Source organism: Dipteris shenzhenensis, chromosome 16 (genome assembly GCF_047967505.1).
Source record: "Dipteris shenzhenensis isolate YYH24624 ecotype China chromosome 16, Dip_SZ_1.0, whole genome shotgun sequence".
Lineage (NCBI taxonomy): Eukaryota > Viridiplantae > Streptophyta > Polypodiopsida > Gleicheniales > Dipteridaceae > Dipteris > Dipteris shenzhenensis.
In genome coordinates, this window is record NC_141611.1 from 22,883,266 (window position 1) to 23,010,716 (window position 127,451).

General features: G+C 41.7%; 4 protein-coding genes across 5 annotated transcripts; 1 reads left to right on the plus strand and 3 right to left on the minus strand.

Moving 5' to 3' along the window:
• The first annotated feature begins 5,187 nt into the window (after positions 1 to 5,187).
• LOC147892702 (uncharacterized) lies at positions 5,188 to 27,846 on the plus strand. 2 transcript variants are annotated; one of them, XM_087387709.1, is made up of 3 exons: positions 5,188 to 5,311; positions 5,478 to 5,591; positions 27,481 to 27,846. In XM_087387709.1, the coding sequence occupies exons 1-3, from the start codon at positions 5,249 to 5,251 to the stop codon at positions 27,565 to 27,567; spliced, it is 264 nt and encodes an 87-aa protein (XP_087243835.1). In that variant the 5' UTR covers positions 5,188 to 5,248; the 3' UTR covers positions 27,568 to 27,846. The 2 variants fall into 2 exon arrangements, with proteins under 2 accessions (XP_087243835.1, XP_087243837.1); XM_087387711.1 differs by lacking the exon at positions 5,188 to 5,311 and having other exon boundaries at positions 5,377 to 5,591.
• A 32,334-nt stretch (positions 27,847 to 60,180) lies between these two features.
• On the minus strand, positions 60,181 to 61,240 carry LOC147892703 (cypmaclein-like). The gene is made up of 4 exons (XM_087387453.1): positions 60,979 to 61,240; positions 60,838 to 60,879; positions 60,700 to 60,733; positions 60,181 to 60,599 (listed from the first exon to the last, which is right to left on the minus strand). Exons 1-4 carry the CDS (start codon positions 61,048 to 61,050, stop codon positions 60,418 to 60,420), a joined length of 330 nt encoding a protein of 109 aa, XP_087243579.1. The 5' UTR covers positions 61,051 to 61,240; the 3' UTR covers positions 60,181 to 60,417.
• Positions 61,241 to 63,913: 2,673 nt separating this feature from the next.
• Positions 63,914 to 71,641, minus strand: LOC147892704 (uncharacterized). The gene is made up of 4 exons (XM_087386769.1): positions 71,513 to 71,641; positions 71,304 to 71,435; positions 71,007 to 71,230; positions 63,914 to 63,917 (listed from the first exon to the last, which is right to left on the minus strand). Exons 1-4 carry the CDS (start codon positions 71,639 to 71,641, stop codon positions 63,914 to 63,916), a joined length of 489 nt encoding a protein of 162 aa, XP_087242895.1.
• A 25,182-nt stretch (positions 71,642 to 96,823) lies between these two features.
• On the minus strand, positions 96,824 to 116,223 carry LOC147892705 (ras-related protein RIC1). Its single transcript, XM_087387484.1, has 8 exons — positions 116,028 to 116,223; positions 115,785 to 115,857; positions 115,656 to 115,703; positions 115,500 to 115,547; positions 115,211 to 115,282; positions 104,156 to 104,311; positions 97,261 to 97,364; positions 96,824 to 97,174 (listed from the first exon to the last, which is right to left on the minus strand). Exons 1-8 carry the CDS (start codon positions 116,039 to 116,041, stop codon positions 97,081 to 97,083), a joined length of 609 nt encoding a protein of 202 aa, XP_087243610.1. The 5' UTR covers positions 116,042 to 116,223; the 3' UTR covers positions 96,824 to 97,080.
• Positions 116,224 to 127,451: the final 11,228 nt, after the last annotated feature.

A 127,451-nucleotide genomic window follows, 5' to 3' on the forward strand; every position in this document is an offset into this window, starting at 1 on the left:
TTGTGATACAACTTTGTGTAACAACTTTGTGATACGACTTTGTGTTACATGCAGGGAGAGAAGCTCTCCAACTTGTATAAATACCCCATAATGGAATGAAGCCCACACTCTTTGGGGCATTGTGTTGAGTCTACTTTGGTATTCCAAGCATTTGTCTCAAGTGTCCATGCTTCCTTGCACTGCATGTCCAAAAGCATGTCCTAACCTTGCAACCCTTCTCCCCTCTCCTCCAACCCTGCAACCCACCCTCTCCCTCTCCTCCTCCCTCCTCCTCCTCCTCCTCCCTCCTCCTCCTCCTCCTCCTCCTCCTCCCTCCTCCTCCTCCTCCTCCTCCTCCTCCTCCTCCTCCTCCTCCTCCCTCCTCCTCCCTCTCCCTCCTCCTATTCCCTCCTCCTTCCTCCTCTCTCTCCTTTCACCCATGCTCTTACACCTTCTTCCTCTCCCACTCCTATGCTTTCCTAAACCCTTAAACTCCATGATCTACGAGGGAGACGAGTTCTCCACCATGTACCCTACTCTGAACCTTGGATCCTCCTTCTAACCCTGGACCCCTTCTAAACCTTGGAACCTCTTTCTGAACCCTGGAACTCTTTCTGAACCCTGGAACTCCTCCTAAACCCTGGAACTCCCTTCTGAACCCTGGAACTCCTCCTAAACCCTGGAACTCTTTCTAAACCCTGGAACCTCCTTCTGAACCCTTAAACTCTTCCTAAACCCTACAACCCCCAATGAAGGCGAAAGCCTTCATTACCTCAACAAAGATGGTTTACGTACCTTTTACACATGCTTGCACTTTGTTTGCTTACCACACTTAAGCCTACGTCTCTCACCGGAACACGACTTGAGGTCCTAAGCTACACATATACTACAACCGACAATCCCAATATATCTGTAGGTGACAAAAAGCCTCGGAACCTTGCAACATAGAATACCCAGCTCTTCCTACGAAAGCAGTAGGAAAGAGCCAACAATTGTCTAGATTGGGGACATTATAGTACACAATGTGATAAGCCCTCCAGAGTTGGCAGTGATGTGTACCCACTTCCTTCAAATTTAAATGATAGGTCAGCTGATCATGGAGTGGAGATAAAAGAGCCTGGACCTTCAAGTAGTAACGGAGTAAAGAAGGTTTCTTTTGAAGATAGGGGGAAACGTAAGTTTGTCAACGTGCTTGGATTGGAAGAGAGTAATTTGGATGTTTTGCCTCTTGGGAAGAGAAACAGGGATGAAGAAGGAGAGCCAAGTGTTAAAAAGAGTAAGCAGGTTGAAGATGTTGTTACTTACCAGAGGAAAAAGGTAAGGAAGCCCCGACAGAAGTACAGAACAGCAGATTATCCCTTGGGAAAGGAGCAGGCAAAATATGATTTGATTGTTGATTTGTCTAACAGAAAGGTGGATATTACTTTTGCACAGATGGTTGGGCTCTGTCCAAGGCTGAAGAGAGAATGGAGGAAAGCTGTAAATCCAAGTAAGAAGAGAGTTGTGCATAAAGTAGCAAAAAAAATTATGTCTATTTCGGAGCTTCCTGATATTTGTCCTTCGGTGGAGGCATGGCATAAAGGATATGAGCTTGGAGAGGCATACATTGATGGAGGTGCCTAGATATGTGTGATGACTCAATCTTGTGTTGAGAGGTTGGGTTTGGACGTTACTGATCCTTCTCACTTCCGAATAAGAATGGCCAACCACGCCAGAGTGAAGAGTTTGGGGGTAGTGAAGGATTTGGATGTGGAAGTCTTCAATGTGCATTGCAGAATAGATTGTCATGTTATGCCGGCAGGTATGGGTGCTTACCCTCTCATTATAGGTAGACCTTGGTTGAGAAAAGTGGGAGCTATTCAAAATTGGGGGAAGGGAATAATCTCAATATATACATCTAATGGTAAAAAGTTCAGTTTTGATATGGTAAGTCATGCTGAGATATCAAGCCCAATCGAAGAAGAAGAAAAACAGAGTGAGACCACGAGTGAAGAAGAAAGTAGTATTACTTCTGACAGTGATGAAGCTCAGGTTGCTTTCATTGAGGGAGTGAATTTTTTGGGTACAAAGGAGCAGGCTGAAATTGTACATCAGTTAGAAGAGGATAGATTTGAAGCAATGGAGGAGTTTATGCAATCTAAAGAGGCACCTGTCTCAACACAGGAATTAGTACAGCAAATGATTAATCCAGATCTTACTCTGAAAGAAAAGGAAGAGTATTCAGCCATGTTGCGCAGGTATCCCTATTTATTTATCACATCATATAAAGAGATTAGAGGGTTTAAAGGGAAGCCTTTGAAGATTGAATTAAAAGAAGATGCAAGGCCGGTATTTTAGAAAATGAAAAGATTGAGTCCTGAGCAAGTGAGGGTACTTCGAGAGGAGGTGTTCAAGTTGCTTAAGGCTGATATAATTTTTCCCATTGTTCACTCTGACTGGGCCAGCCCTGTGGTTATCATACCAAAGAAAGATGGACGATGGAGAGTATGTGTTATATCCTACTTCCTCTAAACTCGGAGCCCTTCCTCTATTACTCCAGGAAAACCCACGCAACCCTTTCTCATCTAGCTCTATAGCATCCACTAGCCCTTTGTCAAGACACAACTCCTCCTAGGCTTCGACTTCAGACATCTATTACACTAGGAAGACCCACACAACCCTTCCTCATCTAGCTCTATAGCATCCACTAGCACCTTGTCAAGACACAACTCCTCCCAAGCTTCAGCTTCATCCCAAGACAGACATCTAACAGAGTGCGAGCGATCAGTGTGGACTCAATCATGTATCAGTCCCCCCCTAGGATCCATCTACTGGCCGAAATGTTCTATTTAAGTTCTCTCCAACAATCCCCCAAATCTGCGCTTCATTAGGAGCATAAACACACACCACATTGAACTGAAAGTCGGAGATCCAAACAGACACTGCTAGAAAGCAACCTGGGCTATCATGGAAAAGTTCCTTTCCACCCAAACGTGGTTTGGATAGAATCATGACTCCACCTTCCCTCTCATCAAAGAATTCACAAAAAGCTTCATACCCCAAGTGAGCAAAGGCTAGCCAGAACCCACCTCCTAGACCACATTTGATTTCTTGAAGCAAAACAAGATATGGGTTCCAACATCTTATTACTGCTAAACAATCTTTTTGTTTTACCTTATCACAGCATCCGAGAACATTCCATGACACCAAAAGGGTGACGGTGTGGACACCGGTTGATGTACTCCTATTGCACCAAAGCTTTGTAGGCATCATGTAGGAAGTCGAATCGATTTTCCTTATCGCCTCCCATGTTTATGAGCCTCTTAGAGACCTCCTTTGTATGCTTTTTTGGGGGCCTCTTCCAACGGGAGATGGGTTGCAACTTTTTCTTCAGAGAGCCCGTTTTTGTGGTTAGCCTCTGGGAGGTCTTCTTGACTAGAGCCTTAGAACCAACATGCTTAACCTCTCCCTTTTTACTTCTGGGCTCCTTCTCCAGCGGCTCTACGTGAGAAGCTTGATGCATGTGGACCTGCAAACGACGCTTCTCTGCACATCGCCTTCTAAGCACCATCATCTATCTCATCTCTCGATTTCCCCCTTCTAGAGAAAATCATTGCATGTGGTAATGTTTTTCCTCCAAATTGTCCACATCATGTGCCGCCAGACGAGCAAGCACGTCACTATTTCGAGAGGGAGGTGCCTTTTGGATTGCGATCTATCCATCAAATGACACCAGTTCATTATGCAGATTATCCTTTCGTTCCTCATCAAACCGTGGCTAACTAGAAGTGAGCTGAGATCCGGCCCTTGGGAGCTAGTCTCCCGTCGAACGAGTTTATCCCCACAGAATGATCACTAGAAGGCCGATTCTCATTAGCATGTTCGTCAACTTCTTCGTCCATCTTGTCACCTTGTGCCAAGCATGTACTCTCCTCCCCGGTAAGGCAACATTTGGCAAAGTAACATGTCTGCTGCTAATACAGGTAACAAGCATGCGAGAATGGACCATTTTGGAATCTTCTGGTAACAATCACGTACTCTGCCAACTGAACCTCCATAAAGTCTGGTACCTCCTGGCTTTTCTCCCAAGCCTTTTTGGGGCCAAATACCTTTCTGGCCAAGGGAGGAATAAAAGAATTCGTCCAAGTGAAAACATCCAAACACAGACCCATCCAAACTGGCCAGATTCGACTCTCTGTAGACAAACAAGGTTCCGAGCTCCCTCATCAAACAGCTTCGAGAATCCACTCTTGAGTTTTCTTGTAAGTTTCCTTGCATACGCGATTTGGGGGTCCTAGGGTGTGCCCCTCCCTCACCAACCTTGTTTGTATATGCATGGACCAACCCGGCACGTTCAAGACCAAAGGTAGCCGAAAGCTTCTCACAAATGAGCTCACATACCTCAACAAGCGCACCATACATTGAAACTTTCTTGAGGATCTCGCTACAGGACACTTCGTACTTCCTCCTCTTTACTCTACAATAGGGAGCTGACCTTGATGAGCCCAGCAAAGACGGACTAGGGCACTCACACCGAAGCTAGCCTCCAAATATCTCCAAAATTCTTTTCAAAGACTTTTAATAACAAGAGGTAGAGGGTGTCGGGTGCACAACCCTCACATCTATAGAAAGAGGGAGACGGGGCGAGAAGGGAGAGGGAGACGAGAGGCGAGAAGGGAGAGGAGAGGGAGACAAGGGGCGAGCCAGGAGTGGAGAGAGGGCTGAAAAGAATTAAGGAGGGATCCAACGAAGAAGAAGATTATCCATGCAGAAATTACAACTTTCTTTTATGAAACTAGGAAAGGACATGGTTCTTTTACGAAACTAGGAAAGGACATGGTTATCCGCGCTTTAGACGGGAATTTTTCTCGATGCTATAGGCTGCCCCTTCCGAGGCAGTGCTAATAAACTTTCTTTCTTCTTTCTTTCTCCCTTCGCATGCTGCATGCCATGACAAATAAGAGCCTAGAGGTGAGCACATGTCCTAAGAAAAATATTTGACTCTTGATCTGTTCAAATGCATTCCATAGTGTTTTCCAAAGATGACTTCCCTTAGTCATACATGGCTCAGGTTACAGATAGTAGATAGAAGAAGGAAATTCTTCCACTTAGGAGCCTTGTAAGGTCTAACAAATTTGAAGTTTTTGAGTAGTAAATTAGCCCAATCCGTGTCACGAGAGGTGATGGCTTTTATAATCAAGCTTGTGCCACCCCTATGTTCGGCTTACTGACTTTTAATGCTGGTGCTCGCCCCCACGTGCTTGACACATCGTGCCACGCCACGGCCGGCATGCTATGCCATCTCACCTATCCACACCAATCGTGCCCTTCCTGTAATGCCACATCACCGCCGGTTGCGCTATGCCACATCAGCGCCGGCGCGCAAACGGTGACGCCAGCTCGGCATTATCCGGGGACTTTTGTTGGGGACCTTCCTTCCCGGAAAGGTCTCCCGGCGTATTCCCCAATGTGGATATTTGATGTAGTGCTATATTGCTTACCCTAGTGTGGATCTGCAGATCGCAGTGATGGTGCGCGTATATACTTTCGCTGCCATGGTCGGAGTTGCGTACTTGGCAGTCTCCTCTTTGGACGATGTTTTTGACTGGATGGCTGAACGCAAAGAAGTGAAGGTACCTTCTCTTTATGTTGCTGAAACCGCACCCTATGTGTTAGAGAAGCTCATTATCTTTGCATATTGTACCATCTCACCCAGTATTGTTTCCGTTCAGAACATTATGCTGGCAGGATTTGACACGCTAAACTTATCTGGCTACGTTATGATCCACGACATTCACCCACATGTTACAGTTGATGGTGTCGATATTGTGTGCTTTTTGCTAGATGGTAACAAGAAACGATGTAACGTTGGCCAACATTTATAAATAAAAATATGCACTTACATGTGTAGCTACGCTGACACCTGCATGCAAGTGTGCGAGAGAGAGAGAGAAGCGTACACATTCATCTAATATAGAACTAGCAAAAGGCGCATGGAGAAGACATCTCATAGACCGGTAACTGCTCGGCAGATCCACAGACCACGTCGGTCTGTGGCAGTTTGGTTGGCTGAAGGAGCAATTCGGCCTCTAGAGGGTTTCTTACTCTTTAAAAAGCCCCAATATGGGGGCAGTCGTAGAGTTCAGTCTCTGGCCATTGCACCCTACTCCAGTGTGCAAGTCAACAATCTATTTGGACAACAGAGGAGTATATGAGTGCAGCAGCAGGCGTTCTCACACACAGTTCAGATTGGAAGCAGCCCTTACATCTTAGAGCAGATCTTTGTACATGCCTACAGCCAGTAGGAGAGCACACATGTCTGCAGGAGGGCACTGTCCAAGGAACTCGCACTCTGAAAGGTGATTGAAGCTTGCTGAGGAGCACAACCAAAAGAGTGCAAGGACAGTAGGAGCAGAGTTTTTGCTCATCATAGAGCATGCAGGGCAGTGGATGCTGCATGTTTTGGGATCTTTGGTGAAGCTTTTTGTAAAACAGTTTGGCTCAGATTTGTGCAATACATTTGGAGGCTTTTTGGAACTGGTGGTCTATGTCTTGAGTTTGGTGCTTGTGAGTTCTATCTGGTGGACACAAAGTTAAAGTTTTGAATTGGAGCTTTTCCTTCTCCTCTCTAAGATTCTTCGGACTTCTGTTGCACACACCTCATCTATTTACTATTCCCGCTGTGTGGAGAAACTAACCAAGGGTCTAGGTCTTTCTTAACAGGGCATCCCATTGCTTATGACTCATGAGAGCAGAAAGCTTCAAGGGGCCCAGTTGAAGTGTATAACATATGAGAAGGAGTTATTGGCAGTTGTACATGCTTTGAAATTATGGAAGCATTATTTATATGATTGTGCTTTCAAGATTAAGATAGGACATCAAAGTATCAAGCATTTGTACTCCCAATCCATTGTCTCTTCAAGATAGATCAAATGGGCTGAATATACTTCAATCATTTGATCAACCGAATATTGAATATCAGCGGGAGAATTTAGTAGCCGATGCTTTGAGTAGAAGATCCCAAGATAATCACATTTTTGTGATTAAGGAGAAGGTACTAGGAGCAGTGGTCGAAGCTTATCCTTCTGATGAGGATTCGCTGACATTTACGGAAGGACTTAAGAGGTATACTTCATCGTGGATGGATACCTACTATTCGGGGGTACAATATGTGTACCCAAAACATCTAGTCATGAGTAAGTTATATGCGAGTCCATATTTTAGACATAGAGCATTGGTGGGACCATCAGTAATATTCAGAGGTGCTTCACTTTTGCAGCCTCAAGCATCAAGAGGAACCCAAACTTGAAGATGGGATTGTCAAGAACAGATTGTATATCATCACGGCAAGAGTACTTGTGGGAAAAAGAGATATATGTATTTGATAAAGTTTAAAAACAAGCCAGCCAGTGATGCACAATGGATGGAAGAAGAGTTCTTGATAGATTTTCCATCTTTACTGACAGATTATAAAGAGGCGAGCATGTAAAGGTAAAAAGAGAAAGCATACACAAGGGAAAGAGGCAAACAGATATTTCAAGGAGGATTGTTGCTCATCCTGATAGGAAGGCACACAATCAGAGGTGAGTACGAGATTTGTTGATAGTGATTGATGCAAGTACAAGTCTCTTTTTGTAGGCACTGACTACCTCACATAGGAATCTAATCTAATCTAAGGCTTGTTCAGCTTGGACAAGTGTCCCACTTGCAACAAGTGGGAGAAGGACTCTTCACACCCACAAGACTCTAGTGAGGGACACACACACACACTAGGACTCACACATAGGCTTTGATATCCAACACATCCCTTCGAAACTTCACACAGTGGTGTTAGATGAGTGGAATCCAAAACTTATTTCTTTTGTGTGTACTTAATGTAGATGAGTGCAGCAAATAAGTGAGTAATGCACAGGAGAGACGTAGAACTAACAAAACTTATATTTCCATCCACAACAGACACAATACAAAGTAATGCCCATCGTGTCACCGTCTAGTAGCAGAGTGCTATGTAGATGTGTGCACCCCTGTACATAAACAAACAGCTGTCTTCCTACCTCAGTGGCACTCCCAAAACACTCGGCCTGTGTGCTCCCTCTGAGCTTAGGTGAGCCTCGTTGTTGTGCCCCACAACATGGCTTCAAGCTGACCTCACGGACAGCCACTAAATAAGGCAGGTGCTTGACCTCCTTGCTGCTCTGGAATGCAGCCAATGATGAGTCCCAAGCTCCCCCTTGATCCGTCCTGCTTGCTGATGTGGTGTACAGCCTAGGATGAAGGCACCCTCCAAGCTATGTGTGCAGCAATCAGCCTCTTCTGGTCTTCCTGGATAATGGCCCTGACTTGCTGATCTGCTGCTCCAATCTGCTGCTGAAGTGCCCTTAAAATGGATGTGTTATGAGCCCCCAATGGGCTCCTTTTATAGGGGCTGGTAGCCCCTCAAACCAACTGGCCAAACAGGCCGTCCCAGGGGTCTGTGGGGCTGACCTGGTTGGCTCCAGCCGACCCAAGGTTGGCTGGCTTTGAGCAGCCCAATCGGGGCCTGCCTGGCCATGTGGCATTTAGCCACTGGTCCAGGCCTTTGTATGCCCCTGTCGCAGTCTTTTCCTGGCTCTTTCCAGCCCTGACCTGCTGACCTGCAGTCGCCCCTCTACCTCTGATAATCAGCCCTCTTTCTGGTTCTGTTCCAGACTTGTGCAGCCTTCCATACTGCTCTAGCCAGAGGTGCCTGCATACTGGCCCCGAGATCCTCCACCATAGCTCCATACAGCTCAGTGTGGCCACCCGTACAGGCCGGTACTGTTGGGCCAGCCTTCGGTACACACCCTGCACCCTGCAGGCACCTGGGATGCTGACGATACCTTCCAACCCTCACGTCTGCCACCAGCTGTGCTGTACTGCTGCCGCTGCTCTTGCCAGCTATGCCTCTTGATGTGCTGCCCACATGGCAATCTATGTGCTGTCCACTCTGCCTTTTGTCTGAGATTATGCTGCCCACATGACAGCCACTATGCTCTCCATGTGGCATCTGTAATTTTCTCTAGTCCACCTTCCCTGCACTCTCCTCATTCGGGGGCTTACAAAAGTGGAATTGACCAGTCATATTCTGACACCTCCTTTCACCAACCCATTTTGGGCCAATCCCAACCCGTTGATGAAGAAAGTCCATGATGGAGCCCTATGGAACACCTCGGAGTCGTCCTCTTCTTTCGATTTTTCTACCGTTGGCTTCTGCTCCTCCAGGTCCAGCTCTCCGCAATAGAATCACCCTAGTACACAGGTCCACTCGAAATGGAATTTCAGAATACCTGGACCATGAGCTCCCAATGAGCCCTCAAACAAGTATCTTCCTGGCATCAGCACACTCTGACCTCCTGTAAGTGTCCTTGTCTGCACAGCAAAGGCTTCAGCAAGTCCACCCTCTTCACCTTCTGGTATCCGGCTTTCAAGTCTTACAAAAGCACCAAGCCTCCATTCTCTGGCTTCCAGGAAGGCATACACCCTCCAATCTCTCAACACTTGAGAAATGCAAAGCATAGAATCTGCCCATAGTAGGTTATAAACGTTCAAACCAGATGATCCACTTGCTTGCTTGTTTGCTTTGAACGCAAATCATGCACCTCATTGACTCACACCCAACCACACTGTGTAACTGTGTAATGTCCCCTCCAATCTTATTGCTCCCATCTGACTCCATGTCCAAAGGTCCTCCTGAAGAATCCTCCCTCATGTTAGTGCTACCAGCCAAGCACCTGCAGGCATCCAAGCACTTAGTGCTTTCCTTCACCTTCACAAAGGCGGCAGACTCTTTTTCTAACCACATCTCAATGTCAGATATCCTGACTGTTAATCCGGGGTCTGCAAACTGTCCCTCAATAGCACATGGAGATGTCACCAAGAAAAGAAGCTCTCTTGTTGCATGTGCTTTTCTCTCCTCTCAATCATGATCGGAGTCTTTCTTCTTCTTCTAATCCGACTTCTTCTTTCTGCAGTCCTTTGCAAAATGCCCTGGCATGTCACAGTAGAAGCACTTCCTCTTATTTTCATCATCAAAAGCACCCCGTCATTCTCAGATTTATGATCCTTCTTGGACCTTCTTGGGCTTGTCGTTGCTTGGGTTGCCCTTGCCCTTGCCTTTGTCATTGTCCTTGGCATAAAAGGCTTTATCCTCTCCATATCCTTGACACTTTATTTCCCGAGCTTCCTCCTGTGGAACCAATGGAACCATCCCTCAAATGTCACTGGTGCTGCCCTCTGCCTTGCTATCATCGTTGTGGCGAAGGGCTTGTAGCTCTTGGGAAGTAGGCCAAGCAAAAGCCTAGCCATACGCGCTAAATCAGTAACTTGACCAATTGTTGAGAGTTTGTCCCTGACCTCCTTTATCTTCGTGATGTAGTCTTGTATCGTGTGCCCTTCATCCATGCTCATGCTATAGAGGTCCGTCTCGAGGTCAAGAATCCTCGCATCGTTACTCACCTCATACATCCCCTTCAATATGGTCCAGGCGACAAAGGAATTGTCCGCCAACTGGATATGAGTTAGCACCGAATCTGCAATGGTGCCAATGATTATGGCCAGGGCTCCACATCTCGTGCACCCAGTCCTTCTCTACTACTGGGTCTGCCGGTACTATAACTGCCGCTGTTGTTGCAGTGGCTTGAGTCACGGTGGGCTGAGGCTTTAACTCCACTCCCGTTGCAATCTCACATGTCGATCTCACCATATGATGGCTCCGGACCTTCATATTCCATAGGGGGTAATTGGTCCTGCCTGGTTTGCCCGTTTCCCAAAGGTTTGGCATTCGACCATGACAATGAACTATAGATGGATGCTCAAGTATGTGTGGGTGTGTGGATTTGTATGTGTGAGAGCATACTTTTAACTATGGTCTACACCCACTGTTGGGTGCTGATGACGTCAATGGGGATGTCATAGTAGCTTGTCCCTGCTATGTGTGATGGAGTTTATGGTTTTCAATCTTATGAGTGACTCTCGTGAGAATGAAACTGCACTATGTTGTGTTTTTAGAGGATGAGTTTGGGAATGTTCCTGGATTCATCTAGGTATGACAATGAACTATAGAGATAGGTAGAAATTCGTACACCCATCGGAACCTGAGTCTTCCTCCTTCTCGCAAGGGCATTGTTCTTCAAACATAGAAGATGATTTCCTAGAGCTTTGAATCAAGGTCGTCCTTCAGCAAGGTCCTTGCCTTCAGGCTTCACGACTTTTGAACTTCTGTTAGAACTCTGATTCCACGTTAGAAAATAGAGGGTATGCACAACGGAAGACCAAGAGCCAAGGAACTCACACAGTCATGTCAGATATGTGGAATCCAAAGCTTCTTTCTTTATATGCATGTAGTGTAGATGAGTGATGCAAGTAAATGAGCAATGCACAGGAGAGATGTAGAACCAACAAAACCTATATTTCTGTCTAAAATAAACACAATACAAAAGTAATCCCAGTGTGTCAGTAAAGTGCTGTCTCAATGTGCACACATAATTAAACAATTGTTCTCCTACCTCAGTTCTCCCAAAGCACTCGTCCTGCGTGCTCCCTTTGAGCTTAGGGGCGCCTCGTTGTTGTGCCCCACAAACACACCGTCAAGCTCGCCTCCCGGACAACCACTTAATAAGGCAGTGCTCGACCTGTACGCTTGACCTCCTTGCTGCTCTGGAACGCAGCCAATGATGAGGCCCAAGCTCCCTCTTTGATCCGTCCTCCTTGCTGACTTGGTGTACAGCCTAGGATGAAGTCACCCTCTGAGTTATGTCTGCAGCAATCAGCCTCTTCTGGTCCTCTTGGATGATGGCCCCTAACTTGCTGATCTGCTGCTCCAATGTGCTGCTGAAGTGCCCTTCAAATGGATTCGTTATGAGCCCCCAATGGGCTACTTTTATAGGGGCTGGTAGCCAACCGGCCAAACAGACCGACCCAGGGGTCTGTGGGGCCGACCTCGTTGGCTCCAGCTGACCCAAGGCTGGCTGGCTTTGAGCAGCCCAACCTGGGCCTGCCTGGCCACGTGGCATCTAGCCACTGGCCCAGGCCTTTGTATGCCCCTGTCACAGTCTTTTCCAGGCTCTTTCCAGGCCTTACCTGCCGACCTGCAGTTGTCCCTCTACCTCTGATAATCAGCCCTCTTTCTGGCTCTGTTCCAGACTTGTCCAGCCTTCCATACTGCTCCAGCCAGAGGGCCCTGCAAGCTGGCCCTGTGCCCCTAGATGTTCCACCATAGCTCTGTGCAGCTCCGTGTGGCCGCCCGTACAGGCCCGCACTGTTTCGCCAGCCTTCGGTACACACCCTGTAGGCACCCGGGATGCTGATGCCACCTTCCAGCCCTTCAGGTCTGTGCTGTACTGCTGCCGTGGCTGTTTCGTACCTTTCCAGACTTCCAGGGAAGCTTTCCGTTGCCAGGTATGCCTCTAGATGTGCTGCCCACATGGCAGCCTATGTGCTGTCCATGTGGCAGCCCCATCCTCTTTCTTTTGTCTGTGATTACACTGCCCACATGATAGCCAGTCCATGTAGCAGCTGTAATTCTCTCTGGCCCACCTGTCCCACGCTCTCCTCATTTGGGGGCTTACGAATGGGGAAGTGACCAGTCATGTTCCAACATAGGGAAGTTGGAGTGTCGATAATCTCAGGAGACACGGCGTAGGAGAAAGAGAATGTCAAGGTCTGAAGTGGAACAAGCAGATGCTTGTACAGCACCAGCAGTTTCTCATGGCCTGCTCACAGGTCCTCTCCTCTTCCGCAGTGCCCACAGACCGCGCATCAAGAGGAAGTCCTTTATCTGCACTGGAGTCTTCCATCTCCGAGCACAGTTCAGTGGACGAGCAGCTTAGACTGTGGTTTCCCTTGGGTCTACCAATCCAGGGGATCATTCAGGCTCCACGGTCGCTACATGTAGTGCCTCAGGGTTTTCCACCCATGGGGGTAGTGCAGCCATTTCCATTGCATGCTCTCAGGGGTCTTCCATCCCTGGGGCGAGCTTAGCTCTGTCCACACACCCAGATGATGAGACTCTTGGGTCTACCACCCACAGGGATCATCCAGCTTCAACAGCCTCTTCACTTGGAGTTTCCACCCGAGAGGATCAGTTAGTTCATGCAGTTACGTCGGATGGGTCTTTTTCTCCTCCGGCAGCTTTATCATGTCCAGTTAGCTCTTTGGGTCTTCCACTTCAGGAACTCAATCAGCTGGATCAGCTTTAGCAGGGGAATAAATGGTTTTCACAGCTATGAGGGATGGATCTTCCACCCTTGGAGGAATCTTAGACTGAGCCTTTTGGGTCCATCGCCCGAAGTTATCGTCTATCCCCACAGTTAGCTCTCTTGGGGATTCCACCCAAGGGGATACCCGAGATGCAGTAGATAGGTGTTATGGGTCTTCCACCCATCAAAATTACTCAAAATATGGGCACTAGGAATCCTAAACTTCTGTTTCTTGGAAAGGTTTTTGAAGCAAGTTGCTTGGGAAAACAAGAAAGAGAAAACTTTGGGAGAAGCACCTCTTGAGCAAGAGGTATTCTTGATTTGATTTATATGGATGTATGGGGTTATGCATCAGATCCACATCATTAATGATTCATTGTACTACTTGACTTTCATCGACTACTACAACATATATTATGGGGGTCTATTTTCTAAAGGAGTTTTCTAGATTTCAAGAATTCAAAGCCATGGTAGAGAAATATAAAAAGAAGCATGGCTATGATGTTTAAAAATGTATCACAATCCTTGATCCTATAGGGCCTTGTACATATTAAACATCATTTGGCTAGGCTTGACCCATTAGGTGAAAATGCAATATCATGATTTGACCACTCAAAGAGATTCAGAAGCATAGGATAATATATTGTATGCCTTGTTCTCAAAAAATGGTGTATCTTTACACCACCTTAAAATATATTATTCAATCAAATGGTGTATCTATACACCACTTACATATTGAATTCAACAAACTCTTTGTTTTGAATTGGTCACCTCCACTCAATATCACTTCGTAGACTTATAAATCGGGTATTTTGGAACACTAGATGTCTAAGTTCCAAACTTAAATGGCATCATAGCACTCAAAATTTCCCAAAGTTATAAGTTGTAGCCTTTACTCGATACATCATGGGTAATTTTGAAACAAAATGGATCACACCCATACATATAAGGCTAATAAAGCTAAAAATGTTGTGGACCTCCACTCAATATGCAATATATCAAAAGTCACTTCCTATGGGACTTGCACCCTTGCAGCTCAGTTGGCCACATCAGTTTTAGTCGGCTTGACTCACATTTCACCTTCTCATAAGGAGTGTTCAGTACTAGGGGGCTCAGTCTTGGCCGCAGGAGAGGGCATCTCAAGAGTTTGCTAGACGAGTGTCAGGCTTTGCAAGAGGGAGTACCCTCATAGTTGGAGTCACAGGTTAGCTATCACCAGTACGGAGGTTGATGATTCGTCGGCAGTTCAAGAGGATAGTCATGCAGTTCCCTCCGCAGCTCCCCTTCCTCGGCACTTTAGGGAAACAGTAGTTGTAGTACCGGTCAGCTAAGAAGTTGACGATGCCTTCCCATTATTGTGCCCTGCACTCCAGGAGGTTAGTCATATAGAGTCCTCTCCATCAGATCACGAACCACCAGCAGTACCAGTGACCAGGGTCTACACCTGCAGTTCCCTTGGTGATGACAGCAGTTTGGTGGATTCATTGGAGGTGTGTTCAGCAGCCTCAGTACTTCCTCAGTACCTCAGGGGGACATGCTTAGTCCCAGTATCCCATTAGGAAGAAGCTATGCCAGTCATTTATGGTCGATGAGGTGTTCTCAGCAGTTCTGGACATCTCACAGTTCTTTCCGGTAGCATCCCATTCAGTTGAGTCATTAGAGGGTTGCCTAGCAGCTCCTCCGTTCCTTCGGAGAGCATCCAGTACAGTCTCCTCCTTGGAGGGGTGCTTTGCAGTGCCAGTTGCTGCTCAGCTCCTTGGAGAGACAGCCACAGTTCCATCTCTCTCGGAGTTTCTCAGAGAAACAGCTACAGTTTCCACAGCTCCCGACATCACGCAAGTTCTTTGGGAGACATTTCTATCCACAGTTCCATATTCCAGGAGGGTGGCAGAGTTTTTACCCTCAGCAGTTATCACGCCAGCAGAGGAGGCAGGTTCATTCCAGCTTTCCCTCACTGCAGTCATGCAAACAGCAGTTCCACACTTTCCAGGAGTGCATGTGCGTAGTTCCCAGCCATTGCATATTTTCGATGTCAAACCATTGCATATTTTCGATGTCCAATAGCTTGTTGGGCTTTGACATATTGAATGTCATTGTGGGGAATTCAATGGGATATGGCACCTAGAGTTATAAAGCCACTTTCTACCTATTTGTAGGCCTTTCTCCTCTCCTAAAAGCTGAATAATCCATAAATTCAGTTGATATTGGAAGGATGAATAACACAGAGTTTCCAAATCCACCAAGTTTGGTCAATGCATCACGCTTTTCCATTCCAACGGCGACAACCTCGTGTTCTGTGTTGGTAGCCAAAATCTCATGCTGTCCATGGGAATCACCTACATTCTCGTATGACATACCACTATTGAATTTCCCAAATGGTCTCTTGGACCCTTAAGACAGTGCAACGGATGCGCTCAAGGGATAGGCTGTCTCTATCATCGGCATAGGAAAATGGAGTTGGCCTTGTGTAGGAATTACCAACATGGGGAGGATCTGGTGGCTAGTCAACATAGGAGCATCATCCTTGCTAATAGGAGGTGGCTTTGAAGCTTCATTCTAGAGAGAGGCATAGCGGGGCTGGGATGCATCATAAGCATTGGCATAAATGCATTCTCCTCAGTTGTTAAGTGCTATTTTCACAGTTATGCTTAGCCTTTGTCATAACCCCTCTAGGCATCACAGCTTCAACAACAGCTGTCTGCTCTACAGCATTTCTATCTCCCCTTTCAGCATAGAATGACATCTCATTTGCTTGCATCAAGAGGCTCTCACTGTATGCAGTACCGATTGGTGAGGAACCTTGGGGGATTTTCAAGCCACTCCTTTTCTACGATACAATTAATAGAGGGCTGGTGGGGGTGGTGCATCCTGCAATGGGTGGTGAAGAACAATTGAAGGGGGAAGGGGTGGGGGGGCGGGGGGTAGGAAGCCCTTTTATCTGTCACGGCCCATCCGCATAGCCTAGTAGTCTCTTTCGTATGATCGATGTATTGACAACATTATCCAAAGTCCAACCAGGCCTTTGATGTCTTGTGGATGCATTTTTGGAGTGATAACAGATCATTGGGATTGTTGAATCAGGGGCATTCGTCCACAATCAAGCGTGCTTGCAGTTGTTCATCCTTTAATCATAAAAGTGGATGGAGAGACTACAAAGGAACTGTATCTATGTAAGCTAAATCAGATTTTTGATGGCGACTTAAATGCCTTGGGACCAAGGGTTTGCCATTGATTTTGCTGCATCTTCAAACCTCTCTCTTTTCTAACCACCTTGCTCTGTACTTGGCACCCAGAAGAAAACAGGACTACTCCCATGAGGCCAACTGTAGTCTAGTTGGTAGACGCGTCCACAAACTTTTCAAAGGCTTCGGCAAATTTGCGGGAATTGTGACTGCATATAATCCTTCTCGTTGTTTCCACAAGGTTGTTTACGATGATGGAGGCTCACAAAAATACTAGTTGATTTTGTGGAAGGTGTCATGTTGCTTAGTAAGAGACCGCGAGATGCGAATACCTGAAAACCGTCTCTCGTTGGGAAGGTTCAAGGAGGACACTACCAAATGCGAATGGCGGGAATCTTGAGGCTTGCAATACAGCGTCTAACTTGGAATTGTCTGAAGAATTGGATTGTAGAAAACCAGATGACAGTCTGTTCAAAGTGCTAAGTATGATGGCGGAAGAAGAATCTAAGCAGAGGAGGAATAAGATGTCCAAAACATAGTCACAAGAAACTTTTCATTTGCTTCGTCATTTTGTCGTGTCAACTCATCTTTTCTGACACATCCTGAGCACTCCTGAAACCTCTAATCTGCAAGCAAACACAAGAACACACCAACGTGAGGAAATTGAGCAGGCTGCTCACCACCCAACCATGACATCTACAGGATGTGATCCGGAATCAGGAGATGTCTCCTCGAGCCACGAGCTAAGCTACTGGTACGAACTCCCAACCAGATCCTAACCAGCCTCTGGTGTCCCATACCACCAGGTGGTGCTGTGAAGCCTAGGATCTGCTGTTGGGCCTTGGGCTATGCTATGATGCAAGCTCGCGTGCGCGACTCAATCCAGGATTAGACCTAGCACTTGGGAACGAAACTTGCTCCCATCGGCCCTCTTGAGAACTGAACCTCTGGGCCCCTTATGGAGACTCGGGCCTCAAGCGCCAAAAATAGCGAAGACCTCTAACTGGTTCGTACCCTTGCCACTCAACCCGAGAATCAAGCCTGCTTAGCTCTAAGCCTCGCCAGGCTACTTGAGCTAGTCTTGTGTACCCAGTACACGTTGGATACCAATCCATGCACATGACATACTTCCCCTCCTCTAAGAACTCACTCCTGAGTTCCCTAAAAAACCCGGGAATGTCCTCTTGAGGTTCTGTAATGTCTCCCATGTCGCATCCTCCTCAACACGATCCTTCCACTTGATCTTGTATTCCGTGATAGTTCTATTACGAATCTGTCTTTCACGAAATTCAAGAATATACTTAGGTTCGTGTGGAATAAAAGTCAAATCTGTATTTTCTATTATTTCTTGAGGAGAAACAAGTTGATCATCCACACCCAATACTTCTTTCAGTCTACTGACATGAAATACTGGATGTACTTTAACATCAGGAGGCAATTCTAGTCGATATGCAATTGGTCCAATTCTTTTAATAACCTTGAATGGACCACAGTATCTGGGGGATAACTTCGGAACCAAACCAGTACTTAGGCTCTTGGATTCCTTGGGAATTCGCAAATATACCATCGTTCCTTCAGAGAACTCTCTAGGTGAACGATGTCTATTAGCATAAAATCTGTCGATCTTGGGCACTTCTAATAGACTCCTTGGCAAACTGCAACATTTCTAGCATGTCTAGCAAGAAGGTCTTTGCAGCATCATTTTGGATTCCTTTTAACCCAACCATAACTGGTGACTTAGGTTGAAACCCGTACATAAGCATAAAAGGACTGTAACCAGTACTCAAATGCTTTGCACTGTTATAAGCAAATTCTATCATAGGTAGATAATCTTCCCATGAAAACTGTCTCTTAGAAACATATGCCCGAAGCATATCTTCAACCAGTTGGTTGACCTTCGCTGTACTGCCATCGGATTGTGCATGATCTGAGGAACTCATACTTAGAGTAGTTTCTAACTTCTCAAAAACAAGTGTCCAAAAGTTACTCGTAAACTTTGAGTCCCTGTCACTAACTATGTCAGAGGGCAAACCATACAGCTTAAACAAGTGGTACACAAACTCATGAGTCAGTTGAACAGCTGAAATAGTTGTTCTAGTAGGTAAGAATCGAGCCATTTTTGTCAGATGGTCGACTATGACCCAAATGGAGTTATGACCCTTGCGCATTCGAGGCAAACCAGTAATAAAATCCATGGAAATACTTTCCCATTTATTATCTGGAATTTGCAATGGCTGTAATAAACCCACGCTTCTAAGGCGTTCTGCCTTAGTAACCTGACAAACCTAGCAACCTACCACATAGTTTTCAATAAATGCACACATTTTAGGCCAATAAAAGGTATGCTTCACAAGAGACAAAGTCCAATGTATACCCAGATGTCTTGCACTAGGAGCATCATGACACTTGTAGAATCCCGTAGGATAGAATAGATGCATCTTGCAAGAGGTGTGAGAGCACAATGAAAGAGAGATGATAGTTCTCTATTATGATTGTGAGAGAGAGGACTCTCTCTTATAAAAAGGGGGAGAAGGTAATACCTTCCCTACATAGTGGCAATCAGCCCCTACATCAATGGGAATCAATCCCTACATCAGTGGGATTGCCTTTGTCTTACATCATCACTTAGGTCACACACACTACATGCACCATAGAGCAAGCCCTTCATCATACTTACCCCAACAAAACCCCCCTCAAAGGGTTGCCTCTTGCAGTGTCAAGGATACATCTAGTCTCATAGTTTCTCAAGCCATCTCATGGTGGTCAAGGATTAATCTATGGCTAGGATCTCATGCTAGCAAGGGTTCCCAAGGGTGTGAGGTTCACAGAAATGGGATAGTTAAAACACATATCACATGGCCTACATCATATGGTGACCAGAGGTGATTTACATAACATCTTCTTTTTGGAGTACTACTTCAGGCAGAGAACCTCAAAATTTGACCAAGTGATGCCTAAAAGGCATAGTCTTCATTTTCTTCATTTGCTGATGGAGTTCTTCCTTCAGGCATAATTGCTTTGTTGTTGAAGTAGTCCTTGTTGTCTTTAGCTTTTTCTTTTGTAGACTTCTTTCCATTCACAACATTCCATATCTTCTTTTTCATAAGCATAAACTTGGCTTTTGTTTGCCAAGTATGGAAGCTAGTTCCATCCAACTTCTCAAAAAAGGTCTTAGCTTCCATGGCAAGGTCTTACCCGAGGACAGTGTCTAGTGCCTTACAAGTGAAAATATGAGCAATAAAAAAATAATCCTTCAAAGTACAAGCATTTAGTGTAGCAAAGACTTGTAACCGAATTCCATACTGCAAATCAATGATGCTTTCACTTGCATGCTTCATAGAGGTGGCTAAATGAAAGTATTCCAAGCAAATCCAGGTGTAGCAACTTAAAGCAAAGCTGTAGCCATAGTGTACTGAAGCTATTCAACACTTTAAAACATCAGAAATGCTAAAGTAGCATCTAATGTAGCATCAAACTCACAACATTGTCAAAATTGTCCAAAACAGAGACCAGAACTTGGAGGGTGCAATTCTCACAGCTCATAGCTCTATTCAAGGGGATTTTTATGCAAGAAGAAGGGCCTCATACCAGAGAAGGGCTACCAGCAAGGAGGGGCGAAATGTTGCGACAGGTCGCCCTGTAGATACTTGAGAAAACCGACTGGTTTTTCGGCGTTTTCTCCTCCATCTCTTGTCCAAACGAGCTCAGATTTCAACAGCAGCTTGCCCTTAGTGTCATCCAGCACGGGCTCAGAGGAATTTGCAGATAGGTAAGTACAGAGGCGGCCTTGCACGAAAGTTCGTCAAGGAGTGTGAGTGTTGGCGTTGCGCGTACAGTCGAAATTTCTTTGAATGCTTGCAGCTGGAAGTTCGCCCATACGTGAGGAGTTTGCAGCTCAAAGGGTTTGGGCAATGGTCGCTTGAATGCAGAGAACAGAGCTCTCAAAGATTTGGGGAAGGAGGAGGAAAATGGAGAAGATGAAGAAGTTTTGAGAAACTAGTAGTTTTATGCTAGAGATAGCATCTAATGCTAGACTAGGCTAGATCTAGAACCTAAAGCTCTGATACCATTTGTAGAATCCCGTAGGATAGAATAGATGCATCTTGCAAGAGGTGTGAGAGCACAATGAAAGAAAGATGATAGTTCTCTATTATGATTGTGAGAGAGAGGACTCTCTCTTATAGAAAGGGGGAGAAGGTAATACCTTCCCTACATAGTGGCAATCAGCCCCTACATCAGTGGGAATCAATCCCCACATCAGTGGGATTGCCTTTGTCTTACATCATCACTTGGGTCACACACTAGACACATCATAGTACTTGATGTGCCTTTACAACACACACAAACACACATGTGACTCCCCTAGATGCACACATGCACCATAGAGCAAGCCCTTGATCATACTTACCCCAACAACACTCCCAGAGAATCTTGGATCGAAGTTCTAAAACATCTGGCACACAAATCTTTCCATTCCGGAATAGCAAGCCGTTCCTAATCATCCACTGACCTCCCGCCGCCTGTACTGTAGGTGGCACAATCCCTGAGTCTTGGTCAACCATGGAGCTCCCATCCTGGACTCTCTGCCAATAAGAACTGAAATGACTATCAGTTGCGCAGAGCCCTCTCAAGGATTGAAATAGGTTTGAGGATATTTCCGTAAATGACATAGCATTTACAAACTTGACTCGACTTAAGGCATCCGCCACACTATTCAACGAACCCTTGAGATAACGTATTTCAAAATCAAAATCTTGTATTAATTTTGCCCATCTAGCTTTCCGTCCCCTCAATTCAAACCCATCACACACATACTTGATTGACTGATGATCGACCAGTCAATACAAGAAACTTCGAACCATACAAGTAGTGTCTCCAAACCTTCAGTGCATACACGACTGCATAGAGTTCTTTTTCTAGTATGGGCCAGCGATATTGGGTGTCGTCTAGCTTCTTACTCTCAAAAGCTACAGGTCTGCCCTCTTGGAATAAAGCTGCCCCAATCGCAAAATCACTCGCATCGGCCTCGAGAACATAAGGTCGGGTAGGATCGGGCAATGCAAGAATGGGTGCTTCCTTGATAGTTAACTTCAAGGTTTCAAAAGCCTTGTTCAATGCGTCATTCCAAGAGATCGGTTGGGTAGACCTGCGTCCACGACCTTTCAATATGTTTTTTAGGGGTGCCGTGATGTGTGAATAATCACGCACAGACTTCTGTAGAAATACCGTAAATCCTAGGAAAGAACGAAGTTGTTTCACAGTCTGAGGGATAGGCCATTCTAAAACCTCCTGGATACGATCCAGATCAATGCTAATACCTTCAGAAGAAATCTTGTGTCCTAAGTAAATGATCTCCTTCATAAAGAAGTCACATTTACTCATCTTGGCATAGAGCTTATGCTGTCTTAGAATAACTAAAACAATCTGGAGGTGTTCTATGTGATCCTCTAGCGTTCGGCTATATACCAAGATGTCATCTAAGAACACTACAACAAATTTGCCCAGAAAATCTCGGAACAAATCGTTCATCATTTGCTGGAAGGTGATAGGAGCATTGGTCGGACCGAAAGGTAATACAAGAAACTTGTAGTGGCCATACCTAGTTCGGAATGCGGTTCTATCTATGTGTTTAGCATAGATACGGATTTGGTGATAACCTGTATGTAAATCAATCTTAGTGAAATACTTTGCTCCGGCCAAACGGTCTATTAGATCATCGGAACGAGGTAGAAGGTATCGATTCTTAATTGTCACTTTATTCAATCATTTATAATCTATACACATTCTCCATGTAGAATCTTTGTTCTTTCTTAAGAGGACAGGTGCTCCCCAAGGTGATTTGCTCGGGCGAATATAGCCCATATTCAAATAATCCTGTAGCTGTAAAGCTAACTCATCCTCCTTAAGCTGGCTCATCCTATAAGGTGGAACACTAATAGGTTGAGCCCCAGGTACTAAGTCTATGCGATGATCTACTGCTCGTTCTGGAGGTAAACCTTTTGGCAGTTGAGCAGAGAATACACCCATGAAATCATCTAACAACGTTCTCAATTCACGGTGTTCAAACACACTTAAATCATTCTTGTTATTAACAGAGATAACAAATGAAGAAAGCGGAATCAAAACACACTGATAGACACCATAATGAGAAGTGTTTAATATATTCCGAAGCTGCATCGCAGATACAATAGGTCCCTGAGAAGAGGGAATATTATCACATTGAATACAAAATTGGGTGTCCTTATCAAAAAAAGAAAGAGTATGTTCCTTCCATCCAATCCGAATATCATGGGTTTTAAACCACTCTATTCCGATTAACAAGTCCACATGCTCCAAGTGCATGACATAGCACGTAAGAGCCGCTGTGTATTCTTGAATCTGGATAGTAAGGACTTTAATCTTGCGATCCCAAAATTGCTTCTCAATTGGAAGCTGCACCTCAAAGTTGTGAGAGCTGCTCGGGTCAAAGAGAATGTGAAATCTTTGGTCCCTAACTTCTCTTTAAACTCGGAAAAGATCATGGGAACCAAATAACGAAGTATTAAAAGTGCAATTACAAGAAAGTGGGCAGGTAATGACATTTACAGAAATACCTGTGATCGAAGCTTGATTAGCTCCCTTAGCTTTGGTACCCAAACCCGCCTGGAGCTTCGATCCCGACGCTTGCTTGTGGTTCTTGCGCTTAGGACAATCATTCTTAGTGTGGTCCCGCTCCTCGCAGATGAAGCAACGTTTCTCTTTCTTTAGCTTCAAGGTATGAAGGAAACGAGCACGACCATTCTTCGCCTAAGTCAAATGTTTCTTGGAGGCATTGTCTATAGAATTCGTCTCCCTGGTACAAGTGGTAGACTGGAAGAACTTCCTCTTGTTCTTTCCACCCGTGTCGACAACTGTGGTTCCCTTTGCACTGGCCATGGTATCATCATAAATACGTACGTAATTCATGGCCTCTTGCAACGTGGTACATTTGTTGTTCTTGATCTGTAACTTGTATGAGTCAGGCAAACCATATACAAAGAAACCTAACAAGGTCACTGGATCCATCTTTGTAGCTCTTCTTTGCAAATCCCGAAACCTCTGAAGATAAACTTCAAAAGTCAAATTCAGCTTGGACATATCGAGGGCTTTGAGCTTGCCTACGATATCGTAATCTTCCTCCTCCTTCAGAAACTCTTTCCTGAAGACCCCTTCGAATTCAATCCATGTTGCAGGCTTGGGTTGGAGTTATTTCCACCACAATAAAGCCTTTCCTGACATAAACTCGGCTGCAAGCTGTATTTTCTTGTCATTTGGATAAGGGTGAAACTAGAAGTATACTTGCCACTTGTGCAACCAAGTGTCAACAACCTCCTTGGTACGAGACTTCTGGTCTCCAGAAAAAGGATCTGGAGTGATGTTCGGACCTAACACTGGAGCCATTGCATCCACATGCATGAGCGGCTGAATAGTGCTATTCAAAAGTGTGAGTGTAGTCTGAATCCCTTGGAGTTGCTGTGTCAACCCCGTTTGATTCGTGTTAACTTGCTCAAACTTTCCATCAAGAGCAGTGGTGAATTCACTGAAGGCTTTTTTCGTAATCAGATCATCGTAGAGACCCTGGTCATCCTCGGCATGGTAGTTCAGATCCTGGTCTCCCATCGCAAGCTCAGGGTCTATAGAATCAGCCACGACTGAAATCTGATTTGAAAAGAAGATAGGCTAGAGAAGAGAAACAAGCAGGTGGCCTCGGAGCTAGGAGGTAGAAACGAAGTGAAAGCTGGCCAAGAAGGAGGCGATGGAAGAAGGGAAAGCTGGTCGATGAAGAAGGTAAGCTGGCTGAGCTGAGCTGACGATTCAGCTCAGATTCTTGAACTAGGGACTCCGCTCTTGGCTGTCCGTACGAAGTGTTGTAGCAGGCCGTACAAGTGTTCTGGCTCCCGGGCGTGAAGGTGTAGAGGGGTTGGAATTCTATGCAATCTACAGGTTGTGGGAGAAGGCAATTTGGCCGAACTAAAAGCAAGAGAGCAGGCTTTTAGTAAAGCCCTGCTCTTCCAAAAGCTCACCCTCCAAAAACGGAGGGGTAGCGCTTTTTCAAGTCTCCAGGCCCCCCCCCCAAAAAGCAATTGGCCTAGATTGCGATCTAGCCCTATCCTGTTGCGCACCTTCTTGCGCTCCCCTTCTACTTGCCATCACGACCCCTGAGCAGCTAGCCGACATGCAGGATCCCCTGTGGTTAGCCCCAACTCTACACTCTCTCTTGAATCCCTTCTGATGCCTCTACCCGGACCTCCCTCCTAACTACACCTCTCTCCCTCTCTCTCAACCTGTCACTTCTTGCAACGAAATCACCCTGCACTCTCTCTCTCTCTCCTTCCTTCTATCCCAATCTAATACCACTTCCCTTAAGCGATGAACCAGCAGACACTTGCAGGGTTTGAGCACGAATTTCGAAATTAGGGCATACTTGGAGAAAAAATCGTCCAAAATTCTCGCAACAGAAGTTCCTACCTCAAGAGTTGGCTCTGATACCAACTGACACATCCCCAGCACTCCTGAAACCTCTGATCTGCAAGCAAACACAAGAACACACGAACGTGAGGGAAATTGAGCAGGCTGCTCACCACCCAACCATGACATCTACGGGATGTGATCCCGAATCAGGAGATGTCCCCTCCGAGCCATGAGCTGAGCTACTGGTACGAACTCCCAACCAGATCCTAACCAGCCTGGTGTCCCATACCACTAGGTGGCGCTGTGAAGCCTGGGATCTGTTGCTGGGCCTTGGGCTACGCTATGATGCAAGCGTGCATCCGCGACTCAAGGATCAGACCTAGCACTTGGGAATGAAACTTGCTCCCATCGGCCCTCTTGAGAACTGAACCTCTGGGCCCCTTATATAGACTTGGGTCCCAAGCGCAAAAAATAGCAAAGACCTCTAACTGGTTCGTACCCTTGCCACTCAACCCGAGAATCAAGCCTGCCTAGCTCTAAGCCTCCCCAGGCTACCTGAGCTAGTCTTGTGTACCCAGTACACGTCGGATACCAATCCGGGCACATGACATTTTCAAACGAAACGAATTGGTTTCAAATTGATACTTAATGTATACAAGGATAGGGGCAAATAAGAAACCAAATTGATACTTAATGTATACAAGGATAGGGGCAAATAAGCTATGTTATATTCAAGTTTAGAGTGACAAAGAGAAATGCAAGTCAAGACACTTATAAAAAAATTCAAAACACAAACAAATTCTTCAAATTTATTTAAATTCAAGCTTTCAATCTCCTTTCCCAAGTTCGGATAGGTTTTGAAGTGATACTGAATATATACAAGGATAGGGGCAAATAAGGTATGTTAAATTCAAGTTTAGAGTGAGCAAAGAGAAATACAAGTCAAGACACCTAAAAAGGAAATTCAAAACACAAACACATTCTTGAAATTTATTTAAATTCAAATTTTCATTCTCCTTTCCCAAGTTCGGATAGGTTTTGAAATGATACTGAATATATACAAGGAAGGGGCAAATAAAGTATGTTATATTCAAGTTTAGAATGAGCAAAGAAGAAATATAGAATGAGCAAAGAAGAAATACAAGTCAAGACACCTAAAAAGGAAATTCAAAACACACACATTCTTCAAAATTTATTTAAATTCAGGCTTTCATTCTCCTTTCTAAAGTTTCAACTTTAGACCCTTTGATATTTAAGGAGTCAAAACTTGGAAGCATATGCTGTAGAAAAGACGGGGCAAAAATGTGTATTTTGATTTGGGTGAAACAGAGGTTTTGTTGAGAGGGTTTCGTCCTATTTCAGTACGTTTGATTTATTTCATCGTTTCGAGGTTTCGACATGACGAAACGGGTTTTCGTGTGACTGGTTCAGAAGGAGAGGAGGAATAAGAAGTCAAGCGGATGGATGTGCAGGAATCTACAAAGCGTAACAGTAAATGAAAAAGGCGCGATGAAACCCAAGATGTGGAGGAATCTTGTCCTCCGATGAAATCCCAATGTTCGAATGGTCATAGCTTCCATCGTAATAGGGTCAGAAGGTTCAGCGAAGCTCTGATGATGACATTACGATGACGAATCTTGAGGTTGAAATCTCCAACAATGGGTTGCTATCTTTGGACTCTTGCTTAGACCATACTCAACCTATGTGCACACAAGCAACTCTGGAATCACATATAAATCTGGGGATGTAGACAGCCAAGTAGACAGCCAAAACAATATATGTTCACTCTAATGTCGGGGACTAATATGGTGATGTCTTCCTGGCACATGGCCTTTGGAAGGTTCTTAGTTGCCACAGACGCTCTCAAGCACTGGATGCTTGAGAAAAGCCGTCAAGAGGTGCTTTTGTAGCAGAGGGAAGGTTGCCATATCCCGCCATTAGTCTGCCATAATGGTGACAGATCTAATCTGGGCAACCCCACCTCTGACTTTAACCGAGCAGGTCTGGCCCCTGGCTGACCTGTTTCTGGCAGACCTGGCATACTATAAAGGCCCCTTTACGTAGCCATGTGCTGGGCTTCCTTGCCAGCCCAATTTGCCTTGCCTTAGTCTGATGGACAGTCTCATACGTGACAGTGTACTGCTTTGCCCTGTATGTGCTTCCCACGCAGTAGTCCGCTCAGCCCGAACTCCTGTCTCCATGGCAACTGCTACTTTTTGCCCATTTGGCGGTCCACTCTTCCACATACCTGATGTAGGGTCACCCCCACATGTCCTTACTAGGGCGAGGGGTGGGGGGGGGCTCAAAGGCAGGGACCCATATATCCCAACGATTTTGACTGCCTAGGGCTGGTATGGGCTGCATTGGGCAGCTCGGCCTTATAGCTGGGGCCAGATCTAGGCTCACTTTTGGCCTGGATCCTGAGGTGAGGTCTGCCAGCGTCTTGTCAGCCATTTGGAGCTGGTCACTTTGTGTCTTATTTGAGCTTATAGGAAGCTCTTATATTGGATATGCACCTCTTAGGTCTCACAATGTTCTTAATTTGAGCAGTAAGTAGTTTCCAGCAGATGAAGGTATGCTTTATGCTGTAGCATCGTCTTGTAACATTGTTGCTGATGAGTGTTTACTGATGGATGAAACGTTTTTCCAAATTATGCTTTTCTCCTGTACAATTGAAACAAGTATTTTTATTGCAGACAAAATGGTTGGAGCAGGAGAAAGCGGCAGCAAAGTTGAGAAAAGAGCTTTTAGCGGACCTTCAAAACAAAGAGACAGTTACATAAAATGGCACAGTACAGGTTTCTTATTGCTTAGACCATAGCCCTATTGTGTTGTTTTCAGTAATACACAATATTCTTGAAGACCAGGGCATTTCACGTGGATATTTTGTGTGGTGTGGGACTACTTTAATATTCTGAACCAGCGAACATTGGCTGTTACCAAGATTTGTTCTGATTTTTGTGCATGTGGACGAAGTGATGTCATTTTCAATGAACTCTCAGTAAGGTTTTGCTCCATGAAATCAGCATTCCTTCTTCAATACTGGAAGGTTATAAGTTGCAGTAAGGTGCGTTAAGTAAATCATTTAAGGGCATATCCTGTGTTGTTGTTCTGACATTTTGTGTTGGTAACCAATCTAGCCCAGGTTATTGAGAAATTGATAACAACATACTTATTTTGATACTGCATACAGTAAGGCATTTGTGCTGGACCCCTAGTTCCTCAATCAATTCTGCCGTTTGCCATCGTTTTTTGGGGTGTGTGGGAAGTGTGTGTATGTTTGTTTGTTTGTTTTTTTTCGGGGGAGGGGTTGTCATTATATGCACTTTCTTGTGATCTTCATCTTCTTCCTAGATCCATCAGGATCAACCGGGGGTTGTAATGCCTTTTTCAAGCCCATCTTTATAACTTAGTTTGTGTAAGGAAGTAACTGACAAGGGGGTACACCCATGGGGGAGCTATTGTGCCTCAATCCCTATTTTTCTTTTATAACATCTTTTGGATGGATCTGTTTTTTTGTTAAGATTTTGAAACCTTAGACCCCAAGCCTAGCATTCACATCATACCAATGGTTGTGCTTGTAACAAATCAGCACACTATTTTTTTTTAATTGTCGATTTGAACCTCTTGTTTTGAATATGAAAGAATGCTTTAATGCGGCAAACTCTTTGTTCTGCTCATGGATTTGGAAAGATATATCCTCATTGTCTGTTTCTTATCCATCTTTGAAACATTCGAGTAGTGGTTCTCTTGTTGTGGGAACCTAATGCAGCAGAAGGATCCCTGAAAGTCTCTCCAATAATTTGCTCAAATAATGTACACATAAACTCAAGTAATGCACACCTAGTGCAGCAGAAGGATCCTTCAAATTCTCTCCAATAATCTGCTCAGTAATGGACACATAAACTCAAGATTGGGCCCACAGTAAATTGAAATTAAACAGCAGACAATGAGGGCATTGCGTTCACTGTATTTGAAATGTGGCAAAAGAGGCTACAACCAGAGGCAGACTGAACTGAGATCTAACTCTGCTATAGGGCTGCTCCTCACTCTTCCTGCATGGCCTGATACAAATCCTTAAGTGGGATGAAATGAGAAGCGGTAAGGACTTACTTTTATAGGGCTACCAGGCCAGTCAAAACTAACCAAAGCAGGCTGCCAAAGTGGCAGCATAGGCCTGGGTTTTGCAGCGAATATTGTGCATCTTCTCCCTCTTTCTGCCCATGCATGGGACAATGACATTTGACAAACCCCTGCCCCCCCCTCCCTCTCTCCCCATTTGAACGACTCATTGGGGCCGATGCCCATTCAGTAAATGTAGATGCTCCATCTGCTCTCTAAGCCTTCACTAATAGTCATCATGAAACATTTAATTGCAACGATTACAAATGTTTAGAAATGTTTCAAGGAAACCATAAAACGTTTCCTAATGAAACGTTTTTTTGGATAATTTAGACAGATTTTATATGAAACGTTTGAAATTTATGTAAGGCAAACTTTTTACATACATATTATACACACATTTGAATATTACTTATTCTTTACATACATATTATGTATGAAACATCTGATATATATATTTGAAATATTTATTTATTGTATATATACATTAGGCAAAAAATTTCCCTTTGAAATGACTGAGTTTCAAACATTTCATTGAAATGTTTCAAGGCTGAATCGCTTCCATGTTTCAAGTCCCTTGAAATGTATTTTTCTGTGATTGTTCATCAAATGTTTGTTGATGTTGAGCAACACTCGTCTAAAATCAGCTCTGGATGAACCTTGATATGGTTCATTCAAGCATGGAACACTAGTTCTTTGTGGTCACTGTGCAACTGTGGTTTATTTCAAATGAACTCTTTTTTCCTATGCTTCAAAATATACTTGAGCCAGAGGGACTCGTATGATGCTAGGCAACTGCTTTTGTACGTTGCATTTGTGGAGGAAAGAGTGCCCAGTGGTTGTTTCTGATTAAGCCATGAAACGACTTCTAATGCCAACATAAAGCAACATTTGGAAGTATCATCATGTGTCCTAATCTCTTTCCTAGCCCGAAACACAAAACCCACCAAGTTCAATCCCAATGTGGTAAGTGATTCCATGAGTTGTGAGTAGCTTTAAGAAAATTGAATACTATAAAATATGCTTCCAAGTGATTCTCCCTTGGCTTTGAAGAGAATTGACAAAGCACCCCCATTGCAAATGCAATCTTTTGTGAAATATTTTTCAACCGATTGATTTTTGATACATGAGTGCATTAACCAATTGAGACTTAACTTGGCCTTGACCTCCTTGTGTCCTTGGAGTCCCTCATTTGGGAAATGAAGATACTTTCTTGCTTTTGCCATAGTTTTATTTCAATAAAATAAGGAATTTGTCCTAAGCATGTTTTCATAAACTATGAAGCTTGACATCCCAAATCTTCTTTTTTATGGCATTTGTTGTGATTAAATCTTGGACATATGATTTTAACATACCAAACATCTCCGGGAAAGGAGATGTGATCTAATGGACTATGAGATTATTAAATTTGTAGTCGTCGATCCTTTGGTACCATGCTCTTGGGGCTTGTTTTAGCCCATATCATGCCTTGTGCAGCTTGTAAACGTTGTTCCTTGGACTAGGAAACTAAAACTTGTAGTTGCTCCATGTAGACCTTCGCTTGTAGGTCTTCCTTTAGGAATATTGATTAACACTCATTTGAAAGATGGGCCACTTGTGACGAGTAGCCAATGGTATCACCATGTGGATGTTGCCATCCTAACTATGGGAGCAAAGGCTTTCTCATAATTAACTCCCTCAGTTTGTGTATAGCCCTTGACTTTTAAATTTTCCTTGTACTTATCCAACATACTATCGGATATCTACTTAGCTAAATATAACCAATTGGTTTCAATGATATTCTATTTCCAATGCATTTCAATCAAATTCCATGTCCAATTCTTCAAAATGGCTTCCATCTCTACTTCTATTGCACCTTGGCTTTGGGATTTAACGATCTAAGCTATCAAAGCATGGTTAATGATAGGAGTATTTGGTCATTGTCTCACCTCTGAATTGCTTTCTAGGATCCACGTCCACTAGATCTACATGTGTTGCTTCACTTTTGAGTCCATTACTTTCCCTAGATTCATTTTTGTGATTTGTAATAGCATCCTTGCAACCAAATGGTTCCATATCTTTATTGGATAATATGTTCCATCCAACTTCTTTTCCTCACCAAAGTCACAAATGGCATATGAGAGACCATTATCAAGGTCTTAAGAAGAGATTGAGAGGGATTCGAATACTACTCATTGAAATCACACACCACCTTGTTGAATCAAGTTTGCCGCCTTCTTAAAGGAACTCCTTTGGAGTAGATCATGAGAGTGCGGCCAAGGGCTTTGTCTTCATGTTAGAATATAGGCTCTCTTGTTGCAGGGACCTCACTCGGTGAAAAATCACTCATATTCTCTCCAATTTCTCACTCAAATGGTGTATAAAACTGAAAATAAACAACAGAGAATGAGGACAAACTACTTCAAATATCCCTCCAGGATTTGTGGGGAACACTTTCCAATTGGAAGGATTACTACAACCAAAGGGAGGCGTAAGTAGCAAAGCAACAAGAAAAGAAAATAGCTAGAGCAGATGTCATACAAAAAGGCTAAATGGAAACTAGTAACATTTATGATGTTTTACAGACTTTGGACCAAGAAAAAAATGAAGTCTTTTTCTTGGTCCATATTCTGAAGACAATACCAGTCAAGATGATGCCATGGTCAAAGAGAGACGGGAAGAGAATTTTGAATAGGAATTACCAAATATAAGTCAGATACAAAGCTTTGAAATCACAAAAAGATTTTACAATTAAACCAACACATCATAGAAGGAGGCTTTCGACTTTAGACCAAATCAGGGGAAAGATGTGGTCCTACATCCAAAAGAAAGAACAAAAATGGTAAGCAAGCCCATCTCTTGCTTGACTCCTAAAATGTATATGGGCTAATAGATCCCAATAGAGGGTTAGAGCTGGTTGATTTGGTCAGAAGTCAAATCATAGAAGAAATCCTTGTTCAAAGGTTGAATAACATCGACAAGAGAAGGACTTGGTTTTATACTAACCATGAGGGTGTCTCATTTTGTTGCTAGGATTATTTCTATGCAGTTTGATCCAAATGGCAAATGGATTGCATTGGAGTGCAAAATAATAGATTTCTTGGCTATTTTCATATATGCACTTGTCGGTTGTTGTACTACGAAATAGTTGTGGGGGTCCTTAGATTTGGTGGTGGTATTTCAAAATGGTGTAGTCTTCCATTAATAAGCAAAATTCCAAAGGGTTAGTTATAGGGGTAGTGAGGTTCAAAGTTTGAGACAACTTGTTGACATTGATGCAAATGAATTTTCACTGGGTCAAACAAATAGGTTGGTGAAAACAGAAGGGAAGTAGACTCGACAAATTCTTTCTGTCTAAATCCCTGTTTGATCAATCCACTAAAGATTGCTTCAACTATATACCCTTCTCTTTTTTTGTCAGAGATCATAAGATTGCTTTACTTAAATGTTATTCTCAGGGAAGAGGCTCCCCCTCTTGGATCAAAGTTGTGTCAGGAGTTTTAATTTGGTGTTGCTGTTGTACCCGTGGAGGAACTCTACGAAAAGTTTCATGTTCAGGTGGCATGGAAGGCAGTCTGCCACTCTACTCAGGCCGACAACTCTTAGTGCATCCTGCACCTCTAGCTCCTGAAGTGTTGCATAGTCTACCACTATATGGTAATAGAGGGTGTAGTCGTGACCCTCGTAGGCAAAGCATGAGTGAACAACGCACACATTTAATTCTTGGAGCTAGGCTTCGTCGAGTGGTGAGTGCAATTGGGAGTGCACGACCTTGTATTCGCCTTTTGTTAGAGTCGGGGTGCGCTTTCTTGATCTTGAGGGGGCACACCAGCTGAAAATCCAGTGAATAATGTTTAGAAGCTGCATTTTTTAAAGGCAACTCCATAGCAGATGCATGTTGTAATGCTATTAAAGACACTTAGGATCTACTAAAGAGAGCAATGGAGAATGCTACCACCATACGGACCTTTGGAAGGAAAATTGTAGAGCTAAAGGATGAGGAAAAAATGGGAAATTTGCAAGCCTAATCATACCTCCTTATGGCAAGAGGCACTACTACAAATAAGGGCACTTATTTGCTTGATTTTTCAAAGAAAACAATGGGTGTCAATATAAGCATTGAAAAAGTTATGGAAGAAAGTGTTGATATAAGCATCAAAATAACCATTAAAAAAGCATCAATATGTGATACTTAAAAATTTATTACGTTACAACCCTACAAACTTTTCTATGTCTCTATTCCACTAGTACTTTATGACTTTGCATAGTGCACTACCTACGCATGGTTTGTATAGATGGAGTTTTGGGAGTAAGATTAAATAATGGGAGGAGCATTAGAGGTACCTGAAGATGGTATTGTTAGGACCTAAGAAGATGCCTAACGCAAGAGTGTTTGTCAAAGCCTATTAGTTTATTATATGTAGTTATGTGACTTTTAGTCATTGCAATCGTATGTGAGGAAAAAAACAATTCAAATTTACTACTTAAAACTACGATCTCTTTACATGATTCCCGCATCATCATCTAATATTGGAAACTTTGAATTCAAATATCATTCAAGAGAAATTCTCACTTTGTAGTGCCCCATTCTCCATAATCCCATGGAACTATAATAGTTGAAGCTTGATAAGGAATCATTCTTTTTTATGGGTTCTAAAAATGTAATATTTTTTTGGCAATCTCTCTCTCTCTCGCTCTCTCGCTCTTCTGTCGTGCTGTGTGTGTGTGTGTTGGCTGAGCCGAGCTCTATGGCTCAGCCTATGGCGTTAGCATAGCTATGGAGCTGCCTAGTTGAGTTGCCCATCGCAGAACCTTAGTTTGCTACAACTCGAAGAAGCCTCAACCCTAGTCGCCGCGAAGCTTGAAGCTACGTTGCCCATGCGTAGACAGAACTTTAAGTAACGTCGCCCACCTCGTAGATAGCTTGTTCTGGACCATAGCTCGTGCAGAAACGCATGACTAGCAACTCACTTGGAGCTTGCTACGGCTCAGGAGATCAAGGTTCAGCTCGTCCAGTTGAAGCATCACCGCTCAGCTCAAAGGGAACAAATAGAGAAGCATGGTCGCGGCACATAGGTTTGGGGAGTTTGTGGTCGAGCACGAAAGTGAAACCATCAATTATAATCCTAATGGAACAATTGGAAAAAATCGATGGACAAGCATGGAGTCTGCAATGCTTACCGTGGATCGTAGGGATACGAAAGGCACACTTGAAGGCTCTGTAGTACTGAGATTTCCGAACATACTGTTACTAGTACTGGTTCGTGAACTCTGGGGAAACTATCTAAATCCCTACACAGAGGTGGTGGTTGATTTCTTTGCAGAGGGGGAAAGGGACGGGATGTAACGGAATCTTGTGTTCCGTCGACGGAAAACCTGACATTGATCTTTTGATGGAATTTGACAAAAATACATAGTATTTGACCATTTTATCCAATATGACGAAACCAAAGGTCAAGTCCTTCGCAAAGCTGTGAGCTCTTTTTCAGGGGCCTCTCCAATTGCATACCGAACAAGGCAGGCACCCAATGAGTCCGCAAGAACAAATCCACAACCTCCAAAAGGAGAACCGTGAGCTAAGAATGCAGATGGAGAGTGTACTCAAGCACCTAGCCATGCTGGAAACTCAGCTCGAGAAGCAATCTAACCAAGAGCGCATTCAAGAAGTTGTAAACCAATGTGTGAGTGATCCTCTATCGCATGTTATTTCCAAGCTTGATAATACGATTTTGCATGAAGTCAAAGCTAAACTCGATAAACATGTGGATCTAGCGTTGGAGGAGGAGAAAGCTAGTAAAAGCTTGCACTTAATGTGCGGGTTTTCAAGAGCATTGGCAAACCGAGGATTTCAAAGTCCTTTTACCATTTGACAAATGCCTTGAAAATATAGCAAACGCCATGCCCATGCTCACTTGGGATGCTACACTAGTTGAGGCATTTCAGCGCACACCACAAAATCATGCGATCGTGACATTCAAGACATGAGAGGATAGGTTGGCAATCCTTCGCCAAACCAAATCCTTGGAAGGCACCAGGATATGGATAGGAGAAGATATTACCTCTCAATAGCTTAAGATGAAGGCTAATGAACTCTAGAAAGTACGGGAGGCTTAAAAGAATAAAAAATGGGTGGTATATCATGAAGGCCTAGCAATCATCAAAGAGTTTAAATCCAAACCAAAAGACTCTCAGTCTTAAACTCATGTATGGCCAATCATGGTTTTCAAAACATTTTGTAGGTACCCTAAATAACTAGAGTTGCTTTATGCACTCCTTGGGAGTTTCCATGAGCCCTCCCTAAGCAGGTGCACTAGATGATTTTTTTGTTATCCCACAGACCAGTTGGTCTCCCGTGGACATTAATAGACTCTCTCTCTCTCTCTCTCTCTCTCTCTCTCTCTCTCTCTCTCCATCCATCCATCCATCTATCCATCTAGCCATCCATCCATCTACTGATCTATCTATCTATCTATCTACCTACCTACCTATCCACCCACCCACCCACCCACCTACCTACCTACCTACCTACCTACCTGCATGCCTGCCTGCCTACCTTTTTATCTGTCTATTTGTCTATCTACCTATCTATCTATCCTCCCCCATAATCTAACTCATGCCTCATAGCCGTATCATCTTTCTATCTACATCAATTTGAGTGAAACAATAGCTAAATAGAGAAAGCTACAAGTTTTTACCTCACACATGAACATAGCTATAACATTACACAAACATCCCAACAGTGAGGTTATCAGGTTTACTGACATAGAAGTTAACGATTTTATGTTATGGCAATGAGAAAATCCTAAAAATTTGTATGTGTATAACTATATAAAAGGGCACAATAAAATAGGAAAAAGAAGAGACCCTACGAATTCAAGGGCCATTTTTGTGAGGGTATTCTTGAGGGCAATGAACAAGAACTCCACCATATATCTCCTGACCATTTCGTCCACATTAGCAAGAGACCCATGCAAGATTGTCAAAAATATGTTGAGATGAGATGATTCACAAATATGAAAGATGTCCGCATTCTATGGTAAAAGCCCCTCCCATTGTAGAGGTAGTAACATACAGATGTCATGGCAATTTAGAGCCATACTTGTGGATGAGCTAGGGATTACACACGTCTTGATTTGAGGACTATAGATCCACCACCTTGAGAATACTTGTGGATATGCTAGGAATTATGCATGTCTTAATGTAAGAAGAGGCACATGATTGAAACAATATAACACAAAGAAATCTAAGACGAGGCACACGCTTGAAGAGGCACATGTCTTAATCTAAGAAGAGGCACATGCTTGAAACAATATAACACAAAGTAATCAACTAAGATTGCATCATGCATATAATGTATAAGTGCAAGGGCTTAAATTGAGCTGAAGATGAGGGTGGAGCTTGAAGATTATGTTGAGCTTGAAGATGAGGATGGAGGAGCATGAAGGCAAGGGTGGAGTTGGTCGATAAGGGTGGAGAAAAGATAATCAAATTATATGCAAAGTCCCACGGGGAATCCTTGTGGAGCACCAAGCTTGCATGCAATCGTTGTTGTTATCATCATATTTTAGGCCATATCCTTTCACATTTATGCTTATGATTCCAAGGAGCCCAATGGCTTATACTCTTTCACATTTATCCATGTTAATTATGATTCCAAGGAGCCAATGGCCCAAATCAGGCACAATGGTGGCCATAGGACGTATTATCTAGACCTTAATTGTCTAATCAGCAATTAGATTTAGAGCTACCAATTTAAATCTCATGTGCTTCATTGAATTTTGATCATCATCATATTCAAGCCAACGTGTAATTCAAATTGGCGTAGTGGCCTATTACCTAAGTTAGGTAGCAAGGTGGCTTTTGGTTGCATAATTTGGAATCCTTTTGATCATTGTACTTCTGCATTAGCCTCTTTTATCAATGCATAAATTACATGCAATCAATGCAAAATCCTTGTTATCATCATATTTTGATTTCACATGCAACCATGTATTTATAATGACTCAAAGTAGCCCAATGGCCCAAGTAACTAGTATGGGAGTTGATATGCACTAAAATTGTTATTTGCTTGCTCACGTGCACTCTAGAGTCTTTATTTCATCTTTTTTTTTTTTTAAATGAGTAACATTGAATCGAACAAATTGATCTATAAACTTCTATGACAATAGCCATCTTTTTTTGTCCTACTTCGTGCAAGAAAATGCATTCAACGTGGTGTTACTCAAAATCTAACTTTGGACAAATCATTGGATTTAACAAGCTGTCAAATTTTCTTTGCAACACATAATGAGGATCTAGGTGGCTAATAGATGGTACATTCACCTAGGAGACAATAGCATCTATCGCCATGTAGGAATCCTCTCACATGAACACATCTAAAGTCATTCAAATCTTGCCAAGTTAGATCAAATTCCTTGTGTGCTTTGAAGTGATGCACACACTTGCCTTTGAGTCTCTTGACATACTAGGGATTGCAAATTGCAATGCTCAAAGCTCTTCTATCCAATATTTTCATCAAGATTCTTAGACAGAAATCTTAGGTACAACTTGATCAACTCATCCATCAAAATGTTAAGAAAGTGCATTGTAAAGCTATCCCTTGAAGACAATTCATTGTTTGTTTGTTTTTTAATGCGGGTTTATATTATAAAGTTTACATCATCAAAAACAAAAAAACCACTCCTTCCCCTACACGGGGGGAGACCTACTTATATCTAAGGGTCTATCAGCTAGTTTGGGAGGTATTTCAGTTGCCTTCTTCCTTTGGCTCAACGTGGGATACCACCTTGATGAAAATTGTGCCTGGAATGTGAAGGTAAGGACATGGAAGTCATCATTTCTAGGCCATCCTTGAATCTTCTCTAGATTCTCTGGATGGTCTCTATAAGGATTGCATGAATTGCTCCCTCCATATGATTTCATTTCACACTTTAGCTGACGCACTCGTAGGGTCCACGCGAGACACCGGTCTATTGTATAAGGGTGGGCTTGGCGAAACTTCCAGCAGTTCAGCAAGGGAAGATCTTTTCTGTGCATGTATGCCACTTTGCAACACTACTCTCTCTTTAGGCACCCTGGTAAATATGGAGAAAGGATTAGGAGAGATAGAAGGATTAGCGGTCTACTACGAGGTTTGGCTTTCCTTCTCTTAGTATTGAGGCTATTCTCTTTCGTTTGCTCCCTTATCCGCAAATAGTCGAAGCTACTCCAGCAGGCTATTTTCTTCGTGGCCAAGATCATATTCTTCTTGAGCGAGTGCTTGTATCTGCATCTGAGCTATGAGGATCTTCTAAAGGATGTCATTGCACTTCTGGCTCCACACATGAATTTAAGAAGACATTAGTAGCATCGACAATTTCATCATTAAAAACTTTTGCACACCGGGAGAACCAAATTGACCAAAGTGCCACGGCTCGGAAGGTGTTCCAGTTTGGTAGAGCTCTGTTAGGGGTGTCTCCAAGGAGGAGACAAGTGTAGTTTAGTAGTAGTCGGGCATGAAAGATTTGAGCTGAAGACCATAATGTTTTGGACTGTCTACAATTGAGAAATAAGTGCAGAGTGTCCTCCTAGGTGCTTCTACATCTCTTACAGGTACCATTACCATGTTCAATCCTACAAGCTCTTTTAGCCATCCAGACTCCTTCGTGCAGGATTAGTCAAAGCAAGCAAGATTGCTTCTAAGAGATGTTTGTGTACCATTCTTTTTCGAATCTCTTCACCCACGTCCCCCAAGAATCTCTCTTGCACCATTTCAGGTTGAGTGTCATTAGTATTTCTTCCTGACCTTCTACCCAAAATGGGATCGGAGTTAGCTAGTTTTATTCAGCCCATATGAATTCCCTGAGGGTTAGTCTGAAGCTGCCTCCCTTCCACAATAGAATTTCTCTTGTCTAGAGCCCCTACCTCTCATGAATTATCCTCAGGTCGAATCTGTTGAGATGGAATTTAGTCATCAGATTTTTATCTTCAAGCCGCCCTACTCTCAATTCCATAAGTCTCCCCAAATTTCTATCCCCTTCTTGTTGAGCCTAAGAGCTCCTTTCAAGTACTCGTCACTTATCTGAGCCTTTGGTTCCTGATAATTTATTGTATTTGCAATAATCCCCTTGTTTAAAATTGTGTTAAGGCTTAAGGGAAATGAATACCGCAACACACTAAGGAATTAATACATGCAAAAATATATTCATCAACCTAGTAAGCTAATTGTCTCATCTATCAAGGTTGGGCCATAAATCAATGAGCTAGTTAGACAAGGTCAGCAAGGTAACTATTCTAACAATTAAGTCGGTTCCATGAGGTTAGTTGGCCAAGTAAATTGGTGTTCTAAGCACCAAGCTAGGTACAACCATTTAGGTAGAGGGCTAAGTAGCTTGCTATTATAATTACTAGCCAATTGCAACCACTAAGCTAGTTGGCTAAGTAGCTTGCTGTTAAAATTACCAACAAGATGGTCGTGACTAACCAATGGTTGTATTGATGGACTTGTGTTGACCCTCAGGTTAACAACCGACTCAGGTCATGTCTTAGCTTAGGTTGTGACTTGGATTTGAATCAAGACCAGGCAACAAAATAGAAAGATGATTTGGATGGCATCAATGGTTGAAGCAATTTAAACCTAGAGATTACGGAGAGGTGCAAGGATGATAGGTGACGATGGGCTAATCAGTGGATGCAGCCCAGCCAATCAAGGAGTACAAGTTTAGAAGGAGAAAAACTCGACTATCACAATCCAGGCAGAGTCCAAGTACATAGATTTGTTTTGTTTTGTTTTGAGAGCTAGCTTTGCTATCACAATCCAGGCAAAGTCCAAGTACATAGAGGTATAGGGGGTTGTAGATAGATACTCTCTCTAGTGCAGGTAATTGGGTCATTGTTTGCTTAGGTGTAACCATTTTTGGTGAGGTTCAGGGAATTTTCTGTATATAGGTATCTTGCATGACCCTAACTTATGCATTGCTCAACAGAAGTTAGCAAACTTTGGCTTCAAGTTGTAGTACATATTCCAAACATGAACATGAGACCAAAAAATTATGGAATAAGGATTTGGAACAAGACCTTTAAATAATTACAAGTGCTATGTTGCATGCGAAGCATGAATTTTGAAGACTATAGTATATAGCAATTTATTCAAAAACATCAAACTTTTGCTCTGTACATACATGCAACCAAGTAATCATTCAAAAGTGCTTCTCCTCAACCCAAGGGCACAGCTAAGTGAGAACATTAGGCATAGATTAATGGACCTCCAATGTTGTACTAAAGTGATGCATACCCATTTGAGGGCACGCTCCATAACTTTTTTTGATTTGTTGAAAACCAAAGTGGATTGAAAATTTGGAATCCAAACTAGGGGACTACTACATGGTGGTCTTAAACATTGATAGTTGGTGGTATTGGTATCTAGATTCACCCTAAAATGGAAGAAGTTGAAAATGTATATGTGCAAAGATATTTTAATAAATCCAACACTATTTACAATTTTAAATTGTTTCTTTTTCCATGCACTTGCTTGCTATATGGCTCATAAGCATGCCAAAGGTCATTGCATTTCATAATATGTAGCATCAGACCGTTTTGAAGAATTTGAGGCCACATTTCACTTGTTTGGGATATCCAATTTTGTTGACATGTATCGTCGGAGGGGGGAAAATCGACGGTGGCTAAAAATTTCACTACTCCCATGAATTTTGAATTTTCACACCTCCTGTCCATCAAATCTTGGAAGATTAAGTACCTGCAACTTGCCCTCGCCCTGCAAATGCCTTGCAACCCGCATGCACCTCGACATGACCTTGCGTAGACTTTGGTTTGGCATTCTTTTCTTTCGAGTAAGTTGTCTTCTATTCTTTGCTTGCCTCACCGGCTAGCTTCTCTGGGTCTATTCTAGACTGATCATGGCCATGGCATCAATGGGGCAACATGCAGCTTGCCATCGCTTGCAAGAGAAGAAGACAAAGGTTATGAGACAAGAAAGTTGAAAAGCCTAGTCAAGGCACAATGAACATATTGTAGGTCGAGGAAAGCAATGGCATGGTATCGAAACGGCAATGGAAGGGAGAAACAATGAGGAAAAAGAAGACTCCTTGGAGGCAACAATAAGAAGCAGTTGTTTGCAGATGCACACATTCGATCATTGCCATTAGAGCAAAGAACACGAGTTGTGGTGTCACGATTGGTGGCAGCAACATCAGGCCATTCACGTGAATACCAGTCTCAAGTCTTCACAAGGTTTAGCTGCACCCTAAAGTTTGTAGAGTAACAACCCTACCAACACCTTAGGAGATGCACGCCCAAGAGGCGATGCTCTCTAACTTGAGAAATGGCCTATAGAAAGTTGAAGGGGTGCACATCTTTGATCAACTAGCTACAAAGAGGGCGACATTAGCTATGTTGGTGTCCCCTGAAACAAAGGAGAAACGGCTTGGGCGCACAATGTTGAAGATGTTGTCAATCAAAAGGACTAATGTCGCTCCAACGATTGAACATAGAGTAGAAGCAATTCACAATCATCCTGATCCGAGAAGTCTGTGAGCTTCAACATAACATAAGAATAGGGGAAACAGCCTAAGTGTAGAAGTCATTGCTACAGTGATGACGTTTTGGCACAAAAATATGAGATTTTCTCCAAATAGAACGGACGTCTGTTAAAAGTGGATAGGACACAAGGTGTTTGAGGATATACACATGCTTGATACAATGTAGGTCAGTGGTGCCTAAACTAGCCTAGTGGTTTTTTGTGATTGAGCCTTAGGATAGTTTACTTGTTTCATTTCTTAAACTAGGCTTGGACTAAATGTGATTGTCCTAAACCAGCCCGGTGGTTGGAACATCATGCAACCGTAGTTTGGTTCAGCTCAATCACCAATTATGTGATTGTCCTAAACAAGCATGGTTGAACAAACATTAGTTGTTGACTAACCTGGTGGCATGGTTGTGCAAAAATTAACAATAATATATTTTGCAATAGAAATGAAATATATTATAATTTTACTAAATCAGCCCAGTGGTTCGAACATCATGCAATCATGGCTGGTTTAGCTCAATCACCAGTTATGTGATTGTCGTGAACCAACATGGTTGAACAGACATTAGTTGTTGACCAGTCCTGTGGTGTGGCTGAGCAGAACTTAATAACAATATATTTTGCATTAAAAAAGCAAAATATTGTTATTTTACTAAACCAGCCCAATGGTTGGAGCATCATGCAACCGTTGGATGCTTCAACTCAATCACCAGTTATGTGATTGTCCTGAATTAGCATGGCTAAATAGACATTAGTTGATGATGGTCCTAGTGGTTGAAATTACTATGTTTCTTAGTACTTAAATTAGTTAAATTTAATTTCTTGCTATTTGGGTCATATACCACTTAGTTTTTAAACTGAATGGCTTGGACTTAATCTGATTGTCCTAAACCAGTCTGGTGCTGGCTCAAGAAGATAAACATCAGTTACTGATTGAAATTGTGAAATTCAAAAATGAAAAGAAATATATTGTTATTTCTAATTGTGAAATTCAGAAATGAAAAGCAATATACTTGTTATTGTCTAATATGTGAAGTTGAGACTGTTCGGTTAAACTAGCCCGGTGGTTGAAATTGTGATTGTCCTAAACCATCTTGATAATTGAAATTGTGACTATCCTAAATGTGTCCTAAACCAGCCCGGTGGTTGACTGTCCTAAACATGTCCTAAACCAATCCGATGATTGAAATTGAGTTTGTCCTAAACCAACCTGGTAGTTGAAATTGTGAGACTGTCCTAAACCAGCACGGTTGTTGAAAATTGTTTTGCTTCATTATATACTTTAATTAGATCGCATTTTTGCGCGTACTGTGTTTTGTCTTTTTTAAGTAGTGCAAAAAGGGGGCTCATTGTACTATTATTCCATATAAAAGAGGACTCATTGTTCTGTTGTTCCCGCATATTGGGTCAAGAGATAGAGTTGTATCTCAATTTTATGGATCAGAATCCTGACATTTCAATTGGGTAGACGAGAGCTTTGAGCATTGTAAGCCCTAGTACGTCAGGAAACTCAAAGATAGGAATGTTTGGTGTTGCAAAACACACATAGAATTTGACCTAGCCCGGCAAGCTATGAATGACTTGAGATATAGTCGTGTTGGAGCATTGCTCCATGGGGATCGATGCCCATGTCTCCCCGATGAATGCACAGTCTGTAGGCCACCTAGATCCTCATCATGTGTTGCAAGGGAGAGTAGGTTTTGTAGCCTAAGGTCTCTATGGGAGCCAGTGGTTTATCTAAAGGGAGACCATGAGTGGCACCGCATTGAATGCATTCGTGGCATATGCAAGCATTGCAGTCTGAAGCTGAAGAAGATGACATTTCATGTCTATCCAAATGAAATGAGGGAAGATAGCAATGTTGCTCTAAAATGGAGGAGATTTGAAAATGTCAATGTTGAAGGATCCGATAAAAAGAGATGGCTACTATCGTATAAGAGTACTCAGCTAAGGGAGCTTATAGGTCATGTGGTTCAATCCATCCTAAAATATGTGCTTCATAATTTCACGACAGCCAGCTGGCAGGATAAGCAGTTTAGGATGTGCCTTGCCAATTTTCCCCATGACACTATGTTCTCTGTCATTGATTTTGTTGAAAATTATTCATTTCAAGAGCAAGATGAGATACAAAGTGCTCACTGGTACAATAAGCAAATAACAATTCTTGTTCATATCATGTATGCTCATTTGCTTGATTCTTCTATGACTGATTCCAATATGCTTTGCTGACTCACAGGAGTCTAGGTCAGTGCATCACATATACCATTTCTACATTTCAGATGATAAGGAACATGACACCTTATTTGTGCAGCATGTTTTTCTACTGCATTGGGAATGGCTAAAAAAGGAAAATCCCCATGTAGAAAATATTAAACAACATTGGGTGTGGTCAGATGATGCTGCATCTCAATTTAAATTAGCCCATGCATTCTACTTTGTCTCAAGGTTCAAATCCTTGACCGGTCTAGACATGATGTGGTGAGCACATCTTGGGGTGTCTTGGAGCGGTGGATGAGGACGACTAAGATAGTACTAAGAAAATGTAGTCTCATTGCAAGGAAACAAAATTCCACTTATCTTGGAAAGTGAAAAATGTATTTGAGACTACGATTCTTTTAGTAAATCCCAAACTAGCCACTGCACTTGTTTTTGTAAATCCCAAATGATAAATCCCATGCTTGTTTTTAGAATATCCCAAACAACCACCTTCTTGGTTTTATTAAATCCCATAACGAATCCATAAATCCATTCATCTTGTAATAATAGAAGCAAATCACCGCATTGGTGGTGGCTGTTATAACATATCCTAGTGTGCAACCAACCATCGTGCTGTGGTGACCACTTATCTTACACTACCACCATGCTATCCTAAAATTCGTTGCATAGTGCTATACCAAAACAGTCCCCTTTGGACTAGCTATCTTTAACTGTCAGATTTCAATCACCGGGCTACTTAAAACATTCAAGTATTAACATGGAAGCAAGTCAATACAAAATCAAGTATTACGAGAGCACCATAGATCATGGATGATGGCAGTCCGAGAAAGTCCACAAGTCCAAGAAATGCATGTCATATTTTTACTGTTTCAAAAATACGATGACATTTTGCGGCTCAAGGGATTTCCAAACTCTCAACTATCTCTATAGCAAGCATCTCCCAACTCTTTAGGCTAGTCTAATGAACTATTGTAGACCTCATTACACACTCAGACCACCAACTTCTTGCTTGCCTCTATCGACTATTACGCCCATAGTAACTCCTATTTTCGCTTGGGGTCCACTTCATCTTGGTATTGGTGCTCTATACAACTCCCCACTTCCATCATGTCCTGCCAAAAGAAACCTACATCATGAGCTTGATAAGTACCTTAAAGGAGCAAGAAAAATGATAGGCAAGGAAATTCATATTCACCATCTTTGCTGACTCCAAGTCATGTAGCTAATTGCGAAGCATGTCCTTTCCTTCCTCTTCTCCAGGTCTATTTCTGTAAGAAGTTCATCCAACATTGATCTCAGAAAGAACATGAGCATTTCAAAGTCTTTTGGGTATGCCATTGATTTGCAGTAGGTGGATCGGTGTACAGAGTTTTGCGGCTAGATTTCATAATGGGCTCTTAATTGTGTCTGCACTGCACTTAAATAGGGAGAGAGTTCATTGAGCCCGGCCTTCTCATTCTTCTTTCATACAACTTGACATGTCCACCTCTCATCATTCGACTACTTAATCGAAATCTTTCGTCTCACATTATGGTCCTTGGCTTGTCAAATGACACTATCTAGTCACATAGCTAAGAAAACATGACTTCAATCACTTTGGAAATATTATAATATTGCATATATATACATATACATATATCATCATATGTATATATATATATATATATATATATATATAAACAGCTGCACTTACATTGAGAAATATGAAATCCCATAACTTATCCACAATTCCTAAACGAATGAATTGTATGCCATTCATCTTGTCTTGTAATAATAATAGAAGCAAACCATCACGCTGGTGGAAGTTATATTCCTAGTGTGCAACCAACCACCGCACTAGTGGCAGTTAAGTTAATATCCTCGTAAATAATAGAAGCAAACCACCGCGCTGGTGGCAGTTAATTTTTGGGTGTAGTGATTGGCTACATCCAAGCAAACGTTGACCCATGTAATAATAGAAGCAAACCATGGCATGGGTGTTATCCTAAAATAGATACATTACCCAAGTAAACTCTGGAGAAAATTAATAATTCAATAGATTACACACATATTACATAGATTACATCTCAAAGACTCCTTTCCTTCAAGGGGCTGGTTCCACATTGCTTTGAGCAGGTCACCTTTTTGAGCTCCCTGATTGCAGGCTCGGCCCTCCTTGTTCCTTTCTCAAATTGCCTCCAAGAATGCCTAGTGCATTTTCAATCACGCTTTCAATGATGGTAATCTTCTGACCTTGACATAATATTTATCCCTCCTTCACATTCACCTCCTGTACGAACCTAGTGAAGTTGCTGATAGCATCCAAATTGGGCTTTCGAAGAGTGAGTGAGGAGCTCCCAGATTTCACGATTTTGAGATAAGGGGAGGAGAGGCTCTCACACAGTGCTATAGAGGGGGAGGAAAGATTGTGTGAGGAGCTCCCGGACTGTGCAGGGTCCATTACGAGAGGGGATAGAAGTTGGAAGAAGAGTGCAAGGGAGATACAAATGGCTGAAGAGGGATCGAAGATGAAACAATGAAGGAAATGGAGTAGTGGAGGCTTAAGTTTGCAGTCCGAGTGTAAGGGAGAAAGAAATGGTCGAGAGGGATAGAAGACAAAATAGTGAAGGGAATGGAATAGCGGAGGCTTAGGTTTGTAGCCCGACTACAAAAAATTATCAAGGTGAGAGCCACCATGGTGGTTGGTCTGAATTTTGATTAATTCAAGGCGGTAGTAGTACCTTGCATGGTAATGAGTGATTAGAGGTGGTGGTGTCTAAGATTACCAGCCACATCTATGGTGGCAGCTAAGATTCCACCGAGCTGGCAACTAATTACCAGCCACCACAGTGGCCCACAATTACTCACCTGCCAGATACCAGCACTGGGCTTGCATGCATGATTACTACGAGTGCAGTAAATTACCAGTCATCAGACTTGCATGCTCAGTAGAGTAATAGAGTGCATGGTAATGAGTGATTAGATGATAATGAGTGATAAGAGGTGATTAGGCTTTATGATTTACTTTTATGGTAATTGCTTCCTAGTGGTGGTGGCTCTCATTAGCCATGTCTGTGGTGGCTAAGATGCCACTAGGCTGGCAATTAATAACCAGCCACCGCAGTGGCCTGCAATTACTCACCTGCTCGTTACCACCATCGGGCTTGCATGCATGATTACTACGAGTGTAGTAAATTACCAGTCATCAGGCTTGCATGCTCAGTAGAGTACTAGAGTGCATGGTAATGAGTGATTAGAGGTGATGAGGCTTCATGATTTACTTTTGTGGTAATTACTACTCGATGGTGGTGGCTCTCATTAGCCACATCTGTAGTGGCTAAGATGCCACTAGGCTGGCAATTAATTACCAGCCACCGCGGTCGCCTGCTCACCTGCCAGTTTAACACCATCGGGGATGTATTTCATGATTATCAGCCCATCTGGGGTGGTGCCTAAGATTCCACTACGGTGGTTGGTAATTAATATGGATGGAACCTCGAGCCTTCGGGCCTCCAGACATGGTGGCTCGAACTTTATAATATATAAGATCGGTGGCATTTGGCATTTTATCACGTTGCTCTCATCCACGCCTGCTCTACTACCTTGCTCCACACACCCTCCTCCAACTCTTTTCTGCCCCTGCTCTACTTTGCTCCATGCTAGGCTCCTCCAACTCTCATCACTCATCTGCTCCCCTACTTATCTGCTCCACTACTCACCCACTCACCTTCACCATGCCTACTACCACCCCTCGATGCAACGTGATCCCAATGTTATCTTCCTTCTTGTATAAGGTGAGTGTGTTGCACTCACCTAGAGTAGAAATGCTTGCTCTAGTGGACACCCTTCATTCCCATAATTGATTCCCCCCATATATGCATGTCACCACCTTAGGTGACATGCTCATCTCTGGCCTCTTTATGGGTTGTGCTGTATGGGTTCCCCCTTGACATTGATGAAGGCCTCAAGATTTTCATACCAGAGTACTCTCAACTTGTTGGGGGGGCCATAATGTGACTTCTGGCAATGTGCATGGTCTTTGACCTCTCCATCATTTCCTCCATTGGCTCCCTAAAAAGTTTTAATGCAACAAGCTCGGCTGGCGGCAATACTAAGTTGTACAAATTTCCTCTTGCTCAATGAGGCTCATAACCACTCATCGATGGCTGGACGTAATCTTTTGGCCTCTATGGCTCTCAACGATCTTTTGGCTTGCTGGATGTAATGTTTTGGTCTCTAAGGCTCTCAGCAATCGTTACATTTATGCAATCTCTTTTTGTTCAATTTGAGGCTCTCAGTATGAACTTTTGTTAACTTTTATATTTGAGTGGTTATGGTTGCTACATGTGATCTTTTGGCCTTTAAGGCTCTCAACAATTGAGGTTTTATAAATGTAAGATCCTATGTTCAATTTTTGGTATGTATAAGTTGTTCATTTTTATATAACCTGTTATTAGATGTCGATGTACATTGTAATCTCTTTTGCTCAATTTTCACTCGATGAATTGTAGTTGATTATCTAGACGGCACCATCAGGCCTCCAGCCACCGTGGTGGCTCGGAATACTTTTTCCCTCATTTAGAATTTATTACAACAAGGACGAAAATACCAGTAAAGTAGGACTATAATTTCCTTGGTTTAGGACCAAAATAGCACTAAAATAGCTCCAACAACCCACCGTTGTGGTTGCATGGAAATACATCTAGAAAAATACAATTAAACTTTTAGTTGCCCTTGAGGGGTCCCCTCTAGGGGCAAGGGCCATATCAACATGCATTATACAATATCCAGGATGCTACTGGATAGATATGGCATGTCGATATGTCCCTTTCCCCTAGAGGTGACCTCTCAAGGGACATATTATCAATTGCATTTTCCTTGGTTGCACAAGGAAATACATTTTCCTTGGTACACAAATATATAACAACTCCAAGAACCAGCATGGCGGCTGTCATAGATCTCCTTCTGTTTGCCAGTGTGATGGTCGTCGTAGACCTTCTCTTATAATACATAAAAATAGGTAACAGAATCTATAACTCCAGCACAGCGGTCGCCTTAAGACAACCTTGAATTCTGGGCGATGACACATCGTCAGGACAGAGATTGCATTGAAGCGATGTCAAAATGATAGATCGCATCTCATTATTATGCCAAAAGCCAGTGTGGTAGTCTCTCCTAGGAAAATTTCCAGCGAGAGTGCAAGTCTACGCAAAATTCAAAATCTCACCCAAGAACGTGTCGCATCATGGCCCCAAAAATAGTTCCATGATTGGCTACACCCAAGCAAATGTTGACCCAATTGGTTTTGGTTTAGAGTCAGGTCCTAGCTAGTCATGTATAAATAGAGGTTAGAATATGAGCTCCTTACTCATAGAGTGTTGAGTCCAAGTCAAGGTGAGTAGAAGTGACCATAGAGTCTCTCATGTTGTGTCCAACCAACAGGTTGTTTGTAACCAACTCAAACAATTGATTGAATACAATTATTCATTATTTCATTGAGTTGTATCTTTTGGTCTATTTCTCATTTTTCTTAAGCGAGTAATCGCTTGTCTTCATACAGTTTGCCCAGGCAACACAAAACCCCATTGTTGAAATTTATGTTGGCATAGATTGCAATCACCTTACATGGGGTAGAAAATCTTATATAGCAATATAAGGATTACAAGAGAGAGGATATTATATGAGCTATGCACACACTTACACCGAGTTGGGCATCAGATTAGTCAAAAGCCAAGGTGACAGAAATCTTACTAGGGATTGACATGATGAAGGGTTTGAGTCTAGAATTGAATGGATTGAGAATAGGAGGCCATATAAAGGATCTTTCTTAGGATAGTCTAAGGAATTTAACATTGTACAGACTTGCCTGGTAGGTATCTAGACTAAGAATTGCTCTGAGGAAGCCCTTTGTATTATTCAAACAATAAGAAATGCCTAACACATGCTCCATGAGGAGAGAAACATGGAAGGGAAGAAGAGAGGAACATCTGCAAAGAGGTTGAAGAGGTTGGTAGAATATGAAAGGCAAGAAGCTGTCACAAATTCTAAGCCAATTACGAACGAGTCTTGGGACCATGAGGAGGAAACAAAATGTCTAAATCTTTTCCTAACAGATTCATATAGTAAATTAATGAGGAAGACATTTGTACCAAACTCAATGACTTGAAGCAAAAGGATCACAATTCTATAGAGGATTTTATGCTTGGAATGTGAACTTCGATCACTCAGTTCAGCACATCACCAAATCATAAATCATTACAAGCATGGCTGATTACAGCCGGGCTATACTCAAGCTGACCTCAGTTTTCCAAAAATAATCAGTCCAACAAAAACATATAAAGAATTATTGAATCAATCTGTGGCATTGGAAAAAAGTGGACCTGCCAAGAAGAAGACTAAGAAAATGACCGAGGTGAGTGATGATGAGAACACCTCAAGCATAAAAAGCTAAAATCAACACTAAATAAGGCTTTGAAAGAAATGGCATGACAGTGGTGGCAAAATTATAAAAAATTGCACCTTATTGCAAAGAATTTCTTCTACCTCATCTCCAAAATGAAGGAAATCCCACTAAGGAAGTGGAGTCATTTGTCACATTCCATTCTTCAACACTAGAATGGTGGATGAAGAAGTCCCAGTCTCATCAATGTAAAGTTCAAAAAGCACAATGTATTAGGTGTCATTCTCAATGCTATCTCTAGAGTGAACATCATTTCAATAGTTGTAGTTAACAAGATGAAGTTCAAGAATATGAATCCTTCACCATTCTAAGTCTGAATGGCAAATTAATGACTAATTGGACCAATTAGTATGCTTTCTGATGTTGCACTCACTATTGGTGGGAATCACTACACAGTGAGGTAATTCCTACAGAGGAGAAGGCCTGTTACTTGGGAGGCCTTGGTTAAAAAGTGCAAAGGTATTGCATGATTGGGGAACTGAGTTGATGATAATTAAGACTAGGAATAAAGAAATACAGATTGGTAGATGCAGATGACATAATAAGGGTAGATTGCTAAGGTGGATGCTTGACATAATTAGGGTAGATTGGTAAGGTGGATGTTGTTGCTTCAAGAATTTAAGTTCAAGATTATGCATAAATATGGAAAGTCACATACAAGAGCTCATTATTTGTCACACTTTCCCATGTCGACAAATGATAAGGGTGTAACTACTGAATTATGATATGCAAATTTATTTGTAGTTGATTTGACTAAAACAAAGTATGATGAATTGATCAACTATCTCTCATAGGGGGCTTATCCCAACCAAATTCCAAAAGAAAAGCACAAGCAATCAGTCTCATGAAGGCTTGGAAGTATAGATTGATAGGTGGGCACTTGTATCATCAGGGTGCCAATGGTGTCCTACATAGATGGGTGTTGCACACAAATGAGTTGTTGTACTTCATGAAGCCCATATGGGGCCTATTGCTGGATGTCATTTTGCTAGCAACCTCAATGCTAAAAAAGTGTTACAAGCTGGATTATGATGGATTACTCTGTTTAAAGATGCACTTGCCCTTTGTGTTTAGTGTGATGCTTTTCTGCACAAGGGGAGGATGCTACCTCTAGATCATATGCCTTTACAACCGAGTGAACATGGCTTCTATTCCTAAGTTGATCAATAGAAGCCACTTAAGCCATACAAAAGTAAAACACCAAGTTTGGTAATAGTCAGCTGGCACGGGCTTGACAGATGTCACATGACAAAGTGCCTTAAACTCACCATAACCATGACTAATCATGAGACCAACGAGTGCGTTTCTATCAAGGAGTCACGTGGGACATTGGATTCGATGGTGCATTGTTCTCAATGAGCTATTGCTTCATGCAAGAACTCAAATTGCTTGTATCATATGTTGCTCATCACTTACCTCGCTCTTGCACCCTCATCTACTCCTATATACTTGCTCTCATAGCCCCTCTTATCCTCACCTTAGCCATGGCTTTTGCTACCTCCAAAAGAGAGGAAAGATCTACCAAACACTAGAAACTATCCTTGTAGTTTCAAGGAACCTACCCAATCAATCGATCGGCCATGACCATGAAAATGCTCAAGAGGAACATGCTATTGGACATGGCAAATCTGCCATGGTTTGATGTTTGGAGCCCCCAAACTTGTAGAGGAGTTGTGGAACTCATATGACAAGGATACCCACAGCATCAGCATGCATGGAAGGAGGTTTTGTCTCAATAAATTATTCTATGTAGAAGTCTTGAAGCTAGCACCAATGCCATTGGGGTCCTCCAAATGAGTGTAGCAAGAAACTCCAACTCATTGTGACAACGAATTTGTAGCAAAGGATTTCCACCAGTTGACAAGGCTATCTAATCAGCACAAAGAAAGCTATGAAGAGAAGAATCCCTTCTTTTGATTTCTTACAAAGTATATTGGCCTTAAGAAGAGCCCATGTTACATTCCGTGCACTTTGTGGTCAAGGATCTATTAGCATATGGAGACAAAGTGAAGATTGACAAAGTGAATTTCTTCACGAAGACATTCAGCAACTAGCTCAAGAGTGTATGTTTGAAACACCAAGCCCACTACAAACTTGTTCCACACCTCTGTATGATGCAACATGGGTTGGAATCGAGTGTGATGAGATGGTCAAAAACATGCTGGCTTCAAAGGACCATCCCCAATGTTGTTGCTGACCAACACACCTAGTGGATTGGATGAACCATCAACAAGACCAGAAGGTATGAGCGCATCTAAGGGAGCAACTAGGAACGGTTGTAGGATCAAGTTCAATAATAGAGGAGCAAAAGGTAACCATAATGGAGTCTCTTTTAGGGCTCTTGTCCCCTCCTCTACCTAGTTTTCGTTGAAAAACGTGATCCACCTTAGCTCACCTCCACAAGAGAACTCTCACTTCTATCCCCATGTCCACCCCCTTCCGCACATGAAGTAGCTTCTTCTCCAGATACCCCCTCTAATCAATCTCCATCATGTTCTCATGATATTGCCCCTATTAACCCTAATCCCTAGTCTTCCCCTCCTCAAACCAAACCTCTCCAACTTGTGTAGAGGTGGCCCAGACAAGAGATGAAAGCATGAAAAATGGAGCCAACACAATTGAATGAGAAGTCACCAACACTATTGGTGTTGGGAAGGAGGGACTAGAGCCAAAAAACAAAGATGGTTTGAATGAGATTGACAAAAGAGATATAAGAGGACAAGTCACCCCTAAACCAAGGACAGCATGAGAAGAGACTCGGGACAAAGAGGGCACTGAAGGAGAAGAAAAAGCTATAGAAATAGCCCAAAACTCGAAACAATTAGTTTGGAAACAGAAAAGAAAAGCTCACTAACTACAAAAACCATGATAAGAGAAGATCACAAAGGATCCTAAAGACACTTTCACAGGCCTATGAGTGGGCAACCCAAGCATTTGACCATGATGTTTGATACATGGCAAGAAAGCAATACTAAAAGCCCTTACAGTGGAATGAGGTGCAATAGTCCACCACCTTATCAATAAATGACCTCTAACAATGCCTCAATTGCCATCATATTTTGGTCAACTCCTACTGTTAGTAGAGTAGTTTCTCACGAATTACGAAAGTCAAGACTTATTTTGAGAACATACTAACATCGTGTCAGCCCTCTATGCAAAGTGTCTGATTCCATTGAGTAACATCATATGTCAAGACAATACAATTTTTAAAACTAGAGACTGTGGCTCCACTTTGAGCTTGGACAGCTAGTTTGAGATTGGATGGAACACTGCTAGAAGTACCCTAAGGCACCTCCAGCTGATATCAAGGGAATCTGTTCATGGCCACATAAATATCCAACTTAGAAATGTGAATGAGTGGTAGATTCTAGGGGGAAACAGAGGAGGAACCAACTACTAACACCAGCGCTCAGATTCAAATTGCCTAGTCGTATGTACTTATAGAGCCCGAAATGGAAGATTAGGTAGTGTTAGAAAGCATAGAAGAGCTCTCACGCAGAAAGTCCTCAACACCCACTTTGAAGAGGAAGCTTCCACTAGTAGAGCAATTGCAATAGCAATAATAGCCAGCCCCACCACAAAAATGGCACAGGCATGCATCTGCACTGGGTAAAGACACATTGTTAGTTGCACACTCTCATTTGAGCAAGGGTTGGAGTGGGTTGACAAAGGTAGTTGTGAGGCCACAACTCACGACAAGTCAAGGTGAGTGTTAACCCTCAAGTTAAAAGGCATCCTACATCAAGTCCAAAATCAGGTTGCGACTTGAATTGGAGGAGCTTAGGTCAATACCATGCAACAAAACAATAAAAGGATTTGACTGACACTAATGGTTGAAGGGATGCATGCCCATAGGTCATGGAGGGACATAGGCAGTGATAGGCCAATCACTGGACATGGCCCAACCAATCAAGGAGGACAAGCTTAGAAGGAGGCAAACTCGACATTCTCAGTCCAAGTGATAAGTCTAAGTACATAGAGGTAGAGGGGGTTGTAGATATATACTCTCTCTGTTCTAGGTGATTGATTCCAGTTTGAAGTCGAGTCCTAGCTACTCATGTATAGAGGCTAGAGGTTACAATACGGTCTTCTTGCTCATAAAGTTCTGAGTCCAGGTCAAGGTAATTAGACATGAGCACAGAGAGTCTAGTGTTGGTGTGCAACCGTAGGCTATTTGTAACCAATTCAAACTACTAACCAATTAAATACAATTACTCATTGTTTCATTGAGTTGTATCTTTTGTTTTATTTCTCATTCTGCTTTACTGAGTAATCCACTGTTTTCATATAGTTTGTCCATGTAGCACAAAACCCCCTAGTTAAAATTTATGCAGTCATCAATTGCAATCACCCCACATGGAATAGGAAGCAATCAAGGATTGCAAGAGTAGCTTTTGTGAGCTATGCACACACGTACATTGAGTTGGGCACAAGAATAGTCAAAACTCGGGGTGATAGAAAAAGGTTGTCAATAACTTTTGGCCTATGCTTCTTTCAAAAATTCATTGCATCATAGGCATTCACACCCCTATTGAGTATATTTCCTTAGCCTATGGGGATCTTTATGGCAAGAAGAGTCTAAATCATGTGAAGTTTGATCATGTGAAAAATCCCTTTATCCATTTGCATCAAATAATATGTGCAAGAACAAAGAAACTTTGGCAAACATCCAAGGATATGCATAGGGATAGCATGGGGATTTGATGAATCATCAAAAGCCATGATCGTTAATCAATGATCTTTTGAATTGTTTCTCACAAGAAATGAATGGCTAGTAGAACTCTTTGTTGGTACTTGTAGTGCTATAGCCAATGCTCTGAAAGAAAATGCCAATGCTCTAAATGGACAGGAGGTTATGTCAAAAAAATTCATGCCCCCACAACTCTAGTCTCCTCTCCTTTAATTCTCTCTATCTAGCAATGCCTATGCTCTTCTCTCTTCATGTGGGCTAGTCTAACAACTCCTATGCTCTTCTCTTTCCTTCCTTTGCACAAACAAACCATGAAAAGCCTACGTCCTTCTTATGTGGTACTTGTAGTATAGCCAATGCTCTAAAGAAAGAAAGTGCCAATGCTCAAAAGGGATAAATATATTGGCATAATTGAAAATGCTTCCATTGGTATGCATTTCAAAACAAAACTAGTACATGAATATATTGACAAATGCAGCATACTTAAGGCCTTGCATAGTTTATAGACAAGATTCCAAGGCCCTCTCTCAAATAATGTTAAAAATGTATAAAAGAAGTAACAACCATCATAAAATTATATATGATATGGGACTTCTTTGCTAGTTTCAGTTATGACTTGACTCTATTTGTTATCATTCAGGCATTGCATTAGATGGTAATTATGTCAGGCTGGAGACTAATTTTGTAGTTCTTCATGTTATCGAGTACTTTAAAGGCGTTGTGGATCCTCTCGAAGTGGGACAAAGCAACATCGAGAGCAACATTATATCTTCTCAAAACCAATAAGTCACAAGCATTGCCTAAAGGGAGCTTTCAATAGGGACAATAAGCTTAGTGGACTCAAGTCTCATGATTGGCGTAAGTCCTTACAAGTGCACTTTTTGTAAAATTTGATATGTCATGATTGTGGGATTTTGTATATAGAGTTTATCATTATAATACACTTTTGTACATATAGTTTATTCTTCCAATTGTGGTGAAAGGATGCTTGTCATAAGATACAAGAGCAGTGACATCATGAGATGATACTTACTATCCATCATTAGATGTCTTGGTGATATATTCATATGCATCGAACAAGATAGGGTGGACTTTATTAAATCTATTTGCTTGCTAGAGAAGCACTATCCTCAAGCATTAGGATGATCCAAGCACAGTTGCTTATGCATGTAGTAGATAAGGTAGCTATTACAGTACGATCCAAGCACACTTGCGTGTGCATGTAGCAAATAAGATAGACATTGCAGTAGGCACTATCCATTGTCATTGGATTTTCACCTCGAAGGTTTATGATAACCTTGGAATATTTGTGAGGTAAGAAGCAAGAGCCTAGGGAAGCGGGTTGGTCACCCCCGGTGTAAGAGGCATTGGTATATATCTTGGATTTTCTCGTACTAGGTATGCCACTTCTTTGGCACTTTAAGGACGATGATCATATTATAGATGACATTGCTCAAGAAAAGGGATTATAAGAAAGATAATTGAATATTTGAAAAAGAAGGTAAATAGGCTTTGTATTCTCAACAACAATGACATGCAAAAGTGGATTTGGAGATATGAAGAGGCCAAAACAAAGAAAGAAATTAGAAGATATCTTGTGGGACCATACAAGATATCATAGTAGAAATTGGATTTAGACAGCTTAGTATTTTCATTTTCAATGTAAAATGGTTTGGAACTATCTATGATGGTCCCAATGCTATAGTCAAGAAAAAAGAAGTAGATTTTTTTTGATACGCTCTACCCAACTTTAGACACATGAAAGTGATACTTTTGTTCCTCTTGAACAATGTGGGAAGGTACATAAAAATGCATTAAGCTCGTGACCTTGCTATGAAACATTTCTTGTATGTTTGTGAATGCTTTCACACTAAACATAGTCTTATCCAAGACAGTGGTATGTGGTCCATGTTGCTATGCCAAGTGAATCACGTTTTGAAGATAGAGAGTTGGATACAAAGATGCTAGTGTTTCCAATTGATCCATTGATCCATCTACTACTGGATAAAAAGATTCCCGTTGATCTATTTACTACTCAGTAAAGAGATGCTAGTGTTTCCGAGTGATCCATCTATTAGTGGAGAAGAAGTCTTAGAATGTGATTCATGGACCCAAGGATAGTACATCTTGTACTACTTCTACTACATTATCATTACCATTAAAGGATCAAGCTTTAGCTGCTGCTATAGATCCCGATGAGACAAGAGACTTAGGGATAGTACTAGAGATCGACTTATTTGGAATGCAAGACTTGGTTGATGATGTAAACATCGATGTGAATACTACTTCTTGATTAATTTATGATGAGGAGAGCTTTTTTCCATTACGAGCTAACTTGTATTTGCATGATGAGATTTCATTTACGAACTTCAACATTATTATATGAAGATATTTTGACCAAAACATAGTGTGAAAGTTTCCAATGTTTTTATCTTTCAATTCGTCAAAAGTACAAAGAAATATTTTTATGGCAAAAAGACCACATTTTATAGTTTTTTTATGGTGATCTCAAAGTCAACATATGTGTCGTTATTATTGGAGTATAATGTTTCTAACAGTGGCATTATATTGGCACAATTTGTGATGCACATTTCAATGGCAATTTGGTTTCTGATGCTCTCCTATTTTTTTATCAAGGAAACTTTTTTTTGAGTGGAAAAAAATTCTTAGTACATGAAAGCATTGCAAATAAACGATGAAAATACCTCTTATGTAGGAGTGGCCACATTTATTGGCTACCTAATGCACCAAGCACATACCTTGGACATGATAAGCAAAGATTACTATGATAGGAAGTGATTTTTTAACGTTGTGATAAGCCTAAGCCAAATTGATTGAGGCTTACTATGAAAGTAGTATAGATAGATCATGAAGTATGCTCATCTAAGAATTGTACACCTAAACACCCAACTTGTATTTGAAAAATATCAATCTGAGCACACGATATTTCATGGTGCTCCCCCCAAGTGAATGTCATTGAGCTAAGGACGATACCTTCCCCACATTAGAAGTTAAGTTGGACCAGATATCATAAAAGTTGAAACTTAGTTGTAGGGTTTTGACCAATAAATAATATTCCTTAGTGGTAGCCAAACATGTGGTAACCAAGACACAAACCCATGTTGTGGGATAGGATCAAAAGAAAGGAATCACACTTCCTTCGCAGTAGTCTTGCCAATATGTGCAATGGTTCTTTGAAGTAGCCATGTGTGGAGAGAAGCCATTGACCTTTTGGCATAACAAGAACTTGCATGTGCCCTTGTCAACTAGGCATCAAGTCAATCCCATTATCGGTGCTCCTCATTCCACTCACATCCCCCAAAGTACCTACTTCCCTCTCCATTGATCAATTTTGTTTCATGAGGGTGTCCCCAGAGAATTCAAAATCTCAAAAAGGGATCTCAGTAATAGCCAAGCGGCATCAACACAAGTTGTCCTGGTGGAGGTGACAATGGGAACATCAAGTGCATAACGAATTAGGTTTGATATATCTTCTTGAATGTGATAAAGCCTCATCTTGAATCCATTGTGCATCATTGATGAGAACAATCGAGATACAATCCTTCTGTGCACTTCAACCTTATGTACTCTTGTTAGCTTAAGCATGGTAATGTGTTTGAGTGTTCTTGGTAACATAGAATAAAACAAGAACTTGACATTCACTCTTATAGAGATGAAAAATTACGTGCATGTTGAATTTGCTATATTCAGGTCAAGGAGTAGTTGGACTAAGTAGAGTTATTTTTCTCTTATTTTATAGGCAATGCATTGCATTATTTATGCATAGCTCACCCACAAACCCTCCTTGAGCAATTGCAATGAGTACATCTTGAGTAAAGGTGGTAATCAATGGCACAAGTTCATGGTTGCTATGCGTTTCCCTAGTTTCTTCAATGGTGGACAAGAAAATATGTTAACAAACATTCCTCTATGGACGATGCCATAATGGAAGCTCTTAGAACATGGGCTCAATACACTTATCCTAACAATGATACTTTAAAAAATTTATTAAAAAATTTAACAAGTCTTAGAACACTTGCAATAATAAAAAAATTACCATCCTCCACACGTAGAATTTCTTCCAAATTTTTAGCTTTTTTTTTTTTAAATTCTATGAATGACAAACAAGCAACATCAATCCAAAATGTGCAAAAAGCTCAAGTCACCCTAAATACCTAATATGGATTTTTGTTATACTTGAGTTGTTGGTTAAGTTTTAGTGAGAGATTGAGGTAGATCATTGTTCATTGACATGCCTTACAAGGGGCTTACAACTTATAATGTTTAAGTTTTAGTGAGAGATTGAGGTAGATTGTTGTTCATTAAAATGACTTACAAGGGGCTTATTACTTAAGTACAAGGCTCATTACTTATGCACAATCATATGGGTTATGACAAAGATTCTTATTCATAGTTCAACTTAGGCTTGATTTTGAATATCTCTAACATGATTGTGTGATGGAAAAGAATTTATGAAATTAGACAATAATAGCAACCTACATGACAAGCTATCTATAAGGGCATTGTAAATCTTTATTCTAATAGCAAGCCAATTGAAATAAACAACCAAGGACAAAGGGATTGATGAATATTTAAGGAACAATACATCCCAAGAGATGCAAGTGTAATTAAATAGTTTGTTTCCTTATAGTGCTACAAAAATAGTGGTTTTTCTATGTTATGTTAATTCAAAGTACGAAAAGATAGAGAGAGAAAAAGAGATAGAGAGAGATGATGATGATTACATTAATGTCCATGGAGGCCAAGTATGGCCTACAAGCCCAAAATCGACAGTATGAAAGATCGTGAATTGTGAAGTTTAAGGGCAATGTTTGGCCATTCGACGTCCATGTCAACTGAAATGCTTATCACGGATGGTTCTCGGTTCCTATCATTCACACCACTCGACATCCATGACTTACAAGCTGCACCAAAGTTTGATTAGTTCAATGGCTAAGGCAAAACATTCAAGCTCTCAACGTGAGTTCTATACCGAATCAGCATGGTTCAAAGGGAGTTATGTTAGCCACCCATGGAGTTGGGCAACCTTGAGGTGCTAGACACAAAATTCGTGTCATTGGCTAGGCCCATCCCTCCTATTGGGCCAAGTAAGACGAGAGCCCTTCACTCCACCTTTTGAGGATGAGCACTGGGTGTTGTGAACTCGGTCTAACAAAATGTGTAGGTAGATAGCAAGTTGTAAAGTGCTCAATTGGCTACTCACTCCCATGCAAGGGGTGTTATGTGGTCCAATCTCTGTGATGGCAGTAAAGAATTAAGAACCCTGGTGATCAAAGTGGCTGTTATTGTTGGCAGTCCCGAATAAAAGGACTATGCAAACGAGAGAGAGAGAGAGAGAGAGAGAGAGAGAGAAAGAGAGATTAAAAATCCAATTTGAAAAGAAAAGCTTTAAAATGGACAACCGATTAAAATTAAAAATGCCATAAAGTTAGTTTTTGGCAATTTAAATCTGCAAATGTACGTCAGAAAACAGAGTGATTTGATTTTATGACAGAGATCATTGAGAGTCTATAGCAATTATGAGGACGGTGCAAACTGCAAAATTTCACGTTGCCCCATCCAATGGTTAAACGTCTTCAAAAGACACTCGTTAGGATGGCAAACAATGCAATGCTTGTCGCTCGACTGGCCAAAACCTTCCATCAAGGGCACTTTGGTCCTCCTCTCGAGTTTTTCAAGTTATTGTAGCAAGGACAAACTTGCTTGTTGCCGTAGGTGCCTGGTGGAACGCAGAAGCATCGCGAGCAGCAGAGTTGGCAGTAGAACATGCAGGGCTTGCGATGGGAAGTGTTAGAGCATCGATTTGAGCACGCTGATGGGCAATCTGGACGCAAATTCCAAGAGCTGTGAGAGATTGATTCAAATATGTATATCTGCTTGTGACAAACGCCCAACTCAAGTTCGTAGCATCTGGAAGAACGAACCTGAGGGATGAAGCGGTTTCCGCCCACCATGAATCTGTGATAAAACAATAGTTCGTCACAACTTAAACCCTCACAAAAGAAAAAACCCACCAGACGCATCAGCGTTCTAAGAGCAAGTGCATGAAAGGCACAACTTACCTCAGGCTGTCTGCTATACAGTGAAGCCTCATCAGTTCCGGCCTACAAGACGAACAAAGGATTAAGCTAAAGGACGCGACGGAAGAGTGAGACGAAAAGGGTACTATACAATAAGAATGATCGGATTTGGGAGCGTAGTACCTGACATTGGAGAGCCAGCAGAAAAACAAGGGCCAATGCATGAAGAAACAGGAAAAGCAAAGATCGAGCCATTTGAGAGGACGAAGTGAGGTGCGATCCCCGCTCTTCCAGAGGCAGCTATATAGTATCTAGGAGGAAGCAAATCTTCAGAGTAACGGAGCTAGAACGGAAGGGCCAACTGCCAAGGCGTGTGTGTGTGGGTTGCAGCAGGTGCGCGCCAAGTCTGCGATAAAACTTAGATTGGAACGACATTGGTCTGCGGACTGACATGATGGAATTCTGTCGATGAGGTGAGGGATGCTGAGCTTGAGGACAGTAAAGGAAGAAAGGCGGAGGGTTTTTGACAAAGTACAGAGAAACCCAAGTGCGCAAATGGTTGTTGCAAGAGATAAAAGTCATTCCCAGAGCACGTTCTTGGACATGTGCAAGTTTGCAGACTTGCAGGCTTTGCCAACTGCACACAATTACTGCTATGACTTGCTTCTTCGCTTGGGCTTTGGAGTCTGCACTTTCCACAGCGCTCATTGATTGCTCTCACACTCGAGTTGCGTCTTCCTGTTTTGAGTTGGTGGCCATGGTGGAAAAGCGTGCTCCCCAAAAACCATCATCATTTTCAAACTCGAACGCACATGGCGGGTGGTGGAAACGTCTCCCAACACCTCCCTGTACTTTTAGTGTGCATACCATCTTCCATCAAAGGGCTCAAGAGGTCTTGTCTTGTCTTATTGCAATGCAATATCATGGCCACATGCTCTCTCTGCTTACACGCTCTGCCCAAGCGTGGGCTTGCAATGGGCAGCCAAAATTGCGCTGCCCATCAAGTTTGGGCAATGTACACGTCTTCCACATCAGCTCAGCATGGACGAGCACCCTCAGTGTCTAACCACCCATGCTTGGTAGGCAGCTAATCTTGGCAACCCATTGATCTTCTTCCATGGACTAAAAGAGCAAATCTAGGTTTTTGTCTTGGTTCACCGAGATTACACAAAAAAATTCTTCATGCTTTAGTGAGGCAATCAGGATTAAATATTACCCAAGATCTCCGCAAGATACACAAGATTAAAATTGGTTAACTGGATGGCATAGCACTAACACATAGAGATGACAAAAGTGCTATTGCTTCCCTCAATTTCCCTAGATACAAAAGGTAAAGGTGGTAGATAGGAATAGGATCTCTACAAGGCACGTAAAATTAAAATTGGTTAATTAGATGGCATAGCATTAACACATAGAGATGACAAAAGTACTATTGCTTCCCTCAATTTTCTAGATAAGAAAGGTGAAGCTTATTAATAGATCTATCATAATTTTTAAAAAATATTAATGGTTGATGAGTTTACTAAAACCCTCACAGCAAATCTTGGCCTTATTCAAAAAGGTGGCCACAACAACAATTTTGACCATCCCTAGCTCAACAACTACAATATGCAAGAATGGGCTTGGTGTGTAGATGCATCCCAATGGATCAATACAATTCAAGGCTTTTATTACTAGGGATCGGTTGAAAAGAGTGACTATGTACAGTAGGTCTCTATCAGGGGGAATAATGTAGATGTTAGGGTTTGCTTAGCTACCTTTGTATTACTCTATTATGTATTATTCAATGATACTTTATTACTATATACCAATAATAGCATATGCTTCCTCAACAAAACCCAAGCCAATAAGGGACAGCATGCTATAGTAGGGGCACATTTTTGTATGCATCTTGGTATGATTGACAATGGAATGTTCCAACTCTCACGTGGTACCAACATACCTTTGCTAGTGTTGTCCCCTTAAATGTTGCCAAATGCTAATCAATCATCCATTCTTGCTCAACAAATGACGTGCATGATTTTACTATAAAGGAGCTTCCAAACGTTGACTCTAGGAAGAGCCAACACTATATTCTTAAAATCTTTTGCAATAACGGTAATAAATGCCAGTGGTATAGCAACCTTGCAAGCACAACCTTCAACTCCGTAAGACTAGACTCCGTAAGACTAGAAGGATTGCAAGAAGGTCCATCCTCATTCAATAGGATCACCATCTAGGAGTTTGGCTCCTAAGAGATGCACAAGATGTTGGAAAAAAAATTGCTCACCTCATGTGGAGAACCACTCGAATGAAGGCAAGTCCCTTGATTAGATAAAAAAGACAACAAACCTCTACAACTAGGCCAAGCTCTTCTTCATTGCATTTGACTCTATATTCAAATTCAATTGCTGGCAAACCAACTTGCAAGCTCAATCAGCTGTATACTTAGATTCAACAAGATCGCTATGAGTGAGCTATCACATGCTAGAAGTCACATTCTAGTACATGAAAGAGACCCCACCTTTTCCACTACCTTATGAAATCACCAAAATCCCTTCAACTACTTCATGTGTTTAGGACCTCATAATGGTAGAGTCATCATTGTAGATCACCCTCTTTAGATCCAAGGAGGAACATTGCAATCACTATGCCAAGATTGTGGGGTAGTCCATCTAATTAGTTGTGTGTTGGTGAGTGGATCAAAACCCAATGCCGATACCGAGATACAAGAATAAAATATCCTAAGGATCCTCACAATAAAAACATTGAACAAGATTATTCACTTGAATGGCCTCACCGGATCCTTTTAATGTCTTTAAAAGGATCTAGTCCATGAGACTTTAGGACTCAAAAGAGGAAAAAATAATTTAAAAACGAAAGCTAAGGTGAAAAAGAACACTCCCATAAAGGACTATAATACAAGCTATATTGCTTCTACCTCATTAATTCCTCCTTTACCAAACCTTGAAGGATACACACACTCTAGGGTTGAATAGAAGACGTTTGAGATTGCTTGTTTTTAGACTGATAATGATCAAATAGAGAGGTGACACTTAGAAAGGAAAGGATATAGCTATCAACATTGAGCTGATCTTGGAAGGACAGAAGGACTCAAATGTCCTAAGTGTTGGCTATTTCACCTGTGATAGTGTAAACATCAGGTGTTTAAAGCATTCCTAAGGTTAAAAGAGGTAGGAGATTTGTGCCACATGGTGGACTATCATGCAGTAAATTATGTGGATTGGCAACTCATGAAGGTTGGCTCACTCAAGATGTTCTAGGTCCCTTCTTCCCAATCAGTTCATGGACAAACTTTGTTCCCATGAGAGTCAACAAATCAGAGTCAATTCATGATGACTAGCTCATGGTGGCAGGTGACTCTTGAGAGAGCAGCTATAATTAACAGATTGTCATGAGTATTGTTATTGTTGTAATTAGCAAATTGTTGTGAGTAGTGTTATTGTTGGTATCATAGACTTCCTACAGCAATTCTTTGTGTGTCTCATATTTTCTCTATCAACCTGTGTGGCAAAGTGCTAGTATCTTGTACATGAGCCTTTGTGGTAATTGTGCTTCTAGTTATCTACTATAAGCTCTATTTAAGCAACAACAAGCCTAGTAGGGATGAGTGGTAATCCTTTCTATAGCTGAGCCTTTCTTTATAATAAGAGATATTTTTTAGGTGTCGATATCTCTCTCAAGCTTCTATATTTCATGCAGTATTTTATGTGAAGCATTATCGATTATTTCTCTTTAGGTTTGAGTAAGAGAAAATGTGCTATGCTGTAATTTCTTTGAATTGGTAATAGAGCATGTTTAGAAGACGTGCTCTTTCGTTGAGTTGAAATGGAGAGTTAGTCCAAGTCATCCACCAAGTTGGGTTTGCTAGAGACGCTTATAGTAAAATTTGATGGCGAGAATTTCCCTGCATGGCAAAGGCAATTATTTGTACTATCGATATGAAAAAAGGCCATTTGTAGGCTCTGTCAAGGTCTAAGAAAAAGCCAGCTAACAAACAAGGCTCTTAAAAGACTTAGGCTTGGGAATTGAAAAACGAGAAGGGTTTAGGTCTCCTAGGTAGAGCTCTAGGAGTAGATTATTTCATCATGTTAATATTATTGCAGCACAAAATTGGCACGTCATGGAGACATTGTTTAGCTCCAAAGTATCAAATCTAAGATAGTAAATAGTGATTTTCTAAACTCACTGATAACGATGCAATCTTTGATGAAATAGCTACACATTTTGGGAGCACTGGGTTGATAATGATGACACCAAAGAAATTCTCTCGATGAGCATACCACCAAGGCTGAACTTGCCATGATTTTGAGAGTGTCTGCAGACTCGCTTGATTTCCATGATGTTGTCTCTTTGATTTTGTGTGGATAGAGGAGGCTAGAAGCAATCTAGCCTAGTGGAGAACTAGCTTACATGGTTAAGGACACAGGAAAAGCAAAAACTATTGGAAACATGCATTCAAAATCAAGAACAAAGAATTGAACAAGAAGTCTTACATTGTGGAAGAAGACCATGGTGATAACTATGATGATTTTATTCAATTCAAGACACCTATCATTGATCTTAAGAAAGAAGACCATGGTGATAACTATGATGATTTTGTTCAGATCAAGACTCCTAACATTGATCTTAAGAAAGAAAATGACTATGCTTTATAGCTCCTATATGGAATCTTTCTCTCATATCTCTCTCTTTAGTTTTGTGTGGACAATTATGATGTAGTGGAGCTTTCTTTTAGCATTTTTGTTCTTTGTGATAGCTTTTGTGTGAAAGGATACCTTGTGATTGTGCACGATGCAAAACTAGGATTATACATGGGAGCCCTTTTTCCAAAGAGTGACCATTCATGGGATCCCTATATTTGCATGAAAAGCTACCTTCTGATTGTGCATGATACAAAATTGAGAGTAGACAATGTATTATAACCTTGACACATATTTTAGATTATGGTTGCTTCTAACTACCACCTCTAATTAATTTAAATGAGGAGGTATGAAATAAATTTCCAGGCTACTTTCTCTTCAAAGAGATTTATTTTCTTAAATTTAGCTGCCTTTTCACATCAATCTTGTAATAGGGAGAGAAAATACTTCCAAGAGCTATGCATGAGCATGCTATGAAAAATCATTCCTTATTGATCCACTTAGCAATGAATCATAGGCACTTGTAAAGAAGGCAATCTCTGTTGCATGGAGGCAATGAGGAGCATGAAATAAATGAAGATAACAATGACGATGCAGTCATGCAAGATTAAATACATGCTTCCTTTGTCCTAACTTATATGGATGAGCATGAAGGAAATCCATATGAGAACGGGCCTCTTCATCTATGTCTTGGATTGGCAATGAATGGGGTAAATCCATCCAGTCATCAATCCAGATCCTAGTCTATGTGGCAAGTGGTAGTAGTGGAGTACAATATAAAGAAGGGACATTTGATGCTAGTACTTATTGTCCCAAGGAAACATAAGTGAATAATATGGATGTGTATCTCACTCCTTTTATGAACAAGATACAAATTTTGTGGAATGGTTTTTAGGTCTATAATAGTCGCTAAAGGGAAAAATCTTTAGCTAAGGGGAACTTTAATGTCAATAATGCATGATCTCGGCCTGCATTATTGTTCAAATACATATTTTAACTCATCATTTTGTTGTACTTTGACTCATATCATTTTTAGGACTCAATGTCTCAAGATTTATGGTTGCCCTTCATGTGTTGCAATAGTTTATGTAGTCACCACACTGGAAAGCAGGCAACATTTTGTATGAAAAGTATAGCAGATTTCTTTTCATGGACCACCTATGCTATGTGAATCCAATAGTCCAAAGCCTTGAGGAGTCCAATATTCCTCTAGTCACGAAATTTGTGGATTGTTTGGATTTTGGATAGATCCAAGAATTTGGCTAAAAGCCTATGAAAGCATATGATGGGTGACAGAATCACTATCAAAGCCCATGAAGACTTGAAGGGTATGGGAATAAAGAGAAGCTTATAGACAAGAGTAGCCCATATCAAGATGATGTTACCAAAGGCTCCATGAATGCTTACCAAAATAGAGATGAAATATCTAAAAGGCATTATCATGGATATGAAAAGCCCAATAGGGTATATGCATTCCTTTGAAGGTGCCTTTACTCTAGAGGGAAAACTTAGCAATCTCAAATCGCATTATTGGCACAAACTATTGTAGGCTTTAATGTTTTCTTTTGTTTATTCTTTCATTTGAATTAATATTTGGATCATACCTGTTGATATTGACTATAATGTTCATGGAAAATAATATATACTCCTAATTGCTTTGTGAGGTTGTTTACAAGATGTTAGAAATGCCATCAATAAATTGAATGGTTTTGTGACTTATGATTTCATAGTTATGTGAGTATACTATGTATGTGGTTGGATGTCCTCAAAAGAATAAAAAGAATCGTCCATTGAGTAAATGAGGATTCAATACTTTGAAACTGCATGTTTAATAAATAATTATTTCCCAATGAGTAATTGCATTTAGTTGTGCACCTACATGATGAAGTGGCTTATGCAAGGACTGTGCATAGTCAATAGATGTCTTCTCTAGAAAGGTTCATGAAGGTATTGAAAGGGTATGGAAGGAAAAAGACAAAACTACCTTGTCTTAATTTCTATCTCTACTGTTTGTCTCCATGTTCTACTTGGTCTTCTTGTATCTTCATTTTCTATCTCTTAACCTTTTCTTCGTTAGTCTATTTTTCAAGCATATCATTCCGAGCACAAGTAAGTTTCATACCTTAGCTCTATTTTTCTTTGATTGCAAAGTGATAAATGATTTGCATACTCACTCTATTTTATGAATGGATTGAGTACAAATTCCAATGGGTTTCACTTTTTCTCCCACACTAGATGGAATTGGATGCTTATGAATGACATATTATGAACCATGGAAGATATGGTAGTGATTCTTCACTTAGTCTAGCTTGCAAGACTAGTTTATTTCATAACTTATATTTTATTACATTTATTATCTTTTTTCTCTTCCCCCCTCCTTCTTTTAAGGGGGAAATGTTTGAACCATTCTACTCGTGATAGTGTAACACTTGTAGGGGGTGTTGAAGCATTCCTAAGATCAGATCGAGGTAGTCAATAGAGCGAGCGAGAAAAAGCGAGCGGGCCCAATGAAGCGAGCGAGTTTTTTTACAATTCGTCCGATGAGAACAAATTTGAAACCGAACTTACTATAGCAAGATGTTGTCATAATAAGCATACCAATAATCAAACTTACAATTCACCCTATCTTTCACTTGAAGAACATAAACTAATTACCAAACTCATAACATAGATGACTATTGATATACCACTTCACCCGCAAAATGCACTAGACCAAAACTTTCCAAATGTATCCATGGTTCACCACAACAATTATCAGTCTATGAACAAAATGGTGTTTTAAACCATGTTCTAATCCCCTTGACATTCATCATCAAGAAAGTAGTTGCGCGCATGTGGTTTATCTAATTGCCACTCATCATATCTCTTGTCGGCTGTCATGAATCTTGCCATTTTTTCTGCATAGCATGGCAACAAACTACAACAAAACATACATTTCAAAGGAAAGTAAGTCAAAGTGGAACAATGAAAATAATTTCTAATAAGAAGAACTTGCCATCCTTATGTGTTATACAAAAGACAATTCGCTACCAACAAAAAGCAAAAAAAATCAATTGCTAGATCAAGGCCTTACAAACACTATCCAAAGCATCAAAATTTGTACTTTCTTGATTCAAAGGCACCCGTAAATGTTCACTATCTACCATATTATAAAGATGCTAAATAACACTTTCAAAGTCCTCAATTTTAGCATTCAAAATATATAACAAAAAACTCAGGGCCAGTAGCATACTACTCATCAAAGGGGTTTGTGACAGGTTCCACTCTCTCTTCTTCCCCCTCTCCATCATGCTCTGACCTGATCCGTTTTCCAGAATGATCTGCCACAAGTGGCTCAACAATGCTAGCCATAATACCGTTGTCTGAATCAAATGAAAAACAAGGCTTGCCAATGGCCTGACAAGCACGCATAAGAGGGGCTGTACCACAACCCATCTCTAGAACCAGCCCTCCAGGAACACAGAGAAGAGACATAATGCAACCTACAAAAAAACTACTCCTCTCTAGTCCACCTCGTGCTAGCTGAGAAGACATCGGCACGATTGTCCTTGCAGAGGGAGGTATGTAATGAGTCCAGACATCTTCACGTGGATCAATCAAAAGCTGTTGGAAAAGTGGAAAGCTCTCCTCCCAAAAAACTATTGGATTCTTCTTTGCTCTACGTATTAGAGCTAATACTGAAGATTGCATCTGGAAACCACATGGAGAAAAACATGTATAGTATATTGACTTCAACTAGCAAGCATTATAGCATGAAAGATGGCAAAGATAGCATGCATAGGACTTATCCTTCCAAACATAGCATGCATAGGACTAACGAGGAGACATTTGTCAAAGACACTTTTATCATGGAATGCAAACATAGAATGCATGGGATGGTAGCTTACCTTAACACTTTTATCATGTTCTCTACAAAATCCATATGGAAACTTGTCATGAATGATCACACGTCTGACAACCTCCAAGCCCTGGACATATGCAAACCGTTCCATCCAACCAATACATTGTCCTACAAGCAATTAATTTTATTTAAAACTAGTAGAATGGAAACAAAAAATGTGAAATGTCAATTGTGGTATTGTGCCTTACCTGCCAAAGGACATATGCATGCCAACCAACCACTATCAGACAAAGAAGCTGATGCAACTGCAAGCCCATGCCGCACATGGTCCTCGAGCAAGACATTCCAAGTAGGAGTGGATCCTCTCTCATCAAGTGGATAGCCAGATGGAAAATCGAGCAATATAAAATCTGAAGCCCACTTCACCTTCTTACCCATCCTCTTGTAGTCCTGATCTCGACTAGCCACTGTAATAAAAAACTCATGCAAAATAGCATACTTATCATTTCTTTTAGAGTCAGCAAAGTCTTTGCCCATTGCAATGTAATCTCCAACTGTACAAGCAAACAAAGGTGTGATGCCACGGGCCAAGGAAATGTCAGGTGACTGTGATCGATGGAACATGTATTGCTTCACAAGTCCCGAGATTGATTCTCCACCTATATGCAAAAGCAAATTAATTACAGGTAAAACTAGTGTTAAAGGAACAACTACATATGCAGAACACAATAACACCCTTACCTGCACTCTCTATGTGATCCATTTCATGCCACATAGGACTAGATGGTCCCTCATCTAGAAAGAGAACAATCATAAACTTATTAATGCAATGTCAAAACAAATTGAAGACAACATCAACAAACAATCATATTGTATCTTCCTTACCTTTTTCTGTAGGATGTTCTTGTTTCTCTTTCTCTTTCTTATCTCTCCTTGAGCTTCCCTCCACTTTGTCCTTACTTGCTTCATTGGCTTTTTGTGAAGCATAAGTATTGTACAAGTCTCTTTCTCGCACCAGTACTTGTCCTTTAGGAAAATATATCCACCAGGGACAATGTGCTAATTCCCATTGAGAGAGACGATGCATGCCAGGTGGATACATGCATGCAGCATGACCAATCTCCACCCAACTCTTGCACAAATTTGGAATGTCAAAGATCCTTTTCTCTATTGCCAAGTGGGAGAGATATCTATCAACCAAGAAACACAAAAAAATTGGATGTCCCAAACCATCAAAGGGTCAAGAAATCAAGTGGAACAACCATCAATGATTGTGTAATTACATGAATCAATAGCACAAAAATAGACAAATGAAAAATGAACCTTCGAATGAATTGACAACATACCTATAAACCACCCTATGGGCAGCCATGTCTAACTCAGATAGTCCATCTCCTTTTTTTCCACCCTTGCTCTCCATCTTTGTTTCCTTTGATCTTAGCACCACAAACATATGTTTTCTCCCCTCCAGTTTTATATCCTCCATGTATTGCTGCAATGTGTAATCCTTAGGGGTATCCAAAGGCATGCCCATTGTTGTGATCACCCTCAAATCTTCAAGCACTTTCAATGACTGTCTCTCCACCTTCTCCAAAAATATCTCTCTACTAATCCACCTAAACAGTAAAAGTTGATGCAATTTTATAATAAAAAAATAAGAGTCATGTTATTGGCAAGAAACAAACAAACACCATGAAAGATGATTTGTATTGGTAGAAGAAACACACCCTCTGTACTCAAGGTCGCCCACAGGCATGAAGTACATATCTCGCATAGGTTTAGTGGCTTCTAACAAAGAAAGGAAAATATTTTTTTTTTCTAATCTCAAATCAGACTTTGCAATGAGTTGGAGCTTCTCCAATGTCACGCAAGAGTCCGCACCATCAAAGCGCAAGGCAAACAACTTTTCCAACCAAGCCTCTCCAAGACCAGGATCTATACAATTCAACACCTATCCAAAGATGACATGTCAGTCACTTAACTTCAAAATAAATGCAACAAAATATAGAAAATTCAATTCACACCTTTCCCATCCTATCAGCAATTCTCTTTTGAATTATGGTACGCTGCTTTCCTTCTGCCTCTCCCCTTTGATCTAAAGGTAGCTTTGTAGATATTTTGTCCATTGCTTTTTTAAGCTCTGTATTGTACTCAACCTACATACAAAAGTTCCAATTAGAGAAAGCAAAGGAGTGATAAAGAAGTAAGCATCAATACAAATGCAACATTCTACCTGGAAGACAAGCCTTGCCAGATAACCTCTTGTCAATGGAAACCATGGCTTCTTCCCTTTACTCTCTTGAGCCCTCCAATTCTCTATTGATTTGATCTCACTCGAAGACAATGTTTTCATAAACACCATAGAGTCACACTCACAAATGTTGTGTGCATTTATGAGTATGTCCCTTAGACTGGGTTTGATAATGGCATGTTCATTCATGCTAGAAAACAAACAGTAAAGTACACAACCCAATCAATAAATGCAAAGTAGCATAAAACACAAATGTGGAGAAGATTCAAAGAGTCCATGTACTTACGAATTCATTCGTTGTAGCCCTGCCAAGAGAGCAATCTCACTAATTTTCCTTGGGTCAATTATTGTGCATACCACTCGTACATGTCTTTTCTTGTTTGTAGGAAAGATTTCCTTGATAACACTCATCCATGCAGTGGTCCTATGATTGCCCTCCCAAACAAATAACATCTTTTGCGACATAAAATGAAAGTCAGTGTTAGACATCACATCTTTCTCAAACTCCTCATCCACCTCTCTCCAGGTGGGAGACCAACTCTTCCTCATATCATCTGTCACAACTGTCTCCCCTCCATCACTCTTGCAGACAGATACAATGAAAGACCCTTTCTCTGGGAGATAGCCCTCCACTTGAAATGTACTTTTGAGTGAAGATACATCATCACGAAGTCCTCTCACTCTTGCATAAGGTATCAACCTACACAAGGGAATGCGAGGACACTGGTTTGAATCAAGCATCCTACATTTGCCAATCACATCACCTCCTCCTTCCACCTGAACTTCACTATCATCCAACTCATCCTCCTCCACTCTTGGACCTTCATCTCTTTGAGTTGATGATACTTCAACCTCTAGACCCACCACACTTTCTTGCTCTTCGGTTCCACCTACTGATGATTCAACATTGTGATCTACTTTTGTTCCTCTTGTCACCTTTGTAGAATGTGCCACTTGAACTTTTCTGCCTTTTTTTCCTGTCATCCTGAAAAGACAAAAAACAAGGCATTTTTCCAATCATAGTTCTCAAAACCTTTTCAATAAAAACCAAAACTAAAAACAAGAAACAACATGTAACAATAGATAGAGTATAACCTATGGCAGGTTCAAAGGTCTTCTCAAATCTTTCCATATGCTCAAAAAAACATGAGAGCTTTTTCACATATATATATGATAAAGGTTTTGTTTATGAAAACATATGCAATACATATCACGAGGGCAAAGCCCCAAATAGATTATGAAGTGTGTACACCTCATAAGGAAAAAGCTTCAAACAAATATCTCAAACTGCTGACATATATGAATGCAAAGGTGTGTAAACTCGCACTTATGAATAAATATCATTTTACATATCTAGACAAAAATACATGTATCTACCAATGCAATTGATTTCCAGTTTAGGGAACATTCACCCACTTGTGTCCTACAAGAAAAAGTTTCATCTCCAATGCACATAGTATATGAACTTGCAGTGGTATCTATACACTTGGATATATGGAATTGCAGTGGCAAATATGCACTTCTGTGCCTACCCCTTACCCTCATGAAAAGACACCTTGAGAAGTGAAAAAGAACAGCGCGTTAACGCGCTATTCTTTTTGGCATCTCAAGCTGTCTTTCATGAAGGCTTTTCAGCAAGGCTTTTCTACTCGATCCTCCATGTATCAATACTCACAAGAGGTTGCTTCGACCATTTCATCTTTTGTCTCCAAGTATGCTTTGGTATACAGGTCTTATGGTCTTTGGAATGCTATTGGACTCTTGGAGGGATAGGTCACATGGTCTTTTGATCGCTATGCAAGGAGGGGACTATTGGACTGCCCGAGGGACCAAAATAGGCAACGCGTTAACGCGCTGTCTCTTTTGGTCTCTCATGCAATTCTAGAGCATAAATAGGACTGCCTTCGAAATGCTACCTAGATGCCGATGGTCTACAAGGTTTTCTAAAAATTTTCCTCTTATCTCTACACTTGAATATTGGACTTGCACTCGCTCATTTGTTTTGTAAACTTCTTTCATCCGTTCAAGAGTTGAATATCACTTGAATGCCTCACATGGGAGAGGGTCTTGGACTGCCTCGGGCAACAAAAGAGGCAGCGCGTTAACGCGCTGCCTCTTTTACTGCCCTCCACAATCCAAGTTCCCCTCCCTTACATGACTCTGGGTAACTCTAGCAACCACATACATGCCTCGTATATATGGTTTGTAGAATATGGGCACAAATTTTTGACGGCAAGTCCTATGAAATGAAATGATACCTCGGGCTGCTACACAACCAAGTCAACAAAAAACCTGTGAACACCATGGAGTCCTAAGCAACAACCACCGAGCAACGCAAGCAAAATGGAGTAACGAAACAAAATGGAGCAAGCAAAAGTCGTGAAGAGCCCGAGGAGATAAAATCCGACGCCAAAATATAGACTAATTAGACTATACAGAAAGGCGTACATCCCATAGCCTGGGGCAACAAAAGAGGCAGCGCATTAACGCGCTGCCTCTTTTGCTGCCCCAGGCTATGGTGTGTATGCCTTCCCACACTTCCCACAGTTCAAATGCTGTGGTGGCAGTTGGACTGCCTGGGGCAGCAAAAAGGGCAGCGTGTTAACGCGCTGCCCTTTTTGCTGCCCCAGGCAGTCCAACTGCCACTACATCCAAGAGAGGGCAGGAATGGAATCTCTAGCACGATAAGGATCAAGCGAGCGAGAGAGAGTGTTTTGCACAGCTAATAATTGTGGGGGCAGAGCGAGGGGAAGAGGTGGAATGGACGCTGCGAGATCTACGTCTGTGGCAAAGTTGTCCCCTGCCTATCAATGAAACAGAGAAGCCATCCTGCAATGAGAAATTGATTAAACGGCCGATCTTCGAAAGATCATCATAGAGCGAAACGCTGGCCATGAAAAAAGGTGAGACAAAGGCAAGAACAAAGGAGTGCTCAACGCTGATCTCCTAATTGTGGGCGGAAATTTGAGAAACAGACACAATCGATTTGCATTTGAGGGGATGTCGCAACTGACCTGGATGCTGGGCAGGAATTGGGGATAAGCGGGAAGAAGCGAGGAAAGTTGCGACAATATGTTGTTGGAACGAGGCGACTGTTGGAGCTTTACCAGTGTCTTCTGTGAAGTTATGAAGAAAACAGAAACTCTTTCGCTTTGCCCTGCGCTGACGAAGAAAACTCACTCACTCACTCTCTCTCTCTCTCTCTCTCTCTCTCTCTCTCTCTCTCTCTCTCTCTCACTCTCTTCGGTGGGCTTTGCTGTATGCTCTCGCCGACGATGGTTGTATGCTCTCGACGATGGTTGCAAGGTCGTAGTAGCTCTTACCACGGCTGAATTGCGAGGGAGGTGGTAGGCGCGAAAGTGCGATTGTGTAGCTCCCACGAGAGAAGTGAGGGGGTTACTTTAAAGCTACCAAAAGAGAGAGAGAGTGCCGAAAGCAAGAGGAGGGGTGGTAGGATCGATGGGAAGGGGGCGGAAGAGTCAAAGAGAGAGAGGGAAAGGCCTGACGTTTATTCCAGGAGAAATGTCTGTCACTCCTTCTGGCTCGTTAACTGCATGATTGTTCGCCACCCTGACGTCTATTGCCTTTGCTTCCTCCGCGGCCAATCTAATCTCCGGGTACAACGTTGCAGAGAATCATAAGGGATCCGAGACCAACAATTTTCACAAGGATCGAATGCAAACAAGCCATCCGAAGAAGGCGAAGGCGAGTCGTGGTGCACGATGAGCCAAAGGCGTTGGGAGATGGGGAGAGTCTTGAAGACGTGCAGGAAGGAAGGATCCGAGAGTAGTTTTGCCCTGCAGGCCTTGTTCAGGGTGCGAGCGCGGACAAGAGAACGAAGGGGCAATCGACAGAGCACAAGACCGAGCAAGTCCTCAGGAAATCGATGCCATAACGGCTCTTGTTTTCGTTGGCCGTGAGGGAGGGCTGCTGCTGCACTTATTACAATCGGGGATGGCGACATCCAAGAACAGCAGGCTCTCAAGGTCTTGGCTCCACGATGCGATGTCAAAACTTCGCAATGCTTGGCTCCACGATGCGATGCTATCGTAACTTCGCAATGCTTATAAGTAACACAAGTAAACGAATATTTAAGTAACACAAGTAAACGAATATTTAAGCAAAGCCATGGGTTCTCCGAGTTGCGATGCCGTTGTCTCTCGCGCTTGAATGCCACCGCTCACGCTTGAATGCAATTATTAGATTCTTCTACCTCTAGAGTGAGACTTAGATCAAGCGAGCGAGAGAGAGAGACTTAGATCAAGAGAGCGAGAGAGAGAAGTGAGGATCTAGCAAAGAACAAGAAGTGAGGTCAGTTAACGTCAGACAAGGAATGGCTCTCCTCGAAAAGCAATTGAGTGGGGTGGCCTTATGGGTTTATGTTTCCATTATCAACCGGTTAGCTACCAACTAGACTCTAGAATGTGGATGCTAGAGCGTGCTTCTTGAGATCTTCCTCTTCTTTTATCAGCATTTACTCCTCTCGAATTCCAATGGACCTGTCACCCCGCCCAATGCTCAATCGATGGCAGGCCTAGCCTTTAGAGAAACGATTTTATCAGATTTTGCAGGCCTGGTCATTATTAGACGGTCGGAGAAGACGTGGGTATGGGTATGTGAGGAGAACACCTTGTAATAACTCATGATGGAAATAGTAATATTGCTCGTTCATGCAAATGTGAAGTAAACTAACACGTTTTGATAGTTTTCATTTTAGATATGGATTTGAAGATACTACTCATTCTAACTATTACTATTAAAATATAGTAATTATAAATCTTTAATTTTTTTCTTGATATTTTAGTCTTTCAATTATATAAATTTGAAAGTTACTTGTCTTTTTATTCATTTATATTAAATGTACACCCTTACTGAATGAAATGCATGGAGGCGTCGTTCAAGTTACTATATGCATGAAGGCATCTTGTTCAAAGATTACCATTATTCTAAACAAATAAGCACATCTTGTTCAATAAAGACTTGCAGTTAAACGACCACCTTGGATGCTAATAGTGACATCCATTTGCATTTGACACTTACAGAGACGAACTTGCTTCTTCTCTTCTCTCCCATAATCCCTCTCAGTGGCTCTTTCAACACTTCTCTTTGCTCCATTCTCTTCGGTCTCCAACACATCTATGCCATTTCTTATTTTGCCTCCCTGCTTTCGGACCCTTTGTGTAGATAGCTTTTCTCTTGTTCTTTGGTTGGTGTCGTCTGGTGCTACATCTTGGCTCTAGCATTTGAATCATGCCTTTCTCAGTTTTCATTCGCTTTGGAGAACACGAATCATTGACCATTCGTTTTGACACTCCTTTCCTGGAGGTTTCATTGGTGGAGCTTAAGGAACACTTTCACATTGAGAACGAGGACATTGAGCTGCATCAAGAAATCGGAATAGATGAGCTTGCCATTGTACTTCCAGTGGTAAACTTAGAGGATGGTCAGAAAGGGTTCAAGATTAGTGGTAGCCAACAATCAACCTTAAGAGTTCACATGCCCTATAAAAGAGGTTCTCATGGTGACTTTATGAATCATGAACTAAATAGTGTGGTTTCACTGATAGAGAGGATGCCTTTGAATAGTTCTCTTCATGTTGCGCTCAAATCTGCAGTTCGAGTGGAGAAGGTTGCTGAGCTTCCTCTAACTTATGATGGATATATTGTCTTTGAACTTCCACCTATGCCTAAGGGTTCACCAATGTCTGGAATGGAACAGAATGTTGATGGTCATGTTTGGACAAAATATTCCACATTTTCGCAAGACTGCTTCAATGGTGTTGTGAGAATGAGTAGATGTTCAGGTTATTTGAGATGTTGTAATTTGGATTGTCCTTTCCTTGAACGAATGGGAGTTTTAAATGATACACAATGGAAAGGAAAGCTTAGGAGACCTCCTCTACCTGGTCCCATTGATCCAGCCTTGGGGTCACTTGTGTGCAAGCATTGTGATGCAATACCAGAGTGTGTTTACCTATGCAGTGCTATTATATATTATTGCTTTCCCCATGAACGAGTGAAGACAACGAGATGCGCAGTGCATGTGGGTTTCCATGACCATCCAGTTGAAAAAGGTAGAAGTCGAGCAAAGGAAATGCAAGTAGATGATCTCATTTCAATGCGTGCAAGGTTGAATGGAAATTCCTCTTGCAAAAATATCGAGGTGTCTGTGGCACAAGACCTTGTGATGGAGATGATGCTAGCAAAGGATGGGGTTGTTGTGGAGCCGCTAGATGATCAAAAGTTCGAAGAAGTGCTTGAAACCATTACACCAATGACCCAGAGAAGGAGGCTTCAGAGAGTGGTGCAGAGCGCAAGAAGTGAGGCTAGAGGAGGGGATGGTGGAATGGATTCAATACTTGATTTAAAGAGGAGATGCAAATATCCATACCTACAAAGTATCCTATTTCCTGAACAATTGCAAGATGAACAACAACCACATATCTTCAAAATGTCGACCATTGGTCCAGGATCAGGAGTTGATCTAGTGAATCGCATGCGGCCTGGTGGTAGCTTGGGATCACAATGGGTTCATTTTGACCATGTGCATCGAGTGAGGGGATGGTCAACAATGGGTGCTCATGTGTATGACCCATTCATAAGGGAACTATTAACTATAGCAATATGTGAATTCAAGGTGGAGGATAACCATGCTCAAGTTCGATTTTGGGAGCTATTGAACAATACAATGGAGAAGAATGGTTTTAAAAAACCTGAATTCCGTGGATTCATGGCAGATGGAGCAGGAGCAAATTGGCTGGCTGTCTGCACTGTTTACAATGGGGGACCGAAAAATGTGATGGATGGTAGAGAAAGAACTTGTGTTTTCCATTGGGAGATGAGCATGGTTGAGCACACCAAACGATGCATTAAGCCACAATTTCAGGAGGAGCATAAACTTCTATGTCGGAAGTGGAGAGAGGCAACAACTTCAACTTCTGTAGACCAATGCAAACAAACATTGAATTCGTATTGGTCCCCAATTCATGTGAAGGAGGGTGAGCTACCAACATTGCATACGTGGCTTGCTTGGTGGGATATTAGAGTCAACCAGTGGGGGGGAATGTTCTTGCAGCAAGAAGAGCACTCTGGATTTGTTCCTACAGTGAACCTTTCAGAGACAAAACATTCTAGCATGAGAGCAGCACATGGATATGCAAAACACATAACATTGTAATGATGCTTGTGCAGCAGATCTTGCAATGAGTGTCCTTCAGAGTGCCCACTACAATGCCTTTATGAATGGAAGACACTTGGGTACAGGACCAAATTTGGATGCTCTCCGGCGAAGAATACTTGATGGTAGTGGGTCTGGTAAAGGGGACAGAAATAGGCTTGTGGATTTATCACACATAGTGATTGAAGAGGGTGGGATACAATCTCCTGAGATGAATAGGCCAATAACAGAATCGGTGAGCATAAGAAGAAAGAGGGGTTCAAAATGTTCAACATCGGTCCATGCAAATGATAGTCATCGACCAGAATACATGACAGTGACAACAAGGAGAGTGATAGGAAAAAGAAGACAAATTGATTTTAAAAGTCCATCACAGGACGTGGTTTGTAGAGAGATAGATATTCATGAAGCCAATTGGGCGATCAAGAGAACTGAACCACATAGCGTTGTCACATGCTTTGGCTACTTGGCAGAGAGTCGGAGACGATGTGGGGCACTAATCAATGCACTTGGTAGAAGTGCAAGTTATGGTGTGCCAGCCCCTTGTTTTAAGGGAAGAAGGCAACATTCTCATGGAGTGACAGAGCAGTTTGTATGGTTTTGTAATACTTCTGTCACCCATACATGGAATGTGGATAAATCCATTCAAGGTGTTCCTGGGGTCTCTCCAGGTGTATGGAAGGTTGCAAGTGGGACATCAATGACTCTAGATGAGAGGGGTGCCCTTGTAAGGGCAGGGTTCGTATTTAATAGTGATGATTCTATTGGTGTGATGGGACCTCCTTATGCATAGCAGATCCATACACCTAGCCATGTGCGCCCTTCTCATCGTGATGGAAAGCTTGTTTCATGGAGAAGTAAGTTGAATAAAGATTTCAACGAAAGGATACACAAGGCAGTTACAGAAAATGGGGAGGTGGTGAGAGAGAACATCATTATTCCACATGAGGTGCATGTATTCCATGTTCGTACAATAGGATCAATGTCTAAGGGGCTAACATATAGTGTCTTGATTTATTTTAGAGTTTCCACGTTGCACATGCCTTGATTTCACAGAAAGGGAAGCAAGAAAAAGTCCCTACATGCCTTGCAAGCACATATACTTCGTGTTTATTGTTGTCTTGGGCTTAACTGAAATGGTGCATCAGTTTATGCATCAGGCTGCATTGACAAAAGTTGAATTGTTTCAAGCTCTGGGTGGTAGAAGAAACCCATCAAGTATGTAGTGTATGGCTTGGATGCCCTTTTTTTGCAATTCCTTCAGAATCGGATAATATATGTAGGTGTGCTTCCTTGCATGATGCTGCACTAAGTTGTATTTTTTGAAGGTGGAAGAAACCCATGAAGCATTTAGTAGGCAGCCTAGATGTCCCTTTTTTATATTTCCTTTGGAAGCGGATGATATACATAGGTGTGCTTCCATGTTTTGGCAATGCACAAAAAAACATTTTGTACAATCATTCCAAGGGTTGGAAGATATTTTGAAGCATCAAATTTTTCTATCAATTTCCTCGGTTGTGTCATGCTGTCTCGTGTAGATAGAGACCCAAGTTATGAATCCTCAATTTCCCTTCTCCGCCAAACCACTTCACTCTAATGCCACTAGATATTGTACAACAATGAACAAGTCCACCATGCCTCTAGAGGTATGGATTTACAATCAAATATAATCTACATCCCTTCTCCCCCTACCCCCACCATAAATTGACCTAACAAGGTTGATTATTCTTTCTTGTGTCTTTCTCATAGAGAAATTCTTCTACTAATCATAAAAATTCATACACAAAAAAGAATGGTGGATGCAAACAAGGTACACATTACACACAACACACATGTATGCTCAAACTCTATTGGTTTTTCCACTTATGACTGAATTGTGCTCACAAACTATTTGAGAGGTATAAAAACAATGCCAGATAAACCAAGCCTATCCCAACCACAAAGACTTTCCACCTGAGAATATGCCAATTTTGTCTAGTCAACAATGCAAATGAGTGCCCATCTGCTTACATAAATGGGTTTAATAATAGAAGGATCTTTGAGACTCCATCAACAATTGCACCAACCGAATACCAACAAAGCAGGAACCAAAAAGTTTCAAACATGCAAACGGTATAGATATTTATCATTTTCTAGATAAACTACATGGCTTGATCCTTACGGAGGTTATTACCAATTAAAAATTGACACTACCAATAGATATTTCTATTGACCATGACATCAAATTCGATGAGTCTAGAAAATTGTTGTACACAAAGACAAATGGCTATCAGCATACCCATGTGAATTGCTACATTATGGATACAATGTTTCCTTGGATTCACTAAAAGACACAACACGACAATAGGAAACCATGATTGTAGAACAATTTATGGAACAATTTGGCAATACGCATGATGCCATGAACCGTGTGATCACAATGGAAAAGCTTACCTATATTTTCAATAGACAAGTATATGACCAATAATTCAGAGCAACCATTAACCCATTTACAACACCCAAATCACACCATGGCAAGTAAATAAGAATCATTGTTTCTTCCATGCAAATAGCCAACCATATACAACATTACTAATGTTTGCATCCATCGTATTCTTTGTTAAAAAAACACATCTGGAGAACATCAACAATGACAACAAAGAAGGCACACTAATAAAGTGCCAACGCAAGCAAACAAACCAGATCACATAATTTATAGCATCACGTGTCTTGAACCTAATAGATGAGTATATAGGCCGGATGACAAACTTCTCAAGAAGGATCCCTCAGCATAAAACGAAACCCCCTTCAAAAATGGTAGTCAGTTTTGTAGTTCATTTGCCCTTTGACAAAAACATTGAAGTTAAAATTTTGGTGATGTCAAACAATATAGATAAGCACGTACATTAGAAGAGTCTGACATAAGTAAGCATAACCGTTAGGATACAATACTCTCAAGGGACACCCTACAAGGTCTCAAAAGTACCATATTTTGAGGAGTAAGCTAGTATGATTGCATTGACGTGTCTTTTTAGTCTAAAATACATTTTGGAAACACTTTCCTATTCTGTTACATGGTTTCTCTTTGGTTTTCATGATTGATTTCTAGGTATGCCATTGCTTCACAAAATAATTGTTTCTGAATTTCATGTCTTCTGGTATGAAATATGGGACAATTAGCTTGAGGTTCATACAGAGACTGAGTTGTTTGAATGGAAAAAAGGTTTGATTGGATTTGCATGCAAATGGGATTCCTCAATGGTGATTTTAGTAGATCATGTCATTTATCAATTTGGTGACATGGATTTTGGTTCAGAATCGAGTAGGTATGGGTGGAGCGACCTTGGTTAGAAGTAGGACACAATTTAACTGTGGACAGCTAGCTTTTAGTAATTTGATTAAGGAAATTGCATACATACTCTTGCTAGAACGGTTATGTTATGATAGAATTGTAAGGACGGAATTTTCCTATGGAAATGATGTCTTCGAGGTAGACAACCAATTTTGGGGATCCATTTGTTAATGAATTTTGTTCTTGGAAAGGGGTGATGCCCTTGCTCTATCTTTTTCTATGATTCAGCTATGGCTTTGCTCTATCTTTTGTGACAAACTTTAGCTTACATGTAGTCACCCTTCGCATTTTGTAAAAGCACACTCTCTATCTAACTATCATAGCTGCTCCCACTTGAATATTTGATCCTCCTTATATCTAAGCGACAAGAAATTAGCATTCAAAAGACCAACAAAGTTAGACCAGTATCATGCTAATTCCTTATCTCACCCGCATAAGCCATCTAAAATTTTGAATTGTCAAAATATCATTGAATATTTGACAGCAAGAACCATAGGGTTATCCTCATATTGATGCACCAACCACCAAAGGAATGCATCTCTTTCCAAGTGCAAGGTAGCTAATGCCCGGCTATCCCTATCATGACACTCAAATTGAGTGAAAGTGAAAAAAGTTAATGCAAGTCATGAGATGTGTCATGCTTAGGGAAATCCAAAGCACTCACTATGTTTAACTTTCTCTTTTTCTCTCTTTTGAATGATTCCTCCTAACTCTCAAAAGATCTCTCTTTAAGAAGGCAACTCTCGCTAAATAGTCAATGTCATGATGCCTTGAAGGAAATCTTGTATTGCATTGGTGACATCATGCAAAGATGATGTCATTCTAGGTGGATTTTCAATTAGTAGAGGCTATATTCCAGGTATGCTTTGGCGTAATGGTGTATATGGTATCAGTTCATATGTTGTGTTCAATCGATTACGAAATAGTGGTACTTCCCCTCACCCGTTCAAAGGAGTGTCCTCACTTCCCACAAGAAATGAGCTCAGATTCTCATAGCAAACCTTAACATCACCAAACCAAATTGATGAAGATGCTGCCAGGAACTTAGTGATTAAATAAATAAATATACCGCGAAGCAATTGTGCAATGACAATGTTATGAATATGTCAATGGAGACCCTATAGCTATATTGGTAACTACAATGGCATATGATGTACAAACAACTAGATAGGCTACCACAAGATGGTTATGCAGATGGAGAAGGGAGCAAGGGACCATGGTCGATCACAAGACAAGCCCAACAAGTGCAAGAGGGGACCTATAAACAGGGGGGAAAGGGGACAAACTGTGGGTACTGCGTATGTGATAGTTTCCTCCTCTCTCTTTTTGTGTTTGATCCTTGCCCTCATGGCAGCCATGATGCTGCCCATGTGGCACTCTCTTAGACACCAAGTTCACCCCCCCCATGCTCTCCTCATGTGGGGGCTTACAAATGGGGAGGTGACCTTTCCAACACTATTACACTTGATGCCTACCATTTATTAATGCACGTCGCATGTATCCTACCCATTCCTAGGACATAAATATGTTGCATACATTTATTATACTAACATACTTTACATCTTCCACATGGTCCATAGGATAATCAAACTATTCCCTATATCGATCCCACAAAATCACAATACACATAATCTTGTCATGTTACCGTCAATAATAATCACTATGATGACCCCTTCCATGAAGCCAAGCTTAAATTGGCCAAAGCATCACAGGATCATGAAGCTCAAGAAGCTAAAGATGCACCAGAAAAAGCAGCTCAAAAAGCCAAAGAGAAATGAGCCCACCCTTCAAGAGGCCAAAGAACAAGAATATGAAGACAATAGACAAGTTCATCTTACCTCAAAAGCTAAGGAAGAGAAGCAAGATCTATTTCTCTCTCTAATCTACTCAAAGACCACTAAGAAAGAGGAGACCATTTGATAACCCACCAAGTCCTTGTTCTTGAGCAAAGTCAACTTACAAAAGTAAGACTAGAAGGCAAAGTCAATTTACAAAGGTAAGAGTAGAAAACCGAACCCTAAGGTAAGAATAGAAGACCAATCCCTTAATGCTCACTTCAAGGGTCTTTCATTTGAAGTTGTTTTCTAGTTCTCTTTAGGTTATCCTCTGACTATACAGAAGAAGAAGAAGAAGAATATATTATCGTCCTCTGAAGACCAAAACCGGCCTATGGGACCTGAGCAATACAATATCACAAGTACATGAAAGCTCCTCCCAAAGATGGGAGGGTGGAAAGAGAAACCACCTTCTAGGATTCAGGTGGATTCCTATGCTTGAAGAGCTTATACACAAATGTTCCTAAAGCTGAAGGTGACCCTTTATGTAGCAAATCAGCCAGTTTGTTATGTCCCTCAAGGAGGTGATTGAACTCTTCCCTAATAGAGATTAATTATCCACATCGGATAGTTCTAGCAATCTTCCATATTCCCAATATGTAATATCTAACATATATTTACCACAACCTTTGGTAAATCCAGTCCAGACCAACATCACAGTTTATACATACTTAACAAGTGGGATTAACTCTATTGTTTTTTCCTTAATGATAGGGATTGAGTCAACTCCTCCTATATCAGGAAGTGACTGATTTCACACATCATGTACAAACCCAATATACAATTTAGGAGCATAATCCAATGGATAACACATATAGCTCGGGCACATATGAAATTTCAAGCATACGAAATAGCCAAATTGTATTCACAACATATTCAAAGAGGAAGAGGGAGAGGAAAGGGGTAGAGGGAGTGGAAGAGAGAGAGAGAGAGAGAGAGAGAGAGAGAGAGAGAGAGAGAGAGAGAGATTGGGAGAGAGAGTAGGGAGCACGTAGGAGGAAGGAGGTAGTAGATAGGATTAGATATCACATCAAAAAGTACATAGTAGGGAGTGGATGGAGACTTATAGTCCCTCCACATTTTCCACCTAAAGGACCTCTAACTTGGCCCCTTTTTCCCCTTCATTATAGCCATCCCTTCCCATAGAATTTTTCACTCAAAATTTCACAGCCTGACTGTCCAAAAGTGTAGCAAACTGCAACTACTAATCAATCCGATAGGAGATAGGGGTGGTCCTGGACAATGCTTTCTAGTTGCCATGAATTTTCATCCTCAGGGAGTCCTTGCCACTTGATAAGATACTCTACGTAGGCCTTGTTCCAAAGTATATGGTCTTTGAAACCCACAATGCGCTCCGGGACATAGAGGATGTGGCCCTCTTCATCCATAGGTGGCAACTCTGAAGAACATGGACATGTCCAACGTGTGGTTTTAGCAAAGATACATGGAAAACATCATGGATCTTGGAGGTACTAGGTAGCTCCAACTAATATGCTACCTCTCCAACCTTATGGATGATCCTGTAAGGACCGTAATACCTATGAGCAAGCTTTGTGTTGGTATTACCTTTCAGTGAGGCATAACGGTTCTTATGGAGATGCAAATGCACATAATCTCCCTCTTTGAAAGACAAATATCTCCTATGTTCATCCACATATTTCTTCTGCTTGGCTTGGGCATCCTGCATATTCCTTTTTGCCAACTATAGAAGGGAATCCATCCTCTCCAAGTCATTCCATGCTTGTTGATTTTTCAAAGCCATGTCACCAATTGAAGAAGGCATCCCGACCTTGCATCCGTACATTGCCTCAAATGGGCTCATGCCAATGGAGAGATGCTTGGTACTATTGTAGCAAAATTTAGCAAGTGACAACCATTAATCCCAAGACTTATGAGTATCATGGCAAAAATGCCTCAAATATTCCTCCACCCATATGTTCACCCTTTTTGACTATCCATCAATCTCAGGATGGTAAGCAGTGCTAGGTGTGAGTAAAGTACCCACTGCTATAAAAATCTCTGCCAAAAGTGACCCATAAACTTTTCATCTCTGTCACTGACAATTTCCTGAGGGAAACCATGATGCTTAAACATGTTCAACGAATTGCCAAGCGACGTGTGATGCTAAATACCGAGTCTTAGTGGGTATGAAATGGGCCTAATTTGTCATTCTATCCACCACAACAAAGTATGAAATGGGCTTGTTTTGTCGTTCCATCCACCACAACAAAGATGTTGTCCCATCCCCTCTCTGTAGAAGGCAATTGCTCCTGTGATGAAATCCATTGCTATGTGCATCCATTTGCCCTCTAGCATGGGTAATGGCTACAAGAGGCCTGCGGGTAACTTGCTATCCAATTTATTATGTTGGCAAGGCAAGCATTCAGCCACGTATTTAACCACATCTCTCCACATGCCTTCTCATCAATAGTTAAAGCTCTGCTTGATTCTTTCATATGTTTTAGTGATACCTGAATGTCCAGCCATGGGAGAGGAGTGCATTTCTTGCAAAACTAGCTAGTGGTATTTTGAGTCTAGCACTAAATAAATCTTGTCTTGGCACCACAACCACCCATTATGCAATTTGAAATCTGAATAACCCTAGCTAGAAGGCTTTTGTATATTTGAAAATATGAGAGCTTCTTTAGAATTCTGCATATACTCTTCCTAAATGCCATGAATCCACTCCTAATATACAGTAGAGATAGTAGACAAATTGCAAGCCCACAGTTGGACAAGGCATCTGCAACCACATTTTCCTTTCCTTCTCAATATCAAAATCATAGGATTGGACTACAGCCAACCACCTCTTCTGCTTATATGATAAATTTGGTTGGGTGTGGAAGAATTTGAGTGTCGTATGATCTGTTTTCGCCTTAAATTTACTTCCGTATAGATAGTGGTGCCATTTCTTGAAAGCATGCAAGATAGCCAGCATCTCTTGATCATAAACATGGAAATTGAGTTCTTTGGCATCAAACTTCTTGCTTTTAAAGGCTATTACCCATGTTCCTGCCTCAGAATAGCCCCAATCCTTTGCCACTGGCATCTATCTCCACAATGAAAGGACGTGATAAATCAGGGCATACCAACACAAGCACATGAGTGAGATCAAATTTCAAGTCTTCAAAGCTACATCGTGCTTTCTTTGACCACCCAAAAGCATCCTTCTTGAAGAGCTCAGTAAGAGGAGCTGCCCTCTTGGCAAATTTGCAAATAAAGTGCCTATAGAAAGAAGCAAGACCTAAAAATTCCCTCAACTCGGTGGGATTTTGTGGCTATGGCGGATCTTTGATGCATTTCACTTTTGCAGGATCCACCCAAATGCCACGTCTACTCACAATATGCCCAAGGTACTCAACCTCCTTTGCCATAAAAGTGCATTTGCTAGCCTTTGCATAAAGCTAATGCATCCTTAAAATTTCCAACATCTTGCTTCACATGCTTAATATGCTCTTGTCTATCCTTGTTGTAAATGAGGATATCATCAAAGAAAACTAGCACACATCTGAAAAGAAGTGGCTGCAAATTGAAGAGTGTGCATCTCTGCTACATATTGATGGATCTACAAAAAATGATAATCCAACAATAAAAGCTGAAATAAGTGGAGTACCTCTAAGTCGTACGTTTCTATCAATAAAGCATCAGCTTACAATTGCTATCTAACTAGCACATGAGTAGAAGTCTGCCAAAAGTAAGTACTCTCTGCATGAATGCTAGCTAAATAATCTAGGGTCGTTGGGACGATATGTATACTAGTTTGCGCCCAATAGCATAACTTATGCGCTGAGTAGACTCATCTAGTAAGTTGAGTAAAGTACCATAGAACATAAGCTAGTTAGCTTAAAATAGATACCAAATGGGGGTTGCCATGCATCAGCAAACTCCAATAGCAACTGCTACATATCACAATCCTCAACATAGGGAATGCTACCCCCCTAAGATACTGACACATTCAATGCATAGAGGGCATGCTCCTTCCTGAGCTCTCTAGCTAATTGCCTTGCTGAAATGACCTGCAATTTAGGAGTGGCCATGCCATGCAATACTACAGTTCTACCCTTGTGGACAAAGCTAAAGGTCTGTGAAAAGTATCATAGCCTTCTAACACACGCACATATGCTCTGAAAATTATTATGTTTGTGAAGCACAAGATGCCCAAATCGACATTCCCAAGCATTACAAGTTGGCCCTTCCACAATTTACCTATGTAAGAAAAGGATTCTAAGTTATATACATGAATATGGAGCCAAGAATCCTAATGGTTTTCTTAATCTATATATATTATCTTTGAGAACCATCTGTTTCAGCATCCCCTTTGTTTACCTATGTAAGAAAAGATTTCGAAGTTATATTTTTTTGTAAGCAATAGAAATTATGTCTATATTTATATGTTTTTTCCTACCCTTGATTGTAGGAAATACTTAATAAGCTATGATCGTCATACACTCAATTATATGGAAGTAATTTCATACCCAAAAGGTTATGGAACTAGTTCAGAAGTTCTGTTACTTTATTCTTGGGATCACCATTACATAAACATTCACGTAAGACCCCCAATTATTTAGGTTCTTGGGAATACTTTATGATTCATAGCGGATCTCTAGATATCAATAATGTATAGGACCCACTATGGGCATGATTAATTAATACTTTCTACTATTGGACCTTTTACTAATTCTCAGACCAAGGTCTAAAACCTTCTTTAATTTTTTACATTATTTTTTCTTGTAAGAAGTTATTTTATTGCTTTGATTAATAATTTATTGAGTTTGATGCTTTATTTTATTATTTAAAAGCTCCCCTTCCCCCATACACTTTCGACCTAATTCAAGGGGGTGTATAAATTACATGGAAAGTTGGGATGGAGTATCGATGGAAATCAATGAAAGCACAACTATATTTACAAAACATGGCGTATACATGCGAATCAATTCTTTTTCAAAGGTTTTGAAAGATTGGCATATATACATTAATTAGTACAAAAGAGGTAATTGCTCAAAATATTGTAAAGATAAATTGACCCCTTGCTATATAGAAATTGACAATTGTTTAGTAGAAGAAGGTAAACTTTTGACAATCATTTTCTTTATTTATTAGGGCATTTAAATCCATGCCGATTTTACCCAAAGATTTCAGCCAATTGCAGTCCAAGACAACATCTATTGGTTCCATATCCAATGCCAAGAGATCCCCAGCAAATTCATAATTCTTAGAGAGCTTGATCCTTGCATCTTGGCAACAAAATTTACTCATCAAATGCTATCCATTTGCCACCTCTGCTCTCAACCCATGATGAATATCAATAGCAATCAATCCCACCTTCTGTAAGGTCTTAGAATTGATGAAACTATGAGTGCTACCGCTGTCCACAAGCATGTGAACAGTCCTGCCATTAATTTGTCCTTTCAATCTGATAGTTTTAGCACTTTTGACGCCCACCAAGGCATGAGAAGAGATAGCATAAATAGCTTGCTACGCATCCCAATAGATCTCTTCATCCATAGGACCATTGCCATTTGTATCCTCTCGCACAAGAAAAGGCATAGCAACCTGATGCTCCACATGAAAGACTTTAGGCCAACGACCTCACATGTTACATATGGGTTGAGTGTCATCGGAATGTATAGCATGCATAATATGTTCAATAGCACCACCGGGGTCAAAAGGGAAATCAACCCTCTTCGTGGCTCCAACATTTGGAGCTTCTTCCATGATTTGTGTACCCTCTGAATCATCATGAGTGGCATCCAAAGTCTCGGAAGCATCCATCAAATCCTCATCATCCAATATCTCAATAATCATGCTGAGTTTTGCAGTACCACCGTTACACATTTTGCAAACTTCCCGATGCTCAGGAGTCCACTTCTCACCACACTTAAAGCATAAGTTTGCCCTCTTTTTGTTGTCCATAATAGCCCTAGTGTGTTGTTTAAATTCTGATTTTTCAAGTCCAACACTTGGCTTAGCTCTTGGCTTAGCATCCAATGACCTGTATGGCTTAGCATATGGCATCTTGCTGCCTGTAACTATGGGAAACCTTGGAAATGGTATTGCTGGTGATTTTCTTTCATTCCAATCATTCACCTTAGGCTTCTTCTCAACCTTATTTGCATTCCCATATGTGCTACCTATTGTCATCTTATATTTACTGGCATATTTGGGCTCAAATACCTCTGCCAATCGGCTTGCACGCTCAATTGTTTGAGGGTTATGTGCCTTCACATCTGCAACGAGAGAAGAGTTAACCCATGGATGAAACACAGTAGCTTTCCCTTTTCAGATACACCCTGCACAAATAGGGAAAGCCTCCAAAAGCGCTACAAGTACTCTTGGACCGTATCGATCTGCGACGACAAGGCATAAAATTCAGCTAAGTATGGATCCAAGACAAGTGGGAATATAAACGTAGTGACCATCAATTCTTTGAAACCCCTCCAAGTGGTTGGTCTCTGAGGCGAATCCCTCATGTATCGCCACCATGTGTGGGCATAGTCCTGCATATGCATACCTACAAAAATGATGTGCTCCTCCTTAGACTTGGGGTAGAAGCGAAAATAGTATTCTAGCTTTGTGAGCCACTCCTCCAACTCATTGGGAGTGCGAGTGTCCCCTTTAAACTTATGCACTGTGAGTTTGTCCTTAATATACTTGGCTGCATAATTCTCATGTGTGTAACCTCCAAAAGTGCGGGCATCATCACACTTGAGGTTCACATAATCGGAGAAGGACATCTCAAGTTTGATGGCCTCAAGTAGGGCCTTATATGAATGCAAAGAATCTGCTACCATGTCATCAAAAGTGGCTTGCTGCCCAACCCCCTGCTACATAGTAGCTGCTGCCATCTGATGCACTAGTTGCGTCTGGCTATATGTGCTCACTGGCAGAGCGATAGGTGCATGAACCGTGGGCTGGGTCTCTCTGCCAAATGCATCTCTCCAAAATGATGGCATACCAAAGGTTTGAGAAGAGGACTGACCTCTCTCCCAGGAGTGTAGGCTGCCATATAAACCCAAGCCAACTCCAGGCATACTCGTAGGTGCGGTGAAAGGAGCACTAGCCGGATGCACACCAATGGGTCAGCCCAAAAGAGATGGCTCAACTGGCATAGATGCAAAAAGCTAAGAGCCAAAAGATGGCCTTACATCCTACAAGAAAGTGCTCTGTGGCACAGGAAATGCATCATCTAAGTCCAGATAATCCCCATGCTCGAGTACATGAAATGGTACAAAAGACTGATGCTCATAGGCATGACAGGCATCTGCCATGAAACCCTTGCGTGGAGCAGACAAACATCCTGACTATCTGAATGGTCCCGTTGCTGGGGCGGGGTTGCTTATCCTTATCTTGCATAGCAATGGCAAATGTGATATGTTGACCAATCTGTTGTCTCATCTGGGCAAGAGCCGTACCCTGCATAGCCATGGTTATGGTAAGCTGCTGGATGAGCTCCTGTCCTATCTGGCAGAAAGCACCCTGGAGCATAGAGGAAAGGGCATCCAAAAACTGCGCCTGCGCTGCCTTCGCTTCCCAGGATGCAGGAGAAAGAGGCTAAGTAGAAGAAACCTACGTACCACCAGTGGATGCTACCACTGTGGCAAGCACTTGCTCATAATGAACAGCCTCATCACTGTCATGCAATATATCACGAGGGGCATGCTTCGGTGGCATGGTGACTCGTCTTGGAGATATAAGTTCAAATGTAGACAAAGAGAAATGGATAGCAAATCCATGTTGTAATGAGCACCTGAGATAGTGTGTGGAAAACACGAAAAAGTTGATGGAGAGGCTCGGAAGAAAGGTCGTCTAAAAAGCTTCAAAACGGAGCCAAAATAGCTCCAAACGGGTTGTGAAAGGCTCCTAAAAAGAGGCTGAAAACTGAACTCTCTCTTTATTTTATTTTTTTTGGGGGGGGGGGGGGTGAATCCATAGAGAAAGCAATGAGGCACAAATTTAATGCTTTATTCAAAGAGTGGTTACATATATAGGCAACTGCCTCCATGTTTGTAGATCCCAGATCCACAATCATCTCCATGATTATCTCAATCAGTCACCTCCTATGATCACTCACACATCACACCAACCTGACACACCTAACTAATGAGTCACTAGAACCTTCTAGCACACCTACACTCACACACTCCTTGCATAGGACTCCAAGCCCATAGGCATACACGCACACACACATCAATTTGCCCCTTCATTCCCCCCCATAAATTGATGACCTCATCCCTTAACAGTAGTACATGGGATGCTCCATGGCTTGCCCACCATCATGTGGCAACACACATGGCCCCAATTTGTGACTCACTCTTAGGATTTGGTTTACAACTGGGAGATAGACAATGACTATGTATGAAAAGCCTAATGAGTCCAATAAGGAAAGAATCTCAAAAGACTAACAATCATTTAAGGATGGACTATCCATGGCAGAGAACCATTATTGACCTCACACACACATAGCTTAGAAAACATATGGATCGTCACCCTTGTCAAAATTGACTTGGGTGTTGTAAGCAGTGAGAGCTTTGACATTCTCTGGTTCTTCTTCTTCTTCAGTCTCTGCTTCCTTAACAAGATTGACTGAACATCTCTTCTTGGCATAACATTCCTTTTCGAAGTGTCCAGGTTTACCACAAAGGTTACACTTCATTTTGCTCTTTCCCTTTGGCCAAATGCATCCTTCTTTGTATTTACTTCTTTGAGGGATGCTTCAATTTCTACCAGACTTATCTCTGGTATATTGGTGAGTGTGGTTACAATAGTGCCATATTCTTCAATGAGACTTCTAAGCAAGATGGCAATTACAATATCTTCATCAAGATTAAACTTGATGCCAGATAACTGTGTCAAAATGCTCTTCATTGAATTTAGATGTGAAGAGATGGATTCTCATCTATCCAATTTTAAATCAAAGAACTTGATAAGCAAGCTAAACTTAGAGCATCTTCCCTATGATCCAAAAACATGCTCAAGATGAGTTCATGTAGCATGAGCAGTCTCACATCCATCAATGTGATGAATAAAGGAATCACTCAAACCAAGAGCAATTATAGCAAGTGCTTTTTCATCTTTGGGAAGCCATGAAGCTTCGCCTTCTCTAGTTGTAGGTTTAGTTTCTTTTCCATTTGCTACCCTCCATATTCCATTTTTCATGAGAATAAACATCAGTTTTGTTTGCCAAGTGTGGAACCCCTCTCCTTCAAACTTATCTATTTTTAGTTTGGAAGCCATTTTGGGAAGGTCTTACCAATTTAATGGCAATGCCTAATCCCTTTACATCAATCTTTCTGAACAAAGAAATCACCTTCACCATATAGATGCAAATTGCAAGATAAGAATTCAAAAAATCCTAATTGTTTGGCATATGCATAACCAATTGGCTTCTCCCACAACCTCTTAACTAGGATCTTCTTTACCTTGTACTTTGTCTTTGTAGTCTTCTTGGCACTTAAAGAAGATTGAGAGTTTGGCATTTTGTCAAGAAATCAACATCAACTGAACTTCAAAGAGCATTCTCTACTCTAAAAAAGAAATCTCTGAATCTCTGATTTGAATTCTAACTCCTCAAGCATCAACTTAGCATTTAATGTAGCATCTATTTTCAAAAAAATAGTCAAGAAATGCTTGCAGAAACAGAGTAACCTTGGAGGATTGCTACCTCACACCACAAAGCATCAACCAAAGTGCTTTTGCTACGTAATTAATGATCCTTGGGAGTAGAAGACTCAGTGCAAGTCTCAAACCAAAAGAAGCTTCACACCTCCAGGGGTAGCAGCATCTTCTCTGCCTCCAAAAACCATTCTTGAAAAACCCAACTTGTTTTTCTGTAGTTTCTCCTCATTCCTTGGAACATTTGCTCTCAAAATTCACCAACAAGTAGCCCATAGGATCGCCTAAGTGCACCTCATACCATTTTTGGAATGGTGGGCCATAATCCTTCAATTCCTCTCAAGTGGAAGGACGCCCTAACTAGGGGAATCTACAGTTGAAAGGATTGGAGCAATGGTGGCTTGTAGGAGGAGAATGAGCTTAAGGAAATTCATGGAAGGAAGGAAGAAGAAAACTCCAGTTGGGAAAGAGAGAATCTAGAGGAAATCTTCAAAGAATCTCTTCAAAGACACTAGGATCTTCAACAAGCTCTAATACCACGTGTGAATCCATAGAGAAAGCAATGAGACACAAATGGAATGCTTTATTCAAAGAGTGGTTACATATATATGCAACTCCCTCCCTGTTGGTAGATCCCAGATCCACAATCATCTCCATGATTATCTCAATCAGTCACCTCCTATGATCACTCACACATTACACCAGCCTGACACACCTAACTGATGAGTCACTAGAACCTTCTAGCACACTTACACACACTCTCCTTACATAGGACTCCAAGCCCATAGGCATACACACACACACACATCAATTTGCCCCTTCAGGGTGGGGTTCCCCTAAGTCACCTAGGACACTTAGGACTCCTAACCTAAAGGTTGGTAAGACATTTAGGACATTGACCTAAGGTAACCTAACTTGATGATTTAACCCTAATTGGGTTAACCTAACCAACTAACCCAACCTAGTTAACCAACCCTATTTGACCTAACCCAACCAACCTAACCAAACTAACCCAACCCAAGTAACCAACCAACCACCCTAACCCAACCTTAGGAAAGACTAAGGTTTTTGTGGTTGCGTTGAAAGCGTGACAAGCGATGACAATGCGACGAGAGGACGGAGAGAGGGCGGTGTTGGGATGCTGGAGTGATGGAGAAGACGATGAGGGGAGTATGAAAAGGCAATGGAGAGGTGAGGTGCAAGGAGCTGACGACTCGCGAAACGGGATGCTCACGGAATAGCGATGCCACAAACGACGACTTACAACTTGGACCTGCTAGGTTTGCAAGGGAGCTCCTTTACGGAGTACCTACAGAGAAAAAAGGGCAACGATTGGCGAGACTTGCACGATACTATTGGCGTGCTCTGAAGCTGTGAGCAATGCAAGAGCGTCGTTAGGCGCAAGCCACAAAGGGCAGATCCATTAGGCATAAGCAGATAGGGGCAATCCAAAATACCCTAGGTGAGGAGGAGCTCTCCGATGACATTTGTGGTGGACTCTTCTCGGCTCTCCAAACTAGTCGTGGGCTTGTGCATCTACTTAAAAGCCTGTGGAATACGCGAGGATAGGCTAAGATAGGCACGTAGCAACTGGTATCGTTGGCCTTGCGTCTGTCAACCTACGAACTGGTCATACCTTGCTACGTGTATAGGCGTCTCAACGTAGTGTGATATTGCTATAAGCGGGGTTGCTGAAGCTAACGGAAGTAAGGTACTAGAGAGCAAAGCTTTGATACCAATGTAGAAAAGGGGTAGGGACAAATTTGAAGAAAGGAGGATAGAGGAGCTGAACGGGGGGAGAGAGAGAGAGAGAGAGAGAGAGAGAGAGAGAGAGTAGGGAGCACGTAGGAGGGAGTTAGTAGATAGGATTAGATGTCACATCAAAAGTTACATAGTAGGGAGTGGATGGAGACTTATATAGTTCCTCCATATTTTCCACCTAAAGGACCTCTAACTTGGGGAAAAAAGCCTTTTTCCCCTTCATTACAAAACCTTCTCGAGTTCGCTGGCAAGACCTATTCGCAATAGCCTAATTCTCTATTCGCAATAGCTTAATTCTATGCATGCCTTAGCTTAATCCTCTACGCCCTAGTTTAATACTCTCTACACACACCCCAAGACAAAGAAATTAATTAATAGCAAGCTTTTCTCTCGTTGGAGGTCCCTATTAGCATGTGATCATAGCTCATCATATATCTTGGTGTACCATACCACCAAGGTATCTGGATCTAAGTAGATCTAGCTTCTCTTTCTTAAAGCACCCCTTATACATCACAAATTCATAAGCTTGCCATGCAAAGAAGAATCTATAGCATCACCATTGGAGGATTAGATTACAAGCACATCCATGCATGTGTCAACGATTGCGTTTTGTTTCATGGACTACATAAGGATGCAAGAGAGTGTCCTACTTGTGGAGAGGCAAGATATAGAGCAGATCTCAAAACCTTGGACGTGCCTCGTAAGGTATTGCGACATTTTCCCATAATCCCTCGCCATCTTATTTAAATTGGAACTTAGTGTACACATTCTATTTTATAATAGTATGCTTAATACGTACATTCTATTTCATAAGATTGTTAGCATTATTTTCATTTACTTAGGTGCTATACATATCTTATATCTTTTAAAGTGGATGTGTATACTTTAACGTTTATTTCGGTTTCAGTTAATATGTTGGCATAACTTAGTGTGTGTATTGTATCCCTTTATAGAGTAGCATGAACATTGTAAAAGTTACTACACTTAGTGAACACATTATGTTCTATATCGGAGCAGCATAGGTATTCTAAGACTAATCTCATTTATATAGGAACTTAGCGTATACATATCATCTTGTTTTTTTATTTTGTACTGAGACAATAAATACTAGACAACTTGTTTCTTTTCTTTTTTTAACTTAGTATATTAAAAAAGTGTGAGCATTCTAATATTGTTTTCATTTACATAGGTATTAAGCATGCTTTGTATTTTTAAAGCAAATGTGTATACTTCAGGTTTTATTTTGAGTTTAATTAATATGTTGAGCATAACTTAGTGTGTACATTCTATCCCTTTATGGAAAAGTGTGAACATTCTAAAAGTTACTACACTTAGTGTACACATTCTGCTCTGTAATGGAACAATGTGAGCATTCTAAGACTTATTTCATTTATATAGAAACTTAGCCTGACAATCCATACAATTTAATATTCAACACTAAAGAGGCTGGAAAACAAACGTGTCCGTTCATAAGCTACTCATTATCATCTCAGTTTGTAAATATAGGATTGTAAAAGGGAAATTAAGTAGTATTAAAAACCTTGTAAGGAAGACACCAGATCCTGGCTGAAACAAGGATTCAATAGCATTGTATGATACTACAACAGCCTTTTGGGAATACAAAATTGCTTCCCTAAAAACCTTGCTGGCAATAAGCCTCACAATATCTAAACGTTGAAAAAATAAAATCGTTTACAACCACACCCTGCCCGTGCAGAGGAAAGACATGCAATGTCAGCACAAGGGACTTAAAACAGTAACCCAGGGCAGGACAGCAGAAAAAGATCAAGGCCCAAGCCTCATACAGGCCATGTGCTCTGCAACAGGAGGGCCATCTATGAGCAGCAACCACTTTTCTGAGGCAATGGTTGTCCCTTCATCTGCACAGTGGTGGGCTTGCCACTGTTCAAAGCAGGTTGGCTTGCCATCCTGCAAGACATGTGCTTTTTTATTAACTGATTGACAAGCTAAGCAAATAGCCTTTGGGACATAAATAACAGAGATATTGAATCTACCTATTCTTGATTTCAGCAGCCATGGTCATGAAAGCTTGCTCCACATTGGTTGCACTTTTGGCACTGGTCTCAAGGAAAGGAATTCCGATTTCATCTGCAAATGCCTGCAGAAAAGGACAGTTTCAAAGGGCAATAAGTCAAAACCACATTTAAGAAGTTCCTAGCAGGCGCATTGCCATTATCTAGCACAGTGACTACTTAGATTAATATTCGTTTATCCATCCCCAATCTTGTCAGTAACAATAAACCAGCTTGAATAATATGCATATCAACTTGAGGACTCCTTAGATATGTTTCCCCATCCCCAATGTTCCATGGCAAATCTTAACAATAAACCAGCTTGAATATCAACTTGAGGACTCGTTAGATACGCACCTTGTAAACTTATAAGTAGCTCTAGAGGTAAAATAGTTCTACAGGTACACAATTCATGTTATTGATTGAAGCGCACTTTCCTACTCATTCTCTGGGACCAAGACTTGGAAGTGCACATAATATCTGATTATAAGCCTAAAGTACACAAAAAACCTCCACAAATGACATGCATATCAGCTGAAGGATAATTGCTAGTTCACATTATTGATTGAAGTGCGCTTTGGTTCCTACTCATTCTCCCAGGCCAAATGGCAAGACTTGGAAGTGGACATCATATCTGATTATAGGCCTGAAGTACAAGGGCACGAAAAACTCCACAAACGACATGCATATCGGCTGAAGGATCATTGCTAATTCGTACATATTTGCTCCTGTCATGTTTCACTCAAAACGCTTGCACCTTTAAGATGTGCTTCTGGTGAACCGAACTTCACTATAGGCAAGACTTGGAAGTGCACATCATATCTGATTATAAGCCTGAAGTAGAAGGGCACGCAAAACTCCACAAACGACATGCATATCGGCTGAAGGATCATTGCTAATTCGTACATATTTGCTCCTGTCATATTTCACTAAAAACGCTTGCACCTTTAAGATGTGCTTCTGGGAACCGAACTTCACTAGACATTTTATAAACCAACTAAAAAGCTTCTTAGAGAGAACTCCCGGGCATGTTGGAGATGACAACCTCAACTTGACTAGACATTTTATAGACCCTACTTAGAGAGAACTCCTGGGTCTGTTGGAGATGACACCAAGTGTAAAGCCTGTCGGAAGACTTCGAACTTGGGACGAGGAAGTGCCTTTGTGTAAATAGATCTGCTATATTGTCCTCTGTGGGAAGATAGGACAACTCTATGTCTCCTACTGACAACTGCTCTTGAACATAATCATAATGAACTTCAATGTGCTTGGTACGCGCATGAAACACTGGGTTACGCACAATGGCCAAGGCACTCTGACTATCAGTGTAGACCATAGTGAAGGATGTCTGACGAATACCAAGATCTGTAAGTAACTGTCGAAGCCAGACACACTCTACTGTAGCGGTGAAGGCTGCCCTGTACTCAGCCTCATAGCTAGATGTGGCAACTGTTGGTTGCTTCTTGCTAAGCCAAGAGATACATGAATTACCAAGCAAAAAACAATTGTCGGTATGTGACACTCTAGTGTCGGAACAACCTGCCCAGTCACTATCCGTGTAAACATGCATGGTAAGTGAACCCTGATCACCATAGAAGAGGGCTAAATCCTAAGTGCCTCCGAGATATCTGAAAACTCTCTTCACTGCCTGCCAACGCTGTGAACTGGGCATCTGCATGAATCTACTAAGCTGAGATACTGCATACTGTAAGTCGGGTCTGGTGTGACATAAGTAAATGAGGCATCCAACAACCTGCTGGTAAAGAGTGATATCACATGGTGGGCTCCCATCATGAGCTGAAAATTTGAAGCCAGGGTCCACTGGTGTAGAGATTGGTTTGCAATCCTCAAACTGAAAACGATCAAGGAGCTGTCCAATATACTTGGACTGTGACATCGTGATACCCCTCTCAACATGAGCAAACTGAATGCCCAAATAATAGTGGAGCTGTCCCGTGTCTGACATTTCAGAAACCTGCTGCAAATCAGCCTTGAAAGCTGCAATATGCTTAGTATCTGGGCCCATGATGGGCATATCATCCACATATAAAATCAGCACTAAAAAATCAGATCCACTCCCACGGACATAAAGAGTGGGTTCTATGGGGCTATTCTGAAAACCAAGGGATAGTAAGTGTGCATGAATTTTGGCATACCATGCCCTGGGTGCCTATTTCAAACCATAAAGGGCTTTTCTAAGCTTGCATACCTTGTTTTCAGAATTAACCACCTCAAAGCCAGGAGGTTGTATGACATAGACTTCTTCCTACAGATCCCCATGAATAAAAACAGTCTTGATGTCAAGTTGGTGCACTTGCCAATGGTGATGGGCTGCAATGGCAATGACACATCTAATGGTAGTAATCCTGGATGTGGGAGCAAATGTCTCCTCAAAGTCAATGCCTTGTTATTGTGCATACCCTTTTGCAACAAGACGGGCTTTGTGTCGATCTATACTGCCATCAAATTTCCTTTTTAATTTGTAGACCCACTGCATACCAATGGCATGCTTGCCGTGAGGGAGATCTACTAATTCCCATGTGTCATTTTTGGCAATGGATTGTAACTCAGCTCTCATTGCATCCATCCACTCTTTGCTATCAAAAGCATCTTTATGGCACAGAGGCTCTTCATTGCAAGCTGTAGCAAGGAGTGCAAACTCAAGAAAGTGACCATGCATCTGTCTATTCCCTGATCTTGTCCCGGCATGTTTGCTGTCCCTCAATGTATCAAGAAGCCATCTGGGAACTTGCCTTTAATGTCTATTGACAGCTCTTTCCAATCACTGCATCATGAATACTGGGATCATTTTGTGCTGGAAGAGAAACCTGCAAATCAGCATGGGGTATTGGCTGATCATTGCTTGTTGGAGGGGCTGCAGGAGGCTCATGTTGCTGGTCAAAGTCCTCTTCTGAGAGGGCAGAGGTAACCAAGAGTCAAAGGCATCAAACATGTCAACTTCTGACTTTGCTTTGCAGTCCACAAGAGGAGAAGCCAAATGTTCAGCAAAGATTACATCTCTACTGACAATAATCTTCCCAGTATTTGGTTGGTATAACCTATACCCTCTGCTCTCCTGGCTGTAACCAATAAATATGCATTTGATTGCCTTGTCATCAAGCTTATGTCTCAGCTGAGATGGTACAAGAACATATGCAAGAGACCCAAAAACTCTCATGTGTGAAAGTGAAGGCTTCCTGCCTTTCCATGCTTCATAAGGTGTAACAATCTTCAATGCCCTTGTAGGTGATCTATTCAGCACATAGTTGGCACACATCACTGCATCAAGCCAAAATTTATTGGGCAAGGACTTGGCCTTAAGCATGCACCTGGCCATCTCCATAGTGGACCTGTTCTTCCTTTCAGGAAAAGGATTATGCTGAGGAGTGCATAAGTGAGCAATGCCCCGTGAAGACAAAAATGCATCAAACTCCTTTGACATATACTCCCCCCCCCCTATCTATGTTGAGGGTGACAAGCTTGCATCCTAATTCATTCTCAACCACCTCTGAAAGCAGAAGAACACTTCATATTTGGCTTTTAAAGGATATACCCAGCAATATCTTGTAAAGTCATCAATGAGAGTCATGAAATATTTGTACCCTCCAATGGAAGTTGTCTTCATTGGGCCACAGACATCACTGTGTACTAGCTGCAATTTCCTTTGTGAGAGTTTTGGACAATTCTTTTGAAAAGGAAACTGATGCATCTTACCCAAAAGACAACCCTCACACACATGTTTGAAATCTGTGTGAGTTTGAGGTACATCATTTGCCATCTGCAGTGAATGTAGCTTTGCAAGAGCTCTATAATTGAGATGACCCATTCTCTCATGCCAAAGATGAGTTTCAGCAAGCTGTGAATATGAAATAGCAAATGCTTCAATAGAGAGTGCAGCTAGGTGATCATCAAGGTGATAAAGGCCCTTTTTCAAAGTGCCAGTGAGAACTATGGCATTGTCATCATGAAGATCATATACTAGGCATCTGTATCCATCAAAAATCATTCTGAAACTTAAAGTGGCAATTGCTAAAATTGAAATCAAGTTGACTTCAATTCCAGGCACAAAGAGAACATTTGTCAAAGTGACAGGATGGCTTGAAATAGATGTGAGCTGAACATCTCCAATTCCTTTTACAGCATAGGAGGCATTGTTAGCGCATGTGACAATTCCCCCACGAGGTGCATCAGCTAAGGAATGAAACAACTATTTGCAAGATGTGACGTGCTTGGAAGCACCACTATCAAAATACCAAGACTGAGCATCAGTAGCAGTAAAGAGTGCATCAACTTTGGAGGGATCAAATGAGCAATGGACAGCTCATGCCCGGAGAGCATGTGCATGTGAAGCATCTGCTGGCTCGTGGGATTCAATTGCATGTGAGGCATTAACTGTCAATCCTGCTTTCTTTTTCTACGAAGCAATGCGCTTCCTGCATTCTGAAATGTCATGTCCAAGCTTGCGACAATAGTTGCGTCTTCTCTTCTTTGACTTCTCTGCTGTATTTTTAGATGCATTGGAGGAATTGCCACTGCTATGCGTACATTTAGGCTTGCCCATAGGCTTGGAAGCCTTGCCTCTTCCTGTCTACTGTGAAGCAAAAGCATGATCAGGAATAATAGCTTGTCTATTAGCTCGACTTTGCTCTTCCTGCAAAAGCAAAGTGACTAGCTGATCAAAAGAGTAGTGGTCTGGATAACCCATGGCCACTAACCAAAGGGTTGTAGCAAACCCTTGATATGAATCTGGCAATCCATTCAATGTGGTACTGACAAGCTGAGAATTTGGCACCACCTCATCAATATTGGCAAGTTGTTCCATGAGGTCCTTGACCTTTGTCAGGTATGCATCCATAGAGTCACCTTCACTCATACTGACTTCCTCCAATTGCCTTCTTAAAAATGCAACACGTGCCTCATTGCGAATCTGATAAAGAGAAGCTAATTTCTTCCAAGCATCCTTTGCTGTCCTGCAAGACCGGATGTGTGGAATAATGATTCTCTTGCATGATAAAGCAATACAGGAATGTGCATTTTCATCTCTTGCATCCCATCTTGATTGTTCCTGAGTTGGGGGAGCAGCAACAGGGGTGCTAGAAGATAAGGCATCAGGAGGAGTACCCTCTGCAAAGGGACCAGCAGTAGAGGCAACCACTATAGCATTGGCTGGCCTCAGATCAACCCCAGAAACAATATTCCAAAAATGCCTTGCAAAAAGAATATGTTTCATGAGATAAGACCACATCGGATAGTTGGTGCCATCCAACTTATCATCTTCACGAAGAATGCCAAATAGATCATGATTGTTGCCAACCATTGCAAATGAGATACCTTGAAAAAGACCTGAAAACCCAAAAGCCTCAAGGCTATCACTACAAAGAGCTGGCTGTCCACAAATGACAGCAAATATCTATAAGTAAATGTTTTGCAAATTTCCAACCCAAATCAAAGGGCAAATGCAGATTTGACCCAAAAAAGCCCCAAATTTTGCTGAGATTTTTGCAAATGTGACCCAATGTATTGTAATCTGACCCAATGTCCTGCAAAAGTGACTCAATATCCTGCAATTGACCCAAATGTACTGCAATCAAACAAGAAATTGCAGACCAAATCCCAAAAGATAGCCTCGAGGCTTGCAACTGCAAAATTAGGACTTGCTGTCCACAAAGTGACTGCAGAAGTGCAATTGTCCCAACGTATAGACCTCAAGAGGTAGGCTTTCCAAACTGTTGAAATAGCTTCATAAGACTTCAAACAGTAAAAGGAAGGTAAGGGCAGCAAAAGCCCCAAATTTTGAGAATGTCCTGTATATAGCTTCGCACGTGCAGAATAGGTAATCTCGAGCTTGAAGGATTCCTCAATCCATCGGTCAGATGCTGAGTATTTGCTCTTGTAAAATCATGAGCAAAGGAGAAGACACCACGGAAGCAAGAATGGAGCTTGGTAGGGATGACCACGTGGCAGCAAAGTCAAGCCTCAATCAACCAGGCTCTGATACCACGTGTGAATACATGAAGGAAGCAATGAGGCAAGAGCAAGTGAGCAAGTGATCAATTGAGAGCAATAGCAAGTTGTAATTTCATTCATGAGTAGAGTTACATATAGTGGAATGCCCCTCAGTAGGTGGCTCCACATCCTTGATTATCTCCCTGATTGTCTCCATCGGTAACACCCCCAAGTCCTCCATCAAACTGGCCACCAAGTCCCTAACTTATCTCAATCACACCTAGATGGGTGACACCTAACTGATGAGTCACCTGACACACACACCTACCATGGTGCTCACTAGCACTCACACCATGTCCTACACAAGCACTAGCACACTGGCACACACACACCACATGACCGTGTCCATAAGTGTGTCCCCTAAACATCAATTTATCCAACAAGATATAGGGGTACAAAGATTCTGAGGCTGTCTTTTAAACGTACGTTTGAGCTCGACTTAGTCTCAGCCATAGGTTACATTTTACTCATTCCAAAATAAAATGGTGACCCATGTCAATATCCCCGTAATTTGGACAAATTAGCCAGCCTTCCTGCCTTTACTTTTCAGCTCGTTCGTTTTGGCTAATCTTCTGTGGTTGCAAGAGTATCCTCTCTCTCTCTCTCTCTCATATATATATATATATATATATGAGGACTCAATTGCTGAATCTTTTGGCCATGTGTTCAACCTGTAGAGCTACCTTTATACATTAAATTGCTAAAGTTGCTCAACTCCTCCTAATTGTTAAGCAATCAGCCAGCTAGCAGTTCCCCATTCGCTGTAAATATGATGAAATTCTCTTTTTCGCCACATAGCTATTGAAAGCTTTCCTTTGAATTACAAAGAAAGCGGTAAAAGATAGCCTGATATGAACATGTTTTACAATACCTTTGCAGTCTGATAATCAACTACTTTCTTTGCTGTCAAATCACATTTATTTCCAACCAACAGCTTGTTGACATTCTCACTTGCATAGCGATCTATCTCATTTAACCATTGTTTCACATTGTTGAAGCTCTCTTGGTCTGTCACATCATACACAACCTGAAAAATCATAGAGAAATGGAGCTTCAGTTCAAATGCCGCAAATTTGAATGTACTAAGACAAGCATGATAGCCTCTCTCTCTCTCTCTCTCTCTCTCTCTCTCTCTCTCTCTCTCTCCACACACACACACCCACCTAGATGAATCCAGGAACATTCCCAAACTTATCCTCAGCTTTCCTAAGCCCTTCCAAATGTGCATGTCTACCTAGCAGGTTTGTGCATATGCACACTTAGTGCGGGAAGATATGAATGAGAGTGTAGGTAAAATGGTGGGTGCATAACAATGGTTTCGACATCTACACAAAAATTTTCTTCATTCTTCCTACTACTTAGGAACAATCCCCTAGCAAGTATGACACAATGGGAGATAGTTTATATGCAACTTAAATATTGCAAACTTTAATGACAACAAGACAAAAAATGTAGAATATATTATACCTATAATATCAACACCCAATATATTTCTTCCCTTATTCTCAACACGCACGGGCGCACACGCACACACTTTTTTGCCAAATTCTCAGCATTCACACTTTTTTTGAGTGAAAATACACACATATATACTCATGCGCATGCGCGACCATCTTTAAGCCCATACAGATATTTATCAAGGGACATGTAAGCTCATCACAAAATCAACATAAGATTAAATATCAAATAAAGTGGTCCACCTCGTTTATCATATCATGATCATTCTCATCTTCTTTTTAAGACTTGTACCTTATCCATTCACATGGGAATGCAATAACAACCACACCCAACATCCTTAAGATAGTCCCTTTGATACTTTCGATCATTTGAATAGAATCAAGATAGCACACTCCATTCATTAGAAGGAACATTATGGTGTTTTGTCATCTTGGATGTCCCAAGGGAGGAAAGAATCTGAAAAATTTGCCCCACGAGAGAGGTAGAAAATGAGCAGCGGAAGATGTCGAGGCTATGCACAGATCAAAGAATCTGTTGGACCAGCTAGTCAAAAAGCTAGGAAGCTACTTAAAATAAGCCTTGGAACACCGCAAAAAAGTACTCGGACTTGCACACAAGCTAGCCCAAAAAGTACTTAAAAGACCACTATTAGTTAATAGTGGTCGCCAATCCCATAGATCCTCAAGAGTCTCAAGCGGACTTTAATGCATAGATCCGATACACAAAGCAAGGGACCCCATGGACATGAGGAACTACCACTCCCTCATGATTGGCCACACATTGCCAAGATCCATGGATTGGTACTAGAGAGAGATATCAGCTCTTGCACATAGGCACAAAGCTTTCGGACAGGCTACTCTTGACCATTTCTTCACCTTACGGGCTGTCATCCAAGAGGCAAGATCAAGATCCCAGTCTACGCATGCTTTGTAGACTTTCGGAAGGCCTTTGATAGAGTCCCACGAGCCCGCATGATTAGGAGTTACAAATCCCAAGCGATATGATCTGGGGGGTGATGAGCCTATATGAATCAGTCAAAGGGTGAGTATGGAACCCTAGAGGCCTATCGGATTGGATTGAGAGCACAATTGGATTGAAGCAAGGATGCCCTCTCTCTCACCAACAGCTCTACATTGATGAGATCACGACTTTCATTGATGATACACACACTGCTATACGCAGATGACATAGTCCTCGTTTCCTCTTCAATGGCAAGCCTACAAAGACACCTAGAGGCCCTAGAGATGTTTTGCATAGATAGAGAGAGATCACAATAAACCTTGGCCTTAACAAGGTTATGATCTTCAACACCTCACAGTCAATCCTGCATCGACATGGCTTCACTTACAAAGGGGAGCCGGTTGAGATCATACAGCCATACACTTATCTAGGGGCAGTCATAGGGCCAATTTTCATGATGACTCATGCAACCAAAGCACGACTCACATGAGGCCAAGGAGCTTTGGCTCGACTAGAGCGATAATGTTTTCGCCCACACTTCCAAAACCCCTGACAAAGGGATGGCTATTTGACACGCTTTTGAGAGCGATAGCCATGTATGCACCACCTTTTTGACGAAGCAGCCTATCGACAACCAAATTGGGAGAAATTCGAGAGGCTACAAGTGACTATGGGATCCACGATGTCACGGGCATCTTAATCCAATCATACTTTTTTTTTTTTTTAACAAAGGGAATTACACACACAATCTTTCACTATGGAATCAAACTTACTTACTTGTGTGAACTTCACAACCAGAAGTGTGTACAAGCCAATAAATAGATACAGATCCAAGAGAGATATAGCACCAACAAAAGTATATTTTCTTCCAAAAAATAGATACAATAGACAAGAGACCTGGTCCCACCAAAGTGTGGTCCTTAGTCCTTACCAAAAGGTGTACTACTATCACCTTGGCTCCTCTAGATCCATGAGCACGTGTGATTCTCTAAGCTTATGTAGACTCTCTGTTCAGTGATCCCTCCACCTTACTACCCAGGTAGTCAGCCTAGGTAGGCAGCACTCTCTGAGCTAAGTCCAGCTTCTCTGAGCCTCTTTCACCTCCTAGATGTAGTCTCAAGGAAGGTCCTTTGCTGCTCCTTTCTGCTCCCTAAATAGCTGCTCCAGGTGATGCCTAATGAGGCTCTAAATGCCTCTTTATATAGGGGCAAATCCCCCTCCAAACCAGCCGACTATTATGGGGGCATTGGCCGACCCACAGCAAAAGACTAACAAAGCATCCCCAAGAATTACATGCGGAAATGTTTATATACACCTTTGTAAGACTAGAAAATATCCAATCGTTTTTTTTTTTAATACAAGAAATTAGACGCGGAAGTGTTTCAAACTTCTTTACTCGTGTGCACTTCACAACCATAAGTGTATGCAAATTAGTCGATAGACAAAGATTCGAGAGAGATATAGCACGAACAAAATATACCTTTGTAAGACTAGAATAAGTCCAATCATACAAATTTAGATTTTTTGTTGTTCTCAAGACCAAAAATCTACACTAAAAATAAAAGGGAAAATGAAAGAGAAGAAAAAAGAGGTAAACAAAAACTTTTATGAAAAACAAAAGGAAGACATACTTAGCAAGCAAAGCAATCTTGTGTCGTCATCAATGCCCAAGCATAAGCAGCTACACTAGGTTTCTAAAGACCTGCATAATCTCTTGGGCAAACCCAGTGCTTACTAAAATACGTCAAATAAACAAAAGAGAAAGAAATCAAGAAATAAAGAAGAAAGGAAGAAGGTGACTAAGCAAAAATAAACAAGAAGTCAAGAAACAAAAAACAAAATCTTCCAAAATTTTGGAATTATCTCTCTCTCTCTCTCTCTCTCTCTCTCTCTCTCTCTCTCTCTCTCACACACACACACACACATGCACACGCTCTTATTTAAAACATAAAAAGCTAAAAGGACCCTTTACATTTATGTATCGCTTCCTACAAAGAGGCAAAATTATAGCACCAACAAAAGTATAAAAAGATAAATACAATAGACAAGAAGCCTAGTTCCACCAAAGTGTGATGCTCGGTCCTTACCAAAAGCTGTACTACAATCACCTTGGCTCCTCTAGATCCTTGAGCCCACGTGCTTCTGTGAGCTTATGTAGACTCACTATCCAATATCCCTCAACCTTATTGCCTAAGTGGTCAGCAAAGGTGGGCAGCACTTTCTGAGCTAAGTCCGCAGCTTCTCTGTGGCCCCTTCACCTCTTGTATGTAGGCCCAAGGAAGGTCTTATGCTACTCCTTTCTGCTGCCTAAATGGCTGCTCCAGGTCATGCCTAATGAGGCTCCAAATGCCTCTTTATATAGGAGCAAAGACCCCTTCCAAACCAGCCGACTGGTACAAGGGGGGGATCAGCCGACCCAATCAGACCCCCCACCCAACTTTTGCTGCTCTCCAAAATCCCCCTGATGGGGACACACAGTCTGAAGTTTGGCTGGCCCTGCCTGGCCATGTGGCAGGCTTGCCACTGGCCCTGGGCAGGCCTGCCCAAATCCACCCTGATCCAAGGCCCCAGGCCCCTTGGCCTCCAAGATCTGCTGTGATTCCTGGTCCTGCTTCCTGCAGCAGATCCGTACCCTGCAGGCCTTCTCCAGGCCCCGAAACACCATCAAGCAGGCCCCGTAGAGGTGTCCGTACTGCAGGTGACTTCATCTCAGCCTCTTCATCACAGTCCACGGATGCTGGAAACCTGCGCAATCTGGCCTGCTCCAGTCGTGGTGGACAGCCACATGGCAATTCTGCCTTTGTTTTGCCCTCCTACTGCTGTCCACATGGCAGCCACCATGCTGCCGATGTGGCAATCTCTCAAACCCTAGGTACACCCCCCCGATGCACTCCTCATTAGGGAGCTCACAGGTGGGGAGGTTACCTATACATTTCCAACAATGTATACATGTGTGTGTGTGTGTGTGTGTGTGTGTGTGTGTGTGTGTGTGTGTGTGTGTTTTGCCATGTGGGCAGTAGGCTGGCTTCAACATGGTCAGCCACTTGGGCTGCATGTGTGGACAATTCACATGGGCTGGTGTGATGAGCAGAAGGGCTGGATAGGCAGCAGATTAGAGCTGCGCGAATGGCCCAGTAGGAGGGCTGAGTAGGTGGAGAAGGCCCAAGCAGAGAAGCCAAATGGTGCAACGATAGGGCTTGCCCAAACTCATCCTCTAAAAACACAGCATAGTGCAGTTTCAATCTCATGATAGTCAGGTTGAAAACCATAAACTCCATCACGTCATCAGCGCCCAACAGTGGGTATAGACCACCACCTGGTCCGCCACCCTGGAACAGGTCAACAGCAGCCTGACCTGAGTTGGCTTATACAAGCAGGTCAGCAGCCTGCTGATGGTGCAATCAGAACCAGCTCAGCCAGATTTGGGAGGAGGTGCGGACCAGCACTTCCCCCATAAAAAGGGCACTAGGCCCTTAGTCCTCTCAGCCAAGCAAAGCCCCTAATGCTCCAGAGAGCATGCAGCATACTGGCCATTTTGGGTACCAGACTGGGCAGCAGGTGCAGCATGTGCGAGGTACATTGAGATGCATCTTTTGTATCAGAAAATGGAGCAGCATACTCAGGCCATTTTGTTGGAAAGGTCACCTCCCCATCTGTAAGCCCCCATATGAGGAGAGCATGGGGGAGGGAGACCTAGGGTAGTGCTCAACAGGAAAAGAGAGAAAGGGGCTACCACATAGACAGCATCATGGCTGGTATGTGGGCAGCACATCTAGGACTGTTAAGGGCAGGACACAGGGCCAGTACGGAGCAGAAGCAAGACAGTCTGGGACAGATTGCGCAGGATCTAGGACATGGAGGCGCACTGTTTGCAGAGGCGCAGACATGGCAGGGATTGCAGGCTCAGATCTGCAGCAAGGAATGTGACTGGCAGTGGGGAGGTGGCAGGCCTTTTATAGGCTGCATATTTGCCTTGAATGGAGGGCCAAAAACCCTGGAAGTTTGGGCCATAAAAGGCCTGAATTGTGAGCCCTTTAAGGGCAGTTTTTTCCCAAGCAGACTGGGTCGGTTTTTTTGTACAGACTCAGTCGGTTTTTGTACAGACTGAGTCGGTTGGCTGGCCAGGCCCTTGAGGGCTATATAAGGAGGCCATTCAGGCCTCATTTCAGCATCATCTGGAGCAGCAATTCCACCAGCAGAAGGAGCAGCAGCAGGGCTATCTTTGGGCCTACAGTCAGGAGGAGAAAGTAGTACCTTGTGCTGCAGACTTAGCTTGCAGGAAGCTGCCCACCTAGACTGGTTTCCAGACAGCAAGGTGGAGAAGATCATTCTAGACGGAAAGTCTACTCACGCTCGAGGTGGAGCACGCGGACTCTAGTCTAGAGATAGCCAGCAGATAGGAGAAGGACTTTTGTGGTAAGATCAGAGGACCACACCATTGGTGGGACTCTGGATCTGTCTCTTTTATTGTGTCCATAGTTGTGGACGGAAATATATTATTTGGTGGTTTCTCTATCTGATTGGTTCATTGTCTATTAATGAGTCTGCACACCTATTGAATGCACAAAAGTAAAGAAGTATGTGATTCCACACCCACACCGCACACTGTGTGAGCTCCTGGGCAATACTATAAGTCTTCCACTACGTGTACCCTCTGTTGGGTATTTTCTAACATGGTATCAGAGCCCAAGTAGGAGGCTCACAGGTGTGGGAGCCTGAAGGCAGGGACCTTGCTGAAGGACGACCCTGATTTAGAAGCTCTAGGGAATCGACTTCCACGACTGAAGGATTGTGCCCTTGCGAGAAGGAGGGTGACTCAGGTTCAGTCAGGTGCGTTCAGAGTTCTGGTTTACTGCATTTGAGTTTGGTTGACTTTGCTGGGCGCTATATACAGCAAAGATGTCGACAGCCTCTTCAGCCCCTGCTATCCCTTCCTCCTCCTCCAGTTTTCTCTCTTTCACTATCCCTAACTTTGGAGAGTCTGGGAACCTGGACGGGACTAACTACCCGATCTGGAAAGTGAAGATCCGGAGTCATTTAGTGGCTCGGAAGTTGTGGAAGCTGACCACGGGAGAGGAGTCGAAGCCCGCAGACATGGTGGACAGTAAAGGGAAGGTACTCATGGCAGTAGACAGAGAGGAGCTTGAAGCTTGGGAAGAAAGAGATGCCCATGCCCTGGCAATAATCATAGGGACTACGGCGGACTCTGTTCTTCCGCATATCCAGCTGGCCGAGACGTCAGTAGAGGCGTGGGCCACCCTGAAGGATCTGTACGAGACAGATAATACCTCCCGGATCGTGCTTCTTCAGCATCAACTCTACAATCTTGATATGGAAGAAGGCGATACGGTACATAGCCATTTGACGAAGGTCAAGGTGGTGCGGGATCAGTTAGCAGCGATTGGTCAGAAGACAGACTCATGCCATCTGGCCTTGATGGTACTGAGGAGATTGCCTCGGAGTTTCAAGAGCTTTGTTACAGCTGTGACAGCAGGACAGAGGACCAAACCTCTGACATTTGAGGAGTTATGTCCATTACTGCTACAAGAGGAAGCTCGGGAGCAGCTCTACAATGGGGACAAAGATGACAAGGCGATGCTGGTGAAGGATTCCGCAGGTAAGGGAAAGGGCAAGCCTAACAGTGGCAAGTCCAATAAAGATGACTCTGATGACGAGGGGACTTCGAAGAGGAAGCACAAGAAGAAGTGTTTCTATTGTGATACGCCCGGACATTTTGCAAAGGACTGCAGAAAGAAAAAGGCGGATCTGAAAAACAAACAGGAGTCTGACCCAGATTCAGAGGGAAAGGCCAAAGCTAATGTGGTAATCGAAGAATTGTTCCTGGTGACATCACCGAGTGTTACCGAGGTCAGGTATGTTGATCCCGAAATCACAGTAAGGATGTCTGACATAGAGAGTTGGGTCGACGAGGAGTCAGATGCCTTTGTGAAGGTGAAGGACAGTATGGAGTGCTTGGAACCTTCCAGGTGTGTAGCTGTTGACACTGACACGAGGGTGGATTCCATGGAAAGCCCTGGGGTCTCATGGTCAGATGGATGCTGGACTTCAAAAGGGGACAGTATAGGATTACACAGGATCTTGGCAGGTGCCTCATTGAGGTACAAGGTTTGCTTTCAGAGCGAACATTCAGGCAGTACAATAGTCTGGTATGTATTTGATATTCTGCATTTGAGCCTTTATAGCATGCTGTGGAGAGATTCTGCTCTTCATTTGTCTCAGGTGATAAGAGATTGGAAGGAATTGGCCTTCTTCGAAGGCAGAAGGGGAAGTTTTGGTGCTTCTTCAAATCTCGGACGCAGATTGCTAGAAGGTGGTGGACAAAGAGTACTGAAGCCAGAAGAGTACCTGCTTGAGAACTCAGCGAGAGTTCGTGGTCCAGGTTATCTGGAAATATTCATTGGTTGCAGACCTTGCCAAAGGAAGGATGGGTTGAAACAGACCCTCAGAGCATGGTGCCTGAAAGACTCCAGGTTGTTCACTCATTATGAGGGGGACGACTAGAAGATCGTGACGGCAGGGTTGCTCAAGTTCAGAGGCGGGAATGTGACTGAAGGAGGTGGTACCAGGAGGTGCTACCAGAGATGGACCTGTGTACCAGGATGGTGTGCGGAAGCAGAACCGGACCTGGTGGAGCAGGAGCCACTGGATGAAAAGCCAGGAAAAGATTTCGACACCGAAAGGTTCCAGAGGACTACGACCAGGGAGTTACTGGAGCATCTTCATCGACGTGTTGGCATTGGGCTGAGATGTGTCGGTAAGAGGGGGTGTTGGAAAGGTCACCTCCCCATCTGTAAGCCCCCATATGAGGAGAGCATGGGGGAGGGAGACCTAGGGTAGTGCTCAACAGGAAAAGAGAGAAAGGGGCTACCACATAGACAGCATCATGGCTGGTATGTGGGCAGCACATCTAGGACTGTTAAGGGCAGGACACAGGGCCAGTACGGAGCAGAAGCAAGACAGTCTGGGACAGATTGCGCAGGATCTAGGACATGGAGGCGCACTGTTTGCAGAGGCGCAGACATGGCAGGGATTGCAGGCTCAGATCTGCAGCAAGGAATGTGACTGGCAGTGGGGAGGTGGCAGGCCTTTTATAGGCTGCATATTTGCCTTGAATGGAGGGCCAAAAACCCTGGAAGTTTGGGCCATAAAAGGCCTGAATTGTGAGCCCTTTAAGGGCAGTTTTTTCCCAAGCAGACTGGGTCGGTTTTTTTGTACAGACTCAGTCGGTTTTTGTACAGACTGAGTCGGTTGGCTGGCCAGGCCCTTGAGGGCTATATAAGGAGGCCATTCAGGCCTCATTTCAGCATCATCTGGAGCAGCAATTCCACCAGCAGAAGGAGCAGCAGCAGGGCTATCTTTGGGCCTACAGTCAGGAGGAGAAAGTAGTACCTTGTGCTGCAGACTTAGCTTGCAGGAAGCTGCCCACCTAGACTGGTTTCCAGACAGCAAGGTGGAGAAGATCATTCTAGACGGAAAGTCTACTCACGCTCGAGGTGGAGCACGCGGACTCTAGTCTAGAGATAGCCAGCAGATAGGAGAAGGACTTTTGTAGTAAGATCAGAGGACCACACCATTGGTGGGACTCTGGATCTGTCTCTTTTATTGTGTCCATAGTTGTGGACGGAAATATATTATTTGGTGGTTTCTCTATCTGATTGGTTCATTGTCTATTAATGAGTCTGTACACCTATTGAATGCACAAAAGTAAAGAAGTATGTGATTCCACACCCACACCGCACACTGTGTGAGCTCCTGGGCAATACTATAAGTCTTCCGCTACGTGTACCCTCTGTTGGGTATTTTCTAACACATTTTGGGTACAAGACTGGGCAGTATGTGCTGCACATGTGAGGTACATTGAGGATACATCTTTTGTACAAAGACTATTCTAAATGTAGCAATATATTATATGGTGTTTTGGCTGCCAACGTTGCCGCACAAACTCTCCCAGACCTGTGCATGTATTTTGAGTTTACTTCTGTACACACGTCATATAATACTCAGTGTTGATGAATCAGAGAACATTCTGCTGTGATCTACATGTTATCAGAGCTCTTTGGGTCATGCTTCGATGATTTTACCAGAAAACGTAACCCTTACCATTAAATGACAAACTCTATGTCAGACTGACTCTACATTTGTAACGTTCCTTCATATATGTCTCCGCATTATGGATTGCACACATATATGCACATAGAGAAGGAGATATAACAAGAGAGGTCTTCGAACCTATATATTTACACATATATAAGACATCTATGTATCTATGTCTATCAGCATACATATGGATGTATGTGTGAAAATACAATGTATTTAAGATGCACACATATGCATGTATATATGCAGAGATGTGTATGCATGCATATATACGCACCCATGTGTGCATAAAAATATGTAAGTAGCTGAGTAAAGAGCACACAAGGGCAGGTATGCACACACATACATGAGTATGCATGTATATGGCACACAGACGTGCCTGCAAGTACGCATATGCATGCGTGTGCATACTTACATATGTATGCATTTAACACAAAGGGATACATCCATGTGCACATGTGCGTGTGGGGGAGGGCGGAGAGAGAGAGAGAGAGAGAGAGAGAGAAGGGGAGGGGGGGGGGGGGGGGGACACGCATACATGTGACCTTACATATGTATGTATGTCTAGAATCGAGTTTACTTCTCATTATTCTTATTCCCAAATTTCCAAGAACCTTTTTGATGACATGGACGTGCATGCACTTACTCATGTTTATTTATAGATAGATACTCTCTCTCTCTCTCTCTCTCTCTCTCTCTCTCTAAATATACGCATGTGTATCTCTAGATGTCTAAATGTGCGTAGATCTTGAACAAACTGTGTATATATATGGCCATGCACACACCCACACGCGTGTACTCCTGCATGGAGGGGGGGGGGGGGGACACACATACATGTGACCTTACATTTGTATGTCTGTATGTCTAGAATCGAGTTTACTTCTCATTATTCTTATTCCCAAATTTCCAAGAACCTTTTTAATGAAGTGGACGTGGATGCACTCACTCATGTTTATTTATAGATGGATACTCTCTCTCTCTCTCTCTCTCTCTCTCTCTCTCTAAATATACGCATGTGTACCTTTAGATGTCAAAATCTTAAATAAACTGTGCATATATATGGCTATGCACGCACACCCACACTCGTGTACTCCTGCATGTTCTCTACAATGCATGCACATTCCATGGATATACGTGTGCATGCATCTACATTATATGCGTACTGGGACACCACATACGTTAATTTGAAAAAACGCGGGCAGAAACCTAGCAGAGTTACAACAGCTATTTAAAAACTGTTATCAAGCTCTCTTTCAAGTTTGATGAGTCATAGATTAAACATAACTCTCTCTCTCTCTCTCTCTCTCTCTCTCTCTCTCTCTCTCTCATGGTCTTCCCCAAACGCTGATAGAGCATTTCATTTGATCACCCTCTCCTACGATTCTCTTACAATAATTCCATGGGCTCCTCGGTAGTAGCTGCTTGTAATTGTCCTGAATCTCTCCTGTCCAGCCGTATCCCACTGATTCAGACAAGGAGAAATTTTGTTAAAGCTGAGAAATCTAGTGTTCCAGATAATTCGAAGACAAAATCCAGGCCATGAATGGCCTTCTACAATGCCTTTCTAGCACCGTTTTTTAAGGCAGAGGTCACCTGTGTACGATTGAAAATGAGAACATTTGTAAAGTTCATGGCTTATCAGCGGTACAGAAAAAATATTCGATTTTCCAACTACTCACAATTTGTAGCTTGATTGTCTTTCCATCGAGTTCCACCGTGCGTATTTTCTGACAAGAAAACAAAGAGAGAACTGTGAGAGCAGGTTCAAAATCTACGCCTAAAAGGAAACAACTAGTCCTTAACATAAACGTTCAATAAAGCTTCAACATACTTACAAAGTCCACTCCGATTGTGCTGATGTAGCTCTCCAGATAAGAATCGTCCTGCACGTAATTCGAAGCAGAGGGTCATTCAAGCAACCTATACAGAGAGAAGCAAGCGCGGAAGCAAGGCTTGACTCTTACTGCAAATCGAAGGAGAAGGCACGACTTCCCAACACCGGAGTCGCCTATCAATAGAAGTTTGAACAGATAATCGCTGCAATCAACAAATTCAAAGGGCTTAGGGTCTGAAACCGCGTGCATGACCTCTAACGGAGATGAAATCGTATGCAGGAATATGCACAAGGAAAGAATGAAGCAAAATTTTCCGGCAGCAGCTGCCAAAACGTCAAATCCGGCAAAAGATTTGAGGTGAAAGGCTCTTACTATTCTGGATTCATTCTGGAGAGAGCGGAGGGAAGTGAGAAATGTGGTCGGATGCAGAGAAAGCGATCAAAGCTAACACGATGCTTGCAAAGATGACGACGAGTAAATGGGTCTAATACATAATGGCCTCGCCTTTTGAGGGAGTTGCAATGCTATTCAGATCGGACACGTGTTTTAGGGTATGTTTTTCCTCCCCCTTCAGAATTTTACTAATCCATCAGTGCACATTCATCGAGGGACACTTGCTCTTCCGCACTCGAGCTTTAAAATTGCAATGATTAGCGTAGGTCCCTCGATGAGGTTTATTGATGCATTAGTATTAGTCCCAAGGCAACATGGGGTGAATTAACCTAAGTACAACGTAGGGTTCTACGAAGCTCTCGCACTGCCTTGAGCAGGTATATGAGATGGAGGGAGGTGGAGGAAGGGGGAGGGACAGGGAGAGTCGAGGGAGAAGGGCAAGGGGTAGGGTAAGGGTAAGGAGGAGAGAGGGAAGACAGAAGTTGCAAGGAGGGAGACGGGGAGGGTAAGGGGGAAGAGGGCTGAGGGGAGACAGAGGAAAGGGAGGGAGCTACATTGAGCACCTTGATAGCCTTGAATGTCCACCTCCACACCATGTATCATGGTGTCCAAAAGTTCTTATCATTGCCCTTTGCTAGAGAGACCACATATTTCTAGGCATTTGGACTCTTTGGCAACTTCAATTTCTTAACCAATGAATATTTTAAGAAATTGTGTGTCATTACTCTTACTTTTGGCCCATTAATTTTTCCATGCATCCTCATTAAATCACGAGGACCAAAAGTGGGCTACCACATTGCCGATGATAGACATCACATGTGGATGATGTTGTCATGATAAACCTCTATCTTTGTGTACTTTTCAGTTTCATTAAGCGACAACAGTTGCACTACGTGTATTTGTTTGTGTGGAGGCTTCTTGGGGGTTTTAACTCCCGTCTGATTGTTTCTAGGGCAATTGCAAGTGGCATGATCTTTGCCTAAACATTTAAAGCAAAGATTTTCCCGGTTGCCCTTCTCATAATCCTCTTTCTTTCAAGAAAGGATATCTTTGTGTTTGAGGTTTCTAAGGTGGCACCGGTGAAGTCTCCTTCCTGAAGTACCCCTTTCTTTTAAGATTGGTAAATTTGTTGAGCTTAGGGACAAAACCAATTTGTTCCTAAGTTTTAGCTTTTGATTTCCTCATAGTGTCGTCGTATATTTGGGCATATTTCAATTCCATTCACCTTAAGGACTGCCTCTCTATAGTTTGCTACATATTGGACTAAAGTGTTCTTACCCATGCTACAATTGTCCCAAGCTTCCCAAGGTCTTTCTAGCTCATTTTCAAGGTAAAATCTCTTTTAAGAAAGCTTATTCAAGTTCATCCCAATACCTAGGGATCCTATCATTTTCATTGAGGCTCAACTACCATTTACAAGCCTTATTTCCAAGGGAAAGACTTGCTTTCATGACTTGATTTTCAAGAGGGGTGTTCCTAAGTCAATGGAATTCTTGCCATTTTTGCAATAACGCATTTATCATGTCCTTCTTGCATTCTTTCTCTTCCCCATTGAAAATTTGTGGTTTCAAGTCCTCTCAACTTGACTAGAACGAGTTATTGATTGTGCCATGGGATTTACCGATTGAGAATTGGATAGCTTGGATAGAGCTTTTAATGTATCATTAATAGTCCCTCACTATGTTTCTCTATTTTTCATTCAAGTTTCTAGTTTAGTAAATCCAAATACAAAATTTTGAAATAATCATAATTAATATTCTCCATTTCCATGGTACCCTCATGAGTGTCCTCATGAGTTTCCTCTTTGACTATACCTTTTGCTTTTCTAGCCCTTTTTTCATTCTCCCTAAGCATTTCATATCTTTTTGGAATCATAATTTTTTTTAATATGAGAATTTTCTAGGAAATTTAAAGCAAAAATCTTTTTAGAGAAAAAAATATGATGCCACTTCCTTAGTATTTGCTTGAGGTTTTGGATTCATCTTCGAAGTCGATCAGCTTTTCTTGCTTTGCAAGGTATATTTACTTTACGTGCCAGTCTGCTAGATTTAGATCTGCTCGACTCGACGTTCACTCCCTTTCTTTAAATTCAAAGTGGCTTAAAAAAGGCTTTTAAGTGACTTCAAGAGTAAGAGGACAACTTTTGGAAAGAAGGAAAGAGAAGGGTGAAAGAAGAGGCCCAAAATGAGATGGCTTCTTTGGAAACCCAAGAGGGGCTAAAAGGAACTGATGATGTGGCTTTTTTCACAAAGTCTATAAGACTTTGGATGACATGGCTTCTATCAAAGCTTTTGCTTTTGTGGATTTGCAAGTCGATGTTACAAGAGTTTGCCTTCAATGAGCAAACGTTAATTCACCAAGAATTTCATCTCCTCCACTTCAAGAAATTAATCTCTTCCACTTCTCTCTTGTTGATTAGGATGATAACTTTCCTTGCTGCCTCCAAATGATTATTCAAAGGTAGTCGAGATCATCAGAGCAGATCAATGGTAGTCGAGATCATTGATGGTAGTAGACAGGAAGTGTGGCCTTATCTCTGAGCCTTTAGACCTTCTTTTCTTAGCTGTGCGGTGCTTGAAGAGTCCCAAAATGGGCTTCTCTCATCTCCATCTTCTCTCCCCACTCTTCTCTAGTCTTTCAACTACAATGGATCCTTGGCTACTGAGAGTAATGGCATGGCAAAGAGCTGTGAGCAAGAGAAGGAGATTGTCAAGCTCATTTGCTAGCTCCTAATGCTACTCCACCACACCCCGCTCTAGGCTCAAACCAACAAATGCATACATGACCTGTCTTTAGCTTTGAATACAACAATATGGCTAACATTGATATCAATTTAACATCTCTCACAAAAGAGGGCTACTCAATCATTAACCACCCAGCCATGCGACACCCCAAGAGTTTGTACGTGAGTCTCCTTGAACCGACTTCGAGTTCATTTATAGCTCTCTCTCTCCAGAATCTTCCCCCATGCCCAGTGTAGCCACTTGGGACTCAATTGAGTGCCACGTGTCCATAATGGACCTTAGTACTTCTTTACCCCTTTAGGCCATAACATTGCACTCCATATTCTTGCCTAGGCCTAAGGTAATCCCTAGACCCCAACCATTTTATTACTATGACATTATACCATTGAATGGTTCAACCACTTAATGTCCAGCTTGTGCAAACACTATCAAGTCCTTCGGTTTCCCACCTCACCATAATCAAGCTGCAGCTTCTGTGATTATGGATGATGTAATAGCTAGCTAGCATGGGGAGGCCCTCTTATATAATAATCTCTGCCCATGGGGCTGAACTAACAAAAATCTTTGGCAACTATTTACAAATTAAAGCCTTATTTCTGACCCTTGCATCTGAAAGCCCGTTCCCCCCCCCCCCCGAAAGTTTCATAGCATCTCATGGAACTTAATGCAACCATCTCTTATTACCCTCCTAAGCCCACAAGAACACTGTAGTAATCTTTCTACTTCAGCCCTGTGCAGTTTTTTGGAATTCCATACTAAAGCCAAGTAAACCATGGCCACTAAAAGTGCACATTGGATCACCATGACCCTGGCATTCCATCTAAAGTACATACCCTACAACACATAAAATTTTTCCTTAAGCTTATCACAAAACCATTCAAAGCATCGCTAAAAGGAGATGCCCAAATCTAAGGAGCTCCCAAGTATCTGAGAATACAACCTCTTCATAGCTAGTCCATTCCTAGATTACCTGCTAACTTAGGTCTTTGGCCCAAGTCAACCCTAAGGGAAAAAGATTTCCCCCAATTGCAAATTGATCCAAAAGCTAGAAAGGAACCCCTCATAGCTCCAAATAACTTCTCCGCCCCTCTTCGAGTCTCTTGAGATATCATCATTTGCAAACAATTAAGAATGAACATTCTAAAGCACCACTAATGGAGTCCCAGCAAATATACATGTTATCCAAGTCAAATCCAAATAACACATATAATTGGTTTGAGGAGCAACATAATCAAGAGCGGCTAAAACTATCAAACTATTCTAAAAAGATATCTTTGCCCTTCATAAATCCAATTTGTTCTCTATCCATAGCCACCATGTATATATGAGAGTGAGACTTTGTATGAAGGGTTTAGATCTTGTAGCTTCAAAAATGGGGATCCATTGGAGTGGTTGGTTCCCATACTTGCTCTTTCTGGGGCTTTTATTTTTCCTCCACAAGGAGGAGAAGTGGACTCCCAGGCTGTTTGATTTGATTATGCAACAATAGCTATTTTGTATCATGGAGGAGTGGTTGGACAGAGATCATCCACAGGACTCTACTACCTTCCAACTTGGTTTCACCTCAGACGAGTGGGGCACAGACATTGTGATTGGTGTGATACACCTGGGACTTGAGGAGCAACTTTAAGTAGGTGACATATTGGACACTCTTGCACTTCATGAGTGAGGGATAGATGTCTCTTTCATGACATAGTGGGCCCTGAAGATAGTAATAGAGCTAGTTATGCATCACATGCTTCCACGACCACCGCCTTGCCTTTCTTCCCAACCAACTTCTATCCTTCTTCATCAGATGATTTAGAATCAATACCTTCAGACCACCACCTTGCCTTTCTCTCCAAATCCTTCACCAGAAGATTTAGAATTACCACCCTCGAAGATAGAATCCCGATAGTCGATCAAGGTCCGAGCCGTACAATTCCACCAAGACCAATTGGAAATCCATCTTACAGGGTCTCTTGAATAGCCAAAATAGCTTTATCACGGATATATAAGTCCTTTCTAGCACCATGAAGCTCCTTTTACACCATGGAAGGACAATTTTGGGAAAAAGTGGCCATGTTCTTTACAAACAAAATAGACATTTGGAATACCCCAAAGCGGACTATTGCATGGACCACACTCTCAAAAATCTTGACATCCATCTGCTTTGGAATCTCCTGTGCTCGATCCCATAAGATCCACCCCCTCTTTTCCCGAAAGGGAGTTATGAAAAGGAGATATATGAAGAATGCTCCCCAATGAGCAAGCCAAATACTCCACATCATCTCCTAGCTAGGGCAGGTTGTCTAGACATTCATGATACAAAAATTCATCCACATTGAACACCGGCAGTCTAAGGGATAACCAAAATAGCAACCCCAGCAAAATAAAAGAGCAACCAACAAACTCATAATAGAGGACTTCTAACACTCAACACACGAGAAAAAGGTAGATGCCTCCCCTAATCAACTTACCCAACTCTTGCCAACTCTTATCCATGGGCACCTCATAGACAAGGATTACATGGTAAAATAATCACGTGCACTTTTTGTGTGATTTTACATTCGTGAACATCCTTTTCATGAAATCACACAGACAATGATGATAAGCCTTTGACTATCCAAAAAAAATAAAAACCCATTTACTTACCTCTAGTACTTTGACCTTTACCCATCAAGCCAGAGTTAAATATACACATTAGGAAAGCTTATATCATCATTGAGAGAGAAAATACTATGATCATGTAGATTTGGTGCAAACTTACCCAGTAGTACTAATAGTATTATCGGTAGTACAAGGGGTAGTATTATTACTATGGTTATGTTACCATTGATAAGCGATCTATTCTCAACAACAACATGACACTTATTATCTATACTTTTATCGTCAGTTCATTTGCAATCATTGTTTATTCAAAAGGTAACTTCTCCTCTCTTATGTTAAGCCCTATGCTAGGGCCATGGTCTACAAAGTGGTCCCCAGACCCTATGCTCAAAAGGCACAAGAGATAGATGGGACTACCCCTATGGTCTAGGTACTAGGAGTCTCTTAAAGAGATGATTTTTGTCAATTTTTTGTTCTACATGCTATATTGTGTTGCAAGCATGTCATTTTTGTTGAAAATTCCCTTGAAATGTAAGCAAGAAGAGTGCATGGGTGAGTGGGATTTGGCTGGCATGTGAGGAGCCAATGACATGCAAGTCTCTCAATGCCAACATGTTATGTGTTGAGCATTGCATACAAGATTTCATAGCATGTGGCAAGAACACATTTTCAAAATGCCAATCTTTCATTCATTCTTCTCTTTCTATTTAGAGAAGTCCATGCACATTCTCCTACGTGAAGTTCTTTAAAAATATACATAAGATGTTAAAATCCATAAGGGATTTCAATATCCCCTCTTGCTATATGAATACTCCTCTTCCAAATAGAGGATTCCAGCTCTCTCTTCTTCTCTTGCATCGCCTAGATAAAAAAACTTCTCCCAAACCATATGGCAATCCACTTTTTACCATTTGTGAAAAAATACTTTCCAATAAACAATACTTGAGCCATGCAAGCCAAAGATAGATCAAATAAAAATACTACCAAATAATGGCATACACCCAACTGCCTTTGAAATAGCCAATCAAAGGGAAAAATGGCTAGAATACTCAATCAACTTCATGTTTGACCTGCCCAAAAGAAGGGGGCCTTAAAGAGCCAAAAAATTAAAATGCCACGTGTCATGTAATTGAAGGTCCTTAGAAACCTTAGCAGAACACTGGAAAATTAAAAAAAAAACTTTGTCATCATCTCATGAAGGAAAAGAATGACATTTATCCCCCAAAACTTTTAGAGAAAGTGCTTTTGGTAGCTCTTTAGCAGGTATTGAATTGCCAAGTTGCCACAAAAAAACTCTTGGCAAATGGAAGGGATGTCACGAGTAGTTACAAACCAAAAATGCCCTACCAAGAAAAACTTGATACTAAAAAGAGACCACTTGTGAAGATTTCTGAGAAATCTCCCTCCTCAAAATAGTACTTCTAGAGTTTAATGCTGTGAGAAGACCTCCATGAATAGTTAGACTTTAAGCCTTCTCTAATAAATGTTGAATGCAGAGATGAAACACTATGTTGACCCTTTTTATAAATGACGAACAAAAAATGTCTCTCAAAGAAGGACTAACAAAAGCCGATTACCAGCAAAAATAGTAGACAACTAGGTTGCTCAACCAAGCAAATGAGACAACAATTGAATAGCTCGAGAAGCTTCTTAGGAAAATGCTCAGATATAGCAGCAAGAGATTGCTATTCAAATCTTCAAAGTTTCAATATTACACGGAATGTTGCTAAAGAAAAAGTGAGCTGAGTCATGACCACCTGCCTCTACCTTCACATAGCCCATTCAAAATGTTAAGACATGAGTCACATCACAAAGATAGAGCCAGTAAATTAGGCAAGGGGTCACTTACACGAGAGGAGGATCAAGAATAAGAGATGCATTCCCATGAAATCTGTGCATGCTTTGAGCGCATGCAAAGGATTGCCATTGCACCTCTTTAATGCCTACTAGACTTTATCCAACAAACCTCACACAGTGGGCAAATCTTGTTGGTGCTTGTTGGAAGCACATTAAAATCTTGGTGTCCAAGGACAATGTATTATTCATCTAGCTAGTATATGTAGAGGATCAACTTGAAGCTAAGGGAAGCCAAAGAAGGCAAAGGTGCTCTTGCATCCAATTCTCAGCATGTTAAGTAGCATGTCTGATGGAAGATAACTAATTTTTAGGATCTAAAGATCCAAGTTTGATCATGAGATGTATACATTGACATATATGGAAAAGAGCCCACCATGAGGATGTGACTTTGTCCTTATCAAAGATGTTATATATGCACTTTGTGAAAGGACTCCTAGTAGACTTCCCTTTGTGTAGTGAGAAACGTATGAATCCTCCCTGAATCCTCGAATAGATGTTGCAATAACATAAGAGATGCACTCAAATTCATTGGTGGGAGCATGAGAGACAATGGAAGAGTAATTGGGTAGGCTTCAAGATGAGATTCAATCTTATTTTGGAGAGTTTTGATGCTTGAAAAGGGCCACAACAAATAAAGTTGCATGAAACACAATTAGGGGTCTAGAAGCACAACTAGCAAGCTTGAACATGTGCTTAAAGTAAGAGCGCATTGAGCATAGAGCCACATCGCAAGTGGCACAATTACATGACAAATATATTTTGCCATCTTTCAAACTAACCATACCTAGTAGGGGTGCTTTCAAAGGGCAATGAAGTTTCAACTCTATGTCTTGTATGTCTGGAAATTCTTTATGCATCTATTAGATTTTATATCACACCTTGCGAGCCATGCAAGCACATAGGTTGTGCTTGATTTGTTGCTTTGAGTTTCTACCATCATTGTAGATGGTTTTCTACATTGTCAATTTGATGCCCCCACCATCTAAGCTTATGCAAACAGAAAATTGTGTATATTTAAATAGATGCCATCTATATATACTTTTAGGTATTAGCATACTCATGTTTCATGCAAACACTAAACATTTGAATATTGAGTGTGCCATCTATATTTTTAAGGGATTAGCAAAATGTGTCCTGATAATTGAGTTCTTGATATTGAAATGTCCACACAATGTATTCCTAGTTTAATATAACGTATTCTAAGTCTAATATAGGTTGCACATACTTGACTCTTTAACATACTATTTACAAGTTTAATATAATTGTGCATCTAGAAATCCCAATGAAGCAACTCATTGAAACTGACCCATTGAAGCAACCCATCAAAGTAAGCATGCAAACGAACATTAACACATATGTGCTAACATTAAAAAAATGCACAAACAATGCATAGAAGCACATACAAAGAAAAATAAACTTTCAAAACATCTCTCTCATTTGTCATAACTTAACAAAGTTCAAAAGATTACTCCATGTTCTAAAAATTTAATCATCAAAGCTACAAGGCTCATAGTAATCATCTTCCTCATCTTGATCATCTTGCTCATCATTGTGGTTTGGAAGGCCAATAAGGCCATCCTTGTCCTCCTCTTCCTTATTCTCCTCATCACTAGTATTACCTTCCTCCTCTTGTTGCTCATTTGTTTGGATTGCGATAGCTTTGTCAATGATGGGAGAAACATCTATGCAATAGGCGGAATTGGAAAAAAGATCATTTGTCCATTTTGGAGCTTTCTTCTCATATCCCTCATCTCTTAAGGATGTTAACATTTTTATGATTGCAATAAATATATGCAAGCTTCTTAGCTCAATCTTCTAGGAGTATGTTCCTTAGAGTATTGTGAATGTACTTGTAGTGGTTCCAATTCCCTTTGACACCTGAGTAGGAGCATGGTTGTGTCAAAATACTCATGGCAAATTGCAAGTGCATGTAGGAGTTAACAAGTAGCACCATTCATTATCCACCATTTCCATGCAAGTGTAGTTTTGGCTAGTTTTTGTACATTGGTAGATTCAAATTAACCCTTCTTGCATTGTTAATTCGCTAGCTTAGCTAGCTCGCTAAAACACCTGAAAATGTAGCATTATCTTGTGGATAATATGCTCGAACCACCTTATGGAAATCACTCATGACTCAAGAAGCCTCTTTAAGTTTCATGTCAAATGCTTCGAATCAAGGAGGTACCCAAAACCACACAAAAAGGAGGTATCCAACACCACAAAAATTTTGAGCTTTCTCCCATCACTTTCTAAAGAAACTCTAGCAATGAGTGCTTACTCTATGCTCCTAAAGTGCATCTAAGATTTTCCAATAGTTGGGGCCTTTGAGTCTAGAGCTCTAACACAACCATGACAGGCAACATTATCCTCATGGTATCCTTAAAATACTTCCATAAATGTGGAGATAATATAGCTTCTTTAATATCATTACATTCATCTCACTCCTGTATTCCCTAGCTCAACCACCATGTTTGGAAAGTGTCATAATTTTAATCAATGATCACAATGTGTGAAAGTGCATGAAAAATCTTGTTCCTCCAGTAGGTAATTGCAACATTATAGACCCAAACCATGAACTCTATATTGTCTCAAGCCATTGATGTGATCAATCAAATTTCACAATTTCGTGAGCATCATGTATAATATCCTTGAACCGCGATATATGATTGTACCAACCTTTCAACACCAAGTTCAAGGTGTGAGTGCAGCATGTTAATGCATGCAATTAGGGCAACTCTGTTTGTAGTAGTCTACCAACCTTTCTACAACTCTTTGCAACATCCATGCCGATTTCAACTTTGTTTGGGTACATCTCCCTTCTGGTTTCTACCAAAATACTTGTTGTGTAAACACTAGAATCTCTTTCACTTTTTGAATCAATGGACTTATGAAATAGCTCTCCTCTTGGTGATATAATCATCACATTCAACAATGGGCATCTTTTTATATCCATTTATCCATCTAAAAAAATTGTATAGAATAGTGAGACTAAAGTATTTCATGATTGTAATCAATACCAATAAGTGGTTATTTTTCTTTGAATAAAGGAGTGCAAACAGGCATTCAAAATGCTAAAATGGAGATTGGCAATAATGGATTGAATTATTTTATTAGAAGGGTACAATGCCAACCAAAAAAGCATAAAATAGACATATTCTTTGTAAGTCTTCAAGTAAATAGTGCAACTGTTAATTGTATCACACTTGAACAAGAAGTGCTAGAAAAAGTACAATATGAAAAAGTAAGTAAATGAATTTGCAGTATATACAAGTCATCATTGCTATACATGGTAAACAAACCATGTGTTACAAAAAGGATAACACAATGGGGGCATAATGGTTATTATTATTATGGGTTTTTTATTCTAATATGTGTAAAAATTGAGCTTAGTGATATATCCTTGCTATATCATGAACCAATTGATGGTAGAGTCTAGAGGTCATGAATGAACAAACAAGAACTAATGAAGTTTGATCGATATTATAAAATGTATTTGATCACTTGTTAATAAAGACGTACATCACATAGGACTAATCGGACTTCCCTTCTCCAAAATCATGAAACTTTTTTTATCAATATTATGAAAAGTGTGATCAATATTATGAAATATATTTGATCATTTGTTAATAAAAAGTACATTTGTCACATAGGACCAATGGAACTTCTCTTGTCCAAAAATCATGGAGCTTTCTTGAAAGTTAATTCCATATATGTCATTATTTTCCCTATGTCATTCTCTCTTAAATCATTTTTGCTTTTATCTTCTCAATTAATCCTTTTAAGTCATACCTCATATATTATTGATCTTTCCATCTTATCACTCTTTTCTCACTCTTGTAATATGACTCATTTACATGAAGTTTTTGCTTGATTGTTCCATCACCAACCTACCACCTCAAAATATAGTGTCATATATAAAATGTTGGAATAAGAAATGTCAAAGAAAAAAAGAAAATTTTCTGTTTCCACAATCACCCCCTTAAGGAAAAGCATCATGTAGATAGCATAACCACATGAGAGGATGCCAAAAATCTTGGAATAAGAAAGTTAAAGGAAAAATGCAAGCAAAAATATTTGTTTTCATAATTACCCCCTCAAAGAAATTATCGGAGGACGTCAAAAGTCTATAAATATGGCAAAATTTTGTGAGGATTTTTGCAAGCCATTAGTGAGGCACCATTGGAGAATGAAGATCATTGAAAGATTTTTTTTG

Coding starts and splice junctions, on each gene's coding strand:
- LOC147892702 (XM_087387709.1), top strand. CDS start 5,249: ATGCTATGCCATCTCACCTATCCACACCAATCGTGCCCTTCCTGTAAT. Junction 5,312..5,477: donor GTAATGCCACATCACCGCCG/GTTGCGCTATGC, acceptor GTGGATCTGCAG/ATCGCAGTGATGGTGCGCGT. Junction 5,592..27,480: donor CTGAACGCAAAGAAGTGAAG/GTACCTTCTCTT, acceptor TTTTTATTGCAG/ACAAAATGGTTGGAGCAGGA.
- LOC147892703 (XM_087387453.1), bottom strand. CDS start 61,050: ATGGCTCGATCTTTGCTTTTCCTGTTTCTTCATGCATTGGCCCTTGTT. Junction 60,880..60,978: donor TGCTGGCTCTCCAATGTCAG/GTACTACGCTCC, acceptor TTCGTCTTGTAG/GCCGGAACTGATGAGGCTTC. Junction 60,600..60,699: donor GAAACCGCTTCATCCCTCAG/GTTCGTTCTTCC, acceptor ATTTGCGTCCAG/ATTGCCCATCAGCGTGCTCA.
- LOC147892704 (XM_087386769.1), bottom strand. CDS start 71,641: ATGGTGTTTATGAAAACATTGTCTTCGAGTGAGATCAAATCAATAGAG. Junction 71,436..71,512: donor TGGCAAGGCTTGTCTTCCAG/GTAGAATGTTGC, acceptor TTTTGTATGTAG/GTTGAGTACAATACAGAGCT. Junction 71,231..71,303: donor TTGCTGATAGGATGGGAAAG/GTGTGAATTGAA, acceptor ATCTTTGGATAG/GTGTTGAATTGTATAGATCC.
- LOC147892705 (XM_087387484.1), bottom strand. Junction 115,548..115,655: donor GCACAATCGGAGTGGACTTT/GTAAGTATGTTG, acceptor TTTTCTTGTCAG/AAAATACGCACGGTGGAACT. Junction 104,312..115,210: donor GAGGAGCCCATGGAATTATT/GTAAGAGAATCG, acceptor ATGATTTTTCAG/GTTGTGTATGATGTGACAGA.